This window comes from Oncorhynchus nerka, linkage group LG23, assembly GCF_034236695.1.
Source record: "Oncorhynchus nerka isolate Pitt River linkage group LG23, Oner_Uvic_2.0, whole genome shotgun sequence".
Taxonomy (NCBI): domain Eukaryota; kingdom Metazoa; phylum Chordata; class Actinopteri; order Salmoniformes; family Salmonidae; genus Oncorhynchus; species Oncorhynchus nerka.
Genome location: NC_088418.1, coordinates 24,113,079 through 24,235,443, shown reverse-complemented (window position 1 = coordinate 24,235,443; position 122,365 = coordinate 24,113,079). Strand labels below are relative to the sequence as shown.

Here is a 122,365-nt window from a genome sequence, read left to right as displayed (position 1 = left end):
GTGTCTTTGTCAATAACAGCTGGTGTGCGATGTCTGATATTAAAGAAGTTAATATTAGCTGTAGACCATACTATCTACCAAGAGAGTTCTCATCTATATTATTCGTCGGCGTCTATTTACCACCACAGACCGATGCTGGCACTGAGACCACACTCAACCAACTCTATAAGGCCATAAGCAAACAAGAAAATGTTCATCCAGAAGCGGCACGCCTAGTGGCCGGGGACTCTAATGCAGGCAAACTTAAATCCGTTTTACCTCATTTCTACCAGCATGTCACATGTGCAACCTAAGGAAAACAACTGTAGACATCCTTTACTCTACACACAGAGATGAATACAAAGCTCTCCCCCGCCCTAAATTTGGCAAATCTGACCATAATTCTATCCTCCTGATTCCTGCTTACAAGCAAAAACTAAAGCAGGAATCACAGCGGGACCATTCAGTTCCTGCTCATCCAGTCCCTCCCAGATCCCAATGGTTTTGGGATTCTCCTGGCTCCAGCATCACAACCCACTCATCAACAGGTCTACGGGTGCCATCATGGGCTGGAGTCCATTCTGCCACGCCCATTGTCTGAAGTTGGCACAACCTGCCCCGGGAAGTCTTCATGGGTCCTCTGAGGTGGTTAGGATCTCTCTGCCATTCCCGCGGAGTACCAGGATCTCCGGGAGGCGTTCAGCAAGTCCTGAGCCACCCCCCTTCAGCCTTATCGCCCCTATGACTGCGGGATTGACCTTCCCCCTGGCACCATGCCGCCCAGGGGTGTCTGTACTCGCTGTCGGGACCTAAAACCAAGGCTATGAAGAACTACATTAGGGACTCCCTAGCTACTGGATTTATCCATCCCTCTTCCTCTCCCGCTGGAGCAGGGTTCTTCTTTGTGGAGAAGAAGGACAAGACCCTGCGCCCGTGCATTGACTGCCGGGGACTCAATGACATCACTGTTAAGAACCGTTAGCCTCTACCACTCATTTCCTCAGCCATCGAACCGCTCAAGGGGGCCACTGTGTTTTCAAGCTGGATCTACGTTACGCCAACCACCTGGTGCGGATACAAGAGGGGAACAAGTGGAAGACCGCCTTCAACACGGCCAGTGGCCACAACGAATATCTGGTCCTTTGTCCTCACCAACGCCCCTGCCGTGTTCCAGGCTTTGATGAATGACGTTCTCCACGACATGCTGAACCGATTCATCTTCGTCTACATTGATGACATCCTCGTCTTCTCCCGCTCCCCCCAAGAACACGTGCTCCATGTCCGGCAGGTTCTGCAGCGCCTTCTGGAGAACAAGTTGTTCGTTAAGGCAGAAATGTGTGAGCTCCACCATTCCCTCTCTGGGCTACATCATCTCTGCTGGGAGCATCAAGAACAATCCTGAGAAGGTGAAAGCGGTGGTGGATTGGCCTCAGCCTACGTCCAGGGTGCAGCTGCAACGCTTCCTGGGATTCTCCAACTTTTATCGGCGCTTTATCCGAGGTTACAGCACCCTGGCCTCCCCCAGTCTGCACTCACCTCTACCAAGGTTCTGTTCACGTGGTCCACGGCCGCAGACCAGACGTTCCACGACCTTAAACACCGCTTCACCACGGCTCCGATCCTGGTTCATCCGGACCCTTCCCGTTAGTTTGTGGTGGAGGTCGATGCTTCGGATGTCGGAGTGGGGGCTGTTTTGTCCCAACGTTCTGCCCTAGACCTTAAGCTGCATCCCTGCGCCTTCGTCTCCTCACCACCACGGATAGGAATTACGATGTGGGGAATTGGGAGCTTTTCGCAGTGAAGATGGCATTGGAGGAATGGAGGCACTGGCTCGAAGGGGTGGAACATCCGTTCATTGTGTGGACAGACCACAAAAACCTGGAGTATCTCCACACCGCCAAGCGCCTCAACTCCAGGCAGGTCAGATTGGCCCTGCTGTTTACCCGGTTAAACTTTTCCCTCTCCTACCGGCCGGGGTCCAAGAACGTCAAGCCGGATGCCCTGTCTCGCTGCTATAACCACACAGCTACCACCCCGGAGCCCAAGACCATCCTTCCCACCTCATGCCTGGCGACGGCACTCAGCTGGGGTATCGAGAAATAGGTCCGGGAGGCGCAGCGGCCCCAGCCAAACCCTGGGGGGGGGACCCTGTCCGCTCCGCGGTCCTGGAGTGGGCCCATTCCTCCAGGCTTGTCTGCCACCCAGGCTCTCGGCGGACCCTGGCCTTCGTGCGACAACGCTTTTGGTGGCCTACCATGGTTCCAGGCGTCGCTGCCTTTGTTGCCGCCTGCAGGGTCTGTGCACGGAACAAGACCCCTCGACAAGCTCCGGCTGGCCTCCTCCAACCTCTTCCAATCCCTCATCGTCCCTGGTCTCACATCTCCTTGGACTTTGTCACGTCTCCCCCCGTCTGGTGGCAACACCTCCATCCTGACTGTGGTGGATTCCTTTTCCAAGGCCGCTCACTTCATTCCTTTCCCCAAGTTACCCTCTGCCAAGGAGACGGCCCAGCTCATGGTGCAGCACGTCTTCCGGATCCATGGACTGCCCGTGACATGGTCTCCGACCGCGGCCCTCAGTTCTCGTCCCGGTTCGGGAAGGTGTTCTGCACCCTCATTGGGTCGTCGGCCAGTCTAACGGCCAGTTGGAGTGAGCCAACCAGGACCTCGAGACCACCCTGTGCTTCCTGGTCTCCGCCAACCCCACCACCTGGAGCCAGAAGCTGGTGTGGGTAGAATACACCCGCAACACCCTTCCCTGCTCTGCCACGGGCGTATCACCGTTTGAGTGTTCCCTGGGGTATCAGCCCCCACTCTTCCCTGAGCAGGAAGAGGAGGTTGGCATACCTTCTGCCCAGATGTTCGTCCGCCGCTGTCTTCATACCTGGAGTAGAGCCAGGTCGGCCCTCCTCAAGACCACCTCCAGGTATCGACGACAAGCGGATCGCCATCAGACCCCGGCTCCCCGGTATCATCTCAGGCAGAAGGTATGGCTATCCACACAGGATCTGCCCCTCCAGGTGGAATCCCACAAACTCTCCCCCCGATTTATTGGCCCGTTCCCCATATCCAAGACCTCTACCTTACCCTGACCCTGAGCCTGCCTGCCGCCGGTACTGTTGCCCCACCTCTGGTTTACTGACCCCTGCCTGCCTTGACCTGTCTATTTACCTGTCCATGTTGGGATATTAAACTATTGTTTATTCAACGTGGTCTGCATCTGGGACTTACCTTCATCCCTGATAGTAAGGCACTACAGAGGGTAGTGCGTATGGCCCAGTACATCACTGGGGCCAAGCTTCGTGCCATCCAGGACCTATATAATAGGCAGTGTCAGAGGAAAGCCCAAAGAATTGTCAGAGATTCCAATCACCCAAGTCATAGACTGTGCAGGATAAAAAGCCCCCCCCCCCCCCACCCCATTTGTTTGTACAATGCTGCTACTCTCTGTTTATTGTCTATGCATAGTAACTTCACTCCTACCTACATGTACAAATTACCTCGACTAACCTGTACCCCTGCACATTGACTCTGTATATAGCCTCGTTATTTTTCAGTAAAAAAATGTTTTGTAAATTTGCACAAAAATCTAAAAATCTGTTTTTGCTTAGTCATTATGGCGTCTTGTGTGTAGATTGATGAGGGGAAAAAACTATTTAATACATTTTAGAATAAGGCTGTAACGTGACAAAATGTGGTATAAGTCAAGGGTCTGAATACTTTCCGAATGCACTGTATATTAAGTGCAGTGCGTTAGATAACTACAGTATATTAAGTACATTGCAGTAGATAACTACAGTATATTAAATACAGTGCAGTAGATAACTACAGTATATTAAGTACATTGCAGTAGATACCTACAGTATATTAAATACAGTGCTGTAGATAACTACAGTATATTAAGTACAGTGCATTGGGTAACTACAGTATATTAAGTATAGTGCCGTAGGGAAAAGGAGTATATTAAAACCAGTGCAGTAAATATCTACAGCATATTAAGTCCAGTGCAGTAGGTAACTACAGTATAATAAGTACAGTGCAATAGGTAACTACAGTATATTAAGTCCAGTGCAGTAGGTAACTACAGTATAATAAGTACAGTGCAATAGGTAACTACAGTATATTAAGTACAGTGCAGTAGCCAGAAGTTGACAGGTTTGTTGACATAACATAAAATACATTACATTCCATAACTCCAACTGGTGGAGAATGTTGGAAGTGCTGGGAGTTCTCACAGCACAGGTGGCACAGAAATATTTATCTGAGACACAATACCCACAGCGCCATAGATCAGCCTCCTCCAAACTCCACACACACTGCAGATGGCATTTGGTGGTGGACATTCCAGCTCCACTGCAGGCATGTGGGGTAGCTCCCTCAACCCTTTCCCGGATTCTAGTCAGGTCTCTGTAAACCAGCGCTGCTCATTTTCTTCTAAAAGATGGCATCTCTTAAAGAAAAAAAGACAATGACAACTATGTTTGATTCATTCTAAATGCAGATATAATATACATATATACGTGATACATAGTTATCAACCATAATGCATGACGAGTGGAGGTACATTGCTTACACTCTTAATTATTTTCTTATAGGAAATCTAAAGACGGTTATGGGAAGGAAGTTGTGCTTCGCACAGGCATAAGTAGTCTGAAATGGATTCAGAGACACAGGTGATGACACTTCAACAAGCATGGGACAGGTATATATTGGGCATCTTGGATAATGAATGATTATTGTTGGAATTGTTATAATATACTATACTATCTAATACTTACCGAGTCCAGTGGTTCCCAGACTTTTTTGGTCATTGTGGCCCCAATCACATCTTGCTCTGCTCAGAGTGCCCCCAAAATACCCCCACATATGCATTTTACATGTAGACATATGAAAATAGTCTTTCCAAGTACCCTCTTTGGATATGTCACACCTTCTGCCGATGTTGGTTCCTCTCCTTGTTCGGGCGGCGTTCGGCGGGTCGACGTCACCGGCTTTCTAGCCGGCACCGATCTACGTTTCTTTTTCCATTTGTTTTGTCTTGATTGTACACACCTGGTTTCCATTACGTTATAATTTATTCCCTATTTAATCCTCTAGTTCCCACATGGTCTTGTGCGTGTTTGTTCTTTGTTAAGTGGTCGCTCTTTTGTGTCGAGCTGGAATATGATTCCCTGTATGGAATTAGTTTGTGATTCATTCGAGTAAAGTACGTTTTTACTCAGTTCCGTGTCCTGCGCCTGACTCCGTCCTACCCGCTGCACACTGACACTTGACAGGATATTGGTTCCTGATTGGGAACCACTGGCCTAGTTTATCTATATAAGCCACATTAGATCATGTATTTTGTCTACCTGTTCCTTTCATCCCAATTATCATCTCATTTGATTGGTGTAAACAAGGGATAGAGGGATTTTCCACCACAATTTATTAAGGCGAGTGATCAAGTGATCAAGAGTGCACTTCAGGCTTAAGGACATAGGGTGCATCCTGATTCTGGATGCCTGATGAAGACTTAATGGTCGAAACGTTGTGATCAATAAAGTCCACGAGATGCATACAACTCCAGCACCCGCGGAAAGTACTTGGATGTGCGTATGTTCTTCAGCTTTTGCACTTGCACACTCCCTCATGGATTTAAAAGTATAGTAATGGTGTAAGCATTGGCTAGAGGGCGTTTAAATCCATGCGAGAAAGTGTACTAATGCACACTTTGCCTAATCCCCTTACCTCTATACATATCTACCTCCGTCACTCCAGTATCCCTCCACATGTAAATATGGTATTGGAAATATTTCCTGTATATAGTATGCTTACTTACTTACTTTATTGTGTATTTCATATTTCCTATTCTTATTTCTTGTGTTTTATTTTTTAGTAATAGATTGTTATTGATTATTGCATTGTTGGGTTTTGAGTTTGCAAGAAAGGCATTTCACTGTACTTGTGCATGTGACATTAAAACTTTAACTGAATTAAGACACTGCCAGAGAAAGGAGATGCAGCCTAGCACCCAAGACAGGAAATAACACCGTGCCTGGGAAATTTAAGTCAAAAATACTCTTGATGAAAAATTGCAAATCATGTGAAATTGATCATAGGACTATTGAAATCGAATTGCACTCAACAAATGATATCCCCTACTATGGGTCATTTCGAGGACTATCCCAGTATAATTGTTTTATTTATTTTTTAAACAATGCGATTGGGTACCTTTGACCTTGAAGAAAAAGGAAGTCAGAAGATCTAGTTTTAGTTACAGCACAATCAAAAATGTATGAAAATTGTAATTACCTCCACTAACTTGTATGGGATGTAATAACAGGCGTGGTTGATGATTTTTTGCCTACTGTAAACATATTGCACTCTGAAATTATGATATTAATAGGATTTGAACCAGTCTGACCAACTAGTGTGCAAGGCTTAGCCCCTCTCTGAATTATATTGTGTTATTTCTGATGATAATTCTGGATTATATCGACTGGTAGGCTCTGTATGGGGTATGGGTGGGGGCAAAGCCCCATGTATTCGTTCAAACTCTATTTTTACTCTCACAACAAAAACAGTAGGCGGCTTCTGTTGTGAAAAACAACTGCAGATCCGGGCCACTGCTTTTTCATAACAGAAGCCGCCCACTGCTTATGTTGTGAGAAAAAATAAGAGTTTGAGCGAAAACATGGGGGTTTAATTTTGGCACAACCATAGCCGCATGGGTGGCCTTGGGAAAGGTGCGTCTTTGCGCTAAATCCCGCCCACTCGAACAACCGTTATTGTGGCATTTTATCAATTAGATTAGCTCACTCCCAGCGTTCTGTCTCCTCCATTCTCTCTCGCCTGCTTTTGAAAAAATTCAAAGAATGTAGGAGAGTCAGCGAGAAGCGCAAACCTGGATGAAAATGTGCTTGCTTGAAATGAGACTGGGAATTCAAGACCTCGGAAATCTCTGACTTCAGGTCATTTATGTTCAAGACAACTGGGAACTCAACTGGGAAAAATCTTTTGAATGGTCGTCCAACTCGGAATTCCAACTCGGCATCTTGAACCTTTTTCTAAAACTCCGACTTTCCGACCTGAAGATCACTGATGTCATGATTTGACCTTGATTTTTCCAAGTCCCCAGTTTCAACAGTCCTTCTCCACTTGCTTGTTATTATGCAAATTACATTTACAAGGGTGGATCCCAAAAGCCGGGGCGCAACTTTCACTGGGGACATGTCCCCCCCCCACATTCTGAAATTGCATTTTGCCCCCCTCCCCTCCTTAGGGAGCCTTGTTTATTCTCTATTTGGTTAGGTCAGTGTGTGACTTGGGTGTGCAAATCTATGTTTCTATTTCTTTGGTGGCCTAGTATGGTTCCCAATCAGAGGCAGCTGTTTATCATTGTCTCTGATTGGGGATCATTCTTAGGCAGCCTTTTTTCCCACCTTAGATTGTGGGATCTTGTTTGTGTGTAGTTGCTTTCTGCACTGCATATAGCTTTACGTTCGTTTTATTATTTAGTTTTTCGGTGTCATTTTGAATAAAGAAAAAATGTACGCCTACCACGCTGCACCTTGGTCTCATTCTAATGACGGACTTAACAGGGTAGTCTGGCTGAAATTTGATATAGAGGATTTCTTAAAGACAATCAAAAGATGTCTTTGTACTTTATTTGTCAGAGTTGTTAATTTGTTAGGCTATTGGTTAAAGGTGCAACACTATTGATTATTGAAGTATCATGGATCTAGTTCAGTCTTATCAATCACTTAAACATATTTAATAATCTCTTACCTAGCTTGACTGTGGGCTTTTTTGCTTACTTTTTGTTGTTCTAAATAGAGATGGCTAGAAGGGCCATGGGTCATATTATATTGTGTAGAAATTCAGGAAATGTGCTTTAGATGCCCCCCCAAATTTGAGGACCCCAGAACCCCTGCCAAGTTATGTCACCCTCTGCAAATAGCACTGCTGGGTGATTTAAAAGGTTATAGTCATTAAATCAACAATATAATAATACTCTTAGCAAAAATGTTTTTTATTTTATTTACAATATGTAAAATCTATGACAATAGAAAGCACTTTTGTTAAACATCACAGCACAGTTGAAAAAATGTATGGCAAATAGAAACTAGATGGTGTTTAGAGATAGATGGGAGGGGTTGAGTGGAGCTGAAGGATGATACTAAAAACAAACAAAACACAACTATTGTAAAATATACTGTCTGTAAAATGTGTATAGTATGTATAAGCTGGAAGTAGAAGCCTATAAGTATTGTTATCCATTGGTTTACTCCAATTAGTGGAGGGATGGTAGGGTTAGAGGATTAATAATAAAGGAAAATATATTTTACAAATATATTTACAAAAAAATATATGGGTGATTGGAAATGATGCAGACAATTACATTGATTGGAAGCCACAATCTATCTGCAATATTAAAGCTGATCTACCCCCTAAAAAAACTAACAAAAAACAAAGTTTCGCCCCTGCCCAAAATAAATGTGCAAAGTGACCAAAACAAATTAAGTTAGTAGTGAATGTTTTTAACCTCCGACAAAAGCTGATTCAAAGGAGTCTGTCAGATTTCAAAACTCTTCCGCAGTTGGATACACATGAGTAACCTTTGTCGTCACTAGTTACGACAGCCACAAAGTCAGAAAGCCCGCCTACTCGACCTATCAAATGAGGGAGTATGATGACACGTATGCTGACCCGTTTGCAGGGGTATACGAGACACATGCATTTCTTTTATCTAGTGATCCATCAATGATTTGGTATTTTTTTTTGCTATAATAAATCCAACCGCTCTAAAAGCAAAGTATTAATCGGAAATCTTATTCAAGCGAAGCTTGCAAGCTTATCATGATGTTTGCCCTTACCCATAGTTGCTTGTCTTCACCAATGTTCCCTCTAATTTTTGGGGTCACTAAGCAAATTTCAGGTCTGCTGAGAGCAAACTTGAACTTTCAGCACGCATTTACTGTGAACCCTGAGGCTGATGGCCATGTAGGCTACTGTGGCAATTTGATCATAATGTAGGCCTACCAGAGTGACCTACAATCAAAAACAATGGAGAAAATGCATCCCCATAACATTTTCACATGGAAATAGCTGTTCTATCATTCAGTCTACAGTAGCAACCAATGTGTGGTGTTCAATGTAGGCCTAGATTCCATGTGACTTGAAAAAAACTTGCAGGGCTTGACATGAACTGTTTATCCACTAGTTCTTCAGACAAGGAGGTGACTGATAATGTTGTGTTGTTTGATGCAAGAAACCACTTGACAAAATAAAATGCATTATTATTCCCATACCATTAGTACAGAGAATCAGACAAATTATGCTACCCTCTGCCTACTGGCTACTTCGCTTATTCAAGCCTGTCTCAAAATACAACACTACCCCTTTAAGACAAAAAAAGCTCTTTACCTGACTCGCTTTTCAAAGTTGTCTAGAAATGTACACGTTTGGTGTTCTTGTAGGAAGCAATCACTCCCCTATTGCTGACTCCAAATGATCTATAACTGGGCTAACTCATTAACTAGCAAAGGATATGAACAAAATGTCCTCATATGGCTACATATAGCACTCGCTTTGAACTCAAAACAAGTGCATCTACTCACAACCGCTCAGCTGTAAACACAGTCCAGTTCAAAGTAATTGGCACAGATCCATATATGGCAATGGTCTATTTGCATATAGGTCCTACTGCAGCTCTGATTGCATGTCAATCCAATAGAATCCTACTCCGGTGTGTTCTGCTTACAACAAAATCTCTTGCATAGTTTGTTTTGTTTTGGTATGTTGCATTGAATGTGGCTAATATTGCGTTGCCTAGTGGTTAGAGCGTTGGACTAGTATCCGGAAGGTTGCAAGTTCAAATCCCCGAGCTGACAAGGTACAAATCTGTCGTTCTGCCCCTGAACAGGCAGTTAACCCACTGTTCCTAGGCCATCATTGAAAATAAGAATTTGTTCTTAACTGACAACTTCCGGAGGACATCCCTCCAGCCTATCAGAGCTCTTTCAGCATGAACTGACATGTTGTCCACCCAATCAAAGGATCAGGGAATTAATCTAGCACTGAATTCATAAGCTACAGCTAGCTAGCACTGCAGTGTACAAAATGTGGTGAGTAGACTCAAAGACAGAGAAAGACAATGGTTGAACAGTTTTGAATAAATTAATTTCCTCCCAAATGAAGGAGAAGCCAGAGAGAAATAGGGACAGAAAGATTTTGTCCTTTTTTTTCACTTTCAGTTTCACTTTCTTAGATAGCAAATGGAGCTAGCTAGTAGCCAAACAGAGGCATGCTATGTTAGCTAGCTGGCTATGACTTTCCAACAACACTGGAACTCTTCTGAGTCAAGGTAAGCGTTTGGTATTACTAATTTATTGCCACCGGGGCCCGCCAGTGTAACTGCTAACTGACTGTACACTGTAACATTACCGCATGATTTTAGCGGGTTCACTAACACATTAGTTTTTTCTATGCTGACTATGACATTACTTTAGCTAATATGGTGACAACGATGTAGGCTGTGTGTAGCGGTTTGGCTTGGAAAGTTGATTTCTCCTGGTCACATACAGCTGATGTGTTGTGCATTCTTGTGCATCCACAAGCGAAGGGAAGAGGTGAGAGGAGGAGAGCGCATAGATGCGACAAAGAATACAACGTGGCTGCTATGAAAGTGAACTGTGTTCACACGTTATCAGGGGTGTATTCATTCCACTGATTCTGTTGAAATGTTTTTCTTAAACAGAAGCAACGCGGTATTGAATGTCACTGTCTGTGACCTCAAATTTGTCTCTCGACCTGGGTGCACCTACGTTCGTTGTAGCAAATGCATGAGGGCTATAGGGAAAAGTAGAGTATCGTGTAGTAGCCTAAACCTATCGCTGTTACATTGAACTGGGTGAATGGAATATGAATGACAGTGATCCAATATGTTCGTAATAGAAATAAGGCCATGCTCATAAAAAAGAAAATCATCCTCCCTCATCTTAAATGGCACTGACCGCCACTGCTATAGATACACTTTCCTACTCATTCATTACTGCTGCAGTGCTTGTTGTAGCTGTGGAAATAGGAAGAACGTGCATTTTATGGCTTATACAATTTGAATACAAAGTGTTGACAGTGCTGAGTAAGAACTTAAACATGAACTCACTCATAAAAACAGCAGCCCTTTGCTGTATTCATTGACAGTCTCTCTTTTTTTTATCTTACAGTATCAACTTGCTGAACATTTTTATGCCAAGTAAAATGTTCAAAGTTTCACAGAAATTGCCATTTTGAAATTGGCTGATGAAAACTCAAACCCTCTAACTTTATTTGGTACCTAGGCACCTACTATAGTAGTTTATTTAACTTAACATAGCCTTGCAGTCCATCTTTTTGGTATTTTATACCAGTTTCCATCTCTGTACAAGGCATGGTCGTCAAGCTATGGAAGATGGCAAAGCATTAATAATTGATTGGACCCACATGGCACTTTTCTAGACACCCAAAGATCTTTATAGTGTAAGTGGAAACTCATCACCCAAACCCCACTTCCATACTCTATTTTATTGGCCCATCCAGCCCCCTCTTCGGGGGACAAAAGTAACTGTTTTACAATAGATATTTTGAATAGATATTTTGTTAAATATACATTATTCATACATGGTACTTTTATACACAGTATTACATGATAGGAATACAGTTTGATATACACATTACACATACAATGGCACTCATTCATAAGTCTTTGTGCCCACAACTTGAAACTGAACACCATTAAATGGGAGACTTTTACTCTCCCAACTGATTTTTTTTCTGCCAAAGACTGTTCATCTATTGAAGGTCAAGAATATATTACTATTATACTCTTAGAAAAATCTAGAACCTAAAAGGGTTCTTCAACTGGCCCCATAGGAGAACCCTTTTTGGTTCCCTGTAGAACCCTTTCCCCAGAGGGTTATACAGGGAAACCAAAAGAGTTCTGACTGGAACCAAAAAGGGTTCTACCTGGAACTAAAATGGGTTCTCCTTCTCTTCGGGACAGCTGAAGAACCCTTTAGGAACCCTTTTTTCTAAGAGTGTAGAATGAAAGGCTTGTAGAGAAACTAACAACGTTGCTCTATGAAATAGAATAACTAATGTGTGGTTGGAATGGGACCCCTTATGCTAAATAGCTAGCTCATTTTAGATGAGAGTAGCAACAGTTAGCTAAGAGTTATCTCAAAAAGAAAAGACGACTCACTCTTTAGCCCAAAACGTTTGTCCTTTCTCACTAACCAGGTTTCCATCCAACTTTTTATTCGAGTAAAGTACATGTCGGATAAAACATTTCATGACAGGCCTGATGGAAACAGAACATTTTCCGGTAAACTTTCCAAATGAGACAAAACAGACGCTAGACAAGATTGGATCTTTTTGTGTAGGTAAAATTAATTATGCAAAACATTTCGGTGGGAACGCTTTTATGTGCAAATATTGATATAGCCTAACAACCATCATATCGAAGTAAAATTGGAGTCACGTGATGACATGTTGTGTGGTCCTCCCACTACGACTCATCGGGAAAGATTAAATAAATGATGATGAACATCACAGGGTGGTGAAAGTGGAAGGTGATTAGTTTGATGCACCTTCCCAATAAATATCGAGGTTTTATTCTGGTGACATGATAATCGATGCTTGGCTGCCGTTTGACAAATACAAATAATCTCATAATGTCGTTTATACTACTGCTCGAGTCAACATCATCTCATCAGACTATAGGCCTACATGCGCTCTAGCCAACCGCAAGCAGATAGCGCTGTTGACTGGAGCACACTCGCTATATAACACCAATTTCTTTTGGTGAGAAAACTATCCGTAGAGTTGAAAATGCGATGGAAACCCACTTAAATTGTTTGTTGATTTTTGGGGGTAATTGTTTTTTATATGCATTACGTCATCACGCTGTCTTTTATCTGCAACAAGTGGAACAAGTGGAAACCTCTATGCTTGGAAAATACGCAATAGTTTTTTTGAATGCTGATTTTAGAATATTCACATAAAAATCTGTCACCAATTGGATGGAAACCTTTTGTGAATTTTTGTAACGTTGCCAATTATTTTTCCCGAACGTATTTTGTTATTTGGCCCTCAAACTTGGACTCCATATGCCATTTCGAAAACGAGGCGTTTCCCGCGAACCGGAATTTCGCGTCATCACACTCCCTCATCTAATTGGTCGGGTAGGCGGGCCTTCTGAGCCGGCATACGTGTCATCACACTCCCTCATCTGATTGGTGGACTAGGCGGAAATTTTGACTTTGTGGCAGTGGCGATTTGTTACATTTTATTTTACTAGACAAGTCAATTAAGAACAAATTCCTATTTTACAATGACGGCCTACCCTGACAAAACCCTCCCCTAACCCGGACAACGCTAGGCCAATATTGTGCGCCGCCCTATGGGACTCCCGATCACGGCTGGTTGTGTTACAGCCCAGGATCGAACCCGGGTCTTTAGTGATCCCTCGAGCACTGAGCTATCAAGGAGGGGGGTTTGGGAAGATGGTGGAGGCGGATGTTTTGTTTCAAATTGATGGCGCGTCGAATGGAGATGAGAAGGAATGGATTACAGTGGCAAACAAAAAAGGGAAACAAGAGAAGTAAAGTGGTTGTGGAGTCTAGTAAATCCAAGCCTAGTTCTGACTCTTAGAGTGAGGATTTTAGATCGATCGAGATAACTGGGAGATCCGTTTGAAGTCTCGATAACAAGAAATATGTTTATTTTTGTGTGTCCGAGGAGCTGAAGTAGAGTTCTTTGCACCCGATAAAGATATTAGAAGGTGTCGTGTGTGGATCTGCGAAGCAGGGCGCCTATGGTGAATGCCGACTGACCAGTATGGTGTATGGAGTGAGGAAACCGACTCCATCCATTATTTTGTTATTTTCTCCGTGCAGCGTCACATGCATATTTGGGTTATGTGAGATATTCTGTAGGAGCCTTCGTGCCCAACCCTTTGCAGTGTGATAAATGTTAACTATTTGGACTTGGGGCGGACTAATAACCGAAAGGTTGCACGATTGAATCCCTGATAAGGTCAACATGTGTCATTCAGTCCCTGAACAAGGCAGTTAACCCACTGTTCCTAGGCTGTCATTGAAAATAAGATTTTGTTCTTAGCTGACTTGCCTAGTTAAATAAAGGTGTCAAGTGTATGTAGACTGGAATATCGTATGCTAGTTGGAGCGACATGCTGCAATTGTGGTGGCGAGCATGCACCCAAATTCAGGAAGTGCCCTGTTAGGGTGAAGGAGACATGTCCAGCATGTCTCCTATCTGGAGACAGTAAGAATAAGGAAGTAATGTTTAAGAAACCATAGTAGTTATCACCAACAGGATCCTGAAATGTTGCATGTTAAAAAGGTGGACTTTGTATCGTTTATTGCATTGGTTATAAACTGCACAGCGCTAACAACGAAATCAGAGAAAATAGGCATTGTTGTGAATGCGGCTGAATGTTTTTTGGGACTTTACAGCAGAGGCAAGGAATCCTGTCAATTACTGTTCCGTCCACACAGGCCCCAGAAAGATGTGATCCTACCATTAATTAATATATTGTGTCCCTTGCCTGAAAGGATGGAAGTTCAATGTAGCTTGATGTAGTAGGCTAATCGTTGGCCATAAAAGGAAGTTAGGCTAGCGAGCAAGCATTTTAGCCAGATAACCTAGGACAACAAAAAATAAAAGCGTGATATGACAAGAGTCAGAGACCGTTTCGCCAAAATGAAAGCGGGCAGGATGGCATTGGCGTTTCTCTACAAGTAGGGTGAGTCAACAAGTAGAAAACACACACAGAAATCAGTACCCCCATGGACAGCCACGTGATATTTAGCTTACATTGATTGGACTAAATTGTTGTGGGAATCTTTTAGTCACTGTATTAGACTAAACATAGGTGATTTGATGATGTTGAAATGGTGGTGAAATAGCGGAGGCAGCTCCTGTTTTTCTTTGCGACATGCGGTAACTCCAGTGTTCTAAATCAATAGTTAAGAGGAGTCTGAAAATGTTGGAAACATTAACTTGATTGACCATGTAACTGTTTGTTACATGCAATATCCTTTGTGGACTCCACTGGACAGATGTTGCTCTCCGGTTTTGTGATGAAACAAAGGTATGGTTGAATTTATTCTGCCACTGTCTTCTTATTGTCTCGGACTTAAGCCTATATAGCACGGTGGCAAGGTAGATGAACAGGTTATGGAGCAAACAACGCAATTATCATAACACACAGGTTTTTTTTTCTGGCTTGGTGTAACAGTATAACTTTAAACCGTCACCTCGCCCATACCCGGGCGCGAACCAGGGACTCTGCACACATCAACAACAGTCACCCACCGCTCCACAAAAGCCTCTGCAAGGGGAACTACTACTTCAAGGTCTCAGAGCAAGTGACGTAACCGATTGAAAAGCTATTTAGCGCGCACCGCTAACTAAGCTAGCCGTTTCACATCCGTTACACTCACCCCCCTTTTGACCTTTTTCCGCAGCAACCAGTGATCCGGGTCAACAGCATCAATGTAACAGTATAACTTTAAACCGTCCCCTCGCCCATACCCGAACCAGGGACTCTGCACACATCAACAACAGTCACCCACGAAGCATCGTTACCGCCGCGGCCCTTGCAGAGCAGGGGGACTACTACTTCAAGGTCTCAGAGCAAGTGACGTAACCGATTGAAACGCTATTTAGCGTGCACTGCTAACTAAGCTAGCCGTTTCACATCCGTTACATTGGCTTCCTTAGGGATTTTACCCACCCACTGCAATAACCTAAAACACAAGGCCAAATTTACAGTGGAGTTGCTTAACAAAAAAGACAGTGAATGTTCCTGAGTGTCCGAGTTACAGTTTTGACTTAAATCTGCTTGAAGATCTATGGCAAGACCTAGAAATGGTTGTCTAGCAATGTTCAAAAAACAATTTGACAGAGCTTGAAGAATTTTGAAAAGAATAATGCCAAATATTGCACAATCCAGTTGTAGAAAGCTCTTAGAGACTTACCCAGAAAGACTTACAGCTGTAATCGCTGCCAAAGGTGATTCTATCATGTATTGGCTCGGGCTTGAATAAATATCTAATCAAGATACATGAGTGTTTTATTTCAGATAAATGTTTTACAAATGTTAGTTTTCTTCCACTTTGACATGACTATTTTGTGTAGATCGATGAAAGAAAAAAGTTTATTTAATACATTTTGATCCTACTTTGTAATGCAACAAAATGTGGAAAACTCCGGGGTGTGAATACTTTCTGAAGGTACTGTATTTTAGAGGCTATACAGAAAATGTGTATACAACTTGTATAAACTGTATTTATAATTATGACAATATTTTAGGTTGTCAATAATTCTAGTACACAATTTCTGATATCGCATACTTTACTTTTAAGATCCCGAATCTCCTCAAGCATGTCGTCCTGAGGCAACAAAGCATCCCCAAAGCATCACACTACCACCACCATGCTTGAACATTGGTATGAGGTTCTTACTGTGAAATGCAGTGTTTGGTATTTGACAGGCATAATGGGACCCATGGCATCCAAAAATTTATACTTTTAACTAATATGTCCTTAGAACATTCTTCCAAAGAGTCTTGATGATCTTCCAGGTGCTTTTTGGCAAACTTGAGTCAAATTTTGTACGAGATGTGTCCCATAATGTCATGCTTGAAAACACACAAATGTCACAGAGTTAAAGCCATTCTGCATGCAAGTGGGCCAAAATGCCTCCACAACGATGTGAGAGACTAATCAACAACTACAAGAAGCATTTAGTTGCAGTCATTGCAGCTAAAGGTGGCGCAACCACTTATTGAGTGTAAGGGGGTAATTACTTTTTCACACAGGGGAATTGTGTGTTGCATAAATTTTAATAAAATAAGTATACTTTTGTTTGAAATTTGTAAACTCAGGCTCACTTGACCTAATATTAGGTTTTGGTTGTGTAACGACACTGTAGGTGGAGGAGTGTGTCATGTGTAGCAGTACAAAACCAAGAGGCAGACAAGGCAGTTCAGCACTCAAAGGGGATTTATTAACTCAAAATTGGATCACAGGTAGCTTGGGGAATCTTCATGTCCCATGTTCTCACAAAACAAGGCAAATACTCAAAATCAACAACTGGCCCTTTATGGCAGTAACTGAATGTAAACTTAAATCACTGGGGAAGATAATATTTTACCCCAGGGCAGAGAGAGACTCAAACCTTCGGCATTGGGTGCTTACTGGTGCAATGTTTGTGACACAGGTTCGGCGTGTCCTCATCGCGGCTCTCTCTCTCTCTCCCCCTCTGAATGCCACTACCTCTCCATGATTTTCCGTCCTAATTGCAGCCAGCTGTACAAGATGTGCAGCTGCAGTCAATTAAGTCTATGTCGCGAGATGCCACACCTTATAATGAGTGGTTTAGACACCGGGTGGGTCCAAAAGCTGGTCTTTCCCACCCGTACACACCTCGGGTGGCAATACTTGAAGATCTGATAACAGTCAATATCAAAAATATGCAAAAGTAGAACAAATCTGAACAGAGCAAATACTTTTTCACGGCACTGTACATGTTGGGGTATGCTATTCACAAGGACATATTGTTCCGTCTCACGATTCCAGGGCATGAAACGGCACAGGGGATATTCAGTGTTCTTCATGGCGATATTGACGAAAAACAGATTCCACAGGATCAAATGGTGGACTTTTGCACAGATAGGGCTCCATCAATGGTGGGTAGGCAGGCCTCTGCATTCTTGTTATGAATGTGTTTCTCTCTGCCATATGGATGTATTGTATGACACATGAGAACAACTGGCGGCAAAAGAGCTAAGCACAGAACTCTGAGATATACTGCAGCAGGTAACTTCGATTGTAAACATGGTTGGGTAGGTTACTTTCTAAATGTAATCCTGTTAGTTACTAGTTACCTGTCAAATTGTAATCAGCAACGTAACTTGGATTACCCACACTCAGTAACATAAACTGATTACATTCTCCTTAAGAGGCATTAGAAGACGAATGTATGTTAGCAATTGAATGACGTCTGTTTCAGGATAAATCAATGTTACATATTACATAGCTGGCCATATATGGATGTAGGCTTCTTCTAAACCATCGCTTTCTACTACATATAATAAATCTATGATTAAATTACAACTTTACATTAATAACCAAAGTATCAGAATTCCATTCATTCCAATAAATGTTATACCCCTTGATCTTCAAGAATAAGACTTGGCAATATGGATGTATAGATTACCCAAATTGTTTTACCTGAGCATAACACCAAAACTAAGGCTCATTGATTCGAGTTGAAAATTAAATGCTCTCAGATTAATAGACAGGGCTATGGATGTAAGGACTGACCATCCATGATATCAAAATGATTGTTTTAACCATGTTATGAGGCTACACAGTGTTTGTTTATTCTACAATGTTTACAAACATTGGAGAAAAACAGGCTTCTATTTTGGGTTCTCATGTGGAGTGTGACAGTTGAATTAAGCTCATGAGGCATTTTACAAGTTATATTATTCAAGAATCAATGGAGATATATAGTACCATCTCAAATTTGGACACCTACGTTTTTCTTTTACTATTTTCTACAATGGTGAAGACATCAAAACTATGAAATAAAAGTGTTAAACAAATCAAAATATATTTTAGATTTCAGATTATTCAAAGTAGCCACCCTTTGCTTTGCACACTCTTGGCATTCTCTCAACCAGCTTCATGAGGTAGTCACTTGGAATGCATTTCAATTCACGTGTGTACCTTGTTAATTTGTTGAATTTCTTTCCTTCTTAATATGTTTGAGCCAATCAGGTGAAGCTGGTTGAGAGAATGCCAAGAGTGCAAAGCTGTCAAGGCAAAGGGTGGCTACTTTGAAGAACCTCAAATATAAAATATATTTTGATTTGTTTAACTTTTCTTTGGTTACTACATGATTCCATATGTGTTATTTCATAGTTTTGATGTCTTCACTATTATTCTACAATGTAGAAAATAGTAAAAATAAAAATCCTTGAATGAGTAGGTGTCCAAACTTTTGACTGGTACTGTATGTGTGTGTGTGTGTGTGTGTGTGTGTGTGTGTGTGTGTGTGTGTATATATAAGTCCAAAAATGGATGTAGCAACCTTAAGTCTATCAAGTTTGAGTGGATTTTTTTTTTATCAGCATGAATTAGATTGAGTAATAAAAGCCCCACTTTTATTCAATAGGCTGGGCTGTAGCCTACAAAAGCCTATTCCCACTCTTATCCCGCGATCCATCAAACCCATTTTGTGTGCCATCATAGTGGTCTCTGATTTGTGGTCAGACTTTTTATTTAACTAGGCAAGTCAGTTAAGAACACATTCTTATTTTACAATGATGGCCTACCCCAGCCAAACCCGGACGACGCTGGGCCAATTGTGCGCCGCCCTATGGGACTCCCAATCACGGCCGGATGTGATACAGCCTGGATGGAACAAACGTAAACTTGCACCTTTTTCAATGCTGATTTGAATGTCATTGAGAAAACAAGTGTCACATTTTTTTTCCCGCAAACATCGTTTATGAATTTAAAAGTAATCCTCGAAGTAATCTAGTTTTTCAAAAGTATCTAATCTGATTACACTACTTTTGCTGGTAATGTAACGGTTTAGTTACCATTTTTATAACCCCTTACATGTAACGGATGACATGTAATCTGTTACTCTCCAACGCTGATTGTAAACTTTATACTGTGCATCAAACCACATCCACTGCACGCACGCCTGTTCGCAAAACTATGTGGAGATATGGGATCAGAGCATGCCAATGTTCTATTTCACACTGAGGCTTAGTTGTTATCGAGGGGGAGTGCTGGAAAGACTTCCGCATTGAGAGAGGAACTGTTGTCATTCACAATGGATGTAAAACAAATGACTTGGTTGATTTTCTATGTAATGAAAATAAAATGTAACCTTGCCTATGTAACAGACTGGGAAACTGAACGCAAGCATGCACGGTAAATACAAAAACATTATTCAGTGTATTCAGAGGAAATAATTATTATTGAAGTCTTTCAAAAGCGAACCATGCCCACTTCCATCCGCTGTGCATGTTTCTAACAGAAAACAGCATAAGTAAATGTCATCCCTTGTGTGGGACTGCTCACCTACAACATTGGGAAGAGCACTTTGGGATATACTTATCAATCCATTTGATCCTGGCTAAATTGACATGCCGGTGTTGTCAAATCTCCCCAGTGCCAGAATCCCCCCCGTTTCTAATTTTGTGGCTAGAGTCATACTTTCTATAGAACAAACTTCACGTCAGGATAGGCAACCGAAATTAATCATTAATGTATGTGTGTTATTAACAGAGGGAGTATAATGTTGGCAAGCAATAAACATTTCAGAACAACTATGAATGAATTATCCTTACACTTTCAAAAATACTAGTCGAATAAGACATGAGAGAAATTACGAATTTTGAAAAATAAACGTATTTATAGACTAATACAAATGAGTAGCGGATTTCGGTACGGGCGACATGGACAGCCGCCCGGGCGGCATCTTGCCAGGGTCGACTGGGAAAAAAACTTTTGAACGTTCAACCAACTTGACTTCCCAAACTGGGGATCACTGACGTCATGATTTGACCTCGTATTTTTCAGAGTTCCCAGTTGTCTTAAAAGCACCATAAAACTCATGGTACCCGTCGCATATCATATCGTTGTGAAGCTGGCTTCAGTGCTCTCGACTGCATTAAAGCGACATTTAAATGTAGGTTGGATGTGACAGCAGAGATAAGGTGTGCACTGTCGGCCACGCCCCCTGACGCGACATGCATCAAGCACACCCACCTCATTAGTGGGGGTGAGATAAAGAACATGTTAGACTGCAATTGATTGTCATAACCCCACATTAAAAGTATGTGCGATGGTGAAATAGCCTACCGTTAGAATGTGTCTCAATTGATTGCCATAGCACCAAATAAAAAAGTTAACATGGTCTGTTAATTACAATATCTACACATGATTGGGGTCATGAGAATTTACAGATATGAAAATGGGGTCCTGGGCAAAAAAAGTTTGGGAACCCCTCTAAGCAGCAATCTGTTACTGGTAAGGAACAGACTATTTCTCTTACTGGTATTGTCATGGTCCTGCCTAAATGTAGAACCTCCATAGACATGTGCTTCTATCTTCAATTGTTGACCTTACCTCGAGTTGAGTTCCACATCCCTCCTGGTCCTTGTTTCACAGGAACTGGCCTGCCTTAATCAGGAACTGAAACTGAACTGTTGCTCTTTTCCTCCTTCCTTATTAATATTCAGCAATAACATGTTTGAACAAACTTCCTGTACTTCCCCTTGTCTCTCTATTCACCCCCTACATATAAATGTATTATAATCAATATGTTCTAATGTGGTAACAGGAATAAGTATATTTCAAGTTAGAACCCAACTCATTAATTTATTAAATCCCAACATTTGTGGCAACTGCAGATAGACACTAAGGCAGGGGTGTCAAATCAACCTGGGAGGGTGTAGTGTCTGTAGGTTTTTGGTTGTTCCTTTCAATTAAGCCCTACACAACTAGGTGTGGGGAGTTCCTTAATTCATTAATCAAATACAAGGAAGGAGCAAAAAAACCCGCAAACACTCGGCCCTCTGTGGAATGAGTTTGACACCTGTGCTTTGAGGCAACAAACATTTCAAATACAAGCACAAGTCAGAAAAGTCTACCATAATTCTAGCCTGATGCTTTTCTTTTTCATTTAAAAAACACGTACACTAAGGATAACTTAAAAAATATATATATGGCAGAAACATTAAAAGTAGTACTTGCATTATATTACACATTTGTATAAATAGTACTTTGAGAAAGTGTATCTTAAAAAATACTTAACATCAAATTCCATCCAAAAGTAAAGTGGAATGTACAGCGAGGTTCAAAATATTTGGACAGTAGCATTTCAGAGACCCACTAAATCCTAGAGGGACTGATTCATGTGGAAGTGTTCAGAAACATTCTAATTTGCATATGTGACTCAAATGACACAATACATTATTCACCATGTATAAAACAACAAAATTGTCACTGTCCAAATACTATTGGACCTCACTATGTCAAGTTCATGGCTCATATCCTCATCAACAGACAAAATACAGTAGGATACGGAGCCACTTCGAAACATTTCACTTACATTAAACTGAATCAAAACCAATAGGCTCAAGTAAAAGGAAGCTCAATTGAAACCATTCATGCTCTGATGAATGTCTGACGACCTAAAGCGCAGCCTAAAGAAATTGTGTATTGATCCTGAGTGTGCGGAGATGAATTTTCCAGCTTCACAAACAGGTGCTCGTGCTCCTATACTGATCAAATTGATACACTGATACTGGCACCTTACTACCAACTGTGCTTTGTCAAAATCCCCAAGGCTCAAACTGTTGTTTATAAGTGAGATGTGTTGCCAAAACGTTCAAACCTGCAACCCACCTATTGTGTTTTTCCACACCACTGTTATGTTTAACATCCCATACTTGGTTACAGATAAGGCTCATGATATGGTGTGGTAAAGAACTCTTGGACTGGAATATTCCCTTCCACCACAGGTTGGGCAGAAAAGTATAGTTCCATTGATTGTTTCAAAGTGAAAAGCAGGAAAAATGACGTATTACCAACAAACTGGCACAATATACAATTTGGCAAGGATCGTTAATATTTAGGCTAAAAAAAACAATTGCCATTTTTTAATTGAGTGGATGACTTCTATTCTGTATGGGAATTATTACTGAAGGCAAACAGGAAAATATTTTGTCACCCATTTTGCATCTGCATTCACCAAGTTACCTCAACACATATTTGCAGGACATGTTACAGGTCTTTGAAACACAATCGTACAGTGGAACTATACTTTTCCACCCAACCTGTGGTGGGAGGGAATATTCCAGTCCTTAAGAGTTCTCTACCGCCCCATATCATGAGCCTTATCTGTAAGCAACCAAGTAAAGTGGTGTGGAAAAACACCTTAGGTGTTTTTTGAGGCAACACATATATCCTCACTTATGAACAACAGTTTGAGCCGTAGGGATGTTACTGACAAATACGTTTTTCACCTCTCTGGAATATAGCATAAAAAAATGAAATGTAACCCAACATGGCTGCATTCATATGATTTAAAATAAAGAAAACATCTGAAAGCAGAGGATCTTTTAAAACTAGTAATTTTATCTTTAAAATATATTTTTCAATGTATACGTCAGTATACATTCTTTTGTGGTACCATGATGTAACATCTGACATCAAGCAGCTCATATTTCCCTATTTTAGTCTGTTTTCTCCTTGTTTCCTCCCCCTTACACGCTAGTTGAATCCTCTACATCTTCTGCCCCTTCCCTCTGTGGGAGGAGCCGGAGGTTCTCCTCGGCCAATGGCGAGGGAGAATCAATAGGTATTCTATTCCTTTCCAGGTGTTCGTCCAATAGGGCGGCTACGGGGGTGTCACACTCCACAGTGCTGCACTTAGTGTATACGCCCCCCATGTCGGTTCCCAGGCCACTTCCTATGGAGTTGCGTCTAGCTCTGTTCCTCAGGGTGGAATGGATGTAGCCCAGGGGAACAGGCAACGTGGCGAATATGATCAAAACAGCCAAGACACCCAGGGCCCAGTCAGGGTAGTCCAGAGTCTCCTCGGAGGCCTGAGGGAGAGACCGAGATCATTAAATACAATTATAAACTGGGTGGTTCGAGCCTTGAATGCTGATTGGTTGACAGCAGTGGTATATCAGACCGTACACAACAGGTACGACAAAATATTTATTTTAACTTCTCTAATTACGTTTGTAACCAGTTTATAATATCAACAAGGCACCTCAGGGGTTTGTGATTACACGGCCAATATACCATGGCTAAGGCTGTGTCCAGGCACTCCGTGTTGCATCAAGCATAAGGACAGCCCTTAGCCGTGGTATATTGGCCATATACCACACCCTCTGGCCTTATTGGTTAAATATAATACGGTCCAAAGTGAGGGGACAATGAGCAGCCTAGTGTTGCCTAACCTTTTCTCTGTTCCAGGCAGTGTAGGTGGGCCGTTTGAAGCACATCTTTAGCAGGCTGGCTCCCAGCAGTCCCAGCATGGCCAGCAGACACACATACTTCCACAGGTACTTATAGACCACAGGAGGGCGCCAGTGGAGCATCTTCTCTATGTCATCAAGGAACCTGATCATTCAGATATACAAGGCAATGATCAGTGAGAGACCAGGGGAAAGACAGACACAGCGAGTCAACCTGAAGGATCAATTTTTGAGCCACTTTCGTTCTACCTTGAATAATTCAAGTCTGATTACATTTCTTCATTAAAGATATTCGCCGGTACCTTTGTACAATTTTTAGCCAGTAGTTCTGAAAGTAGCACCCGCGAGCCAAAAGTGGTCCCTGAAAATTGCAAATATGTGCACCACGTCATAGCTCTCTCTCTGGCTCTACTGTGTGTGTCTTGCTAGCTGTCACTCAAATGGCAAGGGGCTGAAGTTCATTGGCTGAAACTCACATTGCTAGGGGGCTGGTCCATGTGGGGGTAAATGTAGGGAAAGTGTCACCGCACATCTTCCAAAAAACAATTGCTTTAAAACTAGGGACTTCGTGGCTAATTTAGGTAATCTGCTCATAGATTATGCATGTATGAACTACACATTGACACATCACTACAAAGGGGAGGTTTCCAAAAAATACTTACTTGTCGCCAAAGTACCGGAGGATGTCTTTAATGAATATTCCGCTTTCGTGAAATAAATGGTCTCATCTAATTTCTGAAGTGTGCCATGCGGTTCATGCAGTCACTGTAGCTAATAGGTTCTTACCGGTCAGCGCCGTACACCCAGGACACACTGAAACACTCAAACACCACCACGATGATGAGGGGCAGGGTGGCGGAGTAGTCGTCAAACATCATCACAAAGTAGTTCCCACAGCGCTGCGTGAACAGCATGCCAATCAGGAAGCCGATGATGCAGCTACACACTGGGGGATAGAGAGAGAACATTACAGATCCCACACAGATATACTTGGCATATTTACTAAAGAGCAGTCAGGACTAACAGTCAGGCCCCATTATGATGCCATCTTATAAAACGTAACCGCATATTAAAATTTGGTTTGCTCCTAGACAAAGCGAACGTCTGTGCCTCGCATACTCTCTGAAAAGACCTTTGCTTGAACAAGAAAAAAAAGTGGCAATGTTTGTCCTTCTTGAGACACCATATCAACAACTTAGCCAGGATACACTTCCTCAAAATAGACAAATCAAGAAATCTGTAATTCATTGATGTTTTTACCAAGCAGGCCTTAGTCAGGCAAATTTACATCTAAGATGTTTGGTGCAGTATTTCTCAAGTGAAAAAATGTTGCATGAAAACTAGTCCTCATTAAATTACAAAACACTTAATTGAAGAATCCCGTCCATAAGTCCCACTCCTACTGGGAGTAGTAAGTAATCACCGACCAAGGGGCGTAGACTTCGGGCTACCGAACTTCGACTGTTTTTCAAATCCCTTTTGAAATACTGACAGCCTAAACACCAATTACAAGTTACCAAATCGGATGTGTTTGTTCAGACAGCAGTCATTTGCTGACATGGCTACACTAGTTGTCATAGTAACGACAGGCGTGTTACGGATATAGGTAGCCCTATTCACAGGTGCCGCCAATCAGTCACCAATCTGAAGACACACCTGCTCCTTTTCCCTTACCCAATCACATCCCCTTTCCCCTGGTTTAAAAAGCCAGTCAGTTGTTTTCTCAATAGCTCAATCGCTCTGTCACTCAATCTCTCTCTGGATTGAGGTCTCTTTTTTTATCTCCTACATGTCACATTTGTTCGGTATTATGCGAGTATGTTTTGTTATGGTGTTTGATGGTGGGAAAAAGGGGTACCAAGCCAATTCGCCCATGGGCATACATTACCCGTAGGAATACTTTGTCTAAGAACACTAGTTAGAACTGGGCGGACCACCCGCTTTATTTTATTAGTTAGTTAGCTGTATTGAAGCAAGCAAGTCTAGTTTAGGGGTGTTTTTGGATATTTATTGTTTCTTTCCTTGGGTCCAGCTCAGCCCCTTTCCCCCCCACTGTGTGTTTGAACAATAAACTATGAGGGTTTGACAGTAGATTTAAGTTGTCTGTGGTTATTAGTTCTCACTGTTCCTTTTCACTGTTATAATTTGCATGAGTTATGTTACGGGTCTCGTATCCACCCCCCCTAGACTGCAGGGCCAAAGGGATTCGTAACACATGTGCACAGTGGTGTAGGCTGATTGGTGGTTGTTAACTCAATGACAAGTTTCCAATTGAACAACTTTTACTAAACTGTATTAGCACACTACATGGTTGCCATTGCACTCAGGCCAGGTTCATCAACAACGAGACTGCTGCGCAGGCGCACTAATAACAGAGTGATAGCCCCGTAATAATAGAAATATAGGGATACTTAAAACAACTTAACAGTGCTTCCCATCACTCATGTAGCCTGCCATGGATGTTTCCCAGTTTCTTTAAATGTTCAAAATCATGATTTAAGAACACTTAAAGCCTCTAAGGATAAGATGCACCCTCCTTCAAAACTTGAGACATCTGTGGCATTGGGTTGTGATAAAACTGCACATTTTAGAGTGGCCTTGTGTCCCCGGCACAAGGTGCACCTGTGTAATGATCATGCCGTTTAATCAGCTTCTTGATATGCCACACCTGTCCGGTGGATTATCTTGGCAAAGGAGAAATGCTCAGTAACAGGAAGGTAAACACATTTTTTGCACAACATTTCTTAGAAATTAGCTTTTGTGAGAATGGAACATTTCTGGGATCTTATTTCAGCTCATGAAACATGGGACGAACACTTTACATGTTGCGTTTATATTTCTGTTTAACTTTATAGCACATTCAATACTTTGTTTGTAAACAATTAACAAGGTAGTTTGATACATGTTCTTGTAAAAACTGTCAAGGCTACATCAACGAAATATGGTGGTGACTTGGATTAAATAGCAACAAATACAGCGCATTCCTTCTGTTTTTTCACATTTTGTTACGTTACAGCCTTATTTAAATATTTTTTTCTACACACACAAAAAGCAAACAGAAATACCTTATTTACATAAGTATTCAGACCCTTTGCTATGAGACTCGAAATTGAGCTCAGGTACATCCTGTTTCCATAGAAACATCAAGGATGATCAACCTGGCATAAATTAAATTGATTGGACATAATTTGGAAAGGCACACACCTTTCTATATAAAAGGTCCCACAGCTGACAGTGCAAGTCAAAGCAAAAACCAAGCCATGAAGTAGACGGAATTGTCCATAATCCCCCGAGACACGGTTATGTCGAGGCACAGATCTGGGGAAGGGTACCAAAACAGATCTGCACACTGCTTGTGCAGCACCTAAGGTGCTTCAACAAAGTACTGAGTATAGGGTCTGAATACTTCTCAATTTCTAAACACCTGTTTTTGTAAAAAAAAAAAAAAAATTAAAATCCACTTTAGTTTAAGGCTGTCATTTAACAAAATATGGAAAAAGTCAAGGGGTCTGAAAACTTTCTCAATGTACTGTACATCAAACAGTTAGATTATTGTGTATATTTCTCGATTTACAGTGGTATAGTCATGTCAGATTTTTTGCGCTGGAATTATTATTTTTAAATTGCAGTTCTGTTTTGAACGGGAATCTATCAATTTTCTCGTCAAGGAAAATTGGTAGATAAAAAATATTCAAACTTGAGGTCAGAAACTAGGCTGCCTGACTGGGTCACGAGACACTCTTTACCTGTGAGTATGGTCTTGTGGCGCTTCAGCACTTTGAAGTTGTCGGTGAGGGGTGTGAGGATGCCCTCCATGGTGCCGAACATAGTGCTAAGACCCAGGTTGAGCAGCATGAGGAAGAACAAGGCTGACCAGAAGGGACTGCCCGGGAACTGAGTCATGGCCTCTGTGAAGGCTATGAACGCCAGCCCTGTGCCCTCCATACCCTGCGAGAGAGGAATGATGCTGTCATTTATCGTGACATAGCATCTCAACAGATCCAAACTTTCTTTACATTTTATATACACATTTTAGCAATAAACCTACTAAAATGTAATTGGTTAATTCATAATGAGTGGGAGGAGCAACAAACAGGCAGGTTAGTTTGGTTTCCAAATAAAGAGGGCAAAGCTGTAACTCAAAGAATATAGAGAGTGAGATGCAGTAAAAGAAGAGGCAGGCTTGAACGCAAGATCAACCGTATACTTTGTTCATCTCATTCTCCATGCTGCAGTCGGTGAGGTTGCCAGGGACATTGGCTCCGTGAACCTTGAACCAGTCCCTGTAGGCCTCCAGGGGACCCAAGCTGGGGTCAGAGATGTTAATCACGGGCAGCAGGTCCCGGTCAAGAGGGCCCACTGAGAACTGCTCCGACAGCTTCGCCAAGTTACTGATAGAGGGGAGGGTGAAGAACAAGCAGTCAGTTCATTGTACATTTTAGCAACGGCCCAGAGCCGAGTAGGTATGACATTTAACAGATTACTCCAACTGGTGGCCCGTGGGCGATTTTATTAGGCACCCAAGTTCTGAGCAAAAAGAAAACACAAAAAAAGCACACTCACTGCTTCACGCAGTGAATTGAGACTTCCCTGGCGCGGAAGCCCAGCACGGCGAACACCACCAGCGTGGCGAGGACAGAAGTGAGAAAGTTGATGGTGGAGACAGTGAGGGCGTCGCGGTGGCAGTTGTTGCTGCGTGGGTTGTAGGAGGAATAGGCGATGACCGAGCCAAAGCCCAGGCCCAGGGCAAAGAAAACCTGCGTTGCCGCCTGGCGCCACACCTGCACTTCACCCCAGATCTCCAGCTGGAGGGAGAAAAGAGGGGGGGGTGAAGAGAGCGAGGGGGAGATAGTCAGTGGAGAAACAAAGTCAGTTAACCCTGCTAGATTTTTGCCCCGGTCAACTGTAAGAGCTGTCATTATGAAGTGGAAAAGTCTAGGAGCAACACCGGCTCAGACGCGAAGTGGTAGGCCACACAAGCTCACAGAACGGGACCGCCGAGCACTGAAGCATGTAAAATACGTCTGTCCTCGGTTGCAACACTCGCTACAGAGTTCCAAACGGCCGCTGGAAGCAAGTCACCACAGCAATGTTCCAACGTCTAATGGAAAGTCTCATATTAATGTCCATGATTTCTGGAATGAGATGTTCAATGAGCAGGTGTCCACATTCACTACATGACCAAAGTGTATCTAGTTTGTTATTCGCCATGGTTTCAAAAGCTGAGAAATTCTGAACCACATACCCCTTTGGAGCACATCAGAAGAACAGTTACTAAACAAACTAACAGGATTTGTTATAAGTGTGTTCTTAAGAACGCTGTATGGATTAGTATTAGCCAGGTTATCTGGCTTTCCAGACCCTCTATTTTCCCTTATAACTATCGTTCATACAAGCAGTGTGCTGGGTGGATGATGATGGTACCTTAGGGTAGAACATGTACTTGATGCCCTCTGCAGCCCCGTCCAGCATCAGCCCTCTGATGAGGAAACACAGCAGCACCACATACGGGAAAACCGAGGAGAAATACATCACCTTGGACGAGAAGAGAAGGAGGGGTAGATGAGGCTCACAGCAAAGAAAACGTTCATTTATAACAGGGATGCAAACTTGTGAGGGCCCAAAAATGTGATACTTTTCCCCCACTGAAACACGCAGAAAATCCCTGCTAGGGGGGGGGAAATGCAGGTTTTAACTAATTAAACGACAAAGAATATGATCTACATGATCAGTCTGTGTGTAAAATAAAAAGTGGTTAATGTGAACCTAACTCACACCTAAAACGAAAGCAATCCAATGTTATTTGTTGCCTAGACTTTACTGCAAATGACACTCAAGTCTTGAGAAAAAACAATACACTAATATTGCAGTTAACCATGACAGCCTTTATAATAGAATGCTTGTGACCACACACACATCTAAATACTGCATTTGGGGGGGACATCTTAAGTAGAAATAGAATGAAACAAGCAAGCATTCTATTTTTCCTCTATTATATAGCACAAGGTTACATATGTGCAAAAACACCGTTCACTGAGTAAAACATTAAATAATCCCCCCTCACTCATACACATTACTGTCAAGTTCAACACAACAAAAGCAATATCTTTGGGCTCCACTGCACATCATACACTTTCTTCCTGTGGACATCTGTTCTACAATGTGCCAGCAGATCATGATTCCCTTTGTTGGCATACTTGATCTCTTTCAGGCAGAGAGTACACCTGGCATACCCCTTTTAATCCACTCCAGCTACACTTGATCCCTGAATCCACTTGTTTAACAAGCAACGCCTCATTTTTACCTAATTCTCTCATTCTGAAAATTAACCACATACTGTAGAGGGAAAACATTAGTTTACAGATAGTAGTTAGTTAGCTATTTAACATTTCATATTTTCCCCAGAGTCCAGTAAGAAACTAACACGTTATAACTTGAAGAACGGCAATGAGTCGTAACGTTATAAGTTAATACTATAGCGAATTGGTTAGGTGACTAACGTCAGCTCATCTGATGTTGTAACATTAGCTAGCTAACGTTAGCTGTCTGACTTGATTAGCCAGCCAATTTTAACACCATAAACTCAATTTGATCAGTTAAGTAGGCTAATGTTGCTCAACATTTATTTCGCTAGCTAACGGATAATTCGATCCAGCTAGCAAGATACTTAATGCCAACAGCACTTGTTCCACCACCTTTCTCCCTCACCTCAAAACTTTCCAACTGCCAGTTGTTTTTCAGTTACAGCTTATGAAGTAACTTCTTACGCTCCATCACCTTCTCTTTGTTTTTTGTTGTTGTTTTTTCATTTGACCCCTTTTTTCTCCCCAATTTCGTGGTATCCAATTGTTGTAGTAGCTACTATCTTGTCTCATCTCTACAACTCCCGTACGGGCTCGGGAGAGACGAAGGTTGAATGTCATGCGTCCTCCGATACACAACCCAACCAGCCGTACTGCTTCTTAAAACAGCGCGCATCCTACCCGAAAGCCAACCGCACCACTGTGTCGGAGGGTACACCGTGCACCTGGCAACCTTGGTTAGCGCGCACTGCGCCCGGCCCGCCACAGGAGTCCCTTAACCACTGCGCCACCCGGGAGGCCTTCCATCACCTTCTCACCCGTCTCCGTGGTCAGGCTTCTCACCTACCTCTTCGTTATCGTTTAGGGGACGCGCTGCTGTAAGTTTCCAGAATGGGAACATTCCAAACATTTACACAGACAGGCTTATGGCCATACTAAAATCTACAAATGTTTTTTTTTTACCCAGCAAATATCCCCTTATCGGAGTCTGACTCAGCCCACACAAAGTTACAGATTCAGTCATTCCATCAGACTGAAGCTGGGGGTATAGAAGTCCTTGCTTGGGTGGGTTGATTCAGATTTCCTGTTCCACCTGGGCCAAATGGACAATAATCTAACGAGTAAATTGCTAAACTTCACTGAATGATCGCTTATCATAAACCTCTGAGCGGGACCGTTAGTGGGTTTATGTTTTTACATTATCCAAAACCACTATTTAGCCTATGTTAATTTATCACAATGTTTTTGTGGATATTCTGATCTGCAATGTAAGGTGACACGATGTCCAATTGTCTCTCAAGCCCGTCATATGCTCTACCTTGTCGAGCACCTAGGACTATATGTCTACATAACATGGTGCAATGGTAACAACACAATAAGAACACCTCAAACGTCAAGAATTGGGCTACATGGCGCCGCACGCTTGCCTTGACGCTTTCACTTGTCAAAACATGCCTTTGTATTTTGGCACTACGCCATGGAAATACGGTAGCAACAGCTGTAACTTTTAGAATTCCTTCGGTTTTCTGTCCCCATCATTTCAGATTGCGTATCTCATTCATATGCATCATCGCTTAAATGCTTGCCACACACACACACAACGAGAGTATCGACAATTTCTAATTGCTACTAACCGTCTTCATCTCTTTGGATATTTTATCGAACAACAGTGACATTTGGGGGAGAGGGCAAACTCCACTGAACTAGACTCAATGTATGGAATCACTTGGGAGTTAGTGGATTTTGGACAAACTTCCCCTTTAAGCGGAACATTCAGTACCTTGGCAGAGGATTTGATGCCCTTGAACATGCCCAAGCAGACGATGGTCCAGGCGGCCAGCAGGCAGCAGGTGATGACAGGGTTAAACTCGCCCGTCTGTTCGATGGAGTCGGTGATGTTAAGAGCCTTCCGGAACCAGAAGTAGGTGGTAGAACTGCTGGCCTCACATTCCTTCACTGAGATTAAGAAACAAAGCAATGGTCAGGTGAAAATATTAGGCACAGAATATGGAAGAAGATTGTTGCAGCCGAAATGACAAACTATTCCTTATATAGTACACTTTATGTGCCGCCTTGCTCAAAAGTAGTGCACTATATAGGGCAGGGATGGGCAACTGGTGGCCCCCCGAGGATCAATTTCCACACAAAAAAAGTTATATATAGTATAAATATTTTTGGGGAAATCAGTCAGGGTCTCAACTTACTGGTTGTCGACAGTTAGAATACAGCAGGTGCAATTTCGAAACGTGGTTGTGCAGTCACTGACAGTCACTCAATTAGCTCGTGTCAGCAAAACAAAATTGACTGGTAAATTATCTAAACTTGCCATCAGCATGGTCGAATTACCGATTTGGGGGGGGGGTTGCATTGACCATCAAATATCATTAAAAAAAACTGAAGACATTTGTCTCCACCCTATAGTAAAAATATTAAATTGCCCAATTTTTGCCGCTGTCAATCTGGGTACTGCAGACCCACAAACCACTGTGGCCTCATGATGAGTTCAGATTTTTTGTGTGGGCCCCACCCACATCAAAGATGCCCATCCCTGATAAAGGGAATACGACAGCATTTCAGACACAGCTGCTATGGTAGTGTTAACTTACCAGTTATGTTACCGTTTTTAGGACACTCCTTCCAGGGTAGTGGATATTGAAATGAGTTTCCTAAGTAGAAAAGGCTCCAGCCGATGATCACGTTGTAGTAGAGAGCAACAAAAAAACACACCTGAAAAGGAGAAAAGTTTACATGGGTTAGTAACACATTGTTGTCTCCCTCAGGATATTTATAACCTGTTCGGGACACAACTTTAAACTCTATTAGAACGCTCTCCAGTCACGTGATGCTATGTAAAGTCAAATGCAATGCGCCCGTAGGATTTCAAATCTCGTGCTCAAACTGAAGCATTGCTAATCCTTGACCTTGGGCCATGTGTGGTCAGGTCAGGGGTGTATTCATTACAGAATCCGTATAAAAACAAAAACGATAGAAACTAATTTGCTCTGGGACAAATTCAGATAAATCCTCCCTGTTTAGTTTAAAAGTTTTTGAAACAGAATTGGCGCAATGAATCCGCCCCAGGTGACCGCGTTTGTATGACTAGCGGACAGCTACATTGTTAAATCTCTCACCACACAGCTGGAGTAGCCGATCCCCGCCAGCTTGGGAGAGATGTGCTTCCACACGCCGATGCTGCCCTGCCGGATGGACTGACCAGCCGCCAGCTCCAGGAAGAACAAGGGAATGCCCACCAGGATCATGAGCAGCACGTACAAAAGGAGAAAGGCCCCTGTGGGAAGGAGAAAAAGTGTTCACGAGGGCTAAAAACAAAACTGGCCTTGTGCCAAGTGTTAGTTAATATGACAGTGAGGATAGTAATTGAATCAATATCGGCAAATCCATTAGGACATTTGAAGATGCACTAAAAAGGCATACTGAGTTATTGCTTTCCAAGACAAATGCATTCACAGCAAAGATTAGAGGAAAATGTTCAAGTAGTTTGCCGCCTCAGACCTTTGCCAGTATTTATAACATGTCTCAGAGTAGGAGTGCTGATCTAGGATCAGGTCACCCTTATCCATGCAATCTTCTTCATTATGATCTAAAAAAAAGGCTAAACTGATCCTAGACCAGGTATATTCATCCAATATGCATTATGAGTATGGGCCCAGGTGAGAAAACAAATACAAAAATGTACTCACTACTGTAAGACATTCTGGATAAGAGTGGCTGCTTAATGACTCAAATGTAAAAACCCACTGATATTGACACCATCCTCACCTCCTCCATTTTGATGGCAGAGGTAGGGGAACCTCCACACGTTGCCCAGGCCAACGCTGAACCCCACCTGAGCCAGGAAATACTCAAGTTTACTGTCCCACCCATCCCGGGCGGGGGGCTCCACTTCGCCCTCCTGACTATCCTCGCCAGCCAAGCTGTCCAGCTGAGTCTCTGGTGTCACTGACGTGTAATCGTCATTGGGCAGGGGAGGCTTCTCCATCTATCAAAAGACGGAAACAATATCATTTAGTAGGGCCGGGACAATACCAGTATCGAGACACTCATTAGTATCATGGCAAGGAAACCAGACACGAAGCAGATTGAACTTCTTTAGGAAAACAGCCCTGATGTTGGAAACAATGATTAAATGTGTATCTGGATGACAATTTATTTTCCAAGCTACAGCACACAATATTTTACATGCAGCAGGTTTTCAAAGGAAGAGTTGTCTGCTTCAATTTTTGCCATGGAAAAATATATTGCGATACTGGTATCATCCCAGCCATAAAGTTGAGTGTGGATAGTAATCTGCCACATGCATCTAGGCTACTACATGGGGTGAATCGAAAGTGGGCACACCAAGCAAAAAGTGCATTGTATAAATCCATTTGAATCACTTTTTGACAGCTTCCCTTTTGATTGAAAACTTTCCATAAATGTTTGCCCATGAAAGAAGGGGCCAGAAAGTTACTTTTTAGACCCGAATGCCAAAACATTCAAGAGCGAATGGTGCTAAAAGTTGACCTCTTTTGGAAAACCTGTTTCAGTCAGCTTTCCACCAGACACTGGGAGATAATTGTTCCCTTCAGCAGGACAATCACCTAAAACACAAGGTTAAATGTACACAAAATGGGACTGCAGAGTGCTGAAGCGTGTAAAATCCGTTGCAAACTGCCTCTGGAAGCAACGTCAGCACAAGAACATTCCGTCGGGAGAATCATGAAAATGTGTTTCTATGGCCGAGCAGCCACATACAAGCCTAAGATCACCGTGCACAATGCAAAGGGTTGGCTGGAGTGGTGTAAAGCTCGCCGTCATTGGAATTTGGAAGCGCTTTTTCTGGAGTGACGAATCACGCTTCACCATTTGGCAGTCCAACAGACAAATCTGGCTGGGTTTGGCTGATGCCAGGAGAACGCTACCTGCCCCAATACATAGTGCCATCTGCACATTTTGTTGGAGGATGCATAATGGTTTGGGGTTGTTTTTCATGGTTCGGGTAGGCCCCTTAGTTCCATTGAAGGGTAATCTTAACGCTACAGCATACAATGACATTGTAGACGATTCTGTGCTTCCAACTTTGTGGCAACAGTTTGGGGAAGGCCCTTTCCGGTTTCATCATGACAATACCCCCCGTGCACAAAGTAAAGTCCCTACAAAAATAGTTTGTCGAGATTGGTGTGGAAGAACTTGACAGGCCTGCACAGAGCCCTGACCTCAACCCCATCGAACAGCTATGGGATGAATTGGAACGCCGACTGCGAGCCAGGCCTAATCACCCAACATCTGTGCCCGATTTCACTAATGCTCATGGTTGAATGGAAGCAAGTCACTGTAGCAATGTTCCAACATCTGGTGTAAAGCCCTCCCAGAAGAATGGAGGCTGTTATACATGAAAAGGGGGAAAAACTTCATATTAATGCACATGATTTTGGAATGAGATGTTCAAATGAGCAGGTGTCCACATACTTTTGGTCATGTAGTGTAAATTGGCTTGAAAATCTATTGAAAGACTTGATAAAGGCTGGTTAGCAATGACCAACAACCAACTTGACAGAGCTTGAATATGTATTTATTTTTTACAATTCATGTGCAAATATGTGTTAAGTTCATAGACTTACCCAGAAAGACTCACCGCAATTGCCAAAGATGATTCTAACATGTATTGACGCAGGGGTGTGAATACTTATGTAAATTAGATATTTTTGTATTTCATTTTCAATACATTTGCAAAAATGTAATTGTGGGGTATTGTGTGTAGATGGGTGAGGGAAAATGATTATTTTTATTCAATTTTGAATTCAGGCTGTAGTGCAACAAAATGTGGAATAAGTTAAGGTGTATGAATACTTTCTGAAGTCACTGTGTAGCTTAGACCCGATTTCACTTCTGAGGTTTTTGTGTTGTGCCCACCATCGGTTCAGACAACATGCTCTTGAATACAAGGTGGGTGTCATTTCAATCATAGAAATAGAATTCATAGAAGGACCTATCCTTTCAGACCACTAGAATTTAGCTGGTACGTCACTGAAATTAACATTTTTCCTACCACAAAGACGATTGCTGGTCCACCCACCGTCGACTGTCAACTTAAATGGTAATGTCTATTCTGTAGTCTTTATGATTTCAATAGATTCCTATGGAGGATTGACAGCAATGTTCTCTCTAAACTGCGGGTACCAACCCAGAGACTGCCACGCAGCTCCCTGGGACCGAGCGCAGAAGAGAAGTACGAGATTGAACTTCACTCAACTTTCTAGTTTTCCCTGTTAGTTAACAGTATCAAAGTTGCCCTTTACTGTGGCAATTGTGATCGAATCAACGTATTAGCCAATTTCAATGCAACATGCCGAAAACAAAACGAACTATGCCAGAGATGTTGTAGGCAGAACACATAGGGATTCTATTGTGCATGACTCTGCAAGTACTCTACACATACCAGTGTGGCATGGCCAATCAGAGGTGCAGTAGGCCTATACGCAAATAGACTATTGCCATATATGGATCTGTGCCAATTACTTTGAACTGGACTGTGTTTACAGTTATGGTCATGAGTAGATGTGCTTGTTTTGAGATCAAGCAAGAGCTGCATGTAGCCACGTGTGCATGCACATTTTGTTCATATCCTTCGCTGGTTAGTGAGTTATTAGCCCAGTTATTGATAATTGTGTAAGCAATGGGGGGTGATTACTTAGCACAAAATGTGTAGACACCTTTGAAAAGCGAGTCAGGTAAAGAGTTGTCTTAAAGGGGCCGTGTTATATTTTGAGACAGGCTTGAATAAGCTAAGTAGCCAATAGGCGGAGGTAGTATAATTTGTCTGATTCTCTGTAATAATGACATGGGAATAATAATGCATTGTAAAATGTTTTCTTGCATCAAACTAAATTTTCAGTCACCTCCTTGTCAGCCAAAACTCAACCCTGTATTCATGCGTCTCAACCGATGGCAAGCACAACACAGAAACCTTAGACCATGTCAAATAGGGTCTAAGCTACATCAGCAAATATTCAATTAAATCAGAGTTTACATTACAATTTAGTGAGAAAACACTTTTCTAGAAATGATTAAATAGTTTGACAACCCTGTTTGTAAGCTGATATCAATCATCAACTTGTATATTTTCCAGTATGAAGACATGGATGTCTCATGGTATGCAAGACGGGTCAACTAAGTACCTTTATCTTTTGGATGATTTGGCATTCAGGCCCAAAAAGTCACTGTCTAAGCACTTATACAATAGGGAAATGTTAGTTCAATGGAAGAATTAGTTCAAATCAAAAAAGGGGTGCTGTTAAAATGTGATCGAATTCAAATAGACTTACCCTATTTGTAGTAGCCTCCCCCATCCCCTCATTGTCATGAATTCACCAAGTTCATAAAACATTTATGTTCAGTGTTTCACTGTGGCAGCATTTAGCTACAGGTAGGGTTGCAAAGGGTCGGAAACTTTCAGGTAAATTTCCAGATTTTCTTCTGAAATTTTCCATGGGGGGATTAAGCCCGGGAATTTTGCTTAAATTCATCAAAAAAGTTAGCTCATAACAGCAAACCTGTTTTGTGGGATATACATAAGACAATTTTAGGTATTGTGGCATATTGTGGTTAAACTATCCCCAATTCAATGGAATTGCAACCCTCTGCATGCACAGTGCATTCTTCCATCACATGTACAGCTGATTCTCAAGATCTTGCACACTAATGAGAAGCTATTGAGCTCACACTACTACACTGTCTGAGCCAAGGACTACATGCCATCTGGTAAATTTGGATTACAATACTGGGTGGGGCGAATATATTTTATATGACATACATGATTTTTTTTGTTAACTAGTAAATAGTAGCCTACAGCAAAGTGTGTTTAAATCATTGTTAACAATTTCTGCTGGTTAGTTTTTGCTACCATGTGGGTTTTAGCTTACTTGAGCCTGCCAACTGAGGAGTGTTAATTCACCTGTTTCCATACATGTTTCATTTAAAAACATTTATCTTACAAAGGAGTTGTTTAATCTAACTGCCTATCTGTATATGAAATTGTATTTTTTTTTTTATTATTATTTTTTTTTACAGGACAATGCCACAGGCACTATGTGATGTGTGGAGACATTTCACTGCAGCTAATGTAGAAGGAAAAGCTGTGTACATTTGCAAATTCTGTGCCAAATCATATGTGAAGAAAGAAACAGAGATGCAGACTCATCTGGGCAAGTGCATAAAGTTCCCTCAGCGCTCACAACAAGCAACCGACAAAAGTCCCTCTACTTCTTTTTGAGGTGAAAATTGTAAAAATCAGACAACTTATCGATAGCAACAGCTCACGGTCCTCTACTAAACCAAATTTTTGACTCAATGGAGGAACGTAGTCATACACAGCCTTTTCTCGAGCTGTGTATGCCTCGGATGCTCACAGGCAATGTGCGTTGGAAGAGTTTTCTGAATGTTCTTCTCCCAGCATACACTGGTGACAGACACTGCTGCGAACATGAAGGCTGCTTGGTCCAAAGTGGAAGAGTCCTACCCTCACATCAAACCCATTGGCTGTGCTGCTCATGCATTGAATATGCTCCTCAAGGACATTATGGCACTGAAAACATTGGATACACTCTACAAGAGAGCCAAGGAAATGGTTAGGTATGTGAAGAGTCATCAAGTTATAGCAGCAATCTACCTCACCAAGCAAAGTGAGCAGAATAAGAGACCACATTGAAGCTGCCCAGCAACACCCATTGGGGTGGAGTTGTCATCATGTTTGACAGTCTGTCTGAGGGGAAGGAGTCTCTCCAAGAAATGGACATATCACAGTCTGCCAATATGGACAGACCCATCAAGAGGTTCCTCCTGGATGATGTATTTTGGGAGAGAGTGGTAATTAGCCTGAAACCTATAGCAGTAGCCATTGCACGGATTGAGGGAGACAATGCCATCCTGTCTGATGTTCAGACTCTGCTTGCAGACGTAAGAGAATAAATCCATACTGCCCTGCCCACTTCACTGTTGCTCCAAGCAGAGGAAACTGCAGTTTTGAAATACATCAAAAAGCGTGAAGACTTCTGCCTGAAGCCCATACACGCCACAGCGTACAGGTTGGACCTCAAGTATGCTGGCAAGAGCATCCTGTCTCGTACAGAGATCAACAAGGCCTATGGTGTCATCAATACTGTGTCTCGCCACCTTGGCCTGGATTAGGGCAAGGTTCTTGGCAGTCTGGCGAAGTACACTTCCAAGCAAGTGCTTTGGGATGGAGATGCAATATGGCAGTCGTGCCAACATATGACATCAGCCACCTGGTAGAAGGGACTTTGTGGATCTGTTGCCTCCATTATGTCTACTTATGATAAGGTAAAAGGTTTATGTTCGTCTCCAAATTATATGGTAAATATATCCAATGCAAAAAACATCTACATTTAAATGGTATTAATATTAATTTGCATACATTTCCGTTAACTCCCATATATTCCCATGGAAAGTTTCCACCTCTGAATATTCCCCAAAATGTGCAACCCTAGCTACAGGGTTGTTCTATTTGATTTCAATCACTTTGACTGTACCCCTTTGGATTAGACGTATGATACATATTTGCCCATGGTAAAAGTGGTCAGAAAATAACTTCTTGTACATGAATGCCACAATATTTAGGAGATAGAGGGGCTCCAAGTTTTGCATACTCCACCCTAGAGGGGCTCCAAGTTTTGCATACTCCACCCTACCATGAAACAACCATGTCTTCGTCACTGGAAAAGATACATGGTTGAGTTGGTATTATTTAAAAGCTTACAAATAGGATTGTCAAACTATTTGATCATTTACTCTTTTTTTTTATACCTTTAATGTCAATTATCAATGTTTTCTTCATATGTAGTAGCTTAGACCCTATTTTTCATCAGAGGTGTTTGTGTTGTGTCATCAGTTAAGTCAACATGCTCTTGAATACAGTGTGGTCTGTGTCATATTTAGACTGATAAACATACTAAAGTGGGTTTAAAACGTAAACATCAACATTCAAAATGGTGGTACAAAGATGGTTGAAAGTCCACACAGAGAATGTTGACTTAAATTACAATATCAGTTGTTTAAAATTATTGTTAAACTTCCATAGGAAACCGATAGAAATATAGATAATATAATAGGCATTACCATTTAGGTTGACATTCAACAGTGGATTGACAGGCAGCCATCTTTGTGATAGCAATTGGAAGCAAAAATGTCAATTCAATTAAAATATCAACGATGTACCAGCTAAATTGCAGTGGTCTGAAGGGAGAGGTCATTCTATTAATTATATTTGTATTATTAAAATTACACCCACCCTGTATTCCAGAGTATGCGGTGTCTCAACCGATGGAGACGTGGGTGTCTCATGGTAGGGTACTCAAAACAGGTCAACTTTGAGCAAAATGTGTTGGCATACGGGCCCAAAAAGTTATTTGCTGACCACTTCTACCATGGGCCAATACAGTGGGGCTGGAATTCTTGGATCCCTTGACAAAGATGAGCAAAAAAGACCGTATAAAATACAAATACTGAGCTATATTGTATTGTTTTATTTTTTTTTACATTACACTTTTTTATACTTAACAATTGCTCAAAGAAAGATTGTTTGAGAAGTAATCAAATCTACAAGAGTCAAAATTATTGGAGCCCCTGTTTTCAATACCCTCCCCTAATAGGCACAATTAAATGAAAGATGGGCATGGTTGTTATATGGGTACTTTGGGCATATGAACTCATGACCAGAAAAGGTGATACTTGTTCATGATGCTGTTAACCTTAACAAGGGCCTCAGAACCAGTGGAAGCAAAATAGCCCCATAACATCAAAGATCCACCAGCATATTTTACAGTAGGGATGATTAATTTCCCGCATATTCATTGTTTTCTCTTAGGGCAAACCCACAAATGGTGTGGGGGTTAGTGCAATTTGGGATCCTTGGGACATCCTTACCCTAAATTCTAACCTTAACCATTTTAAATGTCAACTTCAATGGGGTGACGTTAGAGTTGGGCCGTCCCAAGGATCCCGTTCATAGGTAGAGACGTTATTTTTGTCTATGTTATCCGGGATCCTTTGGACGGTCCTACCCCATTGAGGTTTACATTTAAAATGGTTAAAGTAAGGGTTAGGGTAGGGGTTTTATACCTCAGTGGCTGAGGACCTCCATTTTCGTGTCACATGACCAATCAAAAGGGGGTGCTGTCAAAATGTGATTGAAATCAAATTAAATGACCCTACAGCTAAATAACACTTATTTTGGGTTAGGGGCTCTATTATGTAGCCAGTTCCCACTGTAACACAACACTGTACAACACCCAGACAATTCGGAGGGGCACTCACCACGTGACAACATAAAACATTGTCTCATCCAATTACCACTTGTGTTTTTTTAATCACCAGATAATCGCCAGTCTTTTACATGTAGAAGCATCAAACTCTTATTATCACTAAACGTTACAGGTGGCCTGCTATAGTAATAGCACATACAAGACATTGACAATGATGGGTGAAGTGACCCGCTTGCATCAGCTAAGCGCAACACGCCACTCAGTTCCAATTCCTTTCTGTCTAAAATCGCATGTCTTCAAGTTGAAAAAGACTCACCTTACCTCTGTGTTAATTCGATATTGCCAGTGTAGGAACCGTGGGTAAGGACCGCCAGCGACGTAAAAAGAACAAACTCCAAGCTAGCTAACGTTAGCTAACTAACAGTAGTAACGAAACATGTGGCATCCACCACCAACAATGCAGCTACAAGCGGATTCCCTGTGCAGTGATATAGCTAGAAGTGGGATCAAAATGTGTGAGCGATCGCTTACAAATTCACATGAAAAGTCATTCTGGTTCGAACAATAGATCTAGTATAGATTATTAAACGATATTAATCAGATTCACGAGGAACCTCAAGGAAACACGCGGGTTTCCTTTGTGGGCGTGTGTATTTCCACTGCCGCGTATTATGGGGACAGGGGCTCCAATTGTTCTTCGGCGCAACAAAATACTTCTGTACTGAATGTGAGAATTTTTGTCGGTTTATGTTTGAAACCACTCAATCAGCTTCAACAAATCCCTCCAACATGTTTTTTTCCCCATTTATTTCTGTCATAATTTCTTTAGAAATATTAACACAAAATAAAATATTAACCTTATTTTTGCAGTCACTTGGACGATGGCGTTACTAAGCCTACTATTGTTGGGTTAAAATAAATACTCTCATCTGCCTACGGTGGTACGGATGTGAATCAACTATATTATGTGATTAATGTAAATGTTGCACAATAATATTACGGAACACGTTCAAATGTTTATAAACCACAAGCCATTGTCATTCGTTTAATATATATATAAATATATATATATATATTAGACAAAACAATGTAAATAGCGTATGGCATGATCACCCCATAATGATGCCACTGCTATTTAACAGTGTCATAGACCTTATAGAACATGTTGTCCCCAAAGTCATTTGTTATGACTGCTGCTGTCCACCCACATTTCCTTTTCCCATGGAACGGCAAATACCTACCTATACCACGTTGCAACTTTCTGCGTGTGCTGTCCTCTGTCTTGTTTTTTCTTAAGCATTCTATTACATAGTTTAGAGTTAATACTCGGCCTACTTGAAAAAATGTGAATGACGACTTCATCATTCCAGGTGGATATAATAACACTACTCAAACTAGTCTAGTTTGGGAAGCAGGCTAAACTAAAGAATCTGATGTAACAACTGTTGAGGTTCACAAAGCAGCGGCGTCCAAGCCCAACAATGCAAACCCCCCAAAACGATGTGCTAAAGGCACACAAGTACGAAATAGATTAGGAAAAAAAAGAGTAGCGAACATGCTCGCCAATTCTCATGTTATTTCAAAAGAAGGTAAAAACATGCACTTCAAAAACCATATATTTTACGCCATCTCAACAGTCTTGTCTGTTCCACTAAACATATTCCTTGTTTTTATTCTCAAATTAAAGCAACAATGCAACACAGTATGATATTATGCTTTAAATGAATTACTATAAATACCTTGGCGTAACAGAATAGTTCTTTCTTTTAACTTTATCGAGTTCGACACAAACGCCACGTTGATACGAGGGCACTACTTCTTCTTTAAAGTTCTACGGCAGACTACACCTATTGCCGCCACCTACTGTACGGGGTATTGAAACAAGATAATACAAAAATAACCACCCCACTCCTTCAGTCACATTCCTACACAGGCCCAGGTGCCCGTGATTACGAAGCATTCATCAACATGATTCCTTGTAATGACTCAGCTGCAACGCTGGCGCAACTTTGGTTTTTAGAAGTGTGGGTGACATTATATATATATATATATTAATGGGGTAGATCAGCTTTAATATTGCAGATAGATTGTGGCTTCCATCAGTGTAATTTTCGCATCATTTCCAATCCCCCATATATACACTGCTCAAAAAGATGTGAAAGCACCGCCAGCATTCAAAAGTGACCAAAACATCAGCCAGGAAGCATAGGAACTGAGAAGTGGTCTGTGGTCACCACCTGCAGTCTTGCTAATTGCCTATAATTTCCACCTGTTGTCTATTCCATTTGCACAACAGCATGTGAAATGTATTGTCAATCAGTGTTGCTTCCTAAGTGGACAGTTTGATTTCACAGAAGTGTGTTGTTTAAGTGTTCCCTTTATTTTTTTGAGCAGTGTATATAAAAAAAAAAATGTTCACCTAACCGTACCATCCCGCTCCTAACTGAAGTAAACTAATGGACAACATCCTTCAGCTCCACTCAACCCCTCATATCTATCTCTGAAATCAAATCAAATTGTATTTGTCACACGCGCCAAATACAACAGGTGTAGACCGTACAGTGAAATTATTAATTACAAGCCCTTAACCAACAAAGTTTTAAGAAAAAATATTTAAAAAAACAAATAATTAAGAGCAGCAGTAAAATAACAATCCTCCTCTCTCGGAGGACCTGAGCCGTAGGACCATGCCTCAGGACTACCTGGCATGATGACTCCTTGCTGTCCCCAGTCCACCTGGCCGTACTGCTTCTCCAGTTTCAACTGTTCTGCCTGCGGCTATGGAATCCTGACCTGTTCACCGGACGTGCTACCTGTCCCAGACCTAATATTTGACCATGCTTGTCATTTATGAACATTTGAACATCTTGGCCATGTTCTGTTATAATCTCCACCCGACACAGCCAGAAGAGGACTGGCCACCCCTCATAGCCTGGTTCTTCTCTAGGTTTCTTCCTAGGTTTTGGCCTTTCTAGGGAGTTTTTCCTAGCCAACGTGCTTCAACACCTGCATTGCTTGCTGTTTGGGGTTTTAGGCTGGGTTTCTTTACAGCACTTTGAGATATGAGCTGATGTACGAAGGGCTATATTAATAAATGTGATTTGATTTGAATAGCAAGGCTATATACAGGGGGTACCGTTACAGAGACAATGTGCGGGGTCACCGGTTAGTCGAGGTAATATGTAGACGTAGGTCGAGTTATCTAAGTGACTATGCATAGATTATAAACAGAGAGTAGCAGCAGAGTAAAATAAGGGGTAGGGGGGGTGAAATGCAAATAGTCTGGTTAGCCATTTGATTCGATGTTGAGGAGTCTTATGGCTTGGGGGGGTAGAAGTTGTTTAGAAGCCTCTTGGACCTACATTTGGTGCTCAGGTACCTCTTGCCTTGCGGTAGCAGAGAGAACAGTCTATGACTAGGGCATTCCTCTGACAGTATAGAGGTCCAGGGTGGCGGGATGCTTGGCCCCAGTGATGCACTGGGCCGTACGCACTACTCTCTGTAGTGCCTTGCGGTCTAAGGCTGAGCGGTTGCCATACCAGGCAGTGATGCAACCAGTCAGGCAGGATGCTCTCGATGGTGCAGCTGTAGAACCTTTTGAGAATCTGAGGACCCTTGCCAAATCTTTTCAGTCTCCTGAGGAGAATAGGCTTTGTCGTGCCCTCTTCACGACTGTCTTGGTGTCCTTGGACCATGTTAGGTTGTTGGTGATGTGGACACCAAGGAACTTGAAGCTCTCAACCTGCTCTACTACAGCCCCGTCGATGAGAATGGGGACATGCTCGGTCCTCCTTTTCCTGTAGTCCATAATCATTTCCTTTGGCTTGATCACGTTGAGGGAGAGGTTGTTGCCCTGGCACCTCCACCCATAGGCTGTTGTTGTCGGTGATCAGGCCTACCACTGTTGTGTCATCTGAAAACTCAATGATTGTGTTGGGGTCGTGTCTGGCCGTGCACTCATGAGTGAACGGAGAGTACAGGAGGGGACTGAGCACGCAAACCTTAGAGGCCCCCGTGTTGAGGATCAGCGTGGCAGATGTGTTGTTACCTACCCTTACCACCTGGGGACGGCCCTACAGGAAGTCCAGGATCTCGGAAGTTTACAAACACAGTAGCCAAATACATTTAAATTAAGTTTTTCACAATTCCTGGCATTTAATTCTAGTAAAAATGCCATGTCTTAGGTCAGTTGGAATCACCACGTTATTTTAAGAATGTGAAATGTCAGAATAATAGTAGAGAGAATGATTTATTTCAGGTTTTATTTCTTTCATCACATTCCCAGTGGGTCAGAAGTTTACATACACTCAATTAGTATTTGGTAGCATTGGATTAAAATTGTTTAACTTGGGTCAAACGTTTTGGGTAGCCTTCCACAAGCATCCCAAAATAAGTTGGGTGAATTTTGGCCCATTCCTCCTAACAGAGCTCGTGTAACCGAGTCAGGTTTGTAGGCCTCCTTGCTCGCACACGCTTTTTCAGTTCTGCCCACACATTTTCTAGCTTTTCTTGACTTTGTTGTCCTTAAGCCATTTTGCCACAACTTTGGAAGTATGCTTGGGGTCATTGTCCATTTGGAAGACCCATTTGCGACCAAGCTTTAACTTCCTGACTGATGTCTTGAGATGTTGCTTCAATATATCCACATAATTTTCCATCCTCATGAAGCCATCTATTTTGAAAAGTGCATCAGACCCTCCTTCAGCAAAGCACCCCTACAACATGATGCTGCCACCCCCCGTGCTTCACGGTTGGGATGGTGTTCTTTGGCTTGCAAGTATCCCCCTTTTGCATCCAAAACATTACGATGGTCATTATGGCCAAACAGTTCTATTTTTGTTTCATCAGACCAGAGGACATTTTTCCAAAAAGTACAATATTTGTCCCCATGTGCAGTTGCAAACCGTAGTCTGGCTTTTTTAATGGGGTTTTGGAGCAGTGCCTTCTTCCTTGCTGAGCGGCCTTTAGGTTATGTCGATGTAGGACTTGTTTTACTGTGGATATAGATGCTTTTGTACCTGTTTCCTCCAGCATCCACAAGGTCCTTTGCTGTTGTTCTGGGATTGATTTGCACTTTTCGCACCAAAGTACGTTCATCTCTAAGAGACAGAACGCGTCTCCTTCCTGAGCGGTATGACGGCTGTGTGGTCCCATGGTGTTTATACATACGTACTATTGGTTGTACAAATGAATGTGGTACCTTCATGCATTTGGAAATTGCTCCCAAGGTTGAACCAGACTTGTGGAGGTCTACAATTTTTTTCTGAGGTCTTGGCTGATTTCTTTTGATTTTCTCATGATGTCAAGCGAAGAGGCACTGAGTTTGAATGTAGGCCTTTAAATACATCCACAGGTACACCTCAAATTGACTCAAATGATGTCAATTAGCCTATCAGAAGCTTCTAAAGCCATGACATCATTTTCTGGAATTTGCCAAGCTGTTTAAAGGCACAGTCAACTTAGTGAGTCAGACAGAAAGCCAGAGGGTCTGGGCGGGATCAGGATGAAGAAATCGGTCCTGCGCAGACCTCTACCGTGCACCATGACAGGGAAGCCTGTAACTTTAGAGCCGTTTATTACTGTGTCAGTGTGAAAAGTAGGGAATTAGCTAGGGAAACTGACAGATCAATAACGTTACATTGACATACTGACTAATACAACTCACATTGCACTGAAAAAACGTCAGAATATCAATCTTGAATTGTTTGGCAGATGGTTTCATCATTTGATTCAGGTCTAGTTTGATTGAGGCAAAAATAATAGCTAATGTAAGCCAACTTTTGGCCAGCTCTCTGTCTAACGCTAAGCTTGCCAAGTTAATTTACTTCTGAAACGTGTCAAAACAAAGGCTACAAAACATTTCCAAACAAACTGCTGTTAGATAGTAATAATAGCCACCACATATCACTATCTGACAGATAGTGAAATTTAGCATACGCTCTTATTCAGAGTGACTTACAGTGGTGAGTGCATACATTCTCATACTTTTTTGTATTTGTCCCCCATGGGAATCAAACCCACACCCATAGCATTGCAAGCACAATGCTCTACCACAGGGGTTCTTAAACTTTTTCAGCCTGGGACCCAAATGAGAAATTCTGTGTTTTCCTGGGACCCAAGCTTAGGAAAATATGCAACTATGCGTAAATATCGGTACATTTCATTTCCCTTATGACAAAAAAAAGAGCAAAATAGACAAAAACAAATAACATTTTATTTATTTATTTATTTATTTAACCTTTATTTAACCAGGTAGGCAAGTTGAGAACAAGTTCTCATTTACAATTGCGACCTGGCCAAGATAAAGCAAAGCAGTTCGACACATACAACGACACAGAGTTACACATGGAGTAAAACAAACATACAGTCAATAATACAGTATAAACAAGTCTATATACGATGTGAGCAAATGAGGTGAGATAAGGGAGGTAAAGGCAAAAAAAGGCCATGGTGGCAAAGTAAATACAATATAGCAAGTAAAACACTGGAATGGTAGATTTGCAGTGGAAGAATGTGCAAAGTAGAAATAAAAATAATGGGCTAAATAAATAAATAAATTAAATACAGTAGGGAAAGAGGTAGTTGTTTGGGCTAAATTATAGGTGGGCAATGTACAGGTGCAGTAATCTGTGAGCTGCTCTGACAGTTGGTGCTTAAAGCTAGTGAGGGATATAAGTGTTTCCAGTTTCAGAGATTTTTGTAGTTCGTTCCAGTCATTGGCAGCAGAGAACTGGAAGGAGAGGCGGCCAAAGAAAGAATTGGTTTTGGGGGTGACTAGAGAGATATACCTGCTGGAGCGTGTGCTACAGGTGGGAGATGCTATGGTGACCAGCGAGCTGAGATAAGGGGGACTTTACCTAGCAGGGTCTTGTAGATGACATGGAGCCAGTGGGTTTGGCGACGAGTATGAAGCGAGTGCCAGCCAACGAGAGCGTACAGGTCGCAATGGTGGGTAGTATATGGGGTTTTGGTGACAAAACGGATTGCACTGTGATAGACTGCATTCAATTGGTTGAGTAGGGTATTGGAGGCTATTTTGTAAATGACATCGCCAAAGTCGAGGATTGGTAGGATGGTCAGTTTTACAAGGGTATGTTTGGCAGCATGAGTGAAGGATGCTTTGTTGCGAAATAGGAAGCCAATTCTAGATTTAACTTTGGATTGGAGATGTTTGATATGGGTCTGGAAGGAGAGTTTACAGTCTAACCAGACACCTAAGTATTTGTAGTTGTCCACGTATTCTAAGTCAGAGCCGTCCAGAGTAGTGATGTTGGACAGGCGGGCAGGTGCAGGTAGCGATCGGTTGAAGAGCATGCATTTAGTTTTACTTGTATTTAAGAGCAATTGGAGGCCATGGAAGGAGAGTTGTATGGCATTGAAGCTTGCCTGGAGGGTTGTTAACACAGTGTCCAAAGAAGGGCCAGAAGTATACAGAATGGTGTCGTCTGCGTAGAGGTGGATCAGAGACTCACCAACAATGAAATACCCATAAATATATTTTCATGTTTATTTTTCCCCATTAAAAACACTCTTACACACCTGTTCAGGATGGAACTGTTGCTGTTAAAATACAATAAATAATTTCATTCTGAACTGTAATAAACAGATTGATCACATCACACAGATGTATTACAGAGCACACACACACACACACACACACACACACACACACACAGGCTTTCTGATCATGCAACCCTAAGTAACAGTATAGATTTAAAAAATGATCTGGCCTACTGCACATCTTACTGTATAAATGATTGTTGATAGAAAGTCTAGGTTGGAACTGTTGCTCTTAAAATACACATTGTTTTATTCTGAACTGGAATAAACTGATTGATCACCTAACACAGAACACACAGTCCTTTTTATTATTCTTTTTTTGTTCACCTTTATTTAACCAGGTAGTCCTAATGAGAGGTGTGTGGCTGGTTGAAGTTTCCAACAAGCATGTCTATTCTGGGCTCAGTTTTTAACAGTGCAACACTGAGGTCATGCTCAGCATTGGCACTCTTTCTGTACTTGAGTAACCTGAATTGCATAGTTATGTGGTGCCAAACTGGATCAGAATATCTACTGCTTTCCCAGTCAGGCAGGAGACGCTTCCTGCTGAAGATGAGCAACCAAGAACTGTGTGCGTGTTTGTCTCAAAAAGTATCTTGTAACAGCAACAGTTCCAACCTAGACTTGTTTTCAACAATAATTTGTACAATAAAATGTACAGTAGGCCTGATCATTTTTCATCTTCATCTATACTGTTTCTTAGGGTTGCTAGTTAGCTTGCTTTGGCAAATGTTATTTGTTAGATGTGTAACGTTACAAGGACAGGGATGATTTGAAAGTGAAACTCACATCTAATACTATGAGAGATAATTAGTTACTACCTTATTTCTGCTTATCACCACCTGTTACAAAATGACAATGCCTTGCTAGTTGAGTTACTTTCCCACTTTCGAAGCATGCTGCCCTGTTCTGAAAGAACTCCCTGAGTTTACCGTCATGTTGTGCCTGGCTGTTTGGTCGGGGCGTGTAGTTTTATTAATTTGCTCATTTTGAGACTCATGATTTAAGCACTTCCCCACACAACACACATTGTGAGCGCGCCTCGCTATTCCTCAAAGTTTCTATGAAAGAGACTAAACGTAATCACTATTTGCGTTTCATGACGATTGAGCTTAGTCAGAACTTGTGGCTAGCATGAGCCCATTTCATGACATCGGTGTGAGATGGCGAGCTGTGATAACAAGTCAGTGGCTTGAACGACAGCGCTGCAGCGTGTGGGTCGCGGAGTGATCTTCAACAAAACTGCAGGAAAAAAAGGATCCGGTAAACAGCGAAACACATGGGTACCTACCTCCCTCTTGCGCTGCTGCCAAACTGAGCAGAGACCGCTGATAAGCAGAGAGCGCAGTTGCACTTGGCCAAAACAATCCCAGTAATTAATGAAATAATTATACATTAACGTCGCAACCCACCATTAACAGGTCGGCGACCCATACTTTATGAAACGCTGCTCTACCAACTGAGCCACAGGATCAGCTGGCATATGATACTCCTCCGGTCTACATACACTTGAAAAAATATATATAATTTAGCACACTGCATGGGTTTGGGCTCGAAGGCTCTCACAGGGAATCTCATAACCCAAATATACGTGAGAAGGGAGAGACTATCAAAAAAACAATATAATGGATTGAGTGGACTTCCGCGCTCCATCCTACATGCGGATCGGTCATTGAGCACCAACCACTTGATCCAATTCTTCACGTACTGTGCACTACTTTTCAGTGCATTTCATCAAGGATCTCTCTGTACTTTGCTCTGTGCATCTTTCTCTCTAACCTGACTAGTCTCCCGGTCCCTGCCGCTGAAAAACACCCCCACATCATGATGCTGCCACCACCATGCTTCACCGTCGGGATGGTGCCCGGTTTCCTCCACACCTGACGATTGGCATTCAGGCCATAAAAGTTCAATCTTGGTTTCATCAGACCAGAGACTCTTGTTTCTCATGGTCTGAGAGTCTTTAGGTGCCTTTTGGCAAACTCCAAGCGGGCTGTCATGTGCCTTTTACCGAGGAGTGGCTTCTGTCTGGCCACTCTACCATAAAGGCCTGATTGGTGGAGTACTGCAGAGATATAACTCTCTACCTCTGTCAGAGTGACAATTGGATTTTTGGTCACCTCCTTGACCAAGGCCCTTCTCCCCCGATTGCTCAGTTTGGCATGGCGGCCAGCTCTCGGAAGAGTCTTGGTGGTGCCAAACTTCCATTCAAGAATGATGGAGGCCACTGTGTTCTTGGGGACCTTCAATGATGCAGACATTTTTTGGTACCCATCCCAAGATCTGTGCCTCAACACAATCCTATCTCAGAGCTTTACAGACAATTCCTTCGACCTTATGGCTTGGTTTTTGCTCTGACATGCACTGTCAACTGACAGGTCTCTGCCTTTTCAAATCATGTCCAATCAATTGAATTTACCACAGGTGGACTCCAATCAAGTTGTATAAAGGATGAAACAGTATGCACCTGAGCTCAAATTCGAGTCTCATAGCAAAGTTTTTTTTTTTTTTTTTTGCAAAAAAATTAAAAAGCAGTTTTTGCTTTTCATTATGGGGTATAAAATGTGGAAAAAGTAATGTAACAACATTGATCCAAAAGCCTTATTCCAACCAAGAAAGACTTACTAGTTTTTACAGGTTTTCACTACCACTTTACTTCTCTTATTTCCTTTTGCATTCGCTTCCAGTCAGAAAATGTTGTGAATTTAACCATGGGCCATAACTTGGAACTTAGCCAAATCCCCAAGCTCATTGACAGACATGGCTGGCAAGCTTTTGGCAATAGTGTCAGTGATGCCTCTGAATTATCATGGCTATAGTATTTAATCCTGTAGACATTTGTAGATCAACACTAGGCTAATCATCAGAGAGTGAGCCACCAGCAAAAAAGAAAAACAAACGCACAAATGTATCTTATGACATATTCAGCTTCAAATAGTATTTGATATCTGTTGGACCTCAAGGGGAATATGTGAAATCATGTGAAAACGTGTTTTTGGAGCACTTCACGGGACAACAAAAATGAGTGGTTACAATACACACACAGTGCTTTTAACACAAAGTTATTTCAACATACATATTCATCAGACTTTGACATACATTACATATGTTTAGACAGTCCTTCTTATTCAACTTTCCTCTCCCGGGATTTGAACTCACAACCTCCTGGTTCACAACATTCTTTCTGCTACACTATCACCTCTATGTCAATGGCTGATTTCACGTGTATTTCTACACTTTGGACTTCAAGAGTAAATCTCAGCTTTGTTAAAAATACATGAATGAAAAACAATTTTATATATCAAAGTGATTCAGGAGTAACATTGAAACAAAAAACCCTCAAATTGCTGAAATAAGTAAATGAAATCAATGATGTGAGAAAAGTCAGATTAACTGATAGCTGAAATAGCAGTGCAGATGACAAATGACCCACTGAGTGTAGAGCTGCATTAAATGTAATGAGTGTGGTACAACGAAAAGCTCAGCACACTTCAAATCCAGCGGTTTTGAGTTCAAATCCCAGGTGAGGATGTGGGGTAATTTTTTTTTGTAGCTGAACCGCATACTATTTACTTAAAAACCACCATGCCATTACTTTACCTATAATGGTTTGGTATGGTTTGGGACCATTGGAGGCTGCTGAGTGGAGGACGGCTTATAATAATGTCAGGAACGGAGCTAAAAGAATGGTATAAACATATGGAAACATCATCCCCAATTAAGGTGTCACCAACCTCCTGTATTTGGGACCATCTGGGACGATCACCTGACGTCCTGACAACTGGTAAAACAAATGTCTTGAGAACATCTTACAAAAAACCTAACATGGTCCTCACCATTACGGAAATAACACAGGAATTTAACCTGATCTCATGTGAAGTTAATGTGATAACGTGTGAAGTTAATGTGATAACGTGTGAAGTTAAATGTGATAACATGGGAAGTTCATGTGATAACATGTGACAACATATAAAGCAACATATGACAACATGAAACTAAGCGTGACGACATGTGAGCACGTGTGAAAACATAGAGGGAGTTCTAATAACCTGAGCTAAGGTTTTTCCCGCCTATGCCCTGTGACGTGAATGAGCAAAAGCGCTGAGGGAGGAGTACCCTTTGTTAAATGAACAGTAATCTGTTTCTTAGGCCATGTAAACAAAGCAGCATAGGGTTTTGTTTGGAGCCGAGCCTTGCCGTGGGCTTTGAACGGGGCACCGGGGTCACGCCCAGTAGGCAGCCTGGTCCCAAAACAAATGCAATCACTATTCACCCAGTTCAAACTCCTCCCACTGGAGCATCCCTGACCTGATAATCAAATTCCCACAAAATCTCACGTGAAGCATTCCAAAGACATGTTTGCACATGTTTTCACATGTGAATTTTCACTTGCACATGATTTCACATGAAATTTAACAAATGTGAAGTGTTCCAAAACATTCCCACAAAATAACAATATGTGTGTTATCACGCCACTAAAATAACAACAGTTGTGTTACTACGCAAAAAGTGCCCACTGAAATACCCTTATGGAAAAATCACATGAATTTCACATGAACACATCTCATGTGATCACATCTCATGTCCCCCAAAACCCCTCTCATAAAATCACGTGACATTTTTTTCTGTAAGGGTCCTCAATATTCTGTTACCTGAAACTCCAGTAAAGAGGCGCTCCCTCACTTTGTTGACTATCCAAAAAGGCCCACCTTAAATGTACCTAGACATAAATAGCATTCCGTGTGTGTGTGTGTGTGTAAATGTTTAAGGCGGAGTGGCCTGGGCTGGGCTTGCCTGGGTTAGGTGACGCACCACTGGAAATCCTTGCCTCACAGAGAGTGACAGAGAGAGCAGGAACAGGATTAAGAAAGCTGCTGCCACACTGAACGAGACACATTTCTCAACTTTGGTATAAATATTTTGGACTTGTTGATTTACTAAAATAACACATATATCTAATAGAAGGCTAAATCAGAGGCCACTAACTTTTTCCTGATTTTGTTTGTTTACCTTTTGTTTGGGAACCAGTGGATTTCGGGTCAAGGGTTGGAGGTAAGGGATTAGAACACACATAACATGCATTCACAGATTCAATACAACAATCATTATGCTGTAAAACAAATGTATTTATTCTCTCTTCGGAAGCATTGTCATGCACTCTCACAACGAGATTAACCCCAACATTGACGAGGTGGAAATAAGATGCTCTGGTAGCTACGTAAAGATTGTATGAAATTTCACTGCGGTGGTATTGATTTCAGAAATGCTCTTGACAATATGTGAGATCTGTACATCATGGCACCTGCTGTACATTTCAACATCAGGTCTTAGGCCATATATTTACTATTACTATGATATATGCTAATGACATTTTGGTATGAAAACATGTGCAGAGAAACGGAATGCTCGTGGTCGTTATGTAGTCTTACATGAGAAATAAGACCACATTATTATTATTATTATGTTCTTGACTGCTGATGGGAACAGACTTGGGATGTTAAAAGATTTTTACGGAACATAAAACAAGTCATCAAGTATGAATGGATTTTATGCATGTGAGTTACTCAGACTTTTCCAGGAATGTGATTGGGGGAGTCGCTTGGGTTATCAGGCAGATCAATGACTGAGATATAACATGTGGCACTACAGTACTGTGGTCAAACTGGTTGGGTGGGTAAGTCACAGGTCAGTGGGTGAGGGACAGCACGACACTGACACAGGGAGGAACTCCAGGTGAGGACTTTCAGTTTCCTCTTGGGTCATCCGGGTAACATCATCTATGGTGAGAGGACAGTATATTCAGGACAGTTAATTGCTCAAATCAAAGCAGTTGGATTCTAAGACTCATTGATAACTGACAATACCAAATGAACTACACCCATCATAGACCAAAGTTCTTTTGACTGCACCCTCTGTTACACAGTTCTAAATCATTTATGAATGAGAGGCTCTGTAGTGTCATCATTCTTACAATGATCTTCATCATTACCAAGTAAGAATTTTCCTCAGACCGGTTTACTCTGCCTCCAGGAAAACCCAGATGTCTGTCAAGTAACAGTCACATGATGACAGACGTCTCACAATATCTTATCAATGTAAGTGTTCTGAACATTATTTAAGTTGTATTATATCAGAACTTTTCAAGTGTTATACCCATGTAATTAACATACAGACATAGGAAGATCTTTTTTCTTTATTTCACTTCCCTGTGCAGCACCTGGTGACGTTCTCCCTGCAGGATGGGGAGGTGAATAGTGTGGATGAGGCCCAGTCTCGTCTGTCCCGACTGGCCCGGGCGGAGAAGCTGTGGAGCCAGCAGATAGTTCTGGAGATTAGCCCTGAGGCCCTCCGACTCAGAGACACACAGAGCCAGGTGAGTTGTGTAGCATGATCTACTACAGTACCCATAATGCTTTGCACATCTCCCTACCAATACATGTGGCATGGTATATATGTAGGGACTGTGGACAGAGGAACAGAGAACTCCAACATGGGGGGGTCACAATTAAACATTTGCTTTATATGAGATGCGTGAACAGTAGGACAATGCCTTATTAATTAACAAAGGCAAGTTACATTTCGGTTAAGGCTTGTACATATGACCTTCATGATGCTACTGATTTAAAAGCTCTCTAGTCTTCAGACCTTGTTTTCTAATTGACATTAGCTATGGTTATATGTGAGGCGCTGCAGTTCCAGTCATTTGAAATGTTGATTGTATTGTATTCATGCAGGATGAGTTGGAGAAGTATCCAGTTGCATCTATCCATCGCTGTGACGCCATCCACACTGAGAAACGATTTCCATCCCTCCTGTTACTCGTTTGCCAAAGCGCACCTCAGATAAAGCCTGACGTTCTCTTCTTCAACTGTGAGACCGTAAGGGTGAGTGCAGCAGTATGGGTGTTTTATGGATGCTTCCGAAAACTCTGGGTCCTGGGAGATCAGGCCAGGCAAAACTCCTGACCCTAGTTACAGATGTAGGATCTTAATTTGAGTCAGTTTTCTACAGCAGGAAAATAATCCTGCAGCAACAGGAAATGTGAATTAGTTTGTTTATTATAATTAATGGACACTTTTGTGGGGATTGCAAAAAAAAATCATAAGGGAAAAACAAGTCTGAAATTTTAAAGTGGAAATTACATACTTAAATACATACTTAATTACATACTTCAGAAGCCTTTTTAAATCTCAATGCAGGATGGTCAAAATAAAATTCTACATCTGAATAATATGCTTTCTTAAACTATATGAGCCTGTCCTGTGATTACCTGATATGGTACGCATTCTAAATGGAAATGAACTGTCACTGTAGTTCAGGTTCAACCGGACAACAGTGATGTCTCTTATTGATGGTTGTGTTCGCAGGCAGAGCAAATTCGTGACAACATCACAAGGGCAGTGTCAGGTTACTCATTGAGGTCCAAGAAGCGCCCGGAGGCCCTCAGGTACTGTGATTGTTATTGTCCTTCATGGCGGAGAGAGCGAGAGCGAGAGCGAGAGCGAGAGGGGTACAGAGAGAGATTTAAAAGATGTAGGAAGGTCCCACGGCCATGACTGATTTATGTTGTTTACACAAAAAAAGCTGCTATCTAGAACTTCGGCTGTCCCCATAGGAGAACCCTTTGAAGAAGCATTTTTGGTGGCAGGTAGAACGCTTTGGGTTCCAGGTAGAACCCTTTCTACAGTTCTACATGGAACCCAAAGGAGTTCACCCTGGAACCTAAAAGGGTTCTCCTATAGGGACAGCCAAAGAACCCTTTTGGAACCCTTTTTTCTAAGAGTGTACCGTCCACTGAGTTTCTATATGAGTGAAAGAGAGAGAGAGAGAGAGAGAGAGTGAAGAGAATGAGCAGCTGAGAACGAGGGAGGACAGACTTGTTTGACTGGTTTCTACATAACTTAAGAAGGTGTGACAGAGAGAACAAGGCCATTGTGGTATGGAGGAGAGGAGAGAGCGAATGGTGCTGGTTCACTGATGCAGGCCTAAACTCAGAAATGCTTTGAAACACACAGTTAAATGACATTTAAAGGACACACAGAAAAGGTAGGCTATAATTAAGATGCTACCTGGGGTATATTTCTGAATTGCCGAATCGCATTGAAATGCATACTGTTGAGTAGGTGTTACTTTGTGTACAGTATGTTTGTCTTCGAGGGTTAGCAAACAGACCAATGTCAAACAATGCCTCGACCTACAAATGTGACAAATGTGACAGAACTCTATGTCTGTCTAAATCTTTTGTGCCAATTCTGACTAAAATTTGTCATTTTAGCTATAGAAAGTTGTATATGTGAGTTGACGTATGTTAGTCACAGCGGGGCTACGTTGATATTGATATGAGAACTAATCTGAGGACCTCTGCTTGTTAAATCTGACATTTTATGTTTAAAAAAGTTTATTTTCGCTAGATTAGCACAGATAGAGATTGTTTGTGCTTTCTTTTCAGTTTATCAGATGATCAGAAAATGACCTATTGATACTGGATTGTGCACATTAGACTCCATATGTCGATAATTCTTTACCAGGGAGATTCAATATGTTTCATATGCCTTTAGTGAAGGGCGTTTCTTATGGGGTTGAATGAATGGTTGTTATCAGCAACAGTCAGGATGACCTAAGAACAGCATTGAAATTTTTGCATGAATCATATTCATGATAATGACAGGCCTTTGTTGCAAGTTAGGATATTGACCTTACTGACTACAGCTTAATTTGTGTTCTATCAGGTGAATTCCAACCATGAAGTCAAATGACAAAGTTGCTTTACAAAAACTATACTGGAAGGTAGAAAGGTGCATGATTTCTGAAAAATCTCTCTCCTTTTCCTACAGACTTCCTCCGATAGACCCTGTTCTTCCTCAAAATACCAAAGCAGCGATGATGGACCCCTACGGAATTCCGAGTCCCCCCATTCCACATGCTCCCAATGCCCCGCCTGCCAACCCTCCACCCTACCCAGGAATCAGAGGTAAGAAGACAGGAACCATCGTGTTTGTGCATGCTCTGGCAATTTACGTGTTTGCCAAGTCAATGAAATGCTTTGAAACGAATTGTCTAGGAGGGGAAGAGTGGGGAAAAGAGAGGATGAGCGAGAGTGAGGGAGATAGGGGGGGGAAATGAAGCACCGGTAGGGGTATTTCAACTGGCAATCAAAAGTTGAAAAAATAACAAAGCGAACTCCCTGCCTTTCAGTAAAAGGGGATGGGGCTGGAGAAATGTAACCTCTCTCAAATTCATAGACAGAGCTATGGATGCAAGGACTGATCCTCCATGACATCAAATCAATGAGTACATAAATACTCATTGATATGAATACATATCAATGAGTATTTATCATTCCAAAAAAGAATGTAGCACTGCAGATTGCCCCTTTAAGGTGAAAGGTTCTCATGAGTATAGAGGTTGCATTGTGTGTGTTGGGGGAAGGTGTGTCCGGAGTTAGAGGGGGGCAGGAATTCTAAATGCAGGAAATTCCAACCAAGGTAATGAATGGAAATGGACGCTCTGACTCTTCTTCTATGTCCTCAACAGCGAATGGCGTCAACAGCGGGCAACAACCTGATAGCTCTTTTCTACGAGCTGAGAAAGAAGTGGTACGTAATAATACCATTAAATGCTTTAAAATGTGTTTTTTTTATCACAATTCTACTGTAGGGTTAACTCTTTTCTCATGCATCTAAATTCCAGGGGATCCTTAATCACTGTTTCGATGACATTGAGGTCTTCATGGCAAAGCTCCAACAGACTGCAGAAGCTGCCTCCGTTTTAAGCCAGAGGAAGAAGAAGAAGAAAAGTCGCAAGCAAACAGCAGAGGGTAAGAGGGATAAGCAACTCACATACCCTATAGGGCTCAACGTTAAGGAAGTTCACTTGAGCAACAATAGGTTTGCTGGCCAAGTGACCCCCTAAACTGGCTCAACTCAAGATGCCGTTCAAAGCTGAAATCGCTGATCTTTTTCGGGTGTAATTTTTTGTTGTTGTCTCTGTGTCTTTTCTCTCAAATACAGAGGACTTGCTTACTGCAAAAGCTCGCCCTCCACCCGAAGAAGAATTCATGGACATCTTCCAAAAATTGAAATACTGCTTCAGCCTACTGGTGAGTAAAGGGAGCATTGCCATGACCACTCCACACTTCTTTCAAGCTTTGGTTATGTCAACAAAACAGTTGAGATATTGTGTACCCACTCATCATCTCTCGTCCTCTTCCCAGGCTCGTCTCAAGTCTTCCATCTCCAACCCATCCTCAGAGGAGCTGCTCCACCATGTGTTCAAACCTCTGGATATGGTGAGTCAACCATGATAACCTTCATAACCATTGCTTACGCGCTGGTTATGAGAGGCCTTGGAGGGAGAGAACTACGGGGACGACACACGTTGCTATACACAGGATTAGATATTTAGAACTGGAAGGGGCAGAATAAAAGTAGCTAGTATCTTAAAAAAAAAAAAAAACACACAAAAAACATTTGACATAATAATAAGTATCCTTGTTATGTCTACTCAATTATGGAATTAGATTGTTGAAGAACAATCTGTCCTGAATGGCTGTGTACTCTTATAATGATGTCATGTTGATTTATGACTTCCTTTTGTCGTATACTTACTAGACTATTGTACGTAGACTATATGCAGGCTCTGTCTATTTGTACATACAGTGTGTTTGCCCGTATATAGTGTGTATTGCTACCCAAGTATGTACTGTGTTGAAACAATTGAATGGTTTTCAACACAGAAGGGAGGTAGTGTTACTGGAAGAAGAAAAAACATTATATATTTTGAGTGTTGTTCAATATTTGCACAAGGTAGTGCCCAGTGTGTTATCACATATTTTGACTTTGGTCACATAAATAATGTCGTATTTGTTAGCAAAAACATTATAAACGGACTCATTAAGACACAATTTAACCCAATAGTGTCATACGACTGTGACGTAAAAGTGTTTAAATTCAAGTGTTATGGAAGATGGTAAAGATAAGCACAGGAAATATGTTCAGGTGTGTTAGGTACTCAGAGAGGGTTGGCACAATGTAAGAACAGCCTGCCTATAAAACTATTGTATCACTACATGAAAGAATAGAGGGTGGAATTGGAAAAAAACGGGCAGCTTAGGTGTGTGTATCCTGGCACACCTTCATGGAAACAGGGAGAAACCAAGAGAGGTGTAACGGCTTGTTGATCTGTAGATTTCTGTCTGCTGAGAGGGATGAGAGGGTGAAACCGCACATGACCCACATTGAACAATCTTTTCACTATGGTGATATCTAATGACATGTAATAACATTCACATATTGGGTAATACCAGTCAGGGATTGGCAATATATTATAAGGCCTGTTTCCCCGGACACAGATTAAGCCTAGTCCTAGATTGAAAAGAGCTTTTCAATCTCAACTGAATATTATTTTTAGTGTCTGGGAAAACCGACCTTTAGAGTTCATTAGGCCTAGATTGCCCTTCAAAATTAATCTACTGTTGCCAATTGTTCAGTCAACCCATTATTTCCAATGATCCTGATCTAAACTGTTTACTCTGTGGCCTCAGCTGGTGAGGACTACCGGGGGCCCTGCCCTAGGGGCCTCAGTGACCAGTCCTGCCCTGACCAACTCAGCCGTAACCCTGCTTCAAGACAACCTGTCTGAGGAGGAGAGGCTGCTATGGACGGCTCTGGGGCCCCACTGGACACTCCCACGGTCAGTATTGACAACTACAGAACATTTGATTCCCCCATAGACCCGTATGTATGATTGGGGTATTGAGTGTGGCAGTCTGTTGTCTCAGGTCATGTGCCAGTGTGCCAGACTCATAAAGGCTCTTCTTTGACTCTGTGGCTTATGATCTGTGACGTTGGAGCAACATGACATGATGACACAGCATGACATGTCAATGTCAATGTTTATTCAGGCAGCCACGGAAATAGTACAGTATTTCAACTGTGGAGAGAGTTGGTCAAATTCCTTTCTAGGCTATGTCTACACTGGCTATACTATTCGTTAGAATTTTTGTTTGTTAAGGTCAGCAATTTCTCTCTCTCCTCTCAGTTCCCAGCTCAAAGGGCCAGTGGCCCCATACACACCGGTATTTCTGGACGGGTGGAAGCCAGAGGCCTCCAGGGCAGACAGGCAGGTTTATGAGGATCCAGTTGAGTCACAACACAAACATGAAGCTCTGAGAGAAAAACAAGAGGTTTGTAATAAGAGAGATGTACATTCATGTACATCATGTACATTGAGGAGTTGACAAAGAGTGTAACATCATATGAATGTGCCCTTTACTGTCCTGACCTCTTCCTCAACCCCCTCTCTTTTCTCTCTCTCTCTCTCTCTCTCTCTCTCTCTCTCTCTCTCTCTCTCTTTCTCTAATTCAGTTGCAGCCTACTCAGCCAGTTGGACCTCCAGTCACCCCTAAGAGCAATGAAATGTAAGTTTTCAAGTCAAACATATTTTTTATTTATTTTTGTATTGTTGACTTTTATTTTGCAGTTATATCAATAATACACTAATTTCCTCTCAGGGATAGCAGTGTCCTACCCCCCGAGGGAGAGAGGATGTACAGTTGCAGCTATGACTTTGTGGCCCGCAACAACAGTGAGCTGTCAGTACAACAGGGAGATACACTGGAGGTAAACATCTGAAAAGTCATTAAGTGACATTAGGTAATATTACACAACAGACAAATTCAGGAGCGTTCTTGAACAACACACGCCTGGTAGCTAGTCTTCAATGGCTTGGCTCTCTTTTAATGGTAAGACACATGGTTGGTACAGATGTAGGAGGTTAATTTGAGCCAGTTTGCTTGAGCAGGGAAATAATCCTGCAGCAACAGGAAATGTGAATTATTATGTTGATTATAATCAGAAGCCTTTTTAAACCTCAAATACACTACACGTTTTACATTTCCTGCATTGCAGGAAAGTTCTCCTGCAACAGGGTGATCAAATTAAGATCCTACATCTGTAAATTAGAAAAATACAGGACACAATCCGGCTGTATTGGTGATACTGTACAAAATCCAGTTATAAAATAAATGTATCCTCAATCAAGCATTAGTAATGCCAGAGTTAAAAAACCTAGGAAATAAATATTGATGCATAGCACAGGTACACTTTGCCAGATTCTAGGCATACTCTACATACAGCTGAAGTCGGAGGTTTACATACACTTTGGCCAAATACATTTAAACTCAGTTTTTCACAATTCCTGACATTTAATCCTAGTAACAATTCCCTGTCTTAGGTCAGTAAGGATCACCACTTTATTTTAAGAATGTGAAATGTCAGAATAATAGTAGAAAGAATTATTTATTTCATATTTTATTTCTTTCATCACATTCCCAGTGGGTCAGAAGTTTATATGCACTCAATTAGTATTTGGAAGCATTGGCTTTAAATTGTTTCATTTGGGTCAAACATTTCGGGTAGCCTTCCACAAGCTTCCCACAACAAGTTGGGTGAATTTTGGCCCATTCCTCCTGACAGAGCTGGTGTAACTGAGTCAGGTTTGTGGGCCTCCTTCCTCACATAATGCCTTTTCAGTTCTGCCCACAAATTTTCTATAGGATTGAGGTCAGGGCTTTGTGATGGCCACTCCAATGCCTTGACTTTGTTGTCCTTAAGCCATTTTGCCACAACTTTGGAAGTATGCTTGGGGTCATTGTTCATTTGGAAGACCCATTTGCGACCAAGCTTTAACTTCCTGACTGATGTCTTGAGATGTTGCTTCAATATATCCACATAATTTTCTATCCTCATGAAGCCATCTATTTTGTGAAGTGCTCCAGTCCCTCCTGCAGCAAAGCACCCCCACAGCATGATGCTGCCACCCCCGTGCTTCACGGTTGGGATGGTGTTCTTCGGCTTGCAAGCCTCCCCCTTTTTCCTCCATACATAGCGATGGTCATTATGGCCAAACAGTTTCATCAGACCAGAGGACATTTCTCCAAAAAGTATGATCTTTGTCCCCATGTGCAGTTGCAAACCGTGGTCTGGCTTTTTTATGGCAGTTTTGGAGCAGTGGCTTCTTCCTTGCTGAGCGGCCTTTCAGGTTATGTCACAATAGGACTCGTTTTACTGTGGATATAGATACTTTTGTACCTGTTTCCTCCAGCATCTTCACAAGGTCCTTTGCTGTTGTTCTGGGATTGATTTGCACTTTTCGCACCAAAGTACGTTCATCTCTAGGAGACAGAATGCGTCTCCTTCCAGAAGCGGTATGACGACTGTGTGGTTCCATGTTGTTTATACTTGCGTACTATTGTTTGTACAGATGAACTTCAGATGTTTGGAAATTGCTCCCAAGGATGAACCAGACTTGTGGAGGTCTACAATTTTCTTTCTGAGGTCTTGGCTAATTTCTCTTGATCTTCCCATGATGTCAAGCAAAGAGGCACTGAGTTTGAATGTAGGCCTTGAAATACATCCACAGGTACACCTCCAATTGACCCAAAGGATGTCAATTAGCCTATCAGAAGCTTCTAAAGCCATGACATAATTTTCTGGAATTTTCCAAGCTGTTTAGAAGCACAGTCAACTTAGTGTATGTAAACTTCTGACCTACTGGAATTGTGACACAGTGAATTATAAGTGAAATAATCTGTCATTAAACAATTGTTGAAAAAATTACTTCTGTCATGCACAAAGTAGACGTCCTAACCGACTTGCCAAAACTATAGTTTGTTAACAAGAAATTTGTGGAGTGGTTGAAAAACTAGTTTTAATGACTCCAACCTAAGTTTATGTAAACTTCCGACTTCAACTGTACATACTGGTTGTTACCTTGGCAACAGCTATCACTTCTAGAGATAGGAAATTGTGAGTTGTGTAATACTACACGATTAAATATATCACTTGTTTTATTCCTCCTTAATTATTCTCTGTAAAAACATTGGCTCCTCTCCTTTACTGTGTCAGGTCGTGGAGTCTTCCAAACGCTGGTGGAAGTGTCGTAATCGCTTCAACGAGGTTGGCTTTGTCCCATTCAACATCCTGGAGCCAATGGCTCACATAGACAGCCCTGTCACCATGAGAGAACCTAAGGTAACAGCCCAATGTAATACAAAGACACACAAACAACACCCGTTCCTTTACCCACACCCAGATACTGGTACAGGTATTCATTTCAGTGATTCGATATTCCATATCAGTGTTTTCAATGTTGTTCCCTCTCTCTTTCCTTTCCCCTCTGCTCTGGTCCAGCCTCCGGTCTCACCTGCCCTGACCAAGACTCACATTCCTCCCAGCCCTCCAGCCTTTAACCCTAGCTCCTTGACTCCTAGCCCCTCAGCGCACCACCGCCCTCGCCCACTATCATACAACCAATACAGCCAACACATTCCAGCCGGAGATGACGCAGACAAAGGTATCACACTATACTGAGAGGATTAACAGTATATTTCTGCACTGTGTGTGTTTGTCTGTGTCTGTGTATGTCAGAGGAGAGACTCAGGCACTGCACTACACAGAGACGCTCTTGGTCTTTGCTCTGCTATGTGAATGTGTGTTTGTGTCTGTGTCCACGCACAATTGTGTGTGAGGGAGGCTCCAGAGAGGGGGGAAAGTGTTTGTTTGTTTGCACTGTGTAAATGACATAAAAGCATTTTAGTCATTTAGAAGACACTCTTATCCAGAACAACTAGGGTTAAAGCGCTTGCTCAAGGGCACATCGACAGATTTTTCACCAAGTCAGCTCGGGGATTTGAACCTGCAACCTTTTGGTTACATTCTTATGACAGGAAAGTCTTTTGACTGCTCTGTTTTAGCAAGATAAGCCAAACAAAGACCTAGAAAACACTTTTAACGCATTGTAAAAACTCTCCTCAGTCATGATGGTGAATGACGAACTGCTCCAGAGACTGACCAATGGGAAGGCCAACCTGAACAAGCCACTGGTCATCCCTCGCTCGTCGGACACCTTGGTCCCCCTGGACTACAACTCACCCCCCGAGGAGGTGGAGCAGTGGCTCAGGGGGAAGGGCTTCAGTGAGACGTGAGTTTGACGTGACCCCAAACAACCTCAAACTCAAAACGGATCACATTCCAATCAGGGACCAATTCTGGTCATGGGTACTTCTCGTGTATGGAGTTATAGTAACTCCAAGATTTAGGTACTGCTTATGTATTGCTTACTGATCTGTTCAAAGGAATTTGTCACAATATACAGATACTCAATACATTTCTACCAAATCAATTGTAATTGGTTGAACCTGAAATAGTCCTTAAGATCTGGACTCAGTAACCTTGCGACTAAGTCGATCTGTCTAGTTCCTGTACAGAGATGACTGAGTTGTTCATGGATGATTGAATGTGACAGGTAAATGAAGGGTAATGTCTGAGTAAGGTTACTGACTAGCTGTGTGCCTCCCCTGCTTAGGACGGTGACATTACTGGGAAAGCTGACAGGAGCCCTGCTCTTCTCTCTGAACAAGGAGGACCTACGACAAGTCCTACCAGACGAGGGCGCCAGAGTGTACAGCCAGCTCACTGTGCAGAAAGCACTGTTGGAGGTACTGCTTCACCTTTTGTTGGTTAATACACGTTGGAATTCTTTAGTAGGCAGCCTATGATGATTGCAGTGTTCCTCAGTATTGACTTATGCATAAAACTAATACATTTCCCAACAGTTTTACTCCAGTCGTACGCAGTTTTAAATCCATAATATCCCTGTTATGTCGTCTTTCCATGTTTTGAACTAATTTGAAGTTCTGTTCTCCCAGGACGCCCGGAAGGCCACTGAGCTGGAGGCAGTGATGGAAAAACAGAAGATGAAGATGGATCTGAAGCTGGAGAGTAGCACACTATAAGACCCACGTTTCAGACATCATGTGTCACTCCCCCATAAGGAAGACTCCAACTAAAAGAGAAAAAAAGCCCGCACCACTGGCTTGATTCTATCTAACAAACATTCAAAAACTGTCAGATGTAACATTATGCAAATATTCATTTTATGGTTGCTCTTCAAGCCAGGCTGTGCAGTCTTGGATCAAGGCTTTGTTTTTTGTTGCAAATGCTTGCTTCGGTTAAAACTTTTTAGGATAAATTGTCCTCTGTTAAGCCAATGTACAATTACACTTAGGCCCTGAGCAATGATCTCAGGTAAATAGATTCATACAATTCTGGGATTTTTATTCAGGCTTCAGAGAAAATCATCTTCTAGCAAAATAATACAAACAGACCAAACCAATACTAGAGCTGGCACCAATTAGGAAAAGTTATGCATTCCTTTATATGTGTTTGCATCCAATTTCAAGTGACTGACATACATGAACCAACATATTCAGAAGATGTACAAGCTGCGGATTCAGCATCAAAATACTGGAAAGTAAAATGAACATAAGCAGGTACTTAGGATATTGTTCCCAGCACCAAGTGACATAGTCCAAAACCAGGGTAACGTAGCTGACTACCTGGGTAACGTAGCTGACTACCTGGGTAACGTAGCTGACTTGCTGGGTAACATAGCTGACTTCCTGGGTAGCGTAACTGACTTCTAGGGTCACATAGAGTCATTCTCAATCCAAAACAGCATTTCCTACTCAATCCATTGGAGACATGCAAAGTCCATCATGTCTACTACACACAAATACAGACTTCACATGACATGAAAACTTGGAACACACTTGTAAAATTCTCTCTCAAAAAAAAGAAGACTCCATTTGTGAACACAAAGGACAATAAAATCTAAAGCGTGACGGAAATCCTTATGACATATTCATTCGAACTGCTGCTATCTCTCCAAATATAAATGTCCCGTCAGTCAGTCTAGGCCATAACTATAGAAGCAAAGGGTATTTCACAAGCTGACAGAAATGAGCTAACTAATGTTCACAACTGACCAAATTCCTTTTGTATTTCCAAATGTCCTGATCCAGTCAAACAACAACAATATGTCTTCGTTGATCAATCTTATAATCTGTTCTGCACATATCTGACCTATGATTACTGGCATGTTAAATATTTTTGCAACTTTAAATGGCAAATTACTGCGACCAGCATAGTGAAATAGCCTCTAGGAAGGAAGCCTCGAAGAGTGAAGCCAATCTAAGGCAGTATGCCGAGTTGTGTTCATTAGGACACTAATTGAAAACCTTTCACTATGTTTTTACGGGAGAGCAAAAATGTGCTTTTCTTATTGGACAAATCCAGATGACGCCTCCCTGTTTCAGTCCGGTTTCTTCTGTTTGGTGCCTAATGAACATGACCCAGGACAGTATGCAGGAAGTATGATTAAGCAGTGTCTCAATCGCACAGCAATCCTGACAGTTTAAAAGTAACAGTATCAAAACAAAGAAACATTTAAATCCTCTATTCTTTAAGTTTATGGTTCATTCAATGGTCATTAATTTATAATTTCTATAGCTACCACTTAAATTGTATATTTAGGATTGTTTCATAGAATATGTATATAAAATCAAATGAATTGCAATCAACAGCCATCACTTAAAACATATGCTGGCAGGACTTTGTGCACCCCCACAACATTCAACAACTACCGATATATTTGAATGCTTGAAATATATACAGTACCAGTCAAAAAGCCACAACACAACTAATTAGATCAAACATATTAAGGAAAGAAATACAACAAATTAACTTCAAGGCATACCTGTTAATTGAAATGCATTCCAGGTGACTACCTCATAAAGCTGGTTGAGAGAATGCAAAGAGTGTGCAAAACTGTTGTCTAGGAAAAGGGTGGCTACTTTTAAAATATATTTTGATTTGTTTAACACATTTCTTGGTTACTACATGATTCCATACGTGCCATTTCATAGTTTTGATGTCTTCACTAATGCTCTACAATGTAGAAAAAAGTAAAAATAAAGAATAACCCTTGAATGAGTAGGTGTGTCTAAACTTGACTGGTACTGTATATATTTGCGCAATATACGATACATACACACACACACACACCTGTGGTCATATGAGCTCTATTTATTTGGGACACAGTGGGTTGGCTGGAATATCTGTCAAATCAAAACGTCTCTGGACATTGCTGTTAAGAGAATCCTTATAGATATGTGGACAGGTATGAAAGAGAGAAAAGGAGGTTGTGTTTTGAGGATGGATAGATAGCGAGAGTCCTCAGAGGTCCCCGGTGTCTCTGTCCCTGTCCTGCGCCCGGCGGGAGTCCGTCCTCCCGTTCTGATCCCTGCTGTCTTGTCGCCGCTCGGAGGATCCCCTCTTCCTGCTTCGCTCCCGTGAATGGTCTCTGGAGGAGCGCTCTCGATCCCTGGACGACCTGGAACCGTTCCACACGGTCTTGTTACACACACATCTAATGTACATTTATTATGAGAAGAACTTTTATTATTGTGTACATGTCTGAGTAATGAGATGACGTATGTGTGTGTGTGTTCTCTCCTACTTGTGTCTGGTGCTGGGCTCGTGGCGGTGGCCCTTGCTGCAGGATCGGGAGTGGCGTCTCCTCCTCTCCCGGTCCCTGGAGCGAGAGCGGGAGGAACGCCGCCTCTCCCGAGACGAGGAACGCCGTCTCCTACGTTCGCGAGAGCGGGACCTGCAGCACAGACACAGAAAAGTTCTGTATACAGTAATAAACAATGATATTGTGTATCTAATATAGTTCATATGGCAGCAGATAGCTGGGGGCCCATACTAACCTATGTTCCCTGCTCCGTTCCCTGCTCCGTGATTTGGTCCTATAAAAACAACAGACAATAATTAAGATGCCTCTGTGAAAATCTTAATTTGCCTCCACATACAGTACATAAATCAATATTTTTCCCCCCAAAGAAGTTCTGCCATCACCACCAACATGTTTATAAACCATGTGCCCATGTCAATTGAATTATTTCTGAAAAGTTAAGTCCTGTACCCACCTCGTCTTCATCCGTTCTTCCTTCTCTCGCTCTTCTCGCCTCTTGAGACGGTCCTGGTTCCTCTTCTCCTGCTTGTCAATGACTGTTTTCTGATTTAAAAAAAATGATGAGCAAATGGCATTAGCCGAAGTCTTAACATACATTTTTTCTTGTGTTATTAAATTCTAACGTCAAAAAGTCCTTACTGCAAAATTCAAAGGTATCGAAAAGACAGACGTTGGCAGTGCTTTTAATCCCAAACAATATCCTTGTATAATCTTCAAAACGGGAAATCAGTTTAAAAATAAAACTCGGCAGGTGTATTTAGCAACCTGTGGTCTGAGGTGGTTCAGAGATTACCTTCAGGGCTTCCAGTTTCTCCCTGATCTGGATGAATCCCAGGTGCAGCTTCCCACCAAAGTGGTCGGCCAGGCGACGGTCGTTGTCGTGGAGACCCAGGTAGGCCGAGCATACCTCGCAGACACGGAGCTTCTGCTGCTGGAAACTGGAGGCAGGCATGGAGTTTCTGTACTCCTCCTGAGAAGCAGAGAACAGAAAATATGAAAGAAATTGAGTCCGCAACGGAATGAATGGGGTCGAGTTCATTATGGTGAAAATTAAGTGAAACCGGATGGTTCCCCCTAAACTTGTCCAATAAGAAGGCTATTTGAATTTCCCATTGCAAAATGTTTTTGCTAAGGTGTGCCCTGATGAACACAGCCCAAGTTTATAGTCAGGAGGAGTTCAATGGAAACTAGATTTGTTGTGAGGAAAACAACCCCTCACCTCGGCATCCCTCTTCCTGCTGCGGACCTTCTCCACTTCCTGTAGGATCAGCTGGGCTTCATCTACGTTCCCCTCGGCTCCCAGCTGCTCTGCCTTGGCCAGGAGCTTCCCGATCTCTTCGTTCAGCTCGTGGACAGTCTCTGCCTGGAGAGTCACACACACAATCAGTCTGGATTAGAACGTTTCCAACAACATGTCCTTACATTCCACAATAAGGTTCATCTTGCTTTCTTACCTTTGCAGCCACCTCCGCACTGATCTCATCCTGAGTCTCCACCAGCCGTTTCTTGGCCAACTCTGTTCTACGGTCGCAATCAGCGATGAAAGACTCCAGGTGATCCACAGCCTACAGTCAACCACAGAAAAGTCAATGCCATACAAGTCAATGGAACACGGACTGGTGCACAGGTAAAATGAACAACACTGAATCAGAATATAAAAACGCAACATGCAAAGTATTGGTCCCATGTTTTATGACCTGAAATAGAAGATCCCAGAAATGTTCCCATACGCACAAAAAGCATATCTCTCATTTTGTGCATTAATTTGTTTGCGTCCCTGTCTGTGAGCATTTCTCCTTTGCTAATATAATTCATCCACCTGACAGATGTGGCATATCAAGAAGCTAATTAAATAGCACGATCATTACACAGGTGCACTTTGTGCTGGGGTTAATAAAAGGCTACTAAAATGTTAAGTTTTGTCACAAAACACAATGCCACAGATGTCTCAAGTTGAGGGAGTGTGCAATTGTCATGCTGACTGCAAGAATGTCCACCAGAGCTGTTGTCAGAGAATTGAATGTTCATTTCTCAACCATAAGCAGAGTACGTCCAAACATGGACAAGCATAAGCTACGGTCAACAATGGCAATTTGAATGCACAGAGATACCGTAACGAGATCCTGAGGCCCATTGTAGTGCCATTCATCAGTCACCATCACCTCATGTTTCAGCATGACAACACACAGCCCCATGTCGGAAGAATCTGTACACAATTCCTGGAAGCTGAAAATGTCCCAGTTCTGCCATTGCCCGCCAATATCCAGCAACTTTGCACAGCCATTGAAGAAGAGTGGGACAACACTCAACAGGCCACAATCAACAGCCTGAACAACTCCATGCGAAGGAGATGTGTCGCGCTGCATGAGGAAAATGATACTGACTGATTTCTGATCTACGCCCCTACCTTTAAAGGTATCTGTGACCAACAGATGCATATCTGTATTCCCGGTCATATGAAATCCATAGATTAGGGCATAACAAATTTATTCCAATAGACTGATTTCCTTAAATGAATTAACTCAATAAAATCTTTGAAATTGTTGCGTTTACATCTTTGTTCAGTACAGAACAAGTACAAATTACTTGGCACGGAAGGGATGAATGAAGTTGTATTTCATTGAACTGACTGTGGACATCACTTACGTCAAGCTCAAAGAAGAGTTCCCTCGCCTTGGAGGCGATTTCATAGTCGGCCCGGAGCGCCAGGTCGTGGGTCTTCGCACATTCTCCCAGATCCATACGCTGTCGATTAAGTCAGTCAGCTAGTCAAGACACAGCCATAGTTCCTGCATAATCTGCGGCAAACTACTTTAGAAAGTAGTTTACGGTCACTGCATTCAAATATTCAGAATCGATCAACCAATATTACTGACTAGACTTGAACGGCAATAAATCATATGGGAGGACGCGGTGCTTAGTCTGCTTACAGTTCCAGAGAGGATGTCGTGGGGACAGCAGTTCAGGAGATGGCTTTTGCAGACCCGCTCGTCAGTGAACTTGACCCTCTGCCGCGTCTCGTCCCCTGAAACATGCAAAAAGCAACAGTCAGAAATAGCTCACATAGCTATTGGTCCACTAGAGCGAGGTATCCAACGCTTTATACCCATATTAGGGTAAAGGGGCAAAGATTTGACCTTTTTTTTTTTTTACAATTGCATCTTGGTATTCTCTTTATTGGGGTGAAATGAACATAGATATATTCAGCTAGAATGCATCAAGTGACAGAATGTGTGCCTTTGGACAGTACTCAACGACATTCACTTTGTCTTAAGATATCCCACTTGTGTTTAAAGCGGAACCCAGGTTTACCAGTCAGTAAACAATTGGGCCTGCATTGGGACCAGAGTGGTGTGTCCCTTAAGGCTTGCTGTATTTTCTGCTGTAACCTAGAGGCTTACCTTACCAGAGCCTCGATACTACATTAAGAATATGGTTGTGCTAAGACTGTGACTTGACACTCTCGTCATGGCATTCTGAAAGCACCTGTTCAACTGAAGAATATAGGCCTATAGAAAAATCAACAGCCAAATGGTTGTAAGCCTACTGTATGGGTGTTTTTAATGATGGACAGGGACAGGCTCATGACGATCCCTTGGTCTCATGACATTGTCACTCAGCTTAACAGTGCTGTGTCACTGCAACAGCTGTTACGGGCGTCAGCTAGATCTCCTAACTTCAACAAAATGAGACCATTTAAAATAGATTCAGGTCTAGGATATAGTTGGCGCCAACGAAGTCCCTGACACAAATGGAACATTGAAAGAAAACCCAAGAAAAATGTTAGCTTTATACACACTGCGAGCTCCAACATACTGTACCCTTCTGCATTCTCCAAGACCTCAGCTGCAGAATTTTAAACCCGCTGTAGGAAAGTATAAATGGGAACAGTTCTTGCTCAAACCTGTAGTAAGGAAGTGTGGAATGATACACAAGTAAGATTGTAAAGATCTGTGCAGAGCTTTTCGATGGCTAATATGGTCTCTGCTTGACAATAAACGTGGCTTTCAACGCAACCAGGCAACGTCTTAATTCAAGCTGCAACTACTTCCAAGATTTTAATATCCATTGTTGTGATGCTAAAAAAAAAGATACAACTTCCCGGAAAGAAAACAATTGTTTGGATTATTATTATTCATAACAGCTTTAAAAATCATGTGTGACTCACGGCTCGATGAACATGAGGCTTTTCTGCAACTCCTTTGCAGATTGATGTAGGCTGGCAAAGATACACTGAACCTTTATGAATAAAATAAAGGGGCCACAATTGTTCAGTTTGTATGTAACATATGTACGGGAAGAATTTGTATTCATCTCAACACACACACACACACAAACTCACTCGACACAAACTCACATTGTTAGGCTGATTAAGCCCAAAAAGGAATCATGGACTGAGGTCAGTTTATCCGACTTTACATGTCACCATTGTAGACATGACATCCTTCCTAAATGGCAGCTGTTATGTTTTCAATGTTTGTATCCTTGTAGCCTAATTTGACACCTTTATTAATCTTTTCATTTATTAATAAGCCGGGACTAAATGGCATTCTATAGCGACAGCTTGAGAGATATTGCTGTACCTGTTTTGGACCTTACCCGTAAAAGTTGTAGACAGTAGAGGGGTGACCAAGAAAGTATTACATCCAAGAGCGTGAATCCATCTTTGAATTAGATTGGAGGGGGTGAAAGTAGCATCAAACAATTGGATGTAGTACTTTCTTGGGCACTGCCAACAACGTTTTTATCAGAACCATCTACAGATACCGTCCAACGTGGGACACATGCTGCTAAATACAGGTAGAGCAAAAGGCCGGGTGCATATCTCACAAGCTGTTACTATAGAATGCACGAAGACAGAAGGCTACTGTTAAAATAACTGTACTTACTGTTATTTACTGTATATATGACAGCAAGCTTCGTAAGTCTAGTGTCCTTGTAGCCAGATACGTAATTTACTATGGAAGTGGTGCTTGTGCAAATGCTACACAATACTAGATACTGTGCACAGTATGACTAGCTGTTTTAACCTCCTGTCAAGGACTTGCAGACTCTCTAGATATCCTTACTGACTATTTAGTATTTACAAGGCCGGATATCTTTGTTATCCTATACTGCATGTAGGCCTTGCTAAATTTAATTTGCTTCAGGGTTGGGGTCAATTCAGTTTCAATTACAGTCAATTCAGAAAGTAAACCAAATTGTAATTCAATTTTTTTCTAATTGAAAAGTATTTAAGAGAATTGGAATGGAATGTGTACTTCCTGAATTTACTGGAATTGAAATGGAATTGACCCCAACCCTAACTAGCTATGTATCTAACTGAACAACATAAGAACGTGGATCTGTGTTGTAAAATACATTAGATTGAAATGTACTAGTTATAACATGAGTTTTATCCCCGCTTTTTCAGGGACCACTTAAACTCAGGGTCCCCCAGGGGGGGGTCCAGATGATCATTACTTATCTAGCCAGCTGGTCTATCAACAATGAATGCCAGAGTGGACGTAATTAGCTATGGATACAAACATTAAATCGCGAAACAACAACTAGGCCGGCGACAGATCATGATTGAGCTGCTTTTATGTCACACAGCCGTCCTCTTGTACGCCATTCATTCAAGGTATGTCCAACTGAAACACGCCACAAAAACTAGTTAGCTAGATGGTAAACTAGCTAGCTAGAAGGCTAAGTGCAAGCCACTGGCTCACATATGAGGCTGCGTTCAGACAGGCAGACAAATTCAGATTCCCCCTAATTAATTAATTCGTATTTTGACCAATCATATCAGCCCTGAAAACAATCTGATGTGAAAAGATCTCATGTGATTGGTAAAAAGACAAATTAGTGCAAAACATCAGAATTGGCCTGCCTATGTAAACGCAGCAGTAGAAAAGTATCTCTGAATGGCTCCATCTTTTAGCTAGCAAGCTAACAAGCTAGTCACCGCCGTTTTGCTACTCACCATCCCTCGCTGTCCCCATTAGTTGATCGAGCAAAGCTCTCATTTGAGCTTGGGCCGACATTGCTGTGGGTTAATTCTTGAAAGCTTCACACAAAACAGAAGGTTCCACGATCTATGGTATCCTATTTTATTAATGCAATATGTTTATTATTCGGACAAGCTTCTTCAACGATCTCGTCAGCCCCTTCTTTCTTTGCTAAGGAAATGACGACACTTCCTCTACGCTAGAATTGGCCAATTGGAGTGGCTTGGTAACGAACCAATCACAGCCACTTAAGCTCAAGATAGCTCGTTTCACGATGGCGCACGCAATCGGGGATCCTTGGGATGTCCCTATCCCCATTGAAGCTGAAACGTAAAACGGGTAAGGTTGGGTCGTTCAAATGATCCCAGATTGCAATGACTATTTCACGATAGCTAGTAGATGCTTTTAAGGTGTGAATTGTTTACGCAGGTGAAGTTGGATTGACAGTTATCGATCAAACAAAGACACGGACAGAAGTAGCTTCTAAAGTAAGATACAAAAATAAATAAACTACTTTAGATAAATGAGACATTTAAGGGCTCGAAATTGAATGGCGAAACTATCTAGATAGTTAGCTAACTAGTCTAGTCTGAGATAATGCCAACGAATACGTTTTGAGCCTGTAACGCGTTATGTAACGGAGGCTACTATGGCTAGCTATGCTAACGTTAACTAGCTAGTCATCTAAGCCAGAAGTTGTGGTATCTTGACCAGGCTTTCAATGAAATTAACTCGCTAAATTGACATGTTATGCATTATTATCGCAGCCAAATAACGCTAGCTAATTCTTAATCACGGTTACCCAGAAGTACAATTCTCTCGCGAAAGTTTATTTTACTGTTTCATCTGTCCACGACACTTGTTTACGGAAGTGGTGAATCCAGGACCCAAACGGGGTCCGGGTGTATAGCTAGAATTAAACACTGACATTGTACCTCAGGATAGAATCAGTGCATGCTGTTACATGGTAGCTTGCTAGCTAAGGTCATGGGTTATGAATGTTATTGTTTTGTTCAGAAATTTCTGGAGGCAAACTTGAAAATGTTTGGAGTGAGATGGTGCGAGTGTGGAAATGGCTGCAGTCCCACAGGCAGACAGGAATACATTTGGTACTGTGTCAGTGCTGAGGGGGCGTTATAGGTTTGTGTCCTTTGCACCACATTTTCTCTGTGTTTAGGTCTGTTCGGGCTATGACACATTGCTGAAGAGATAATGGAGCCAACAGACCATGCCACAGAAGCCGACCCCCTGAAGAGGGAGGAGGATGGGGTTGAGGGTGGTGGAACGGCACCACCAGCGCAGACCAAGAAGAAGAGTTTGGGTCTGGCCAAGTTGTCCCACTGGAGGACGGCTGCCTTCTTCCTCTCCCTCTTCCTCTGCCTCATCATCGTCTTCGCCTTCTCTTTCATCATCCCCTGTCCCGTCCGTCCGCAATACCTCACCTTCTGGAACCGCACCTTCCCCCAAGCAGGTGAGAAAGATGTACAGTGACACAATAGACCAGAGAAGACCAGTTAAGAAGTTATTTCAACCCTGTGTTGTTTTCCACTATGGACTGGATGAAAAAGTCTCAATCTCCATGAAAATAGCATTTAGTACAGGACCAGGCTTGAACTGTCTGGGAAAACATTCCTATATGTACTGTTTGTTTCTTTACCCAAAAGGTTCAACTTACTTCCTTTCCTTTCTCTTACAGCCACCTATGATTTCCTGGCCATTGAGGATGCAAGCAAAGACAAAGTGATGGACGTGTTGTTTGTCCTGAAGGCCCAGGAGGGCAGTCAGAACGTTAGTTGTTTTGCTGAAGGTACTAGTAATACAGATCTTACAGCAAATGCTTCATGCTTTGTCTTGCTAAAGGCCCATTGCAGTCAAAGTGATGTTTTCCCTGTGTTTAAGTATTATATTGTAGATAGCTGATTAAACTAACACTGTAAAAGGTTGAACAAATATTATTGTTATTTCCTGATAGCTTCTGGTTTAAAATACAATCTACACAGGACCTTCTAATCAGCAGGTTTGCATGGTTGGGAGTTTCAGCTTTCCATGGTGACATCCCCATTCTAGTTAAATAAAATAAAAAAAATAAAACATTCTGTTCACTCCCAGAAAGTCCTATCAGTATTCTTGCCTGAGAATGTTTTTTGTTAAAAAAAACTATTTTTGCACATTTGAATGGAAATCTATAACAGTTTGGTACTTAATTGTTACTTAGAAATACTTGATATTAATATAAAAATGGCTGCATTGGGCATTTAAGCATAATAATGAGGAGTATGTAGCTGCTTTTGTTGAATGGTTTCATTGAGATTCCAGTAAAAGTAGAGGCTACCAGCCAAAGATTCCCAGAAGACAAGCTAAAGTCCCCTCAATACAGAGATACTGTTTAATAATTCCTACTGTAATTGTTCTAACAATATATTGTCTGCTGTGTCATTGTAAAAATCTGTAGCTTGGCAGTGACTGTGAGATTCACGTGTGCTGTATGACTTCCAGGTCTGGACACACCTTGTGTGTTTGTGTCGGCGGTAGCAGGGACCAACGGGGAGACTCTGTGGGAGCGGCCCTTGGCCCCTGAGTTCCACTGGGCCCAGTGTGGTCTGGACGGCCTTGGAGAAACCGAGAGGGGCTGCCTGCTGTCTCACTCCAACCAGCTCACTGCCATCAACAAATACACTGGTGAGTGACTCCGATTCATGACTCTCTTGTTTACTCACCTCTCTCTCTCTCTACGATCTCACAAACAACACCTGATCAGGAACTTATAGTCATGTTTTCATACCTTTTCCACCACAATGGTGGTTGAACATCACACTTCAAGTAGTCATGCTTTCTCTCCTCACGCCTTTCATAAATCGCAAGTATGTGCCTGCTTATCCCTCTAATGTATGATAGTTTGCTCTGTGTCTCGCCACTATTTTGTAACATGACTCACTTCGAAGAAAACTTCCATGATTTCTGATGGAGGGGGGTTGTAGCTGTGAGTGCATTCTGAATACTTGGTATTTCTGTACAGGAGTGGTGACGTGGGCGCGGCTCCAGCCTCCCAACCTGAGGAGTACCTTACCGGTCCTCAGTGTCTCAGACCTGGATGGGGACGGGGTAAGCGACGTGGCTCTGGTGGCGCCCAGCCCAACGCAGGTAAACCTCAGAGGCGTCCTCGATGTCTCAGTTTAGTCGCACTCACCAGCTGTGTTCCGCATGACGACCGCTCAGACTAGAGGATGCGATATTGTAGGATTTTCACTGTTTCCGTTTTATACCTCTGCTTTAAAACACAGGACAATAATGCATGAGAAAATGTGTACTTCACACATGAAATGGCAACCTCTGTGCCAGTACCTTTCAACAGAAGATCTCAAGACAGTTTGTTCTATTGTTATTCGTTGCGCTCTAGACACAGCTGGCGATCCTCTCAGGGAAGACCGGTGTCCAGATTGGCTCAGAGGTGGTTCTTGACACTGCTGAGTGTGCCATGCATCTCCTCCACTCCACAGGGAAAGGCTCCAACTATGTACTGCTCCAGAAAGGTGAGCAAGCCATTTGCCAAAGCCTGCTAGTGAGCTCATTTATAGATCTGTTGTCAATAATTCACTGACCAAACTATTGATCTCATAACATTCTATGTGATAGAACACATTGATTTCAGTCCTACTGTATGTGACCTTGTCCAATGGCCAGTGAGCTATCCCAGTACATTTATTTAAGGGTCCTATATGGCCAGTTGGCTACAGCCCACAGCATATTGATGTCAGTGTAATGTTATATGACTGTTGTCACTGCCCTTTGTCCCCTCTCCCCAGACTCGGGATTGTATGGCCTGGCCCTGTGGAGGATTGCAGCCCAGGCTAAGGCAGGCATGGAAAAAGGCCTCAAGAAGGACAAGCACTGGGAGCGCAAAGCCAATGACTCCTCTGGCCTTGTATCAATCTATGAGTAAGATGGAGCAGCAGCTAGACGCTAATACACAATTCTCACAATGCCTCAAAATGTCACAGCTTGGGGGCAAAACACAACACCAATATACCAAACGTCTAGTGGTTAAATGATGATTTCTCATGTCTTATGTTCAGTAACCTGGACCATAGACTGAAATGAATTGCTAATGCTAACATGAAGTCTTTCCTTTTGACGGCCGTTCCTCCCCTGCAGGTCTGGGACATTGAGATACGTGTTAAGGACAGGGAAGGCAGAGGGTCCCTCCAACCTGCTATTGGTCACTGGGGGCAGTGTGGTGCTGATAGATGGTGACAGTCTGAACTTACTGTGGAGAGTCAACACCAGCACAGTCCTCAGGTTAAAAAAAACGTCATCACCCTAAGCACTGATTAGTTAGTTAACATTGTCATGTAGCTTACTCAATACACAGTTTTGAATGGTCATATCAGGACTAACAACCTCGTATTCCTTAACATTTGTAATAAATTGCCACGCTATGAAGTGTGTGTGTGTGTGTGGGGACAACTATGATAACCAGGTATTTGGGCCAATGTCGTGTACTGACTGGGAGGGTTTTAAGTACAGTACCAGTCAAAAGTTTGGACACACCTACTCATTCAATGGTTTTTCTTTATTTTTACTATTTTCTACATTGTAGAATAATAGTGAAGACATCAAAGCTATGAAATAACACATTTGGAATCATGTAGTAACCAAAAAAGTGTTAAATAAATAAATGTATTTGATATTCTTCAAAGATGCCACCCTTAGCCTTGATGACAGCTTTGCACACGCTTGGCATTCTCTCAACCAGCTTCATGAAGTAGTTACCTGGAATGCATTTCAATTAACAGTCACGTGCATTCCAGGTGACTACCTCATGAAGCTGGTTGAGAGAATGCCAAGAGTGTTCAAAGCTGTCATCAAGGCAAAGGGTGGCTACTTTGAAGAATATCAAATATATTTTGATTTGTAGAATATAAAATTGATTTTGATTTGTTTAACACTTTTCTGGTTACTACATGATTCCATATGTGTTATTTCATCGTTTTCACTATTATTCTACAATGTAGAAAATCAAGAAAAACCCTTGAATGAGTAGGTGTCCAAACTTTTGACTGGTACTGTACATTTTTCCTCTCCCCTCAGCGAGCCTTCTTTTGGCCACTTCAACAAAGATGGCACACTCGACATAGTGATCGAGGAGGACATTGGCAACCGCATTAAAAGGGTATGTGGGGACCAGCTTGGAAGCAATAGAAGAGACTCAACTTACCTGCTTGGTATTTCATCCCTTTTTGTTTTTCCACTCCTAGCTGCATTTGCATTGAATGCGACATCTGTCCCTGCTCTGTGTGCATTGTAGGTGGTGATCCTGGACGGAAACACTGGAGGCACAGTGTGGGAGGTCAACCTACTGGCCAGCCCCAACTCACCCAAGCCAGCCTCAGTCAACACCATCAACTCCTTCTCTGTGTTCATGTTCTGGGGGCTGATGCCCTCCGAGGCCAACGCTACTGTGAGTACAGTGACTCTATGAGAACGGATCATTCACTGATCTCCATCTCTCTCTGTGTTCACGGAACCTTAGCCTGAGAATCTGAAGGCTTGCGTTAGCTTCCCGAGTTAATGCCTAGGATTCAGCTCAGTGGGCTAGCACAGGCTTGTGGCATGCAGAATACCCGGGTTCGAACCCGGGTCGATCCAATTCACATCTGTCATAGTGGTGCCCTTTAGACACGCTGACCTGTTTCTAAAGGAATGCTTTCCTACCAGAGGGATTTGAGTGAGGAGCGGCGCTCCTACATGCTGTATCCCCACTACTCCTCAGTTCTCCTGGAGAAGAGCAACGTCATGGACCACATCATCGCGTTTAAAGGTGAGCTACACGATTGAGCGAAACAATGTCATTATGCGCGACCGGTGAACCGTCTCAATAGCTCAGCTGTCTAAAAACGTTATTACCGCACCGCCCTCTCAGGGAGGAGGAGGGACCTTGGATCTTTCCTCCAATGTGCTTTGAGAGGAAGGTGAGGAATTGAGGGGGAAAAGGACTTGGGATGCAAGGATTTGACGTCTAGTAACGTTTTCAGACAGCCCTAATCTACTGTACTTGAGGATAATGACTATTTTCTAAGCCTAAATGACTTGTTGTCCATGTGTTTTCTGCCTGTCCTAGCCACTCTGTTGGAGCGGGGGCGCCACGCCTGCTACATCATGTTGACGGGGCCCGAGGGGGAGGGGGCCGAGGGGACGGTGGACCTTAGCAAGCGCAAACTGAAACAGGACGTCACCGACAGCCGGGTCCTCCGCCTGGGCTCCATAAGCAGCAAAGACACTAACGAGGACATCAAAGAGGCCTTCCAGAGACTGCGTTTCAGCGATGAGTGACATGCCACTGTTACCATGACAACATTGTTGCTGATATCGAAACTGTGTTACAATAGATATGACAACTGTTACTGCTGACAATCAACCAACTGTGTAGCTATGGTTACCTTAAAGCTGACTACTAAACCTTCTTCTGCTGACCTTGTATTTCAACTGTCCCATCATGACAATCAGATTAATTTAGCTCAGTTTTCTTAGCGTGGAAATAGGCAAGGTAGAGGCAGACTTGGCTTTGGGTCGATGCAACCAATAACTGCACTAATCACAGAAGACTGCCAGGGCATACCAACCAGGCAATATGGTATTATCAGGTACTGTATCTGAATTCATTTATGCACAACTAGTAGGCTACCGTGTGGGATAGTTTTTAGATACCTTTGCTGTAGCAACTTCAGCCTCTGTAAAGGTGGCTAAAGTGACTAAGCGTTTATGTTATGCAACAAAAAGAGGCACTAAAAGCCCCAAAGAGCTGCATGGGCAACCCTGTGGTTAGTGGAAATATCTTAAGGGTACTGCTTCCATATAAAATTACAAGTCATAGCCTTATATTGTAGCCAGAGGTACTGTGGTAGATGACAATCAGATGAAACTAGTACCAGGTACTCTACTATTCCAAGTTGGTGTACATTAGGGTATAATTTAAATGCACATTGACAGAGCTGTAGGCCCTGTATGAGGGACTCAAGCCTTGAAAGTTGAATGTTTCTGGTGATCTGTGTGTTGATGTTCAAATCAGGCAAAAGATAAAGGGAAAGCTTGAGAAAATTCTTATGCCCCCCCCATCTCTTAAAAAAATGCTTTAAAGTGATCTTGAATGGGAATGAGGGTTTTATAGTTTGCCTTACATGAATATATTGAACCTTCTTTTTGAGATGATTTTTCCTTCTCTATTGATCTCTAAAAACATTTTTCAGATCTGAGCGAGCCGACACCCGCATAGCTGTTTTTTGCAGTGTTGTAGGAGGAACTTGGGGCTCTATTCAACCCCTTTCACCGAAGTTCAGCTTTGTATTGTTCGCACTTTAGCAGGGACTGCATTCACGGTAAACGCTACATTGGAAATGAGCTTTTACATTTCTATCGCTGAATCTGCAACCAGAAATAGCTATTGGTTTTCTGGTTCGTTAAAAGAGCTAAACTTAGATATATTTTTGTTGGTTTGATAAATTAGACCATGCCCATTTCAAGCTTATCTTTCAAAAAAAAGTTACATCAGAATATTTAGCCAAGTTAGCTGGTTAACTCATTGATCCTATTTTGTAGTATACACCCCCCCCCCCCCCCCCCCCAAGCTTTCGAAGTCCCTGATTTAAGACACAATTTGCTGTGTAGTTGCGTATCAGCCAGACTAGGTAGAATTGCATGAGCTGTCAAATCCGAAAGCTGCTCCAAGCATAACTGGTGCCACGTTCAAAACAACTGGGGACTTGGAAATGTCCAACTTCAGTGCATTCAAAACAACTGAACTCGTAAAAAAAAAAGAAAACAAGCTCCGACTGGGGGAAAATAGATTTGAATGGTCATTCAGCTCTGAATTCCAACTCTGGTACTCTGGCCTCATTCTAGAGCTCTGACTTTCCGACCTAAAGATCACTAAAGTCACGATTTGACCTATTATTTTTCCAAGTTCCCAGTTGTTTTGAACGCAGCATGGGAACTCTGGAAAAATACGAGGTCAAATCATGATCTGCAGTGGTGGAAAAGGTGCTCAATTGTCATACTTGAGTAAAAGTTGAGATGCCTTAATAGAAAATGACTCAAGTAAAAGTGAGTCACCCAGTAAAATACTACTTCAGTAAAAGTATCTGGTTTTAAATGTACAGTAGTTGAAAAAGTACTCAATTGTCATAAGTAATAGTTGTACATAAGCAAACCCGATATCACAATTTCTTGTTTTTTAAATTATGTACAATCAGGGGAACACTCCAACACTCATAATTTACAAATGCAGTATTTGTGTTTAGTGAGTTCGCCAGATCAGAGGCAGTAGGGATGACAATGCGTTGTATTGATATGTGCTTGAATTGGACCATAATGCTGTACAGCATGAGCATTCTCAATGTAAAGAGTAGGCTACTTTTGGGTGTCTGGGAAAATGTATGAGAAAAAGTACATATTTTCTTTAGGAATGTAGTGGAGTAAAAGTAAAAGAGAGCCCCAAAAAATGACTAATGTAGTACTTCAAAGTATTTTTTATTTAGTTACTTTACACCACTGGATGTCGGTGATCTTCAGGTCGTAAAGTCAGACCTCTAGAAAGGGGCCCGAGTTCCCGACTTGAAATTCCGAGTTGGATGACCGTTCAAAACTATTTTTCCCAGTTAGAGCAACAAAAAAATGTGAGTTCCCAGTTGTCTTGGACGCTCGGAAGACGGAGAGTTCCAAGTTGTTCTGAACGCAACATATACCTATAGCGGACATTGGCGAAAGCATAAATCATAGTCCACAGACGCAAGGACGCGATAGTCCTGCTTCCCATTGTAACATAGCTACACGTCTCTGACACCACCAACCGCGGGGGACGTACAGCTCGAACGAGCACCTCCCCACAATGCCCAACCAACGCGTCTCCCGGTATGTGTCTTCTAGTCATTATAATGTGTTGATCACTAGGTTTTATGGGTATTGTGACTCATACTGTGGTACTCCATTGGCTGCATGGAAAGGGAGTCGCATTAAAACAAGTCCCATGCAGCATTGTTTGCCAGTTCGAACACTGGAGTGTGATTTGTAACTTACACCTTGATTAGGCTGATGAATCCTCATTATTTTGTTGAATGATTTTCCATTTTTAGCATCATTTCTATATATAGACCCTTTGTTGTTCGGAACTTTTAAAGCTGCAATATGTAGCTTTTTGGGTGACACAACTCACATTTCTTTTAATTTGGTCATCTGTCATCCTCAATGAAAGCAAGTCTAAGATGCAGTAGATTCATTCTATATGCGATATTTCTATGCTTCCTGTTCTTAAATTTCGTTTTTGCGTGTTCTACTTTTGGTGTTGTACACCAGCTTCAAACAGTTGAAAATATATTTCACCGCGGTTTAGATGATGCCATGATTCTACACACTGTACCTGCTTATTTTGTTACATTAACTCAAATGAGGCTTTAGGTGAATTAAGAATTTTAGCAACTAGGAAATGGCGGAGTGATTTCTGCATATTGTACCTTTGACACGAGTGGGATGGTTTTGGCTTCATGACTAATCACAAGAACCTGCAGATGGATTTGAAATCTCAGCTCCGTTACACCGTCAAAACATAATATATCGGGGAGTCTGCTATTGCCGGTTAATGCTTGATCTGATTTGAATCTAGGCCTAAATTATGTTGTAATTTCAAATATTATACATTGAATTAGAAAAAAATACTGAATGAATGAAGCTGTGTTATGCTGGCAAGCTTAACGAGTTTGAAAATATAATAAATATTGGTAGTAACTATACACAATGACAGTGTATAGTTTGATCTATAGCATAATCATTTACTCCCAATATAAAAATGCATTTTAAAGAAAGGGAAGTACGGAATTGTTACAGCAAATCCACCAATCTACATGGGTTGACTAGGGTTCGGTTACATCTCACTAGGACCAGCTTTATTACTTAATCAATGGGCGCATTCGAGGTGGATCACTTTTGTCAAGGCTTTCAAAGTGTGCTGCATTATGGGTATAAAAATTGTCCGATTTGCGACTACAACAACCATGTAATCAAACGTCATGCATTTTCGACTGCATTCGACTGTAAATATCTGAAGTTTCTCTGCAGAACCAAAGCTTTGTGAGAGACAACCTTTTTCTGTTTTGTTGGAAGCATAAGGCATTACATGCTCATAAATGGTTGATGTGGCCACCTATCATTGGTTATTATCAATGCATGTTTACTTTTCTGGGTGGATGACTATTTAGCATTTAAATTACATAGGTGATTACATGTGATCCAAATTTCTAGCATAAATAAATTAAATATACCTAATGTATTTATCTAGATGTTACTGTAATGTTGCCCAATGTTATAGCCTACAATTTGTCTTGTCCGCAATATTGCTTTCACCAAACAAATTCAAATGTCTTGATCGTCTATTAAGTGTGTTAATAAAATGGAATACACTGAACAAAAATATAAACACAACATGTAAAGTGTTGGTCCCATGTTACATGATCTGAAATAAAACAACTCAGAAATTTTCCATACACACAAAAAGTGTATTTCTCTCATGTTGTGCACAAATTTGTTTACATCCCTGTTAGTGAGCATTTCTCCTTTGCCAAGATAATCCACCTGACAGGTGTGGCATATCAAGAAGCTGATTAAACATGATCATTACGCAGGTGCACCTTGTGCTGGGGACAATAAAATGCCACTCTAAAATGTGAAATTGAGTCACACAACACAATGCCACAGATGATTCAAGTTTTGAAGAAGCATGCAATTGGCATGCTGACTGCAGGAATGTCCACCAGAGCTGTTGCCAGAGAATGTTATGTTCATTTCTCTACCATAAGCTGTCTCCAACATTGTTTTAGAGAATTTGTCAGTACGTCCATCCGGCCTCACAACCGCAGACCACATGTAACCACGCCAACCCAGGACTTCCACCTCCAGGTTCTTCACCTGCGGGATCACCTGAGGGGGGTGGGGTGCTGAGGAGTATTTCTATCTGTAATCATGCCATATTGTGGGAAACAACTAATTCTGATTGGCTGGGCCTGGCTACCCAGTGGGTGAGCCTAGCTGCCAAGTGTGGTGGGCCTATTCCCTCCAAGGCCCACCCATCGGTGCACACCTGCCCAGTCATGGGAAATCCATAGATTAGGGCCTAATGAATTTATTTAAATAGACTGATTTCCATATATGAACTGTAACTCAGTCAAATCTTTGAAATTGTTGCATGTTGTGTTTATATTTTTGTTCAGTAAACATATTGTAGACTAGACATGGATTATTGTAGTGGATTTCTACACTAGCAATTTTAGAGGCTTACATCTGTGTGAGGGAAACTGGTCCTTAATGAGCCCCTTAAGTACCTCAGACACCACTCGTGGGTCAATACCAAGTGCATTTGTCTGCTTGGCATATTGTTTACCCAGTCATTTATGTGAACTGATATACATATAGTCTAATCCTTTTCTTATTGTTTAGCCAGTATGAGAGCTGATGTACATGTATAGTCTAATCTGTTTCTGTACAGTGAGTGTTTTGTCCATGTGATTGAATGAAATTTCAGACCGAGTCCTAAAGGGGTGGCAAAGAGCGAAGCTGTTCGACATTATGTTGCATTCTATTTATCATTTTTACCTTTAATTAACCAGGCAAGTCAGTTAAGAACAAATTCTTATTTACAATAACTGCCTACCCCGGACGACGCTGGGCCAATTGTGCGCCGCCCTATGGGACTCCCAATCACGGCCGGATGTGATGCAGCCTGGATTCGAACCAGGGCCTGCAGTGACTCCTCTTGCATTGAGAGGCAGGCTCGTATAGAAAAGGGAAAGTTCAATGTCCGAAGAGGTGGAGACTGTTGCGCAGTTACGGTTGTCTCGGCGTTTGTTTGAGGGCATTTGAAAATTATCTTTATAGTGTAGGGAAGGGTTATTGTTTTACAAACCGACAGAGCGATTAAACCAGCTCAGACATATGATAGCGTGCATGTGTTGATGGATGTCTGTCCATCTATATCCATCGATTGATCAATAGGCGTATCTGGATAGCATGAATTGTGACTTTAACTTGGCAATGGATTTGCATCCATTCCATGTCCCAAAATGGTACCCAAATACAGCTGGCTATAGTTCTTACAAAATAGAATTAAAATTCAACTCATTCAACCTAGCCTATCTTTATTAAATTCATTCCCTAAAAGTTATCAGTGTAGCATATGGTACAGATTACAGTTATTATTTACAAATACAAACTTTTTTCTGTCTTATCTAACCTATTTTGGCATTAGGCCAAACCTATATCAATTATCTACTAGTTACAGGCGGACAGAATTCCTGTTAAAATGCCACTTCCTCAACTGCAAAATGTAGGCTATCATGTTTTGCCATACCCCTATAATATCACACAAATGATGGAAATTACCATATGTATGGTAAAATGAAAGGTTTCCAGTGATTTATCATTAGTTGTATGTGATCTATCTTGCACATGATTAAACTATCTCAGTCATTCCAATGTGACCTGCGTCCGCCATACCGTTTTGATAGGACTGCACGGCTACAACAGCCACAAGACCAGCGCGCGCGCAAGGGCGCACTTCAGTCATCAGCCAAGGGAGCCTACGCGTGGTGTTCGGGTATCATCATCTTTAGTACAATAGTCACTTTGAACAGCGCAGCACTTGCCACAAAGGTAAATATTTGTTACATTTGTAGTATAAGCCTAAATAAAAATCGGCCTATATTAGACCTACACCATATTTTATGCAACACGAATATAGTGTTTTAATTAAGGTGGGAAGCTTCTGAAAATGAAACCATGAGCAAACAAGTCGATCATTAGCCTAGTTATTTTATTTCCTCATTTGCTTGCGAGTGACTTATTTATCGTTTACAACACTCCATTAACAGACAAAAAAACGTAATTAGGACTAATTCATATTGATTAAGAAGTCTACTTCTTAGATATTGGTGATTATGTTTAAGAACATTGTATTGGCGTTCCTATTAGTCTATTGTATTTCTGTATTATTGTACTTCAATACCAATTCGTCTAATTAAGTTCTGCAATGTAGAAAAGTGGTCATTGTATTAGACTTGTGTCGCCCCACTTCTATCCTCAGTGGCAACATTTGGTCTGTAACCACAGAAATGTTTATTGGTACTTTTCCTTAAAAATCGACACTTAGGTCGTAGACAATTGAAATGAGAGTAATTTGTCTGGTGTAGCCTAAACATAGCAGGTATGATGAGATGAGGCTAAGGAGATTTTTAGTCACCTTCACTCAGGGCCGGCCCTAGCCTTTTGGGGGCCCTAAACGAAATTTGGTTAGGGGGCACCTCGTGAAAAAACATGTTAGTGGCCCACCCTCTTGACGATGAAGTGAAACATTTAAGTTTTAAAGTACATTTCATGCAATTCTACACATTTTGCCATGGGGTGGAGAGAACATTTTGCAATCGTATAACATATTTCATGCAATTCTACTGAATTTCAATTCTACTAATTTTGCCATGGGGCAGAGAGAAACATTTAGCAGTTTTACAGCAAATTTCCTTTAATTTCCAAAATTAAAATGGACCCCCTGGAGGTTAGTGCCCATGGACACGTGCCCTGCGTATCCAGTCGGTTTTCAGGCCATGATTACATCAAGTTAAGACTGCTGGCTAAACAAACTAACAATCAAAAAATTGTCAGCTGACATGGCTAATTGAGTGACTGTTAGTGACTGACATAGCAAGAGTAAAACTGCTGATGCACAACCACTTTTCGAAATTGCACATGCTATATTCTATTATTCTTACTCTCAGTAAGGTGAGAACATGACTGAGTTGCCAAAAATGTATAACACACACACACGTATAATATATAGTGTGTGTACATACATATATTTTTTGGTCGGGCCCTCTAGCTGGCAGGAGCCCTGAGCAACTGCTTATGTCGCTTATGCCTGGGGTCGGCCCTGCCTTCAATTGATAGCGTCATTGTAGGCATTGGACAGAGGTTATTCCATTTTCTTGCATCCTCCTCATTCAAGCATGTTTTCCCGACAGAACTAAAAATGGCAGAGGATATTGCGACTAAGCTCCAGAACTATCGCACTGCTCCCTTTGATGCCAGATTCCCCAATCAAAATCAGACAAGGAACTGCTTCTACAACTATCTGGGTAAGTCTAGACTCCAAGGTCAAAGTCTAGGACTCTGGTTCTGTAGTCATACCAGTCACGTAGGCAAGTACAGATCAATCTTTAATTCATCCAGTGCCTTTCTTAATTGTGAATGTGTTTAGTGTGTGCCAATTAATTATGTGGGACAGAACCATGTCCTTGTGGAAAACGTCTATTTTAGAATGTGTGTCAAAAAGGTGATTAAAATACCTGGTAAAATAAGGGTTCAAATTAAAGACCCTGACCTTAACCTTTTTAGAGGACTGTAATCCAATTTTGTATATTTACACAAGACCAGTGACAAGACCACAACCCTTGCCCCGAACTCATTGACGTGCACATTTTTTCCCCAACATCCCCATTGTTGTTGCTATATTTATAGATTTTCATCGCTGCCAAAAATCCCTGGACGCCAAAGGAGTCGACACTGCCCCGTGTGACTGGTATAAGAGGGTCTACAAATCACTGTGCCCCATTTCCTGGGTAATGCTTTTAAGATATTATTTTTCATTAGCTAAAAGTCCTTAAGTGAATTAGAAAGGATTTCTGTAGAGTAGACCTACAGTATTGACAACACATACTGTGGGTTGACTGACTGGTCTATAAGTACATTGAGGTCATTTGAGGTAATGTGTCCATTGTTCATCCTGTTTTAGTTAAAAAGCAAAACAGGCTATTATGGTACATAGTGTGATTTGCTACACTTAACTGAATTTCAAGAAAGTATTTTTTATTTTTTATTAAAGAGGTTACTGGGTTCAAAGGGTTATAGACATCATTTGAAGGGGGTCTGTCTTCAACTATTGCTGGTACAACAGACAGTAAGCATTATTGGAGGAAAAAGCTCTGGCCTTATTCAATTAGCCCTATTCTGAGCTATACATGACTCCGGCCTTATCAAGTCGAGCAAATAGTGGCCATAAAAAGGAAAACTCTTTAGTCAGCAGAGTTAATATTCAAACATGTGATTCCTCTCAAGAGTTCATTCACCTTTTGCAAAATGAGATACTGTATTACTATACCCAATCCAAATAGAATAAAAATCATGCAGGATAATTGGTCTGTTACAACTACGTCAACATGTAGGGGTTTTAACTGGTCTGTCAAGTAAATGTTTATTTTACCCGTTTGTCCCCCAGATCCAGAAATGGGACGACCAGAGGGAGGCGGGGACCTTCCCAGGGAAAATTTGAATGGCATCTCCAAAGAAGTGTACTTCATGGCAATATGTTTGTATGAGTAGGACTCCTGGTCGGTCGTCAACTACTCCTTTGGAATGTGAGCAGAGTATAACTGAATACCGTAGTCATTCCTTATCAAAGAGAATAATTGTGTTGCAGATTCTGCATTAAAGTGTCTTGGGTGATGTTTATCAAACTGAAGAGTCCATATATTTTTTTGGGGGGTGGGCATTGAAGAGAAGCAGCATTACATGACATCATGACACCAAGACTCACTCTGTCACTTGTTTTAAAAGGATTTCATTTGATTTATTCAAATAAAATACACTTATTTGAACAAGATTTTTAAAAAATAATAAAAATATTTCAACGCGGAATGTCACACTTAACAGCAATAACACCGTCACTCAAAGCATGACGGAGGTGCAGTGTGAAGCCTAAACCCACAGACTGACATTTTTAAATCAAATACATAAAACTGCATTTAAAAAAACAAACATGTAACTCCTCTATCATATACAAGAGTATTTAGTAAGAAATAGGCTATATTGTGGCTCAATGAAGCAGCAAATTATTTTAAAAAATACAAGGGTCTACCTTTTTACATTTGTAACCGAAGCCACAACTGTGGTAACTTGTCCATGCAACAAAATACTACTGGGTATAAGGTATACCACGCCAACTATAGATTATACTCAAACATTCAAGATAAAACAAGATTTCTGCAAAGATCCATCCCTTTGTAAAGATCACATTTGACCTATTTGAGGTATGTTTTCAGTGTTTGCATATTAAATATTTCTGGTTACATATGGTTACATATACTTAGGTGTTTTTCAACTAAAGGCCAAAATGTTGTTTACACAACAATCTATATCTTGATAATATATCTAAACTTATGGAAATAACAATATTTTAGCCTACAACTATCGCTACAAGTGGGTGTCTAACTGTTTTCATATCAAACAACTTCAATAAAAGGTCACTTAGTTTGCAAACATGTCTTAGTAATACATAGTTGAACGTCTATAGTTTCACCGATATATTACTTAATCAAAAATATTAATATATTCGAGATTGCAAAATGCACATCTAAGCAAGTACTGTTTTTGTGTTAAGCAAATGCAGCGGCCTAGGATGCCTTAAAACTGTATCCGACCTATTGACCCAATACTCCGTACCGATGCCTGATTCTACTTCATGAGACAGTCAGTCAAATTATCCACCCTGCGATGTAAATCTTTCAAAGGTTAAACCTCCATCCGACACCTAGAAAAATCATTCGACTGAGATATTAGACGAGAGAAAATATGAACTGGTTTACTGCATAGCATTCAGACGGGGTTGGTGCACATTGCAGTTGCATTACTCAATTGTCATGTGTTACGCCGCTAGGCGAGGGGCTATTAAAACTAGGCTTTTCATCAACACAACTCATTCATAAAATGTAGGATCCGGATCCCATCTATTAAGAGCGTACTTGTTGCCACGGAGTTCATCTTTGAGTAGCTCTGCACCACGAGCGGCAGGAGAACGCAGCACAACATCAAGAGGGGCAGCGACAGACAGGAGTAGTAACATCACCAGGCACAAAGATGGCCGACATAGCAGCCTAATATAGGTTCACTCTGACACTGTGAAAAGGACAATCACAACTGGAGTTACTACAAAAAGGTCCTACGTATGTGACTCAGTACTGACGTAGTACTACACACGTACTATACATATGGTGTAGTACTACACAGTTATTATGCGATGTAGTACTACTACACAGGGACTACTAATCGGATGTAATGTTAGCACTACACATGTACTATGCATCTGATGTAGTACTACAAAGGTACTATGCATCTGTAGGAGTCTAGAGAGATCGGTGTGACAAGAGAACCAATCCAACCAGAAAGTGGAAGGCCAATCCTGTGGGCGGATGGATACAAACCCAATGTGTTCTGTACAAGCCTCTTCAAAAGTAGACCCACCTCACACACACAAGAGCTGTCACTAGGCAACACTATAGTTCAATGACTGATGGAAGACAATGGGAGTTGTTTTCTTTTCGGCTTGTGTTAAAAGTCCCCAGAGGGGGATAGTGCAGATAGTCAGTAAACCCTCATCCCTTCATTACTGTTCCCTACAATTAACCAGTGAGACACCAACCACCATCTCTCTTTCTGATCGTCTGCCTGTCAGTCCGTCTGTCAGTACCTCCTTTTCCCCAGCTTTCCAGTGTCTGTCATGCAGGTTTTAGGCCGAAGCGCTGCAAGATGGGAAACCAAATATGGTTTTGGTTAATTATAGTGTCCAAAAAAGTTAAAACATAGATAAAACATCAGAAATTCCAAGTTTGTTTAAAAAAAATGTATTTTCTCCCCTTGGATTTCAGCAGGCAGGGGGGACATTCACACAGATGTTTTGTTGCATTTGGTATGTTTAAAAGACACCGAAACATCTGGGGCAATAATAGTATAGAAATATCACCTCTAACAACACTGATAATGTAACAAGGTAGTTATAGCTTTTTGTTTAATTTGCTTCTCACTGTTTATTGTATTACACGTGGTATTTTAAAATGTATATTTACTGAACAAAGAAATTCTGACTGAATTGCATTGGCTACCTGGATCAGCGGTTTGTTTCTTCTTGTTGTGATGGACTATCTGATTCTCATTGGTCATCTTCACATCTTGGTCCTCCACATAGTTGCTGCAAAACAAAACAAGGAGGGGAAAACAAAACCGTTTCATTTCTGCCCGTGCATTATCTGGCCAGGTATATGAAATGCTGGAGCACAGGAGCCGCGGAGGACACAAAATGGAGGACGGACAGACACGCAAGCTTGAAGCTCCAAGTCTTATGTCCTACAAAGAAGCTACAGAGAGGTGGAGTGACAAGGGACCAGGAGGTCTGTTGGAACTTGAAGGACTTGGCATCACAAGCTAAGCTGTGGGTTGGAGGTTGGGATGACTGGGGTGACTTGGGGGTAGGAACGCAACCCGAGGGAGGGCTGACTGACACAAGGCCAATCTGGGACTCTGTTACTCACTGTTTCAGATCGTGATGTCTGCTACTACTGCTGGGGCTGGAGTAGAGAGAGCACATCTCCGTTTAACACAGAAAAAGACTTGAGTGCCAATCATTCACTGATAGAACTAATAGGAATGTCCGTCCTTGTAAAGACATGACAGCTCCTCCACTATCCTACACAGTCTCCTTCCATTTGAAACAACTCATTTAAAATCGAATTTTATTTATCACATGTTTCGTAAACAACATATGAATATGGTCAATTACTTCACATACTCTGCCACTATGAACACGTTGACAGCAGCTGGACAGAAGAACCAATAAGCATGTGTGCAAATTGTTGGCCAAGCAGCCAAACCAATCTGCACCTGTGTGAATTTTGATGGACAGGCAGCAGAGCAAATAATTTGCTTATATCAGGCTACAGCAGCCAATCCCATGCTGGGTTACCTGATTACAGTGTTCCTTTCACGGTGGGCGATGCGGGCGTTGTCGGTGAAGAGGATAGTGTGGTAGGGCAACACCGGGTCACAGGTGGGCAGGATGCCCCGCGCCGCCTGGCTCACGCTGTCCAAGACGCCGTTATAAACCAAGAGGTCATCGACTAACAGCTACACAAAGGAAGACACAAGGAAGGCTAACAGGCGTCCATTACGCTACCCACAGGAGACTGTGGGAAGCATAGTGGAGGAACTCTCGTGTCTTTTCAAGGACAGACGTTCCTATTGGTTCTAACAGTAAGTCATTCATTTATTCGCTTTGATTTTCACCTAGAAAGTTAAAGAGAACATATTATTGTTTACATAAAATATCTAGGGAAGAGTTTATAGTAATAATAATAATAGTACTTTATTAGTCCATTGTTGTCAGAAATTATTCTTATTCTGCTCTGTTCCCAAGTCCTAAATCCTGGGTCTCACTGATGAACATGGTCAGTGTTACCCTACTAAGTAGGAGAGAGAACAGAAGACTGACTTACCCCAAACTCCTTTACCCCCCTCTGTGGTGTCTTGGAGTAGTTCCACAGTTTGATCATGGACACGGTCACTGGCTGGTCAAATATGAGATACACGCGATTCACCAGTCCGGGGAGCACCGGTGCTAGCCACATGTGTCTGCCATCATGAGTGCCATCTACCAGCTTATCTGGAGTCCTCACATCACCATTCACACTGTCCAGGACATTCACACTGTCTGGGAACGCAGCAATGTCTAGGAGAAGCACTGTTAAAGAATGGACTCAGCCAATTTGTGTTGACTACTATGGCTTTACTCCTGCCATTTCTATTTCCTCCACTAGAGGACCCCCTTTAATGGTTTCAGGGTATATTTTATGTTTGGGATTTCACCAAACGTGGTCCGGTTTGGGTTCCTACTTTATGGCCAAGCTGCAAAATCAAAATTGGCTATATTGTAGACGTTTATGAAAATATATATATATATTTTTTAATCTCTTTTTGGTGTTCATTTAAGGTTAGGGTTAAGCGTGAGGTTATCAGTGTGGTTAAGGTTAGGCCTAAAATCAGAATTTAAGAAGACAAATTGTAGAACTAGGCAGGGTTTTTGACTTTGCAAGTTGGCCAGATAGTGATGAAAGTACAGGGAGAGCAAGATTTCGTTCCACCCTAGCACTAAACAAGAGGCAGTTTGGAACTCGGTAGGGAGTGTTGCAACCGAGAACAGACGATTTTTAAGTGCTTCTGCACAAGTGCTTCTGTTGGTCCCGTTCTGTGTGCTTATGTGGCCTACCACTTCGCGGCTGAGCCGTTGTTACTCCTAGACGTTTCCACTTCACAGCACGAAGGCAGAAATTTAACGAACTGACTTGTTGGAAAGGTGGCATCCTATGACGGTGCCCCGTTGAAAGTCACGGAGGTCTTCAGTAAGACCATTCTACTGCCAATGTTTGTCTGTGGAGATTGCATGGCTGTGTGCTCGATTTTATACACCTGTCAGAAACGGGTGTGGCTGAAATAGCCAATTCCACTAATTTGAAGGGGTGTCCACATACTTTTGTATATAGTGAAGCTCAGCCAGTCAGGTCTAGTGAGACATAGCGACCACCAAGTGCAGATTGCAGCAGTGATGGTTCTCAGTATATATGTGTGTGTGTGTGTGTGTGTGTGGTGTTTACATTGTAGGTAGGATACTGTTGTCACTGAGGGGGATCTTCTCGTCGTTCTGGTCATAGAACTCCAGGCCGTTCATACCGATGTAGTAGGGGTCACCCCAGGTGGTCAGCAGCTGCAGCTGGAAGATGACTGGTGGGTCAAGGGTTAAGGAAGAGAGACGTGGAGCCATGTACACACTCAGGACTTTGGCAGTCAACAAGTAATTTAGTGATAGTCCAGATCACAGTATCCCAGCAGGCAAAACTGGTTGTAATGACATTTACGAAAAGCAAAACAATAATAATATATATTTGTCAATTTGATCCACTATAAGGTGATTTATTTATTGTTGGGGTCAATTCTATCCACTGGTCGCATTATTTCTGCATGTCCATGTAAGGGGACTATGTAAGGTGACATGTTATGTTAGTTAAGGCATACTGTATTCTGTGGGACTATTTCTTGTGAGAAGCAGGAGAAAGGATACATCCACAAGGCATGATGGGGGACTCGTAGTCCATGCTGGCATGCTCCTGTCTTTTGGAACCAGCTCTGAAAACCACACAAGACACAAACCTTAAGATTATATCTCATATTGTATAGCAGTACTGTAGTTGAGAATATGAAATAGGCCGAGGCTACGGAAACAGAGTTTTCGCCCACGCCCCACCTGCCCCTCCAGGAAACGTATTTTTTAAAGGTAAGGATCCGGATCACGTTCTGCACCTGTGTTATTTTATGCACACATTGGTTTTTCTAACGTAGCTGCTGCTCCCCCCTCCCTTCACGTTTCGTGATGATGATGAAGCCGATATCTCTGCCTCGTATTTCTGAACAGCTGAAGTAAAAACCCGGAGGAGATTTGAACGAACATATATATTATGAAAGTTACAATCTTCTCTGTCAGTCTTTTGTAACAGATATCGCAGTTGCACAAGCAGGACTCAGTCCCTACACTTTGGACACATTTTGTGTGCACATTTTCATTTTGTGTCATCCGGTGCCATAGTTACGCCATATGTTGATATCGTGGCGAGAGTAAATAGATGCATGTAACTCCGTGCCTAAGAAGAACATGAAATCACTAGACTGCCTGTCTGTGTCGTGCTTATGTCTGCAATACTGACAACAAAGTTTGTACGAACATGTCCATAATGTATTGTGTATAAAACATGAAAATAGCCGGGTCGAGAGCTTCAAGTTCCTTGGTGTCCACATCACCAACGAACTATCAGGGTCCAAACATACCAAGACAGTCGTGAAGAGGGCACGACAAAACCTTTTCCCCCTCAGGAGACTGAAAAGATTTGGCATGGGTCACCAGATCCTCAAAAGGGTCCATCGAGAGCATCCTGAACGGTTGCATAACCTCCTGGTATGGCAACTGCTCGGCATCTGACCATAAGGCTCTACAGAGGGTAGGGTAGACTGCTGAACAATGAATAAAATCGCCTCCGGGCAACTTACACTGACCCCCCCCCCCCGTCATTCAGGGCAGGCCCACCTGTTTTGAGCCCCACCTGTTTAGCTACAACAACAACAAATAATAATAATGGAATTTATTTTTGCTGTTGTCTGTTTTTCATGTTATTTTAATACGTGTCACATATAAGTTTGCAAACAATGTAAAAAATAAATTAAAAAATCATTGAGTTAATAATGCTGCATACAAACATGGTGTATTTTTTGCTTTCTTGAGTAAGGCAACTCCAAAGTGCAGGTGTTTCAGCCTAGCTCAGTGCTTTCTGTGATGGAGGGGCAGCCAGCGGAACATACAGAGCATAGGGGTTGGTAATGTTCTCTAGTTGCGCTGTGATTGGCTCAGTCTTCTGTCACTCAAGGGAACACTATGTAACCGCAAAATCAACGCAGAGAGCTCGATAATTCAAGCCCCTTGGGTGCTGCCATAGGTTTACATTAGAAGTGCCCAGCCAAGAAGGCTCAAGGTCATTGGCCACAGATAAAATGATGTCAAATCACGTTATATCTACAGTAGCTTTGAATGGACTGATCATGTCAACATCATACTTTCAAAATCTTAGCTAGCACGCTAGACAAGCAGTCATCATCATGAATCAAGTCGACAATCTACTGGCAAATCCTTTTCAATCCTTGTCATATGAAGAAAAACTATAGATAAAACGTATTGGTGCTCACCGGCCATTGGACATAAACATTACACAACAAGTTGGAAATGCAAATTCAATAATGAGTGGTTTGAAAGGAATCAATGGCTAACTGCAAGCTTCACTAGCCTGTAATTCAGTGGAGAGGGTGTGTGGTCCAAGTCTGGGTTTAAGGGTCAATTTTGCAAGCTTAAAAGGATAAACATTCACATGAAACACCATGGGCCAGAAAAGGTTGAATACATTGGCCAGGCTGTCAATCCAGCATGACTTCTTCTGTGTTCAAAAGAACTGGAAACTCTTCAGTGAGTTCAAGCCAACTGGGAACTCTGAAAAAAACAACCTCCGACTGGGAAAATACGTTATGAACGGGAATTCCAAGTCTGGAACTAGGGCCTCTTTCTAGAGGTCTGACCTGAAGACCACCGACGTCACGATTCAACCTTGTTTTCCCCCCCCCAGAGTTCCCACTTGTCTTGAATGCCCCATAAATCCAGAGAATGCCAGACTTGGATGAAAAAGTTTGATGACAAAATTTGCCGACAAGAAGGACCGCTGCGACATCTTCCTGTTCATGTGAGCGCAGCACAACAAGGTGAGTCCAAAAATGTATTGTATGCTGCTGCATAAATTATGTAACATGCCAGGGAGATATGTATACTGTAGCTAAGAAAGTAATACTAAATGTATGTTGTGTAGTAAGATGTTAGTAGCCTATGTGTCTCACCCTAATCATTTTCTGCCTTTCCCCCTCATAACTTAGCCTACTGTTCTGACTTGGTGGTGCACATGTAGGTTGTTTTTGAGAAATGTCATCATTGAATATTGTAGGAGCTTTCATTGTCTGCTTATATGCCTGCCTCCTTTATCTATCCTACGGTTCTGACTTGGTGTACAAGGAGAATACTGTAAGAATGACCCGTGTTCTGAATTCTGTCTCTGTACATTTCAAAAGTGCTGAACAAATAGTTATACTGACTACGCCCGTCTTAGCTCGCTCATTAATGTCGCAATCGAAATTACGAGTTGCCTCAACCACTCATTGTTTCCTTTATGCCATAGTTTGTACAGCTCAGTTATCAGTAGAAACCACATTGGTTTAAGCAAGTGTGCCATATCAGCTATGTTTTTTAAAAAGGAACTACATGAGGCTGAATGAACTGTTTCGCTGCCAGACAAGGCTGTGCTGATAGCCAGGTGTAGCAGTGGTAAGGATTCACTCCATGGTGCTGAAAAGAAAGCTCTGTTAATGTAGGCAGTTTGTGGGCACAGTTTGTCACCGTTATAGTGCAATTAATGTATTGCTTAGTGTTGTGTAGTTGCTTTGCTGGCATGCAAAAAGAAAAATAGTTTTTTTTTGCCCCACCAAGATTTACATGCTAAAATTGCCACTGCACCAGTGACCAGACAAAAACGATAGAGGAGGGGGGAGTGACAGCGAAGCACTCACCACAGCAGCTACGTAGGCAGCAGAGTGGGCACTCAGCTCCGTAAAAAAAACATCTGTATTTTTAGCCTGGGCAAATTGGGATACAGAAACTCTGTATCTGTAGTCACTCTATATGAATTATCATATGAATTCATCATACTTTGGATGCATGACTAAGTGTTTGGCACAGTGAGGACAATGGGCAGAATGCTATTTTACGAGACGCTAAAGGCATCAGGACGCTTCAGTCCGGCTGGGCCGAACAGAACGAGTGTGCTTGAATACTCCCTTGAAAGACCTTCGCTTCAAAAACTAGTAAAAAAAAGCGTCAATAGTACTGTTTGTCCATTTTGAGGCGCCCTAGCCAGTATACACTTCCTCAAAATAGTCTGAAATCATCTAAGATAACTCAAGAAATCTGTCAGATATTTTTCAATAAAAATGTTTAAATGAGTCGTTTCTCGTTGAATGACTACAAAGACTTTATTTTAGAATCTTCACTGTTAACCAATCACAGACGAAGGGGCGTAGACTTCGGCTCCAAACTTCAGCTCGCCTCCAGAGAATTGTTTGTGTGCCCGGACAGCCGACAAAAACCTCACCGGAGTCCAAAACGTCACAAAATGTCATCATAGTATATGCACCAACTCTACCAGACTGTTTTGGCTGGGAAGCAGGCAGACGTTTTAAAACAGACATCTTACAACAACAGAGCCATTACTTTAAACACCTTCCTATTGGGAGGTGGCCTACAACTAGCCTGGTCCTAGGTCTGTATATGCTGTTTTGCCAACTATTTTGGTCATTGGCAAGACAGAAACAAACAGATCTGGGATCAGACTAGCCTACAAGTACTCACTTCAGTGTGTAGGCCAAGTCCTCTGCTGTAGTCTTGCTGTTGACCAGGCCGGTGGTGGGGTTCTGGAGGAAGTCGATGAAGAGGATCTCCTGAGCAAAGTCAAAGTGACAGTTCCCTGGTCCCTTCCTGATGAGGAAGCCCTCTGCTGGAGAGATGAGCCTATTGTCCAGAGACACATGGATCACCTTCACCTGGAGAACACAGGAACAGGAACAATACATGGGTCCCTTAACAAAATGTGGATCATGGTTAGAATTGTATTTTTTGTGGGGAATAGGGATTCACCCCTTAAAACAACATTCTCAGTCAATTCAGAGCTATTTAAAAAAACCTATGGCAGTTATTGCATATGTTGTATATGCACTCTTATGGGGCATCGCATAGATTTGTACAACTACAACGCACCGCACATTTAACGACAACTCCGAAATACAATGGCAACCTACAGGGCCCAGATATTTATATTATTTAATTTGACACTTCCACCAGAATACTAAAAAGGCAGGAAGTTCTCCATCGCAGTGATTAAACAAATGACTCTCTCTCACCCCTCTGTAGGAGTCCTCTGGGGTCTTGTTGTAGTTCCAGATGCGGAGGCCAGCCACTGTATGGGCCTGGTCAAAGTTGACTGTCAGGGTGTGGTGCTGGCCACAGAAGAACGGGATCAGCCACATGTGCTGGTCTTCAGTGGTGATGTTGTGGCCGTCAATGAGTCTGGACAGAGAGAGAGAGAGCGACACCTCACTGGTTATGTACAAGTCATTCTGCAGCTTAACGGACATGAAAACCTAGTATTTATGAGACACTTTGTTATACTTGGGGCACTTTAGACTGCTTCCTATCCTTGCAGTAGGGGTACGTGTTCACTTCTGTGTAAAGTGAACCTTTTATGTTTTTGTTTTAGAAAAGGAAAAAACTTTTTAAAAATACACAATTGTTCCATGCAAGGCTATAGCATGATATTTGAAATACATAAAAAAAACGTTTACATTTCGTTTTTATGATGGTGCATTGAGCTGCTGCTGCTTCAAACGCCATGTGACATTGTTTACGTTTTTCAGTGGCAGTTTTGTTGTGCACTGTTGTTGCGCCTACAGAGGGGTATACTACAAAGCAGAATCAACTTTGGAACGCAACCAGAAAAAAATAATTAATTTTATGGCTACTAAAAAAAGCTACACTTAAGGCACTGGCCGGCAGGGATATCCTTGCGCTGTGCACACTGACCAGGTCGCCAGGTGTATGGTGTTTCCTCCGACACGTTGGTGCGGCTGGCTTCCGGGTTGGATGTGCATTGTGTCAAGAAGCAGTACGGCTTGGTTGGGTTGAGTTTCGGAGGACGCATGGCTCTTGACCCTCGCCTCTCCCGAGTCCGTACGGGAGGTGCAGCGATGAGACAAGACTAACTACCAATTGGATACCACAAAATTATAGGAAAAAAGGGGCTAAAATATAAAATAAGAATAAGAATTTTTTAAAAGCTACACTTAGATACATACAAGTGTCTTTCGGTTTGTGAAACAAACTAAACCATTTCCATTTCAAGCTCATCTTTCTACAAAATAAAAAGTTGTACCAGAATATTTAGGCAAGTTGGCTGGTTTACGCCTTGATAGCGGTTTTGTACTATACCCCTCAGTTCTGAGAATGCACAAAGTTTCAATTTCCTCTCATGCTGCATTTGACATGAAAAGGCCATTTACTTTAGTAGCGTATTTACAGAGCATGCGCGATGCTAACGGAGGTTCCACCGACCCAGATCAATGCAAGAACTTGTCAGAAAACATTTTAACCGTGCATTGACGCATTGGATTGCAACACTATAAGTTTGCTAGCACTAGCAGCCACCGACAAGCTAAGTTATTCAGTTTAAAACGTTAGCCACAATGGCAAACATCACACTTCATCCTTCACAGCATCGCTTCTATGACATGCCCCTTTACTGCGACGCGGACACTCCATCTCAGAACCTTGAACGGCAGCCGATGTACACAACCATAACCGCCTTGAAACCAAAGCCTACGGCTAAACAAAGTGTCTTTACATTTCAAATCAACAAAGAAACCATTTTAAGTCCTTTGGATTTTCGACTTGATAAACCTAATGTTGACCGATGCACAATGCTGTTGACTGAGTGGGAAAATGTAGCCTGGCTTTGCCATGCATTTCAAATGGCTAAAAAGTTTCCATTTCATTTTCCACAGTCACTACTGACCCTGACATAATCTGCTCAGACTGCCTCTTGGTCCAACTCATGAGAAATGTGCTGTCTTTCTCGCCCAGCTATCAGAAGGCTGACGGAGATGGGCCGGTCACGGTGGGCCACGACACGGCCGTTCAGAACTACAACAACGCCAAAGACAAGAACCTGAAGCGACACTCGCTTATCAACAAGAAGCGGAAGGAGAACAGCGTGACCCACCTCAACAACGAGAACCTGGAGAAGCCTCAGTCATGCACCAACCTGTCCACCCTTACCCAGTACCAGTGTCCCCCAGACCTCATCGAGAGCTCAGACAACGCCGCCTCGCCGGTCGAGAAGGCCCCCCTGACCATCTCCAACATGGCCCCGACATGCCCAAGAGGATGATGGTCAAAGCCTTCCCTGGCGAGCTGCTGCGCTGCCTCGGTGAGATCCTGTGCCAGCACTGCTACCGGCTCCAGAACCTGTCCCCCAACGACCCAGGGCTGTAGCATCAGAGCATGGACCGCCTCCTGCGCGACCACGGCTGGGGGAACCAGAGCACCCTCACCCCGGCGTTCAACTATACCACAAGGTGGTCTCCTCTAGAGGTCGACCGATTAATCGGAATGTCCGATTAATTAGGATAATTATGGACGCCGATTTTTGGCGATTTAATAAATTAAAAAATCTTTATTTAACTAGGCAAGTCAGTTAAGAACACATTCTTATTTTCAATGCCGGCCTAGGAACGGTGGGTTAACTGCCTTGTTCAGAGGCAGAACGACAGATTTTTACCTTGTCAGCTCAGGGATTCAATCTTGCAACCTTACGGTTAACTAGTCCAACGAGCCAAAGTAAGTTGCTAGCTAGCATTAAACTTAATCATAATCACTAGTTATAACTACACATGGTTGATGATATTACTAGTTTATCTAGCATGTCCTGCGTTGCATATAATCAATGCAACGCTGCGGGATGATTTAACAAAAGCGCATTTGCGAAAAAGGACGTCATTGCTCCAACATGTACCTAACCACAAACACCAATGCCTTTCTTAAAATCAAAAATACCCAGAAGTATATATTATTAAACCTGCATATTTAGCTAAAAGAAATCCAGGTTAGCAGGCAATATTAACCAGGTGAAATTGTGTCACTTCTCTTGCGTTCATTGCATGCAGAGTCAGGGAATATGCAACAGTTTGGGCAGCCTGGCTCATTGCGAACTAATTTGCCAGAATTTTACGTAATTATGACACAACATTGAAGGTTGTGCAATGTAACAGGAATATTTAGACTGATGGATGCCACCCGTTAGATGAAATACAGAACGGTTTCGTATTTCACTGAAAGAATAAACATCTTGTTTTCGAGATGATAGTTTCCGGATTCGACCATATTAATGACCTAAGGCTCACATTTCTGTGTGTTGTTATGTTATAATTAAGTCTATGATTTGATAGAGCAGTCTGACTGAGCGATGGTAGGCACCAGCAGGCTCATAAGCATTCATTCAAACAGCACTTTCGTGCGTTTTGCCAGCAGCTCTGCTGTTTATGACTTCAAGCCTATCAACTCCCGAGATTAGGCTGGTGTAACGATGTGATGTGAAATGGCTAGATAGTTAGCGGGGTGCGCGCTAATAGCATTTCCAACATCACTCGCTCCGAGACTTGGAGTAGTTGTTCCCCTTGCTCTGCATGGGTAACGCTGCTTCGAGGGTGGCTGTTGTCGTAGTGTTCCTGGTTCGAGCCCAGGTAGGAGCGAGGAGAGGTACGGAATCTGTACTGTTACACTGGCAATACTAAAGTGCATATAAGAACATCCAATAGTCAAAGGTATATGAAATACAAATGGTATAGAGAGAAATAGTCCTATAATTCCTATAATAACAACAACCTAAAACTTATTACCTGGGAATATTGAAGATTCATGTTAAAAGGAACCACCAGCTTTCATATGTTCTCATGTTCTGTTGTTGTAACTGTCATTATTACAAATACATTTTAAAATTCGTCCGATTAATCGGTATTGGCCTTTTTTTGGTCCTCCAATAATCGGTATCGGTATTGAAAAATCATAATCGGTCGACCTCTAGTCTCCTCTGAGGTGGGTACGGAGCACCAGCTGCAGGACATGGTGATCACCTGCCTCTACCTGACCTGCTCCTACATGGGCAACGAGATCTCCTACCCAGTGAGACCCTTCTTGGTGGAGAGCTCCAGGGACATCTTCTGGGACCACTGCCTGTCCATCATCAACCTAATGTGTGCCAACATGCTCCAGATGAACACGGACCAGCACTATTTCTTCCGACCTGAAGAGCGAGAGCCAGGAGGAGGAGAGGAGCCGCTTGCTCATCCGTCTGAACTGGTGAGGGGCCCCGGGAAGAGGGGCCAGAAGAGGGTAGGGGCCTACTCCAGCCTGGCATTTCAAAATGGAGGGAGGGGGACTGGTTGAGGGAGTAGGAAAGGGTAGAGGTGAAGTTCGATGGGATTCATAGATTATGAGAGTTTATGAGGGCCTACCAGCCACCCATGAGTGTTTTACTGACTGTCCAAGGTGTGCCTGCTTACCACGGAAGGGAGGACGACCACTGCTATATATCGAAACAAAGCTGTAATAAACATTGACATGATAGACACATAAGAGTTGGAGTCAGATGAATAAAATCCCTTGCAACGCTGTTGTCATTGACAAGTTAACTGGATCACTTTGGCGTTTCATGTCTTAAAATACATCCTCAGAGGGTACGCAGTTAGATCCATCTATATTGTCAGCGTTGCTAGGTCAGACACACACGCACACACACACACAGTACTGACTTGTCGAGGGTGCGTGTGTCCTGGCCGTACTCAGGCAGGTCGTTGAGGTCCCGTGGCGAGGCATCCAACATGGTCAGGTCCAGAGGCAGGCTGTCCCCCTCCTTCCCCACCACCTCTAACCCCGTCAGGCCCACGTAGTGGGAGTCCCCCCATGTCATACTCAACTCTATCCTAAGGCCTGGAAAGAGGGACGGTGGAGAGAGAGAAGGAGAGTCAGTGTGGAACAAGCTGAGCTAGCTATATTTTACAGACATAAAAAGACAGTCCTGTTTGTAAAATGTGTGAAATGATCGTGAATAACACTACATTTAGACGAGAGCACTCACACTTTCCATTGTACATTCCAGGGATCTGCTCCAGGGTCTCAGACTGACCAACAGTAGGGTTCAGATGGAGGTTTAACTGAAAAATGGCAGTGAATAGAAATGAGAAATGTTAGTGTTGGGCTGGAACAAAACCTGCATGCCCTGGATCAATCAAGGCATTCCACGTTTACACTGTATAGTCCAGGTCAGTCCGGTCAAACTCACAGTGAGGTCGTCCTCGGGTCTGAAGCCAGCCTGGGTGAAAGGTCTCTCCTCCCCCTCTCCGTCGGCCGTGCGGGGCCTCTGCAGCTCCTCCTCGTATCCAACCAGACCCTCGGAGCCCTTTGCCTCCCCGCAGAACGTCTCGTCGTAGCGCGACATGGCCTCCAGGATCTCATCGTCCGTGGTGAACAAGATGGTGTCCCCGAACTGGTCCAGACCTAATAAGATGAGAGCAGTGGAGGTTAAGGATAGGCATGAATAATCCCTAGTGGAGGTTAAGGATGGGCATGAATAATCCCTAGTGGAGGTTAAGGATAGGCATGAATAATCCCTAGTGGAGGTTAAGGATAGGCATGAATAATCCCTAGTGGAGGTTATGGATAGGAATGAATAATCCCTAGTGGAGGTAGAATTCAGTATGTTAGAGGCAAACAAATGACACTAAACCTATTTTGTCACAAAACAAATGCTCTAGTTCTATAATCTAAGATAATAGTTTTAATGTTCTTGTCATTCCCAGATTGCAGTTTGGTGATTTAAATTAATTGTGTGGTCATCCTCACAAGTCAAGCCAGTCCTCCATGAAAGCAATTCAGTTCACCAGGAATGGTCTAATACAGACCTTTTTTGAAGGGAATGAACTACACACAGAGGGGTCATTTCCTGGACACAGATTATGACGAATGGAAAGACAAATTTAATTGCTTTCATGGAGGACTGGCTTGAATTGTGCGAATCACCACACCACTTATTTTCATCATGAGCAAAAGCTATTTTCTACCCAAAATTGCAAAGACAATGTTGTGATCCACTTAATAAATACAAGAGACCAGCAACATTGATAAAAGGGTGTGGCAGTAGAAGAAACAGTGGCATCTAGTGGGCAAAACCTGGTATTTTAACATACATTTATGGGGGGAAATGCAAGCGACTTCCAACATATAGTTTCTCTAAACGGGGGAAAAAAAAATACCACCAAATTTACTGAGAATACATTACACAGTATGAATAAACAATACTCCAAGCCACAGCTTCATACTACTTGTCAAACATAGGGAATTTATGCTGTATACTGGATGTTGGGGTGGGCTTGGTGTGGGGTTGGGGGGTCAGTGGATGGCTTAATCATTGTTAAGAGATTTGGTCCAAATTGGACGTTGGTTACTATATTTATTGAATATTATATGAATCCTATAAATTGAAATGGCCAATGTGGGTGTGATCAATTAGTTTCTCCGAGTTCAGATGTAATGTTGCAAGAGTGCTTATCTTATCCAAAACCATTTCAGAACAATTTGAGATGGGGGGTGTCATAGCTTGCTGAAATGAAATAGAACTACCCATTTGGGTGTCATAGGAGAGAACCTGTCCCTCACTAATGCTCCCCTACCTCCAGACAGAGTCCCTGATGCTTTGGCGATCTCTCCCCTGAAGATGCACCTCCCGTCCAGCAGCATTTCAGCTTCCTTCACCCCCCTGAACGAGTGGATCCTGGACTTGTTGTAGTTCCACACTCTTATCATGGCCACCTGACACGGCCCGGCGAACTCCAAGTAGATCACGTGACTCCTCCCTGGGTGAAAGGTGCCAACCACAGGTGCATGTCGTCCTGTGTGAGGTTGACGCCATCGATCAGGTTGGTGACCACACGCGGGTCCTTTCCGTAGGCAGGCAGCACGTTAATATCAGGCGGGTCGGCGCGGATGCGGGTGGGAAGGAGGGGCTGACCGCTGGAGCTGAAGACTTCGAGACCGTTGAGGCCCACATAGTGGCGATCGCCCCACGTGGACAAGATGTTAATGACCAGACGTTGACCACGTGGGAGGACTGGAATTTCAAACTCCTCCTCGCGTTCCGGCTCTGCGGAAAGGTCATCCTCTGGGTCATCGCAGAGGCCTCCTTGAGGGGCGGGGGAGGAGAGGTGGGAGGAGTGGGGGACGGGGCTGCAGGAGGAGGCTCCTGGGCCGGAGGAGGGGATTATAGCAATAGTGGCGGCTCTGGAGGAACGCTGGAGGAACTCGTCAAAGATGTCGCCCTCGAAGCTCATGTTGGAGATGCGACCACGCTGGCACTGGTTGAACTTGGTGAGGGAGTCCCAGGACTCCATGAGGGTGTCGTCATGGTCCTGCTGGCTGCGGAGATGGGCCCGGGGGGTACGCTGCTGCCTCCGGTTGCTGCTGCCCGATACTGAACCTGGCTCCTCTGTGGAATCAACACACACACTCTCATGTTACCTCAAAGGCAGTGCAGAGTACATAATAAAAGTGTAGTTAAGAGCAATAGGGAAGAAAGCAAGGTAATTTTGGGCCCGTTTTATACATTGTAGTACTACTCTATATAATTTTGAGAGTAGGATTTATACTAATAAAGTTATGGCTCGCAATAAAAAAATCTATAATTTAATAATGGTTAACATTCCAGGAGTGTAGAAGATAAAAGTCATGGTAATGTTGATGTGATTTTCACACTGAATAGCCCAGCTCCGACAGCTGGTGTGATGCTAGTCAAAGAGTCTTTGACCCACTTCAGGGTGATATGTCCACAATAGATATTGTCAGAGCCAGCTGGCATGTGCCTTGTGTGTTTCCAGATCGGGGGGGGGGGGGGGGGGGGTGACCCATAACTAGAGGGTCTGGCTGGGAGTCTGTTGCCAGGGAGATAAAGAGAGATTATTATAGGATGTAGATTTGATGTGATGCAGCAATCTGTCTGCTCTATAATCTTATTTAGGGACAAACAAAGATATGTCTGGTCTGCCGTTGACAAGAACATTGGGAAACTAATGTCAGATCCCGAAGGTGGGGGGGGTCATTAGGGAGTTGCAAAACTAAGGCAAGTAGACAAACAGTCTCCCACTAGAGATCATTCTGTCTCTGACCTTAAGACGGTTACATGAAATCAAATGAACTGGCCTCTTTCCTGCACAGCCCAGTATGCAGAGTAGATATAAGAGCTGCAAAAGTATGGAAAGGTATGGAATGGCTCACAACAGGTACGAGCACATAGCACACACACTGGGTTAACTACCTGTGGACAGTCCAATGGCTCCATGCTGGTGCTCCACTGCTGGTTTGCTGCTGGTACTACTAGTGTTATTGTGCCTGGCTGCGCTCCTACGTCCACTAACAGGCTGGTCCTGGCGCTGCTGGTCACTCAGCTCCTCCAGCAGGTCACCTCCCAGGTCCAGAGAGTCTGCACTCCCCTGGCCCCCGTTCACCGTCCTCTCCAACCCCTGACACACCCTCCCCGGGTTACAGCCCAGCTCCGGGAGCACCGAGGTGGAGGAGGATTGGGGGAGGGGAGGTTTGGACTCCACAGATTGCTGGGGAACTAGCCAGAGGGGCCTCTCCCTCCCAGCCTCGCAGCCCTCGGGGGCGCTCCGGGCCAGGGGCTGTAGCCACTGGGGAGTCCTGGAGGAGGAAGGCTGGGTGGTGACTGTGGGCTCTGTGGGTTGACCCGACTGCTCCAGCTGCTGTTTCAGAGGGGGGTGGGGGAGGTCCAGTTCCAGTGGGTCCACGTCAAAGGAGTTCTTCTGTAGGGGACGGTGTGTAGGCGCGGGGGCGACGGGGTTGTGCGTTTTATCCTGCAAGTCTATTCTGACCTGGGCTAGCCCCTCAGCGAGAGAGAGTCCGTGGTTGGGGTCACGATGGTGCCCTCCGTTGTTCCCCTCCACGCTCCTGTCACAATGGCGCTGTGGGCTGGCGCCACAGAGACCGTGTCCGGATGCCATGGGGCTGGGAGAGAAAGATTCTGGAACGTGGAGTGCCTGGAGGGCAATGCTGGTGCTGTAGTCGAAAACCTGGTTGCCACAGCCCTTGTCCAGCTCGCCTTCGAACACCAGCGTGCTGTTGAGGTAAAGATTCACATGCCGGGCGCCAATGTCCAGGTCCTGAAAAAGAACAGTACGGCTATTTCAGGCTCTACGCAGGGCAATATTAAGTTAATGCATTGACATTGGTAGACCATGTCAGAAAATAAACATTAAAACGAACTCCAAGTCAAATACATTTGCATTTTAAAAAAATGCAGAGGTGAAAAGGGAAATGTCAAAGAGCTAGAATATTCAAGTTACCATGACATCGCTAGATCAACATTGAAACTGAATGTGATACCGTACTTTTAACCAAGGAGCTTCCTAGTTGTAGGCCCCAATCTTCATACATACCTGGGAGAAATGAAGCTAACCTTGCAGACATAGTCAACTGTAAAGCTAACCGTAAGTAGCCTCCGTACCAACACACAGACAGACATAGTGGATGGCTAAAACCAGACTCCAATCTCCTCAATCCCTGCTCATTAAATCAGTGCATCTCCACTTACTGGATCACACTGCTCCTTACCTCGCAGCTTAAAACACACCACCAGTACCCTAACAACGGACTCAATGAACAGAGACGCTGTTAATATCAACCCATAACATCCATCGTTCCAGACAGAGCGCTGGTTGCCTGGGCTTTGTGCCCCGTCAGTCCCGTTTGTGACAGCAGCAGGGTGGGAGGCAGAAGCAGTAACCCGGGAGTCCCTTCACTAATCCCCCAGGGTTAATCTCTCACTGTTCCACATATGGACTGACTGGCAGCTCACGCAGCCACCGGTTAAACACAACTTCCCTCCCTCCTAAAGCCTGCTGCCAATATGGTGGTCACCCTCTAGAATGACTGGGGCTGGCTGAAGCAAGCTGGATTTATGAGCAACTGTTAACAAATGATGGAGTGCATTTTGGTAATTCTCAGAAGCTGCATATGTAAGGGTTGCACACACAGTACGTGCTAACAACTTAAGTACCATTTCTATCAGATTCCATTCGAATCGTCACTTAACGCAACCCTTTTAACTAGAACTGGCAACCTACCGGCAACCTCTATCGCAAAGGCTCGGGCCAAAAGTAGTGCACGACATAAGGAGAAATAGGGTGTCATTTCATACTCAACCTGTCAGTCTGGTCTCTTACATTGATGCTCTTGTTGTAGTTCCAGATCTTGATCCGGGATATCTGAAAGTCCGGAGAGCGCTCCGTGTTCCTGATGATGAAGTAGAGCTGGACCGGAGGATGGAAAGGACAGGTCCACATATGACGCTCCTTCGTGGTCTGGCGGTCAAAACAACATGGAGAGAAAATCAGTCCGTTTAAGTCAGAAAATAGATGAATATATTCCCTTTAAATGACCAGAGATCCAATATAATCCGGCAACACTTTGAAGACCCTCTTCCCAAAGTATAATTCAGAGTCCCAAGCCACGATAGTCCGGCGGCCCATTGTGACATAGCTATTTCTTTTTTATTTTATTTAACCTTGTTTGTAGCTACTGAGACCGCGCACCTCCCCAAGATTCCCAACCAACGTGGCTCCTCGTACGTGTCTTCTATTCATTTGAACGGGGTCACGGTTGGAGAAATAGCTTGAGCCGCACTGAGAGTTCGGAAAGCATGAAAGGCAACGGTCCAATATTCTAGAACATCTCCGTGTGGACATACACATTTTGGACTATGATCAGCGCTTAAATGGGTATAAAGCGTATTTATTGCACCAATGCAAAATGCTTTGTCATGCACGACATAGGCTAATAACAGCTCATAAAGCTGTCTCATGATTCCTTATGTGTTCTAATGCCTTTATAGTGGATTACGAAGAGGGTATCTACTTATAGGAAGTGTCACCAAAAATCCCTCTAAAATGATGCATGAATAGTAAATGCAATGCACCAAAACCTTTCCAAATAGTTCCAATTAGTGTTATCAGAAAGGCTTGGGGGCAGAGCTCAACTCACCTTAGGTTTCCCGTTGACCAGTGCTCCAAGGTTCCCAGGGTAGTCGGCGTTCCGGATGTCCAGGTCGTGTGGCGACACGTACAGCTTCCTGTTCCCTGGGCCGAAGAACTGCATCTCCGTCAGCCCCACCTGGCCCCTGTTCCCCCAGTTACTCAGGATCTCCATGGTGACGTATACGGTGGGCGGTGCCTCGGCCGAGACGCGCCTCTTCTGCCACCATGACAACAACAGAACTTCACGAGTCGAGTCAAGCCGTCACTTCATACAGTGTATTCTTAGCATCATAAAAAATATAATTAGAATGCTGGTAGATCTCTCTTTGTGTGTGTGTCTCTTTCGCTCTATGTTTAGCCTCACTGTTTGTCTCACCTAGCTGTTTTACGCTTAGTCATTCCTAGCCCTGGTATTTGATGGAGTGACTCACCGGTGGTTTGCTATTGTTGGTCTTCACTGTCTGAGGGCTGTCAAAGTTTGTGCCTGCCTCCAGTTTCTCCAACGCCTTCAGTAGTCTCTGCTGTTGCCTGGAAGAAAATGATTAGTCATCAATTGTATTGTGTCTTTCACCACATCAATAGTCTTTGACCTTGCTCTTGGTGATCATCTACGGAAATGTACGCACGGTCACTGACCGTTATTGAAGACTCCCTACGGCTTGGTTGACTAAACCCGCTTCAAGGTCAGAGAGGTTAGGTTACCACCGACACGTTTTGGATTGTTAGAGAGCCTCGGTCAGGAAGGTATACAGTTACTGGTGCTCTTGCGTCGGCCATCCAGGACGTACTGCATTACCACACGTTTTCTGTTACTGTACTGCAGAGTCTGTACATGGCGTTCTCATCCCAGCAAGGGAAAGGACATAGTACACAGGCAAGAGGGAGTTAGCGATGCCAGTGTCATTCTAAACGGTCACCGGACAAGACTCTATTTGGCCACATCCCGATACCCATACCTCATAGATGGTTTCTTTCTCTGTAGTATGATAGTGTGGACACTATTGGAACATAGCCATTCAATGTTTTTTTCCCTTTGTGATAGTCAAGGGATTAGTATCAACCCAGATATGGACCGCGAGCCCATTCAATGCGGCCTGCGGGTGGTTTGAGTTAAAAAAAACAACATCAGTCTACATTAAAAAGGACTCAAACCAAACCGTGTAGAAATGATATTGGACTTACATTTATAGAATCTCTACCCTCTTTCCAGGTTGCTAAGAATCACCAAAACAAAAGCTGAATAGTCAGGGAGCGTTGAAAATGTAAAATAAAATGTAAAAAACAATAGATAACTATTTTTTTGCACATTTTGAGAAAATATAACATTTCCAGTGTGGCTCTCCAGACCTCGGTGAAGACCAAATGCGGCCCACGGGGAAAAATGAGTTTGACGCCCCTGGTATAGACTTCGATAGTAACTTCCCTTTTCCTCTCCATATAGTGGTTAAGGATCAACACCTAACGCTTGGTGTGCAATGACAATGGCGTGTAACGTTGCAATACACTACCTGGGACCCATGAGGGTAATTCTCTGCATGGCTCTGGTCACCCCACTTTCATCTTTGTCGTCATCATCGTCGTCACACAGCGAGCCGTTCGTCATCTGGTGTCCTCTCACCTGTGGATTTAGAATAGAGGAGCACAACGGAGTTCGACTTAAGACAGGGTGGTAGCCCAACCAGGTTCAACTAAAGGTCGAAAAGATGAGAAAATAAGAGAGATGGGGATAGGCTAGGATGTAAAACATGAATCATTACAGCAGACAGATTAGAAGAATACAACACAACCAACTAGAGGACCCAGAACAGCACTCCCCTGATTGTGCCTATAGATATAGAATTACATTCTATGGTTGTTATCTATCCTACCGGGGTGCGGCTGAAGGCCCTGGGCTCTGGGCTCTGCAGTGGGCTGTTCTCGATCTGCAGGGCCTGGAGCACCCTGCACGCCGTCTCCTCCGAGTCGCGCTCCTCTTGGGAGGCCTTCCTCGCTGCAGACAGGGGGCGCTCTACGCGACTCCTCGGCCCTGAGAGAGAGTGGGTGGGGGAAGAGAGAGAGAGAAAGAGAGAGGGGGGCGAGTCACACTCTTGAGGCCTCTTAGGTTTATGAATGACATGCATACAAGGAAGAACAGAACATACGTTGAGGATCTCTGCCATCCCTGCACTCCTTTGAAGAGGGCCTGTCCAGAGTTCTGCTCTTCACCGGCAGAGGCTTGGTGGGAACGTAGGCTTCCATGTTGTCTTTCCTCTTGGCCGACAGCGAACGCTCGATCTTACGGCCTGCAACATAATGGAAGAAACGGTCTACGAAAGGTAAAGGAATAGAGACAACCTGAAGCAAATTCCGGGCTGCATCTCAATAAAATCTCTTAACAGGCGTCTTCTACATGTCTCCTTCCCTTCAACTGCAATGACATCAAACATCTGGATGGGTAAGTGGGCATCCAACATATTGCTTTCACCTATCCTATCATTTAAGATCAGTGCAAATGAAGGGTGGGGACCAGGAAAGGAAGCCACTATAGTTGAATGTTAAGATGCATCCCTGGCTGAATAACATGAATATACTGTCATCCGTATTGCTGGGAGTACCTTTAGGAGAGGGCCCAAAGTCCAACACCATGAGCTCTGCAGGGTCGCGAAGGCAGCCTTTGGGCCCAGTTACTCGCGAATGACCCGTGTCAGCAGATGTTTTGTTGGAGGAGGAGGGAGGCAGGCCTAGCTCCTCCAGGCTCTCTGTGCTCTCCTCCCTCTCGATCTGCTCCTCCACCCACTCCTCGTCCGACTCCTCCCCCGCCGACCCCCTGCTGCTCCTCAGCACGCTCACCTCCAGGCTCCGTCGAAGCACCTGATCACCAAAAAAAACACCAAGGGTATGTTCAATTGAGTTGAAATGGAAATGAAACTGGTCTTCTTATCAGACGACCGCGGGCTTTTCCTCCCCAGTTTCAAAAATGTTTTCATCCCGTTTGGGACCAAAATGAAAACTACTCAGCTCTCACCCTCATGCCACTCCACCATGTAACCCAAACAAGGTTAACACTGAGCTATAACGCAGGTTGAAGAAACAGGGCAGTTCTACATTTTATGTTCCTATATTGATCTGAAGGGAATGTCTGCTTGACGTAAAAGGACATTTTAAAAAGTTGTAAATTAAGTCAGCACTCTGGATAGAATTCAATGATTTACTGCGACATGTACTCTGGTGAGATGGAAATGGTGAAGATGGCTGTATTTCTTGCACTTTGGTAGCTTGGATCAGTGTCTTGAATACGCTACAGTATCTTAGGGAGTGAGAAGAGGAGAAAAAGGAAAGCGAGAAGAGGGAGAGAGAGAGAGAGAAGAGGGCCACTGAGGAGGGAGAGAAAAACAGTTGACCTCTCACCTTGACCTCGTCGATGTTGAGTAGGACCCGTTCGCTTTGATATTCAGGCTCCGCCTGGCTACCTTCTCGGCCATCAGCCCTGGAGCCAAACGAACGTGACACCTTACAGGAGTCTCGCGTGGGGCTACGAGGAGAACGGGGACTCGACCGCTGGAGAGGCACAGGGTGAAGACAGAGCAGAGTGAGATGCAAATCATGCAAACTCAGACTGACTGCTGTATTTGACATATACAGATGCTGACACACACCATCGAAAAATGCTGAAGAACAGTGCACACAACACGCACACACACGGGAATTTGATATAATATATAACATTTAGTAGACGCTTTTATCCAAAGCCACTTACAGTCATGGGGTCATACATTTTACATATATTGGTCCCGGGAATTGAATGTTACAAGCGCTATGCAGCTGAGCTACAAAGGACCGTTGTTCTCTTCCTACTGTACCTCCATCTCTATACTGTCGTAGGGTTCAAAGTCTTCAGAGTACCGTCTCTCTGGAGAGATCCGCAAACAGGGTCCTTGTTCTGTTCGAATATTGACCGACTTCTGCACAGACGAAAATAGAACACTATTCAAAACACATATACAAATGGAATAGAAGTGTGACAACCCATGTCTGTGATCGTTGATTCGTTCACTAAATCTATTCAACCACAACAGGGTTGTTGGCGTCATCCATTAGACGTGGAATGACCAGATACTATAGAAATAGAATGACTAGACATTCTCTTTCAAAAGGTGTAGACTAACTAGAATGGCGGTACCTGAACCCATTCTCTCCTCTGCACTTCTCCCGGGGCGGTGTGGCTCCTCTTGCTGCTGTTCACCTCCAGATTGTAGGTCTCCTCCTCTGCAAGCTGCAAACCCCTTCTGGAGGCATCTGGTGATGAGTCAGAGAAAGCGAGAACACAGACACTGCACATGAGCAGTCAAGTCCACCCTCAGAGGAAGAGGAGAACCAGACACAGATGGTTCCATAACAAACAGAGGAGGGGAAAATGGCCGCTGGTTTTTACGACTGTCACTTATTATCATTTGTTCAACGGCCGTGGGCATAGGATTATACTATGCTAAATGAGGGACGGGGTTGGTGTTCAGGGATGCTACAAACATTAGCTTAGTCATAAAGTAGTAACAAACAGGGACATAATCTACAATAGCTTAACAAGGACGTAGTACTGTAGCAGCGATGGATTGTAGTCTATACTCAGTTGCTGATGGGACACTGAAATAATGTATTTTAGTTGTTGGCGGATCTATTTTAGTCCTACATGCAGCGTACCAGCCGTGTGTGTAGCTCTCAGAGCCGGCGGTGGCGAGGTGACGGACTTCTGGCAGGGTCTCTTGGTCTGCTTGCTAGCATTAGCGCCGTTCAGATAGATGGAGAAGCCCTGCTCCAGACGCTCTAGCTCGATCTCCTCGGGCTCTTTAGTTTTCAGTCTCTTTAAGATCCTATGGGTCAAAGGTCAACTCATCACTAGAAAATACACACATTTTCATATAAAAGTGGTTTATGAATCTACACTTGAAAATGAGATGAAAAAAACATGTTTTAAGTTTTCGTGGTTTTTGTATGCATGTGAGAGAGCATTATATTATATATGCAAGCAGGTCAAACGAGCGAAGCCTACTCCATGGAAACAAAATTGTCCTCACACAGTTTGCATGTCGGTATCACTCATACAATGAGGGAAAAAAGTATTTGATCCCCTGCTGATTTTGTACGTTTGTCCACTGCCAAAGAAATTATCAGTCTATAATTTTAATGGTAGGTTTATTTGAACAGTGAGAGACAGAATAACAACAAAAAAATCCAGAAAAATGCATGGCAAAAATGTTATAAATTGATTTGCATTTTAATAAGGGAAATAAGTATTTGACCCCTCTGCAAAACATGACTTAGTACTTGGTGGCAAAACCCTGGTTGGCAAGCAGAGGTCAGACGTTTCTTGTAGTTGGCCACCAGGTTTGCACACATCTCAGGAGGGATTTTATCCCACTCCTCTTTGCAGATCTTCTCCAAGTCATTAAGGTTTCGAGGCTGACGTTTGGCAACTCGAACCTTCAGCTCCCTCAACAGATTTTCTATGGGATTAAGGCCTGGAGACTGGCTAGGCCACTCCAGGACCTTAATGTGCTTCTTCTTGAGCCACTCCTTTGTTGCCTTGGCCGTGTGTTTTGGGTCATTGTCATACTGGAATACCCATCCACGACCCATTGTCAATGCCCTGGCTGAGGGAAGGAGGTTCTCACCCAAGATTTGACGGTACATGGCCCAGTCCATCGTTCCTTTGATGTGGTGAAGTTGTCCGGTCCCCTAAGCAGAAAAACACCCCCAAAGCATAATGTTTCCACCATGTTTGACGGTGGGGATGGTGTTCTTGGGGTCATAGGCAGCATTCCTCCTCCTCCAAACAAAGCGAGTTGAGTTGATGCCAAAGAGCTCCATTTTGGTCTCATCTGACCACAACACTTTCACCCAGTTATCCTCTGAATCATTCAGATGTTCATTGGCAAACTTCAGACGGGCATGTATATGTGCTTTCTTGAGCAGGGGGACCTTGTGGGCGCTGCAGGATTTCAGTCCTTCACGGCGTAGTGTGTTACCAATTGTTTTCTTGGTGACTATGGTCCCAGCTGCCTTGAGATCATTGACAGGATCCTCCAGTGTAGTTCTGGACAAATTCCTCACCGTTCTCATGATCATTGCAACTCCACGAGGTGAGATCTTGCATGGAGCCCCAGGCCGAGGGAGATTGACAGTTCTTTTGTTTCTTCCATTTGCGAATAACCGCACCAACTGTTGTTACCTTCTCACCAAGCTGCTTGGCGATGGTTTTGTAGCTCATTCCAGCCTTGTGTAGGTCTACAATCTTGTCCCTGACATCCTTGGAGAGCTCTTTGGTCTTGGCCATGGTGGAGAGTTTTGAATCTGATTGATTGATTGCTTCTGTGGACAGGTGTCTTTTATACAGGTAACAATCTGAGATTAGGAGCTCTCCCTTTAAGAGTGTGCTCCTAATCTCAGTTTGTTACCTGTATAAAAGACACCTGGGAGCCAGAAATCTTTCTGATTGAGAGGGGGTCAAATACATATTTCCCTCATTAAAATGCTAATCAATGTATAACATTTTTGACATGGGTTTTTCTGGATCTTTTTTGTTGTTATTCTGTCTCTGACTGTTCAAATAAACCTACCATTAAAATTATAGACAGATAATTTCTTTGTCAGTTGGCAAACGTACAGAATCAGCAGGGGATCAAATACTGCCCCCCCCCCCCCCCTCACTGTACATCATTGGTGTCATTCAATCTCTCAGCACGAGGAAGCAACCAAAGTCAACCCTATGTGTGTGAGTATAAGCCTATTGACAGTCAGCTACTGTGTCCTCTCAGCGTAACCGGAGCTGCCTCTCCCAAAGGCCCGTGTCTGCCTCACAGTTCACCTGTTTTTGTGCTGAAGGGCGATTAAATATTCATCCAGTATCTCTTCAGCAGCCAAGCCTCCCTGACACCTCTGGTTCTCCTTCACAGATAGGTAGACAACAACAGGAAGCAGTGTCAGACAGAGAAGCCATGCGAACACGTACAGTATCACAATACACTAGGGTCATGCTGCAGTGATTAATTTTGAGAAGAGGTGCAGAGTCTTGAAACAAGCTGAATCATTAACCCTGTTTATTGTCATAGCCTAGGTGACCGGCCTTCAAATTGAGTAAATACGACCCCGGGTTGAGATGACACGTTGAAATCTTGACAAATAGTGTGGGCGTAATCTTTTGTTATCGATATGGAAACCCACAAATTCTTATTTCGGTTAAAAGTCCATACAAATGACTTTATTTATACTCATCATTTGCATGGAGTTAATTAATAAGAGACAGGCCCTAAATTCATTTGGTTTATTGTAAGACTCATGCGTTACACAAGAAACACTAAAATACTGCAATCCGTTTACCTACCATAGACAAAACAATGAAAGACAGAAAGGATGTTCTGGTAGCAAATGTAGTGTGAACTCTATAGTCATGCGCTCAGTCTACTGAAGTTGAAACGTGATGAGAAAAACAAAAACAGATAGTGTCAAAGGATAAGATAACCATTTTGAATGGGAGTATGTTTAGCATCAGACTGCATCTTTGAAATGAAGATAATGGATAGGCTATGAGGATTGTATTCTGGTTTGAGTATTGACAATAGCAAGACATAGCAAATTCACAGGCTCGTGCAGGTAGTGAAAGGGCGATTCCACACCAGCGTAGGCAGAAAATATTTTGGGCTATTTTAGATTGTTCTGTCAACTTCATTGCGGGGGGTGTTTGAAATGCTTTTTATGTTTGTCTCACAAACCATTTTGTGCCCATTTTAGACCTATACATGCCTCTTGTAAGACCTTGTGATCCCTGAACTGTACATGATACAGACAACCTCGTGGTCTCATTATACCCCTTATAGTGTGTTCTCAAATATGGAGAATGTCTAGATTCTACATTTTCACATGAATTTATTCAACATTATAAACATTAATACAAATATTACCCTCAAAAGTACCGTTTTGGATTTTGAGAATTTAAAGAATTTTTTTGGAACAATATACCCTAAGAGAACATCACATTTCCAGAGTGGGCTCTGCTCATTCTGAGGTTTTGATCAATTTGATGAGCACCATCAACACACTGAATGGGAAAGTTGATTAAAAAGAACTCTGCTGGTGATTTGCAATTCTAAAGGAGGGCTGTGACTGGTTAATTTTTGGGGGGGATTTATTTTACTAGGCAAATCAGATTTTCAGATTTTCAAATTCTTATTTTCAATGCCTGGGAACAGTGTCGTTGGTCAGGGGCAGAACGACAGATTTTTACCTTGTCAGCTCGGGGATTCGATCTTGCAACCTTCCGGTTACTAGTCCACCACTCTAACCACAGGCTACCTGCTGCCTTAGGTGAATGACCTATTAAAATGACCAGAGAGCCCACTCTGGAAATTTGACGTGTTTGAAGAGTAGCCTATATTGTTCTTAAGAATATGTCTAAAAATATGAAAAATCTAAAGGGGCACTTCTAAGATACATTATTCATATTTTTTATGTTGAATAAATTAATGTAATTTTTTCCCCTTTCAGAATCTATACTCCATATTTGAGAGCATACACTAAGGAGTATAACAACACCAATATGTTGTCTGTATCGTGTATGGTTCACAGATTTGTGATACAAAATGTCAAAAGCATGTCGAACGCACTTCCTTCCAATGAAGTGTTGATGTAAGAATTGCCAGAACAATCAGAGATACCAAACATATTTTCGGCCTATGCTGGCATGGAATCACCCGAAAAGGGGATGAAATCACTAGCTCTCTTACATAAGTCTAGCAGCCAACTAGGCTTCATCTGCAGGAGCACTGGAGGAAGAGGGGGAAAGGTGAAGGAAGAAAAGAGAACAGCAGAATAGATGCACTATATGACGAGAACCAGAATCTGGTCTTGCAGGAGATGTTGATGTGGCGAATCTCCTTTAAACCCAGGAAGCAGCAGCCATTCACCAGCTTTTCAAGCTTAACAATGTCAAAATAAGTTTGTTACTGACCAAATATGGTGTTTCGATTAGCAACTATCCTAATTTACTGCCGTCACGGATGGTACGTACTTCCATAAAAGGTCAAAGTAAAAAGTTACATGCAACCGAAATAGAAAGCTTCTTCGACACCTCCAATGTATTGGTTAAGATGTTGTAGCAATCCGAGATCCTTGGGTTGTGAGTGATTGGAGGTGCTGAAAAAGGTATTCTTTCGGTTGCTTGTTCATTTTTATTTAAACCTTTTTTGGAACTACATGCCCGCTGTGGTGGCAACACATGACTATAGTTGGTAATCAAAACTCCACATTTGGTGAGTAATGAATGCATTTGAACATTAATAAGCTTGAAAAGCTAGTGAATGGCATATTGAATAGCTGCTTCCTGGGCTTAAAAGGAGATTCACCATAAAGCCAGATTCTGGTTCATATATGACTATGCAGGTGCAATACAGGTGCAATACTGACTTTGGCAAGTGACCATGTAGGCAATCTATTGAAAAGAGGGTTATTCGCACACCTTATGTAATTCCAGATCCATATAATACTTAAAAAAAAAAGAAATTCCAGCAGACTGGCATCCTTGTATGCACCAAACATCGAATAAATTAATATCCATAAACCACATTATGGAACGAGCATAGGCTACAAGAATGTACCCCGCCCAAATAATGGGGATCATAATAAAATACCCAAAATACTAAATGTGCTCGAGTTTCTTGTCACAACGTAGGTAATCAAATCATAAACAAAGAATGTGGTAAAGAGGCACAGACATGACATTAACAAATCTAAAAACGTTTTATTCATTATTTTAATATTTGTCAGGATATGCATCTCCTTTACCAAGGCTCCCTCTGCCCCTGACCAATATCCCCCACCTTAGAGGTGGGGAGTAGGCACATAAATCAGGCTTCATGGCAGTGAGACGCAAAGCCATCCCTTTTTGTAGTGAACGTCTATCCACATGACCTCAGCTACTGTTCTCCAATTGTTTCAATATAAAATAAAACGGAACTCACCACTTTATCCATTGTGGGATCACAGACACTGGTTTTCACATAGCCCTAATTCCACATTTTGAGAGGATGTCAACCCACGATGATTTTCTAAATTCAACTCTGTAGCAAGGAAATAGAAATTAACCGAGATTATGACCTTTATATGAGGACCGTCCGACAGCAATGTTGCCGCACCCGAAATATATATATTTTTCTCCCGCATAAGCAAAAACTGCACGCCGCTGCTAAAATTCTGGCCCTAGCTACATTCTTGGTCATTGTTACAACGGCAGTTTTTTTGCATTTCACATACATTTCAACAATGCACTCCACATGTTGAAGTTAGCTCACTCGGTGAATTAAGAAACATAGCTAGCTAGATAATCAGCTTTATTTGTGCAGGCTATGCAGCTAGCAAGTCGGCGCTAGCTAACGTTAGCTGATGTTGCTGGCTGCAGGAATAAACTGTGGCTAAACTAGCCAGCTAAGCTAACGAATGACTAGGCTAAGGAAGTTTACCACTCATCATTTTTATCAACTTCCTGTTTTTAAGACAATATACACTTTGGTTAAATGTTTTAAATACTCACAATCCAGAAATATTTACACGGGTATTTTAATGCAGTTTCTCGATATCAGATGAAGTTTCCGATTCTCATGTGTCCAGTGTTGTTGATAACAGTGGATGCTGGTTACCAGGAGAAACATCCACCAATAGCGAAAGCCCCTGTGTTGGACACACCCCCTGAGGAGGAGGACCATGTTTTGTGTACACTGCCTGCCTACAGCAAATACACTACAGCAGAGCGAGAAATACTGTACTTTGCCCAGCAACCCCTACTAACCACAATAGATTATACTCTATTATGGCCATATCAGAGCTACAATTTTTGCAATTTTCTCAAACTTCACCAGGGTATCAATAAAAAAAGTTAGATTTCTAAAGAAAAACATTTTGTTTGAAAAGTAGAAACCAGGGCAAGGAGCAAGGGACATTAGAAAACAGCAGGTTTGTCCTATCAGATGCCTGAGTCGTGTTCAAATGTCCTCAAAAGCCAAACTGCAAACCCTCCATCAGAACAGGACAATGACACCACCAAAACAAAATGAAACTCCCCATATGTATTTCGTGGTCCACTGTCAAAAGTTGGAACATGGTTTTATTCATTATAAATCAATGCATTTTATATAAAAAGGGCAAAGGAAAACATAAACCTCACAAGGGCACCCCCTGACCACACTGGACTCAGTTGCAGACACTCAATGAGCCATGCACCTGGTTAACAATGATCCACTGTCACCAAAAGGCCTGGGCTCTGTTTCATTATAATTCAACAGTTGTGAATGGTCTAGAAGCTGCAGGCATGAATGAGAGCATTACAAGCATGGTGACTAGGAGGGCCATTGTGTTTTGTGCACTTAACACAACAGTCACTAGCAGCCGACACACATTCTTGACATGCCCACAAGATTAGAGTGAATAGCTGTCCAATGTTGTAAGATTGTTGCAAACTTGGTAAGGTCTTAGCTTATTCTAACTAACTACAGAGTCCCTAAAGCAAGGGTGTCAAACTCATTCCATGGAGGGCCTAGTGTCTGTGGGTTTTTAGGTCTTAATTGAAAGGAAAAACCAGACAACCAGGTGAGGGTTGTTCTTT

At 42.6% G+C, this 122,365-nt stretch overlaps 6 protein-coding genes, 1 long non-coding RNA gene and 1 pseudogene across 14 annotated transcripts; 5 read left to right on the top strand and 3 right to left on the bottom strand.

Moving 5' to 3' along the window:
- Positions 1–13,235: 13,235 nt before the first annotated feature.
- Positions 13,236–16,085, top strand: LOC135563949 (uncharacterized). Its single transcript, XR_010460672.1, has 2 exons — positions 13,236–15,376; positions 15,488–16,085. It is a non-coding gene; the product is annotated as an uncharacterized LOC135563949 (long non-coding RNA).
- A 5,322-nt stretch (positions 16,086–21,407) lies between these two features.
- On the bottom strand, positions 21,408–43,468 carry LOC115106540 (sodium-dependent neutral amino acid transporter B(0)AT2-like). Of its 5 annotated transcripts, none has more exons than XM_029629377.2 (12): positions 43,360–43,468; positions 34,122–34,341; positions 33,473–33,630; positions 32,948–33,068; positions 32,122–32,297; positions 29,464–29,574; positions 28,603–28,844; positions 28,247–28,430; positions 27,786–27,987; positions 24,826–24,985; positions 24,022–24,184; positions 21,408–23,658 (listed from the first exon to the last, which is right to left on the bottom strand). In XM_029629377.2, the coding sequence occupies exons 2-12, from the start codon at positions 34,339–34,341 to the stop codon at positions 23,317–23,319; spliced, it is 2,079 nt and encodes a 692-aa protein (XP_029485237.2). In that variant the 5' UTR covers positions 43,360–43,468; the 3' UTR covers positions 21,408–23,316. The 5 variants fall into 5 exon arrangements, with proteins under 5 accessions (XP_029485237.2, XP_064864046.1, XP_029485240.2 ...); XM_065007974.1 differs by lacking the exon at positions 43,360–43,468 and adding an exon at positions 42,862–42,959; XM_029629380.2 differs by lacking the exon at positions 43,360–43,468 and adding an exon at positions 41,937–42,293.
- Positions 43,469–54,020: 10,552 nt separating this feature from the next.
- On the top strand, positions 54,021–68,014 carry LOC115106539 (epidermal growth factor receptor kinase substrate 8-like protein 1). The gene is made up of 20 exons (XM_029629376.2): positions 54,021–54,089; positions 54,209–54,232; positions 55,211–55,275; positions 55,395–55,553; positions 55,915–56,064; positions 56,548–56,627; positions 58,015–58,151; positions 58,715–58,776; positions 58,871–58,997; positions 59,191–59,279; positions 59,394–59,468; positions 60,723–60,871; positions 61,220–61,364; positions 61,546–61,598; positions 61,692–61,800; positions 64,087–64,212; positions 64,372–64,534; positions 64,996–65,161; positions 65,546–65,678; positions 65,889–68,014. The coding sequence occupies exons 3-20, from the start codon at positions 55,243–55,245 to the stop codon at positions 65,973–65,975; spliced, it is 2,043 nt and encodes a 680-aa protein (XP_029485236.2). The 5' UTR covers positions 54,021–54,089; positions 54,209–54,232; positions 55,211–55,242; the 3' UTR covers positions 65,976–68,014.
- On the bottom strand, positions 66,281–74,728 carry LOC115106537 (putative RNA-binding protein Luc7-like 1). Of its 3 annotated transcripts, XM_029629374.2 has the most exons (11): positions 74,523–74,604; positions 72,726–72,796; positions 71,488–71,582; positions 71,204–71,302; positions 70,012–70,122; positions 69,777–69,920; positions 69,351–69,527; positions 69,012–69,100; positions 68,793–68,831; positions 68,540–68,689; positions 66,281–68,413 (listed from the first exon to the last, which is right to left on the bottom strand). In XM_029629374.2, exons 4-11 carry the CDS (start codon positions 71,297–71,299, stop codon positions 68,257–68,259), a joined length of 963 nt encoding a protein of 320 aa, XP_029485234.1. In that variant the 5' UTR covers positions 71,300–71,302; positions 71,488–71,582; positions 72,726–72,796; positions 74,523–74,604; the 3' UTR covers positions 66,281–68,256. The 3 variants fall into 3 exon arrangements, with proteins under 3 accessions (XP_029485234.1, XP_029485232.1, XP_029485233.1); XM_029629372.2 differs by lacking the exon at positions 72,726–72,796 and having other exon boundaries at positions 74,523–74,728; XM_029629373.2 differs by lacking the exon at positions 74,523–74,604 and having other exon boundaries at positions 71,204–71,322; positions 71,488–72,858.
- An 86-nt stretch (positions 74,729–74,814) lies between these two features.
- On the top strand, positions 74,815–81,017 carry fam234a (family with sequence similarity 234 member A). Of its 2 annotated transcripts, none has more exons than XM_029629371.2 (12): positions 74,815–74,886; positions 75,725–76,018; positions 76,244–76,354; positions 77,044–77,226; positions 77,564–77,688; positions 77,945–78,077; positions 78,351–78,483; positions 78,700–78,843; positions 79,636–79,717; positions 79,853–80,005; positions 80,263–80,365; positions 80,666–81,017. In XM_029629371.2, the coding sequence occupies exons 2-12, from the start codon at positions 75,760–75,762 to the stop codon at positions 80,875–80,877; spliced, it is 1,638 nt and encodes a 545-aa protein (XP_029485231.1). In that variant the 5' UTR covers positions 74,815–74,886; positions 75,725–75,759; the 3' UTR covers positions 80,878–81,017. The 2 variants fall into 2 exon arrangements, with proteins under 2 accessions (XP_029485231.1, XP_029485230.1); XM_029629370.2 differs by lacking the exon at positions 74,815–74,886 and adding an exon at positions 74,911–75,035.
- A 6,090-nt stretch (positions 81,018–87,107) lies between these two features.
- On the top strand, positions 87,108–90,089 carry LOC115106535 (cytochrome c oxidase subunit 6B1). Its single transcript, XM_029629369.2, has 4 exons — positions 87,108–87,237; positions 88,599–88,712; positions 89,095–89,195; positions 89,852–90,089. Exons 2-4 carry the CDS (start codon positions 88,607–88,609, stop codon positions 89,903–89,905), a joined length of 261 nt encoding a protein of 86 aa, XP_029485229.1. The 5' UTR covers positions 87,108–87,237; positions 88,599–88,606; the 3' UTR covers positions 89,906–90,089.
- Positions 90,090–90,177: 88 nt separating this feature from the next.
- Positions 90,178–121,739, bottom strand: LOC115106533 (katanin-interacting protein). The gene is given in 29 exon segments (XM_029629362.2): positions 90,178–92,150; positions 92,511–92,596; positions 92,937–92,972; positions 93,368–93,528; positions 93,897–94,129; positions 95,068–95,178; positions 95,516–95,580; positions 99,443–99,633; positions 99,991–100,156; positions 104,452–104,629; positions 104,778–104,853; positions 104,982–105,196; positions 106,369–106,548; positions 106,551–107,180; positions 108,006–108,867; positions 109,930–110,067; positions 110,747–110,956; positions 111,171–111,267; positions 112,248–112,357; positions 112,608–112,765; positions 112,881–113,021; positions 113,334–113,589; positions 114,127–114,276; positions 114,579–114,680; positions 114,899–115,014; positions 115,417–115,586; positions 117,581–117,660; positions 120,729–120,827; positions 121,298–121,739. Coding segments are annotated over 28 exon segments (4,989 nt in total). The 5' UTR covers positions 120,741–120,827; positions 121,298–121,739; the 3' UTR covers positions 90,178–92,091.
- LOC115106287 (cyclin-dependent kinase 5 activator 1-like) lies at positions 101,658–104,098 on the top strand (annotated as a pseudogene).
- Positions 121,740–122,365: the final 626 nt, after the last annotated feature.

Coding starts and splice junctions, on each gene's coding strand:
- LOC115106540 (XM_029629377.2), bottom strand. CDS start 34,341: ATGGAGAAGCCTCCCCTGCCCAATGACGATTACACGTCAGTGACACCA. Junction 28,431..28,602: donor TCAATTCACTGCGTGAAGCA/GTGAGTGTGCTT, acceptor CCCCTCTATCAG/TAACTTGGCGAAGCTGTCGG. Junction 24,986..27,785: donor CCACAAGACCATACTCACAG/GTAAAGAGTGTC, acceptor TCTATCCCCCAG/TGTGTAGCTGCATCATCGGC.
- LOC115106539 (XM_029629376.2), top strand. CDS start 55,243: ATGATGACAGACGTCTCACAATATCTTATCAAT. Junction 61,801..64,086: donor AACAGGGAGATACACTGGAG/GTAAACATCTGA, acceptor TTACTGTGTCAG/GTCGTGGAGTCTTCCAAACG. Junction 65,679..65,888: donor TGCAGAAAGCACTGTTGGAG/GTACTGCTTCAC, acceptor CTGTTCTCCCAG/GACGCCCGGAAGGCCACTGA.
- LOC115106537 (XM_029629372.2), bottom strand. CDS start 74,583: ATGTCGGCCCAAGCTCAAATGAGAGCTTTGCTCGATCAACTAATGGGG. Junction 69,921..70,011: donor GTGCGGAGGTGGCTGCAAAG/GTAAGAAAGCAA, acceptor GTGACTCTCCAG/GCAGAGACTGTCCACGAGCT. Junction 68,414..68,539: donor GAGCCCAGCACCAGACACAA/GTAGGAGAGAAC, acceptor GAACGGTTCCAG/GTCGTCCAGGGATCGAGAGC.
- fam234a (XM_029629371.2), top strand. CDS start 75,760: ATGGAGCCAACAGACCATGCCACAGAAGCCGACCCCCTGAAGAGGGAG. Junction 76,019..76,243: donor CCGCACCTTCCCCCAAGCAG/GTGAGAAAGATG, acceptor TTTCTCTTACAG/CCACCTATGATTTCCTGGCC. Junction 80,006..80,262: donor CCTCCGAGGCCAACGCTACT/GTGAGTACAGTG, acceptor CTTTCCTACCAG/AGGGATTTGAGTGAGGAGCG.
- LOC115106535 (XM_029629369.2), top strand. CDS start 88,607: ATGGCAGAGGATATTGCGACTAAGCTCCAGAACTATCGCACTGCTCCC. Junction 88,713..89,094: donor CTGCTTCTACAACTATCTGG/GTAAGTCTAGAC, acceptor CTATATTTATAG/ATTTTCATCGCTGCCAAAAA. Junction 89,196..89,851: donor CACTGTGCCCCATTTCCTGG/GTAATGCTTTTA, acceptor TTTGTCCCCCAG/ATCCAGAAATGGGACGACCA.